Genomic DNA, 113,477 nt, shown 5'->3' with positions numbered 1-113,477 from the left:
GACCACTTTCCCCTTGGCTTTAGCCTCCAGGATGGTTCTCCCTGATATGCACCCTGCCTTTGCACCAAAGGCTTCAGGGCCACTGGGAGACCAGATGGGATCTTTTCCCTCAATGGAGTCTGGAACCTCCAGCCGCCCTGAGGAATCACCCTCACCTGGGGAATTGCTTCTTGAGTTGATCCAGAAAGCCTTGAGAGTTCAGAGCTGGAGGGCTGGCCCCATTGTGAGCCTGGAAAAGCCAAAGAGGGGAGGGAGGGAGATAACCCCCAAACTTGCCAACACCTCCCTTCTGAGAGCTCCGATGAGCCCCAAAGGGGTTGGGTTGGCTCTCCTAAAACCTGAAGGTTTGCTTGCTTTCTCATTACTTAAGCACCTAGAATATCCTCCATTTTGCATCTTAGACTAAAGTCTAAAATATTCACTCTGACCCTTTACAGAAAAACTGTGCACACACCTAACAAAAACTGTTAGAAACAGTCCCTTCTGAGAAGATCTGGGGGTGGGGTCGCTTGGAACATTAACTGAGTAGATGATGTAGTCATGTGTTTCATCACCTGGGTGATAAGACGTTTAATTAAAGAAAGTACCTTGGCACCTGTCAGGAGGCACGATGGGTTAAGTGGCCCAGCCAAAAGGCTTGGCCAACACACTCACCCTGTGTCCCTCCAGAAGGAGCAGGAGAGCTGGATTTGAGCCCAACCCCAGGCTCTCTCTCCACCTTTGCCCCAGGAATGAATGCCACACCATGCCCTCCTCACCAAAGCTCCTGGGGGCTTTGCCAACCCTTGAGGCTGCTCCTGGGGACTGAGACGGCCCCTGGAGGTCATCTTCAGGCAGTGGTCACAGGGTTTTAGCCAGACTCTAAAAGTAAGGAGGAGAGGGCAGGTCCTGAGGCAGAAGGCCAGGAGGCGGCAGGGACAGGACCCGCCTCCACCCACTCAACTTGGTCTCCCCTCCAGGACCCAGTCCTGGGCCCCCAGCCCCCTCTGAGCTCCGGCGTCCCACTGCACTTCGTGCATCCTTCATTCATTCATGAAACACGCTGGTGCCTCCAGCTGCATGAATGGCGGGGGCTCCAGGGACCTCAGCCTATGGGACAAGGTGCCAGACAGGTACCACTGCGGGTCAGGAGCAGCGAGGGCTGGACGGGGATGCCTGAGCTCAACCTGAGCTTTGAGACGGTTCCCTAAAACGCAGGAGAGCATGGCTGGAAAGGGTTTTGAAGGATAAGTAAGAGTTGGCCAGGTGAATCGGGAGGCATTTATCAGACAGGAAGAAAAAAAGAGTTCTCTTTCCACGCTCACCGCGGCTGCAGCTGCAAGCCCCTTCTCCAGCGCCTCTGCTCTCGCCGCCTCTCCAGCCGCGGCCCCAGCCCCGCGCCCCTGCAGCCCCCCGCCCCCCCACCCCACCCCGCTCCCACCCCGGGCAGCCCGCCGTGCGCCCACCCACCTCCCGAGGATGGCGGCCCCGAGGAGCGAGGGGAAGCGGCGCAGGGTCAGCCAAGTTCAGGTCAAGAGACACCACCCCTCACGCCCAGGCGGGGCGGGGGGACATTTGACCTCTCTGGCCCCGCCCCGCCCCGCCGCGGCCGGCACCGCGAAGCCGATCAATGAACAGGCGGCAGCTGCACGTGGGCTCGGGCTCAGCCGGCGGCCGTCGGGGGCGCTGTCCAATCGCGAGGCCGTCTGCCCACGTGGGCAGCGGATCTCGTCGCTGATTGGCTGTTTTTTCCAGGCCTGTGGCCCGGCTGTCAATCAGTGCGCGAGACACAACTGCTTAACCCCTGCGGTCCTGCTGCGGGGAAGGCGGGCTGCAGAGCAGCGGGCAGGCGAGGGGGCAAGGCGAGGATATTCAGAAGGGCTGGAGGCTGATATTCTGAGGGTGCAGCTTGGAAGAGGGGCTGGGCCGTGTGGTGGTGTTTTGTTTGGTGAGAAACTCCGGAATGCTTAGCCTTGCCTGCAGGGGCCAAGGGGTGCAGGTGGGGCTGTCAAGGGGAGGGAGGTCCTCAGCGGTCGCCCATCTTTAGAGCTGGGCCAGTAATTTTTCCTCAGTGCTAATGCAAAGGAAGCTTTGAGCCCCCTTTTTGGGGGAAAACCGAACTGCTCCCTTTTATCCGGCTCTTCTAAGAGTCAAGCCTCAGGCTACGCATTTTATCAATGAAATCCCCAACTGCCTCCTAGCCCAGCAACTGAGGATCTGAGCGTCCCAAGCGGGAACTGCGAAGCCCTTGAAGCTGGTAAAGTTTTTCCAGGTTCAAGGCCAGGGTGGGAAGGAGTGGTGGGTATTGCAGGTCTGGGCTGAAGTCAGGAGGATAAACGGTGGAGCGGTGGCAGCGGGTGTAGGGAATCGAGCTCTCTTTTTGAGCTTTGAAATATCTACTCAAGAAGTGAAGTGGTCAGCCTGGGGTTTTGAGAGGCAGAGTTTCTGCCTGCCCCAGGACCTTTGCACTGGCGATTCCTTCCTGGCATGGACAGCCAGCCTCCCCCCTGACAGTCACTAGCTGGTTCCTTCAACCTTCAGCTCTGTTCCCAACACCTCTCTTCCTCATCTCCCTTTCTTCGCTTACTTTTCTCCCAATGTGGTTTGAATTGGAGCTAATCTTGTAATCCCAGTGGCTCTAAGCCCTGCTGTGTTTGTAATTCATATAGGGGGAAATAAGGGTTTAGCTGTTGGTCTGCGTGGACCCCCAGAGGATCTGATGTAAACACATAACTTGGGTTTTGTGGTTGGTCTACAGAGGCGGATGTGAGGCTACTGGGTATGAGCCGCAGAAAAGGTTTCCGCCCATGATCCCTCACTGACCCTTAATTGAAGTGTATTTTATTTATGGGCCAGCCTGCTAATTGCCTCCCTCTGTGCACTTGGCTCTCCTCCCCTGTGTGGTTGTAAACTTTCAACTTGGCGCACCAGTTTCTCCAAGGCTGTCTTGTCTCCCATCTACCGGGTACCTGTGGCGAATCATATGAAAATGAATCAAAACTAAGGAATATGAAAAAGCCAGTTCCTCAGGAGCAACGGCCACACGTCAAGTGCTCAGTAGCCACACGTGGTTGGGGTCGGAATCCTCACTGGTCAACACAGATCTGAGTTTCTTCCAAAAGTAAAAGTCCTCAGTTCATGTAGAAATCAGAAACATTTAGAGCGGCGATTCCACTTCCAGTTGTTGGAACCCCCCACGTGTGGAGGTGGGGTACAAGTTGGCATGATGGCTGGGGTCCTGGTGTCCTGTCTGTAGATGGATGACCCCCTGGGCCTGGATCCTGGTGTCCTGTCTGTAGATGGATGACCAAGAGGCATTTATTGTCTCCTGCTGGCTCCAGCCTGGCCAGGAGGGACACCGCCTTCCTTACACCCCGAAGAGGTGGGTGGATGAGCTGCAGACAGGGAGGGAGGAAGCCACACTTCCTTCCTGGCTTCTGAGTGGGGTAGTTTACTGGGAAAGCCCAAAGTCTGGGTGCAAATTTGAAAGAAAAAGAGGTTTGCACTCCAAAGGCTTGGAAATTCCCTGGGCCTGTCTGGAAGACCTCAGCCCCATCTGCAGTCACAGATGCCAAGGTGACCTGGGTGGAGGGTGGACCCTGCAGAGGGCTCCTGAGAAAGCCCAGGTGCAAAGGGGGCTGGGGTGCAGGAGGTGACAGCAAGGAGGTAGTGACAGATTTCAGTCCCCCTCTCAGTTCTCTTCCCCCATCCCTAGGGCTGCCAAGCGGCCCACGTGGGCAAGAGACAATAGGACAGAAGTGACCAAGAAGCTGCAGAACACCTTGCACAGGAGTGCCCTGGTGCCCACCGCCAAGTGACAGAGAGGCAGGAAGGGACCTTCCACAGCTGCTGGCTGGAGGTGCTCAAGGGCAGATGCCCCCCAGCCACCCCCATGCTACAGAACCTCCATGCCACAGAACCTCCTTGAACTGAGGCCTATATCCAGGAAAAGTCAATTTATTGAATTACCCAGAATCAGAATCGACTGAGGTTTGCTTTCTGCCATCTGGTGGAGAAAGGCTGGTGCTTGGTTTCCCAGGACGGCTGGGATAAATGGCCACAAACCTGGAAGCTTCAAAGAACAGGAGGCTATTCTCGCCCAGCTCTGGAGGCCGAAGTCCAATGTCAAGGTGTTGACAGGGCCGTGCTCTCTCTGGAGGCCCACGGGAGAATTCCTGCTGCCTCTTCTGGCTTCTGGGCCCTCCAGCAATCCTGGGTGTCCTTTGGTTTGGGGACACAACACTGTGGTCTCTAACTTTGTCTTTGGGCGTCTGTCTCCTGTGTCTCCTCCTATAAGGACACCAGTCACTGGCTTCAGGGCCACCCTACTGCAGTATGAACTCCTCTTGTTATAGGACAACCCTGTTCTTAGGACATCCTTTTCCCCCTAACACTCTCACTTAGTTACCTCTGCAATGACCCTATTGCCAAGTAAGATCCCGTTCCCATGGACCAGGACTCGGACTTGAGTGTGTCTTTTTGAAGGACACAGTCCTGCCATGGGACTCAAAAGAGAAATTAACTACGCAACCCATTTAATCCTCTTGGCCTACTGATATCCCCATTTTACAGAGGAGAAAACTGAGGCCCAGACAGGTTAACTGTCCTTCCTGAGGGTCACACAGTTACTAAGCAGCTAACGTGGGGTTGGTTCATACCAGGCCGCCTTGCTCTGAGGTCAATGTTCATAATTTTTCTTTTTTAAGATTTATTTGTTTATTTATACAAGCACTGGGTATAGCCAGAAGCGCGGGAGGGTGAGAGAATTCACCAGAGCCAGAGTGGGAAACAGAACAGGCAGACCGACGAAGTACACTGCTGAGGGGAGCAGCGGGTGCTGCAGGAGAGGTCTGCACGCCATGTGGGACCCTCGCCAGTGGCCGGGGACTGAACTGGTGCTGCAGAGGCTGCGGGCAGCCTCGCAGCCCGGCACTCGCTCAACCGCTGCGCCACCAGGGAGGCCCAGTGTTCATAATTCTTACACCATAGTGGCCAGGTTTAAATTAGCTTCCTGCCGGGCCTCCCCGGTGGCGCAGAGGTTGAGCGCTGGGTTGGGCAGTTGCCCGCGGTCTCTGCGGTGCCGGTTTGATCCCCAGCTGCTCCCCAGCCACCGGAGGAGGGTCCCACATGGCGCGCAGACCTCTCCTGCCGCCCTCTGCTCCCCTCAGCAGTGTACTTCGGTCCTTCTGCCTGCTCTGCTCCCCGCTCTGGCTCTGGTGAATTCTCTCACCCTCCCGCGCTTCTGACTGTACCCAGTGCTTGTATAAACAAAACAAAACAAACAAACAAATAAATAAATAAAAAACATGCCTCTAAAAAATAAATAAATAAATTAGCTTCCTGCCATGGAACAGGGTGGCACATGGTTCGCCCACCCTGAGGGCCCAAGGACCCAAGTTTGGAGGAAGGTGCACCCATCCATAAGTGGGTCTCTTGGACCTGGCTTTCTCATTTTTTTTTTTTTTAAGATTTTATTTATTTTGTATAGAAGAACTGGGGTATAGGTCAGAGGTGGGGGGGCTAGAGGGACCCACCAGAGACAGAGCGGGGAGCAGAACAGGCAGACGGACCAAAGACACTGCTGAGGGGAGCAGCAGACGAGACAGGAGAAGTCTGCTGTGCCATGTGGGTCAGGTCCCTGGCTGGGGATCGAACTCAGGCCACAGCATGGATAGTGCTGAAACTTCACCCCTAGGCCACTAGGAGGCTCGGCGCTCTCACTTCTAAGGAAATCAGATGTATTTTATGGCTACTGCTTCATAACAAATTGCCCCCAAGCTTATGGCTGGAAACAACAAACACTGCTCATCTCACAGTGTCTGGAGGTCTGGGACTGGGTGGCTCCACCGAGTCTCTGATGAGCTTCAGCCTTTCATTTTCTCCTCTTTCCCAGCAAACACCTCTGCTATCCAGAGCTCAATTAAAAAAATCTCTTCTTAAATGTTGGATCAAGGCAGTAAAACAGTGGGAGGAAGTGATGGAAAAAAATTGGAGTTCTGGAACTGGCCCTTGCCATGACTTGCTGCGTGAATTTGGCTGATTGTCACGAGCCAATGCAGCCCCCAAGGCAGTGATGGGAGGAGAGTTCATAGATGAAGAAACTGAGAGAGGACACCTGTTCACACCTGGCCAGCGGTGGGACTGGAATTCAACTCCAGGTCTTTCTGATGCAAAAGATTACTATTAAATACAAATTATAATTAACCTTCAAAAAAACAGTCTCTTGGTGAGGCCTATCACTTCCTCTTACTCATTCCTAATTGTGCTCACCATCCTGCACTGCTGATTTTAATTTCTCCTTGTCTGTCTTATGTTCTGTGTTTATGCTGAAAGGATAACTGAATGGGTGACACTTGGTTTGTCCACATGCCCCCCCTTTTTGGGTATTTGTTTTTCCTTGGATGTCTCAGTTGGTGGTGGTGGGGGGGGCCCAAAGTGGCTTCACCTGCCCCCTCTTGCTCCCCAGAGGCTCTGCGAGCTTCTGGACACTCTTCCTCATTGGCACTGGGCAGTGTGCTGGTGGTTCTCACTTGATGATGCCATCGTCCCTGTCACATTCATCCCAAAGTATAAATTTGGGGCCCTCCCTGGTGGCCTAGGGGTTAGTCTCAGCACTATCACTGCTGAGGCCTGAGTTTGATTCCTGGCCAGGGAGCTACCCCCATGGCGCAGCAGACCTCTCCTGTCTCCCCGCTGGTCCCCTCAGCAGTGTATTTCAGTGGATCCCCCTGTTGGGCTCTCCACTCTGTCTCTGGTGAATCCTGTCCCCCTCCGCACCTCTGACCTGCACCCCAGCTTTTCTACATAGTAATAATTAAAAAAAACAACAACCAAAGTATAAACTCATGCCCATTTGTACTTCGTCCTCTAAGGGCCTGTAAGGACAGGACAGGACAGGACACAGTGCAGGTTTTCTGATCCCATGCAGACCGGGTAAAGGAGCAATCGGAGTCCTCAGTGGTTTTGTAGGTCTTTTATTGGGGTTACCAGGTACACAGCAGGCAGGGGTGCTGGGGGGCCGGGAGGCTAGCAGGCCTCCCAGCCCCCAGCAAGTCTTCACTCTATCTGGGCTCTCCTGCGTCCTCTGCTTCTCTCTCGGCTTCTGCTGCTTCTAGGCTTCTTGGCTTCTCTTGCTTCTCTTTGGCTTCTGCTGGCGTCCCCGTGAAAGCCCAGTCTTAGCCCGACCCTAAAAGCCCAGTCTTAGCCCAGGTGAATCCCATCTACCTCTGCCCACACCCTATTCCAGGTGCCTGCCATCAGGCATGCATTCAGGACCTCAAGGATCCATCCTCTATCCTGATGGCGGGAGGGCAGAAAAGCCTGACATTTTCTTTACCCCACAGCGCCCTTCCTCTGGGACCTGGGAAAGGAATTTAACCCAGTTGATGTCCCAACATTAATTCTCCTGTCAAATGGTTAAGAGACGCCCATTCAGCCACCTGGTGTAAATTCACAACTATGTGTGACCTTGGTTGGTTAAAGCAGGCATTTTCAGCTGCGGAGGGCAGCCTAGCAAATTTCCAGGTGGCTGATGGTTAACTCCAAGACGTCACCTAAACATAATCCCGGAGAGACCCCTAAGGCCTGGGGAGGCTGCGAGCCCCTTCCTTAGGCCAGTTCATCCCCTCTGTGGGGTGGGAGGAAGGGAAGGCAGACTGCGAATTTGACCTAGATCCCGAGCCTGGATGTGAACTGAATGTGTGGTCTCTTTCTCCCTCTACTGGTCAGACGTTTAATTACAACTTCACTGCAGTATAATTTACGTAATGTGAAGTCACCGGTGTTAAGCACACTGTTCCATGATTTGTCCAATTGTACAACAGTCATCACAATCCAATATTAGAAAATTTCCATTGCCTTAGAAATGTCCCTCTTGTCTGTTTCGAATTAAATCCTCCCTCCCAGCCCTAGTTTTGTGTCTCTTTATGTCTACCTTTTCTAGAAATGGTGAATAAATGGAATTATAAAATATAGGGCCCTTTGTGTCTGGCTTCTCTCACTGAGCATACTTTTTTTTTTTTTTTGAGATTCTATATTTTTATTTGTGTCAGACTTTGTTCTTTTTTCTTGCTGACTAGTATTCTCATGCAGGCATAGACTGCATTTTGTTTATCTCCTCACTCACTGGTGGGCACTTGGTTTTTCCCAGTTGGGGGTGATCTTGAATAAAATTGTAGCAAACATCCATGTATGCCTGTGTGTTGAAATTTGCCTTCATTTATCAGGGGTAGATTTCCATGAGTTGAATCAGTAGGAATGGTTTGCCAATGTGTCTGTTTAACTTTTCCAGCAGTTGCCAGGCTGATTTCTAAAGTGGCTGCACCGTCGTCCATTCCCACCAGCAGTGTATCGGGGCCGCAGCTGCCCGGTATTCTCACAATGGGAAAACTCTTAAATTAGGGAATTTATGGTGGCAGTTATTTCTTCCTTCCCTTTCTCTTTTTTTAATGACTTGATAGTTAATGAAAACTTACTGCATTTATTTATTTTAATAACGTTGATTTAAAGTATTTATGTTTCTTTACAAGTACTAACAAAGATGTTGGGGCAAAAATCGTTTTCTCTTTTTTGTTTTTTTTTCTCTTTTTTGTTTTAATTCATTGATTAATTAAATCAAATAAAATTGCCTGTATTATTTTTCCTTCTCCAGAGGGGTCTCCTGGCTGACCAGGGTCAGCTTGCCTTTGGCTGGTCCCAAACAGTTGAACTTTACACCTGATTTCGAGGTGCATTTCTTTTTTTAAAAAATTATTTATTTATGCATACAAGAACGGGGGTACAGGCCAGAGGTGTGGGGGTGTGAGGATTCACCAGAGACAGAGTGGGGAACAGAACAGGCAGACTGACTGAAATACACTGCTGAGGGGAGCAGTGGGCAAGACAGGAGAGGTCTGTTGTGCCATGTGGGTCAGCTCCCAGGCCAGGGATTGAAAAGGTCGAAAGGGTGATAGCCCTGAGATCTAACCCCTGTACCACCAGGGAGACCCCTGAGGATCATAAAGAAATGGTGGTCTCTATGCTAACACATGCGGTCTTATTTTTGGATTTGCAGTGGTGGACATGATGCATTCCATGTGACGATAGAGGATTGAGTTTCATCACACCAAACCTTGTCTCACCATCCCCTTTTAATCATTAAATTTAGTTAGATCAGTAATGGGCATTTCTGTTATTTCCATTCTGCAAATTCTGTTCTCTCTTGAGTTCTGCCATCCATGTGGCTATTCACATGTGGCTAACAGGGCTGAGGAAATAGATGTCTAATTTTATTTAAATTAAATTAATTAAAGTTTAAATTAAAAAAATGACTCTCTATTAGAGTGACTAACCTTCCCCGTTGGTCTGGTACGATGTGCAGGGCTAAGACCGACACCAGCTGGTCCTCATATATTTAAAGGAAAATGTTCCCATTTGGAACAGTTTGGGTATGCACAGCTAACTTTTTGATGGTAAATTTTATTTATAATGACAATTGGATATCTGAATTGAGTGCCTAATGTACATAGGATTTTGAAGGCTTTATATAAAAATTATAAACTGCTCATGGATGTATTTTTGTACTGATTATATGTTGAAAGGATAAAGTTTTAGATGAATTGAGTTAAATAAAATATACTACTAAAATTAATCATATCTGTTTTTTCTTCCTTTTAAAAATATGGCACTTGGGCCTCCCTAGTAGCCCAAGGGTCAAGTCTCAACGCTATCATCGCTGCACCCTGAGTTCAATCCCTGGCCAGGGAGTTAACTCACTTATGGCACAGCATAAGTGTGCTATGGAATCTGTCTCTGGGGAATCCCCCTCACCCTCCCTCTCTCCCACACCTCTGGTCTATACCCCAGTTCTACACACACACACACACACACACACACACACACACACACAGTTCAAATTAACTTAAACAAACAAACAAACTGGGGCCTCCCTGGTGGCACAAGGGGTTAAGCACCACACTATGAAGCAATCTGCAGCCTCTGCAGCACAAGTTCAATCCCTGGCCGCCAGGGAGCTACCCACATGGCGCGGCAAATCTCTCCTGACTTGTCTGCTGCTCCCCTCAGCAATATATTTCAGTCAGTCTGCCTGTCTTGTTCCCCTCCCCCCTGCATCTCTGGCCTGTACCCCAGCTCTTGTATGCATCATTAAATAAATCTTAAAAAAAAAAAAAAACTGGCCAGAGCTTGTTTTTTAAAAAAAGTGGTAATGACCAAAATGACCAATTCTTTGGGTGTATTGTACATTTTGTGACCTAAGAAACCTTTGCCTGAGGTCACAAAGATTTTTCTCCTGTATTCTTTAGGATGTTTTATAATTCTAGCCCTTACATTCAGTCTATCACTTGCTCTGAACTGATTTGTGTACATTATATTGTGAGGTTTTCTATTTTTCATAGACAGACACATCCTTAAAAGTCAGACCTGTAAGAATTTCTTGATTATTTCCTAAATTGAGCCTGTTAATTTAATGCACTTCCAACCAGCTGTTTCAGAACATCCCAGCTGCCATCCCTGCACACCTGAGCTCTCTGGGTGCCCCAGATGCCAGCTCTCAGCCAGGAATTGTTTCAGAGTCCCCAAGGCCTGTCCTAGGCTTAATCATTCTCATTTTCTGCAGTATCAGGGCACATCCTACCTAGAACTTACAGAAGGCTGAACCCGGGTTCCCAGAAGGGGAAGGAAGGCAGTTAGGGCAGGATAGAGGATATACTGTGTGTGAGGGAAATCAAACAGCTGTGCAGGGCCTAGGGGCGGCTGCATGGGGAGACGCAGTCACAGCTGCTCCCCTGCCCAGAGAGACATATATTGTTTTATTACATATGTCTTTTAGTAGTAGGGTTAATTCTTTTGTCCTTCCCCACTGGAATCTAAGAATAAGGGCAAAGATATGTGTGTTTTTGCTGCTGTCTTCCCCAAAGAAGAAAACAGTCAGGGGCATAGAAGACAGTACTTAAGGAAGGAATCCACATGCATTTCCCCGGGTCCACCCAAAGCAAAACCCGAAGCAGTCACTTCGTGAAAACGTGAGCTAGGTCGCCATCCAGTGGTCAAGACAGGATGCAATAACGGATTTATCTGCAAGAAAATCCACACGTAGAGAAATGTAGACACTGTGACCTCATTTCTAGAAGAAATAAGATGTTCAAAGAAGAAACATTCCAGCAACGGGAACACCCTTTACAGGAACGTGTTACACGCGGGAGATGTTGTGGTAAATAGGGATTACTGCTCCTGCGGGAGGGGATTGTTTATCAGGGAAAACTGGGCGATCAGGGTGTGCGGAAGGCCACGCCCCTAGCCCGCCCCGCCTCGTGCTGGCTTAGCCACGCCCCAGTGGGCGGAGCCTTCGGTGTCATTCCGCCTTCAAACACGCCCTAGAGGGGCGGACCCGGCCTGTCTGCTCAGCTATTGGAGAACGAACCTGTCCCCTTGAGGCTCCACCAATCCCAAACTTCGGACCCTCCCCCTCGCCTGTTCCCGCGGTCAGGAACCGGAAGCGGAAGCGGGGTCCCGAACCGGTGGCGGCTATAGTTCGTAGCTGCGGCCACCGGCCTTCCGCGACCGGTTTGTTCGCTGGGCCACGGCGGCGCCCTGCTCCTCATCGGCTTGGTGGCGCGGGCTGGGCGAGGAGTAATGGCTCCGGGAGTGGGTCAGACGGTGAGGCCGTGTTTCAAAAAGCAAGGCTCTCATTTAAAGGGCGGCATCCAGCCGGTGGTTGTGTGAAAGAGGGCTGAACCTCAGGGGTCTTGGTTGGGGACTTAGGGTCCCCTAGAATTAGAGTCCAGGACGGACCGACTCTAGGATTTGGGGGAAGGATGGGTGCAGGCTTTTTTTGAATGGCTTTTTTTTGGCTCAGAGCAAAGTAGGGTCGCGTGCAGAGGGGTTAGCGACCAGTCTGACCTGGGCCCAGAGGGCACGGGGCATTCGTGTATATAAATAGGGACACCTGTGCCTAGGGTTGAGGGGCTACATAAGGTACAACGACTACACAAGGAAGACACAGCCAGAGAAATACTGAGAGAGAAAGCCTGTCTATCCCTGTTTCAGCATTAAAGATCTATAAAAATCTAGTGCGCCAAAATTATCTTTTCATCTGTAAGAACTGAAGATGAACCTACCCGGCCTGGGATGGTTGCAAAACATCCTGTTAACAAAATAGGCTTGGGTTCTGCTGCCTGTTAGTACCAAAAAGCTAATAAACAGAGAGAGAAATGGCATCTATAAGCACTTCTTTTTCAGATCACTAGCCATTGATATGAGATAATGGGGGGGAGGCATAACACCCTTAAGAAAACGTTCCACCATCTCTTTATATTTTTCTTTTCTTTTTCCTTGTGTAGGAGAAAAAGAAAAAGTGTAGTTAGTCTACACTGGGGTGTAGACCAGAGGTGCGGGATGAGAGGATTCACCAGAGACAGAGTGGGGAGCAGAACAGGCAGATTGAAACACACTGCTAAGGGGAGCAGTGGCGAGACAGGAGAGATCTGCTCCATGTGGGTTGTTCCCTGGCCAGGAATCTAATTCAGGCAGCGTGATAGCACTAAGACTTAAACCCCCAGGACACCAGGGAGGCCCTATCTGGCCTTTTTTTTTTTTTTTAAGATTTATTTATGCATACAAGAGCTGGGGTGCAGGCCAGAGGTGTGGGGGGCTGAGAGGATTCACCAGAAACACAGTGGAGAACAGGCAGACTGACTGAAATCCACTGCTGAGAGGAGCAGTGGGGAGACAGGAGAGGTCTGCTGGGCCATGTGGGTAGATCCCTGGCCCAGGATCAAACTCATGATGCAGTGGCTGCAGAAAGCTTCATAGGTTGCATCTTAACCCCTTGCGCCACCAGGGAGGCCCTATCTGGCCTTCTAATGAGTTACACAAAGACAGCAATAATCAGCCCGGTCAGAACAGCCCATCAGTTGTTTCTGGTTATTTGTCACGTTCAGCCTCTAGGACCTGTTATCAGCCTCTCAGTTATCTTGACCCTGGTACATTCAATGGCATCAGTATCTGGCTCTCTTCCAGGCATCTTTGGGGCAGGAATCTCAGTTTAAAGCAAGAGTTTTAGTTTAAAGAAAACCCATCATTAGCCACATTAGCACAAGCGTGTACATGCAGCCTATGTATGCAGATTCCTGCCCCCTTTCAATCCCCCAGGAAGGTGACCTGGCATGAAACATTCCAGTCTTCATTAGTAACTTCCTTGTCCCCCCTGTGAAAATCTTTCATCTGTTTTCACATTCTGGGTTAGTGTTTGTCACCTCACGTGGAGGGAGTGTTGGGAGCTGTGTGGGACGGAGGAAAAACAATGTCCAATAGTGAGAGAGAGTGACCTGGAGGGGCTTGCACCTATGAGATGCAGCGCCAATTTCTGGGCAAGTCTCACATTTGGGGGTCAGATTCAGGGAAGGTGAATGTGCATGGTCAAGTACATGGAGGAATGTGCATGGTGGGCATGGGGATTGGGGATGCATAACATGGCACAAGCTAGAGGAGAGTGAATAGGGCCTGTTGCCTGGGGGGCTCCATTGTTGCTGCTGATCAAAACATCCTATTTTTAGTCCCTGTTTACAGGTGGTCTAGCTGGTTATGCCAGTCTGGCCATAATGTCTGCCTGCTGTTTTGAGCCAATATCCTTAAACCAAGACTTCCTGGTGAGGGGCTCCCTGCCTGACTACATTTTAGCTTGACCAGCAGAAACTGGGCACCAAGACTACATCCTGAGAACAAGGGATGCTGGGGGATCCACAAGTGTTGATTCAGCAATAAAACGGTTTCTCTTCTACCTTTGGGAGACAATTTCAGGATTGACAGAAGGTTCATTTCCTTATCACAGCAATAGTTGAATAGTGAAAGATTGTAAATAAGCCCAGCGTCTATAGAGAGAACCAGTTCATAAACTTATACCTATTACAAAACAAAATCCAGCTGAATACATTTTCACACCTTACTGCCTTTACCCAGTGATTGCTGAATTGGCAGCATCTCATCCAATGGAGAGAAAGCAGCTCCAAGGGGCTGTACCGATGACTTATGGACAGATGGGACAGGACCTGGAAGTTATACTAGTGACAGACAGATTGGTTGTGGCAAGGTCACCTTCCTTTAGAGGATGGCACGGGTCTCAGGCAGACGACCTCTCTAGTACTGACCAATTAACTCCTGATCAACTAGTTTCAATTCCATTACTGGGAGATGCTGAAATTGGAATTAAGTGCAAAGTCTGCGTTTGATGAACTAGATGTTAAAAAGGAGACATCAGGATCAAGATGGAGTCACTTGTGCTAAGCCTGTCAAACCAAGACTTTAATATCCAACTTCACTACAGTCTTGACCCCAGTTAGGAGTGGATTTTTTTTTAAATTTTTTATTTTTTTAATTATTATTGGTGCTCTATAACTTTATTTATTTATTTGTTTGTTTGTTTTGTTTATACATGCACTGGGTACAGTCCGAAGCGCAGGAGGGTGAGAGAATTCACCAGAGTCAGAGCGGGGAGCAGAGCAGGCAGAAGGACCGAAGTACACTGCTGAGGGGAGCAGCGGGCAGCAGGAGAGATCTGCGCGCCATGTGGGACCCTCCTCCAGTGGCCGGGGAGCAGCCGGGGATCGAACTGGTGCTGCAGAGGCTGCGGGCAGCTTCGCAACCCAGTGCTCAACCGCTGCGCCACCAGGGAGGCCCAGGAGTGGAATTTTAAACTGATCAATCTGGAATTACCTGCCAGCACCGCTAGTGAGGCAATCTGTCCAGTAAGACTTTCCTGCCTTCCCCCCAAGGGAAGGAAACTGCCCAAAATAATCTTCTGCTCATACCCTCCTGGCCCCAACTTCTTTCTGCCTATGAAAACCTTCTATTTTGTACAACTCCTCAAATCTCTCTACTTGCTAGGTGGGATACTTCTCTAATCAGAATAGTTGAATAAAGCCAATTAGATCTTCAAACTTACTCAGATGGATTTTGCTTTTTAACATGGAGCTCAGCAGAAGTTATTGCTCCTGGGCCCTGTGTCTTTTTTTTTTTGGTTTTTTTTTTTTTAATAGAGGCATGTTTTATTTATTTATTTGTTTGTTTGTTTTGTTTATACGTGCACTGGGTACAGTCAGAAGCGCGGGAGGGTGAGAGAATTCACCAGAGCCAGAGGGGAGAGCAGAGCAGGCAAAAGGACCGAAGTACACTGCTGAGGGGAGCAGCGGGCGGCAGGAGAGGTCTGCACGCCATGTGGGACCCTCCTCCGGTGGCCGGGGAGCAGCCGGGGATCGAACCAGCACCACAGAGGCCGCGGGCAGCTTCGCAACCCAGCGCTCAACCGCTGCACCACCGGGGAGGCCCGGCCCTGTGTCTTTAAAAAAAAAAAAAAAAAAACCCTTCCTAAAGATGAAGAAAGTCACCTGAGATTAAAGATCTATAGGATTTTTAAAATTGAACCCAAAAAGCAAATTGTATTGTAATGTGTACACCAAGTTACTTTTTATAAGAAGGGAAGGAAGCAAAACATGTAGGTGAAATTGCTACTTTTTTAAATGTATGCTGACCAGATAAATGATAAAATTGGTGACTAGGGGAGCCTGGGGTAAGGGGCATGAAGACTGTTTAAAAAAGACACAATTCCCCTAATGGAGTCACTTGTGCTAAGACTCAGGTCACCTAGTTGTAGTTTCAACCTCTCCCAAGAATGGTATCTAAAGCGGTTTGTCTGGAATTTTCCAATTAGGTAATCTGCTTAATACATGCTTTCTTCCCCCAAGGGAAGCCTTAGACAAAGCTACTCTTTCCTTATCTCCCCCACTGCTGTTTATGAAAACCTTCCATTTTGTTTGATGACTGTCCACAGTGGCCAATAGGGTACACGCTGGCAGGGCAGTAGCTCTTCTGAATGTCCACTTTACTATTCCATGAATGTAAGTTTCCACATTGTTGCTGTTTTTGTGTTCAAATGTAACTGGGCACAACTGACATTCTCTAGTAGCTGCCAGGGCCTTATACTAAACATGTCCACTTTTGTTCATGTACAGCTTTTTAAAGCAAGGGCAGTATTTAGCTTCCTTCATTAGAGAAGTATGTGTGTTAAATTCTTTATTAATGTGTAACCAGCTTACACTCTTTTGTGCAGTGAAAGTGTATTGTCAGTGCTACCTGCTAGCTAATTTGACCTTTAAGAATAAAATTAGATTTAAATGCTAAAGAAAACCAAGAAACACCTTCTATTCTGTCTTTGGAGCTGCTTTCTTTCTTTTCTTTTTAAAAAAGATTTATTTATACAAGAACTGGGGTACAGGCCAGATGTGAAGAGGGTGAGAGAATTCATCAGAGACAGAGTGGGGAGCAGAACAGCAGACGGACTGAAGTACACTGCTGAGGGGAGCAGTGGGCAAGACAGGAGAGTTCTGCCGCACCATGTGGGTTGCCCCCTGGCAGGATAGGAATTGAACTTGTGCTGCAGAGGCTGCAGATTGCTTCATAGTGTGGTGCTTAACCCCTTGCGCCACCAGGGAGGCCTGGAGCTGCTCTCTTCTAGGTGGCATGCTGTTTGATTCATATATCATTTAATTAAAGGCAATTAGATTTTTAAATGTACTCAGATGAATTCTAAAAGAATTATTGGATTTTTTTGAAAACAAATTTAATAGTGCTGAAGGACATGCTAATTCTCAAGCTGAATTTGTAATGGGGCATACATTATGAACACACAAAAGAAATTGAGTAAAATAAAAAGTAATTTATTTTTAATTGTAAGTTATTTTCTATATAGGAGACCATTCTAAAGTTTGTTCCCCTAAATACTAATCCTTATGAAAGTGAATTAAACCTTATTGCAAATCATAAAAAACAAATTTTCATAATTATGTTTGTAAGTAAAATAAGAGATATTGATGCTTATACACCTACTGTATGGAAAGCTGGAGGGTATTTTCTGAAATAAGTCATCCTGGTAATCATTAGTCTGCCTAATTGAATCATGCATTACGTGTTTTCAAGTCTAACCCAAATTTAATCGTTGTATTGTGCTTAAAAAAATCAGTTAAAATAGAAATTCATTGAAGGCAGCAGACCTCTCCTGTCTGGCGGCTGCTTTTCTTAGCAGTGTATTTTAATAAGTCTGCCTGTTCTGTTAAAAAAAAAAAAAAAAAAAAAAAAAGGGGGGCCTCCCCGGTGGCGCAGCGGTTGAGCTCTGGGTTGCGAGGCTGCTCGCAGCCACTACAGCGCCGGTTCGATCCCCGGCTGCTCCCCGGGTCCCGCATGGCGCGCAGACCCCTCCTGCCGCCCGCTGCTCCCCTCAGCAGCGTCTTCGGTCCTTCTGCCTGCTCTGCTCCCCGCTCTGGCTCTGGTGAATTCTCTCACCCTCCCGCGCTTCTGCCTGTACCCAGTGCTTGTATAAACAAATAAATAAATAAAACATGCCTCTATATAAAAAAAAAGTGAAGAATTTGAATTTAAAAAAAAAAAAGGAAAGAAATTCATTGACATGGGGGTTTCACAGCCTTTTTATATTCCAGAATTCTCTACAGATATTTTTTTTTTCTCTAGAGATATCTAAAGAGCATTTCCTTGTAGGAAAAAATGCACTCGTGGAATTCTAGCCTCTCACCTTAGTGGCTGTGTGGAGACGAGTCCTGGATGTAAGCTGGGGCGCGGGCGCCCGGTCCCCCGGATACCAGGGATTCCAGGCACCAGCGTTTGCTAAAGTTCAAGCCGCTTGAGTAGCGGCAGGGAGGAATGGGGGGGGGGGGAGGCTCCCGGGGTCAAAGGTCACACGTCAAAACCCTGCGCAGGGCCTCCGGGTGGCGCAGCACTATGATGTAATCTGCAGCCACTGCTGACCCACCCGGCGCAGCCGACCTCTCCTGTCTCCCCGCTGCGCCCCTCAGCAGTGTATTTCCGTGGATCCGCCTGTTCTGCTCCCCGCTCTGTCTCCGGTGACTCCTCTCACCCCCACCCCCACCCCCGCACCTCTGGCCCGTACCCCAGCTCTTGTATGCGGTGACGTCACCATTGGGCGTCTTTGTCTTAGCACAGACGCTGCAGGGCCCCCCCCTCCGACCCACCCCTGTCCCTGCTGAGGATACGGGGTGCTCCGTGAGGGAAACTGGACTTCCAGGTCCAGGGGGACGCGGGCTCCGCAGGCCGCAGCGTGATGCCGGCGCGCCGACCCCGGGCGGGCGGCCGCGCCATCCAGCCCTCTCCGGCTGGCCCGCAGGAAGCGGGGGCGGAGCCTGGGGGGACGGTCCAATAGGGGGCGGAGGGGGAGGGGCAGGGGAGGGGCGGGGGACTGGCCGGTCAGCGGCCGGAGCAAGGCGCTTCCGGCAACGCCGTCCAACGGGGGCCTCCGGGGGCAGGGCCCGGCGAGCAGCCAATCACCGCGCGGGACGCGGTATGGCCGGTCCAATCGGGGCCGGGCCCGGCGACGCGCTCGGCCCAAGTGGACTTTGCTTTCCGAGCCCCCGCCGCGCTGCTGCCTCCGGGGGACCCGGGGGTCTCGCGCCTCGCTCGCGCCTGTCCCGGGCGTGGCCGCGGGATGGACTCCCCGGAGTGCTCGGAGCGGGACGGAATGGTGAGTGCGCGGGGTCCTGGGACAGTCTGGGACCGGCTGGTTCCAACCGGTCGGAACCGGCTTGAAGCTATATATTTTACCCTCCCTCCCCCTCTTCCCCCCCCCCCCCGCCATGGACCTGAGTTGCAGCCTTTCCCCCTGGATGGGGCCCCTCGTCCTGTCCCCTCCCTTCCTGATGGTGCTTGGAGTCCCCGCCTGTGTCCTCACCCTGGCCCTAGAGGTGGGGCTTCCCGCCTCCTGGCCCTGCTCCCTGGGGTGGGCCTCCTGGAGGAGTTTCGTGGAGTAAGTGCCGGGCCTTGGGCTCACTCTGGGAAAGGTGTCCCCAGAGCTCCCGTTTCTGCGACACCCGGCGAGTGCCCCAGGCGGGTTTCTCCAGAAGACAGAGACATTAGTTATATTTAAATAGCAGGTTTACTAGGGAAAGGGACAGGTTCACTGAGAGAGACCTGCGTGGTTGCAGGCGGACGGCCTTGAGGAGAGCCGCCTCCACTGAGGGAGGTCAGTGAGGAGAAGCCCCGGCATAGTGCAGGTCACGGGCAGGCAGGGAGGCTGCTGCCCTGTAGAGAAGACAGTTGGTGAGAAGAGGCACCTGCATAGTCACAGGTGTGCAGAGACTGCACTGATACAGTTTTCTCTTTGGGAGGGGCGCACTTCTTGTGGGTGGATGGTTTGTGCCATTGACACTCCCTATAGCAGACTGATAGTTTCTGGGTGTTGCACCTCCTGATCTGGGCGTTGATGCCTGAGGGTCTTGTTTTCTATAAGTGGGTTAATAGATTATGCTAATCCCTTCTACCCCTACCTCCTCTTGTGAGTCAGATTCTTGACCTTGTATCTCTTCCAATTTTTCTATTCTTGTCCTTCATCACTCCGAGTTACAGGGCAGGGAGAGGGGCACGCCACACCTGGTAAACCTCTCTGCCCTAAATAGGTTCTGCCATCTACCACATCAACACAAAACATAAGACCTTAATGAAAAGGAGCTTTCATACAGTTAGTAAACAATACAGGAAAGGCAAAGAATACCGTTTCTAAATCAAGCACCCAAAGTTACCCATCCCCTTGTGGGTGAAAGTCCACCCAAGCAGGATTGGCCCAGAGCAAGGCCCTAAATCCCGCCACAAGTCTAAAGCATCTTCCAATGGGGACCCACAGAAAAGGATCAGAAACAACCAGACAAGTCTGGGAGGAAAAGAGCAAAATCAAGACAAAAACCGCCATTGTTACCTTCCCACGGGTCTCTCACCCACATCTGTGTCACCCAGTCTACAACCACAAGGCAAGCACACTTTCTTCACGTGCCTCTCTGCTCCATGTGCCTCCTCCAGGTCCCCTCCTGGCTCCATCCTGCTTCCTTCCCCAGGCTCCTCTGCTGCTGCTTCTCTTCTCCCTGCTCAGCTCCACCCTCCCATGGGTGGGGCAGGAAGCCTGGAACCTCTCCCTTTCCTGGGAACCACTTTGTTACACTCCAGGGCCCAGCCTGACTCCTGGGAAGCTGGGTGGGGTACCAGTGTTCATCCTCTGTTAAAAACAAAATTCAACTGAGTAAAATTAAAGTTTTTTTTCTTTATTCTCTGATTCACAAATTGGGGAACATCCCATGTAGCAGAGAGAAAAGAGCTCTCAGGAGCTGTGCAGATGAAAGACTTATAGACAGAAAGGAGGGAGCAGACAAGGAAGAGACACTAGTAAAAATCAGATTGGTTGTGGCAAGGTCACCTTCACTTACGGGATAGGAAAGGATCAGTCCCGCAGATGAGCTCAACAGTGCTGACCAAGTAACTCCAGATTTACTGGTTTTAGATTCCATTCCTGGGAGAGGCTGAAACTATAAGTTGAGTGTTGCCTCAGTTGGGTGACATGGGGCTTAGCACAAGTGACTCATTTTGGGACTGTTGTGTCTTTTAACAACCATTGCCTCTTGAGGGGTACCCTGTGGCTTGGGTGGAGGTGAGTTATCTGTACAGGTTTCTCCACTGGAGTCTGTTTCCTTCCCTGGGGTGAGGTCCCAGTAGGGTGGGGTCAGGGTGTCCTCGGTTTTATACGGTCCCTAAGGCTGAGTGGGGTGACTGAGGGAGAACAAACGACCACCCGTTCATGGGTGGTAGGCAGGGATGGTGGTGGTGATCAGGGGAGAGAATCACTCCAAAGACTGCAGTGGGACAAGATTGAGCTTCAGAGATGGATCAACATCTGGATCAAACCAAAGGGAGGGCCTCCCTGGTGGCGCAGTGGTTGAGCGCTGGGTTGTGAAGTTGCCCGCAGCCTCTGCAGTGCCCGTTCTATCCCCGGCTGCTCCCCAGCCACCAGAGGAGGGTCCCACATGGCGCGCAGACCTCTCCTGCCACCCGCTGCTCCCCTCAACAGTGTACTTCGGTCCCTCTGCCTGCTCTGCTCCCCACTCTGGCTCTGGTGAATTCTCTCACCCTTCCGCACTTCTGACTGTACCCAGTGCTTGTATCAATAAATAAATAAATCTTTAAAAAAAACAAAACAAAAAAAAAAGACGGGAACTTTCTCTTGCATAGGAGGGCAGGCAGGAGACTAGTTTGACAGGAAGAGGCCTGGTTATGGTCCCAGCATTTCTGCTCAGGTCAGCAGGGCCTTGTTTCCAGTGCTGGTAGGTGGGGTGGGGGACAAAGTCAGGAGCAGTAGGGAAGCAGCCTGAGTGAAACTTGGGTAAGAAATGGGCAGTTGTGAATAGCCGGTCAGGCCAGTGGCAAGCGAAAAATTCAAACTCAGTAAGGAGATAATTTTCTTCAAAGCCATTATTACAAGGGTGGGGCGTGGGGCTGTTGCACTGGAGGAGGGGCCTGCAGTAGTGGGACGCAGCTTGTACTGGGCCGAAGCCCTGACCATCAGGTCTGCGAGTCTCCCAAGAGCTGGGTAACAGTTTTTTATGGAGAGGAGGAAACCGGAGGACAGGCGTGCTGTGGGGTGCAGAGCCCTGAGCACCTGCCCTTAGGAAGGGCTGTGCTGGCTCAGGCCCAGGTGGCCAAGTGCGGGGACCTAGAGGGAGGAGAGAAGTCATCCAAATTAGGCATCTTGTTCTGAGTGGTCATGGGGACAGCTGATGTTCCTTTAATCATTGCTGAGAACAGAAAAGGAGGTGTCTGGCCTGGTCCTAGATAGACAAAGGGCGTCTGTGAGCCTCGTCTAAGTAGCATGGGGAGGGGATTCTTGCAGCCAGTCATATTTCACAACACAAAGCGATGGGGGTTCCTTCCACCTTTTTTTTTTAAGATTTATTTATGCATACAAGGGCTGGGGTACAGGCCAGAGGTGTGGGGGGTGAGAGGATTCACCAGAGACAGAGTGGGGAACAGAAAAGGGGGATCCACTGAAATGCACTGCTGAGGGGAGCAGCAAGCGAGACAGGAGAGGTCTGCTGCACCTTGTGGGTCAGCAGCCCCTGGTGGGGATCAAACTCAGTCTGTCAGTGATAGGGCTGAGACTGATAACCCCTCTGCCACCAGGGAGGCCCTAATCACTATTGTTTAAAAAGCTTTCATGGGGCCTCCCAGGTGGCTCAGCGGGTTGTGCCTCAGCGCGCAGCGCTGTGAAGCTGTCTGTCCGCAGCCTCTGCAGCGCGGGTTTGATTCCCAGTTGACAGGGAGATTACCACGTAATTGTATAAATAAAAGATTACCAGCTATTGTATAAATTAAAAAAAAAAGTCTTTAAAAAATAAAATAAAAGGCTTTCACGTCTATTAGGAAATCCCACCACCTTGTTCTGTAGAAAACCTGGCTGTTTACATGGTGCTGCCTTAATCCTCTGTCTTCCTCTCTTGTTATGTTTTTGGTAACATGCAGCTCTATTAAGTTATAAAAGCTTTTAACCCTCTCATTGTAGTATTCTTGGGATCATACCATTACCATTTTACTGTATATATTGACTCTCCCCCTGGTACCTAACCACAGTTGAAGTAACATTGCCGCCTTTGTAGCTAGTAGGAATTTTTTTCTTTAGATTTTGAGACCCTATTTTTAAACAATCTTTGATTTTTTATCATAATTTTTTTAATTTCATGGGTGTATTGTCATCTCATATTGCTCTGAAGATTTAATTAGCTGGTTTTTTGGCCATGTTAAAGCCACCTTTAAACAATGATCATTCGACCCTTCAGCGACTCTTCCTAGTGCTGCCATTTGCCTTGAAATCAGGCATTTGGTTATTTATTTGAAAGCCTTGACAGATTCTTCAGGAACCAGGTAAGCTTCTTACCCAACAGGTATACAAGACCCCCCAGCACTGCCTGCATCTATGCCCATGGTGTCCCCTTCATCCTGGGAGGGGTCAGTTCTCTATTGGACATGAGGGGACCAGACCAGGCTTCTCCATCTATTGCCTACCAAGGTGAAAGCTATTCAGGACAAGCAGTTCTGGAAATCTAAACGCTCACAGCATCTTGACTTTCTGTTAGCAGTTGTTACAGCTGACAGGGAAATAATAAGCTTTCATCAGGCCAAGTAACAGTTTCTGTTACCTGAATGCTTTCATTTTTCAGTGTTTTCTTTACCTCAGAATCTGTTCTATCTCAGAAAATAATTCATATGTGTGTAAGGCTGTATCTGTTGTTGTTCAATTTCCGTAGCACTTACTGTCGCTGAACACACTGTATTTGATTTGCTTGCTTGTTGTCATTTCCAACAAAAGTAGAGCCCTCGTGTCCTAGGATCTGAACCCAGTTTCCCACTGCTGCCTCCCCTTTCTTCCTACGCACACGGGGGAGATGGCGCCTGGCTAAAATAGAGTATGTGGGATGTTTCAGGACTTCGTGGTTTTTGAGGATGTGGCTGTGAACTTCACCTTGGAAGAGTGGGTTCTGCTGGACAGTGCTCAGAGGAAGCTGTACAGAGAGGTGATGCTGGAGACCTGCAGGAACCTGGCCTCCGTGGGTAAGATGGCTTCTCCCTCACTAAGTCCTTAACAAACAAATATTAGTAATGATAGTTCCTGCTACGGTCAAGGAATTGAATGTGTTGGAAAATAGGCAGATATGATAGCCCAAGTCTTCATGAAACCTGCCGAGAGCCAGATACCTCTGTATTAGAGCTGTTTGCTTTTGATCAAAAGTCTGAGGCGTCCTTATTTTATAAATCTGAGCATATCTTCCGGTGTCACTGGGGAAGTAAGAGCAGCTTTACGGTTCTTACCCCTGGAAAGCTGCACTGGTCAATGCTCATCTGACCTGGGAGTCCTGCTGCAGTTCAGCCCCCACTTTGACATCATCAGTGGTCTGGAAACCAAAGTACTGAGTTATCTTTTTTTTTTAAAGATGTATTTATTTATGCGTACAAGAACTGGGGTACAGGCCAGAGGTGTGGGGGTGGGTGAGAGGATCCACCAGAGACAGAGTGGGGAACAGAACAGGCAGATCTACTGAAATACACTGCTGAGGGGAGCAGCGGGCGAGACAGGAGGAGAGGTCTGCCGTGCCATGTGGTTAGCTCCCTGGCCGGGTATCGAACTAGTGCTGCAGTGGCTGCAGATTGCTTCATAGGTCATGTCTTAACCTGTTGCGCCACCAGGGAGGCCCCTGAGTTATCTTAAGGAATGATTGTTGTTCTTTGAGTCCCCCTTACGCTGAGCAGAGCGGCACTACACACGCATCCGCTCTCCTGAGGTAGCGGGGACGGGAGACAAAGGTTCCTCTGGGGTGTCTACTTGCCAATACCAGGAGAGGAACAACCATGAGAGGCACAGGTCCCGGGGCAGGGACTGGCACCCAGGTGTATTCATTACAAATGTGCCTTGGTGTTTGTGAGGAGGGCGCTGCCTTTCATTAACTGTCTTCCCTGTTGGATTTTTCATCCATGTGCTCCCCCTGGGGAGGATGTTCTCTATCCTCTTATAAAGGTAGCACTGGGCATGCACATTTTTCCCAGTTCCTTTCTACTTTGCTCTTCTGATAATAGTTCTGTCAACCTAGCACCACTTTTTCTAAGAATTTATTAGTGAACAGGCTTCCATTTTATTTCCCTGTGATTGCCAAAGCCCCAGATGACTGGGGTCCGCATAGTAGTTTTTTGTTCTTAAGTCCATTCTTCTCTATAACATTTGTTTACATTTTTGGATGTTTATAGGAAAAGAGATATATATATGATTTGTTTTCTTTCTTTTATCCTACTGTGCATTTCCCACGATATTAATTCCTGTTATTAGTTGTTACAGATTGTCACACTCAAGTAAAAACCAGTGGATCAAGCCCTCATGGTGATATTTTGGAAAAGGAAATATCCTGTGGAGAGAAAAAAGTAAAATTCACAAGAAATGATTCCTGGCCTTTTTTTCACAAAAAGTGGATGTTTCATAATTTTGAGGACCAGCACCAAAGCCAGGAGAGGTGAGTGGTGCTCCCATAGGGGGAGGGAGGGCCTTGGGGGTGTTAGACTAAATTGAAATGAATGAACAAGTAGAAACTTAGCTAAAAATGTATTCTGAGAATTTTTTTTTTTAAAGATTTATTTATTTATTTATACAAGCACTAGGTACAGTCAGAAGGGCGGGAAGGTGAGAGAATTCACCAGAGTGGGGAGCAGAGCAGGCAGAAGGACCAAAGTACACTGCTGAGGGGAGCAGTGGGCGGCAGGAGAGGTCTGCTTCGTAACCCAGCGCTCAACCACTACACCACCGGGGAGGCCCTATTCCGAGAATTTTTTGACAATAGTTTGATAAAGATGCTATAGATATGAGTACCTGAAACAATTCAGTTGGAAACGATGACAGGAACACTGGGCGTTTCGGCACACATGTGAGTCCTCAAACAGGTTGTTCAGCTTGTTTCACTTTTTTTTGGCTTGCGTCACCTTATAACAATGGAGACCGTGCAGAAAACATACCTATTTGGTGAAAATAAAAATACCCTGATAATTATCATGACAGTCATCTATAAATCATTAATAAAAAATCACTGATAATCAATAGTCACTAATCGTGTGCTTCCTGTCTTGTCTATGTGCCGCCAGCATAGCCAGTGTGCTTCCTCTGTTGATCAGAAGTCACCTGGTGGGGAGAGTCTGTGAAATTAATGAAAATAATGATAGTGGAGAATCCTTGCAACTGATTAAAAATCTTCTTGTGCATGAGAGAGAGCCTCGTGGAGTGAAACCCCAGGAGTGCACTCAGTGTGGAAAAGGATTATTATTCTTTCCTTATAAGGATTATTCTTTCCTTACAAATTGCCAAAGATGTCACACTGGACAGAAACCTTATTGTGACGAATGTGGGCAAGCCTGTGTCTCACGCCTAAGCACTCAGATGGCCACGGACATTGTGGGGAAACCCTGTGAATGTCAGGATGCCGGGAGAGCATCTGAGAGATCTGTGAAGAGCCTGAGAAGTCAAACATCTTTTAAGTGTAAGGAATGTGGAAAAACCTTCACGCGCCTTTCATACTTTCAGGGACATGTGAGACATCACTATGGACAGGACATCCATCCATGTGAAGTATGTGGGAAAACCTTTAAGTATTACTCTTTTCTCATGCGACATATGAGGATTCACTCTGGAGAGAGACCGTTTGAATGTAAGGAATGTGGGAAGTATTTCGGTTGCCCCTCATACTTCCGCGAGCACGTGAAGATGCACGGTGGACATAAACCTTATGAGTGCAAGGACTGTGGGAAAGCTTTCAGGTTTCACTGTCACCTTCGAGACCACGCAAGAATGCACAGCGGAGATAAACCCTATGAGTGTCAGCAGTGTGGCAAAACCTTCAAGTACGGCACATCTCTGCGCGGGCACACGAGATTGCACACTGGAGAGAAACCGTATGTGTGTAAGCAGTGTGGGAAAGCCTATAGTTTTTCCTCATCCCTTCGAAGACATGTGAGATCACACACCGGGGAGAGACCTTTTGAATGTCAGCACTGTGGGAAAGCCTTCTGCTCCATCTCCTCTCTTCAAGGACACGTGAGGACACACAGTGGGGAGAAACCTTTTGAATGTCAGCACTGTGGGAAAGCCTTCAGCTGGTCGTCATCCTTGCAAAAACACGTGAGAATGCACAGTGAGGAGAAGCCCTATGCATGTCAGCAGTGTGGCAAAGCCTTCAGGTACCCAGTATCCCTGCAGGTGCATGTTAGAACACACACCGGGGAGAGACCCTATGAATGTAAGCAGTGTGGGAAAACTTTCAACTGTGACTCTTCACTTCGAGTACATGCAAGAACACACACGGGGGTGAGACCCTACGAGTGTCAGGACTGTGGAAAAGCCTTCAGGTATCCAGCAAACCTGCGAAAACATAGGAGGACACACGGCTGGGAGAAACTCTGAGTACCAGGACTGTGGGAAAGTCCTCTGCTGCCCTTCAAATCTTATTGCACGTGGGAGCAAACATTGGGGAGAAATGTTATGAGCGGAAAGAATGTGGGGGAGCCTTCAAGAGTAGCATTTCACTATTTTCTACATGAAAACTCATAGGACCTAAATCTTTTGTTACATGATTTTTGTCTCTTGAGTGCCACATCTGTAATAGGAGTTCCTACTGTTTTCATTTTCAGTTCATGTTGCTAATATTAACCCTTAATAAATATCCCCCTATATCCCCTTCACCCATACTACCTATATTGTGTTATGTCAGACTTTCAATAATTGCACAGTTATATGAAACTTGTCTGATTTTCCATTACAGTATCTTTTGGACCTATGGGTGATAAGTGTTTTGTTTTTTTTTTCCATGTGCAATTAGATATAATTTAAATGCAAAGTTTGATGTGATCATGAAATAAGGTTTGAAATTTCAGATCCGATGTTGCATATACTATAATTTTCTGATTCATTATCTACCCATCCCTTTAGTTTTCTTTATTGAAGGGTGTGGCCTGAGTTCAATCCCTGGCCAGGGAGCTGACCCACATGGCGCAGCAGACCTCTCCTGTCTTGTCTGCTGCTCCCCTCAGCAGTGTATTTCAATCAGTCTGCTGTTCTGTTCCCCACTCTGTGTCTGGTGAGTCCTCTCACCCCCCGCATCTCTGGCCTGTACCTCAGCTCTTGTATGCATAAATAAATAAATCTTAAAAAAAAAAAAAGTGTCCAGCTAGTTCTACTGAAATGTGTTGTCATCATGGTTACTATATACAGGAACCTATATATCCCAGAGTCCTTGTGTTTATGGCTCAGCATTAAAGTTTATGAGAAGAGAAAGCTGCATCAAGTTTGGAAAGCAGAAATGAAGCCATGACTCAGTAATACACCATCAGGAGAGACATGGAGCCCCACATGACATGGAGCATGACATGACTAGTAGTCAAGAAGGGAAAGTGAGTGTATCCTTGGGTGACAATGTGAGAGTATAATGCTCCATTCATTAGTTGGGCTGAGGAGAGTAACTTAGCATCCTTCACATAAACCGCCACCTGTCCAACAGGACCATGACTGGCCCTGGTGACGCTGCCATTGAGTGTCCCGATACAAAGGACAGGACCGATGGTGACTGGCCCTTCAGCTGACCTTGGAGCCAGAGGTCTCCGGAGCCCTCAGTCCTGTCTTGTCCCAGCTTGGCACAGGGGTTGTTCCCGGGGAAACGACTCTGACCCCCGAGTGCCAGAGGAGGTCTCTGGCAGCGCGGCAGGCAGGCGCCGGGTCCCCGGCCCTGAAGCAGCTTCAGTCATCGGAGTCAAAATCCTGCTAACAGGGCCTCCCCTGGTGGCACAGTTGGTTGGGCGCTGGGCTGTGGGGTTGCCTGCAGCCTCTGCAGTGCTGGTTTGTTCCCTGGCCACTGGCGAGGGTCCCACAAAAAAAAAAAAAAGAACAAAAAACATAAAAGCAGAACATAGAAAAGTCAATCTGGGGCCTCCCCAGTGGCATAGCGGGTTGAGCACAGCACTGTGAAGCTATCCACAGCCTCTGCAGCGCGGGTTCAATTCCCAGCCAGCCAGGGAGATACCCACATGGCGTGGCAGACCTGTCCTGACTCGCCCTCTGCTCCCCTCAGCACTGTTCTTGGTCTGTCTGCCTGTTCTGCTTTCTGCTCTGTCTCTGGTGAATCCTTTCACCCTCCTGCGCCTCTGGCCTGTTCCCCAGCTATTGTATAAATAAAATAAATAAATAAATCTTTTAAAAAGTCAATCTGGAAAATCCAGGGTGGGTAAATGTTTCATCTATAATTCTGCTAGATTATTTATGCACACAAGAGCTGGGCTGCAGGTCAGAGATCCGGGGGAGCGTGAGAGGATTCATCAGAGACAGAGTGGGGAACAGAACAGGCAGACTAACGGAAGTACACTGCTGAGGGGAGCAGCAGGTGAGACAGGAGAGGTCTGCTGTGCCATGTGGGTTGCTCCCTGGCCGGCCGGGGATCGAACTCGTGCTGCAGAGGCTGTGGATTGCTTCATAGTGCAGTGCTTAATCCCTTGTGCCACCAGGGAGGCCCTGCAGGAATTCAATTGTAAAATTTCCCTTATTACATATGTAGTGCTTTTCTGTCATGTGTATTGTTGAAACTGGACAAAATTGAGGGGGCGGGTGGGAGGGTGAGGGACCAGGGATGACCTGGCTGGTTGAGACCTCATCTGTGGGATTAAGAATGCAGGACACACGGAGAGCAACGACTATTAAAGGATTTATTTAAACAGGAAGAAAGGGGAGAGAAGGGAGAGACACGGAGAGCAACGACTATTAAAGGATTTATTTAAACAGGAAGAAAGGGGAGAGAAGGGAGAGAAGACAACTTTTAGGCCAACACATGGCCAAATGCATTCTCTCCTACTTCACAGTGTCCACTAAGTAGGAGCTGCAGCTGGAGAAGAGGTCATCAGTCTGAAAAGCAGAGACCAGAGCCAAGCAGAAGCGGGAGCTGGGAGTTGCAGGTCAAAGCGTGTCCATGTGCTGAGCAGACACAGGAGTGGGAGCCAGACATGGAGAGAGGGATAAGTCCCTGTGGTGGCCCCACCCCTAGTTCCCAGGAAGTCAGGGGGTGGAGCAGAAAGCTCCACCTTGCCCACTGAGTTGATCATGAGCACTGGTGGGCACTTGGCAGCGAGGCTTGGCGCGGCTTGATCAGAGGGGGGCTCTGGATCCCTTAGCAGTGTTACCTTTGTGGCCCAGCTGGCCGGGGGCACAGTTATCAGTAAAAGCAGGAAGCCCTAGGCCAGGACGGCTGTGGCAAGTGGCAGAGGTCCCCCTGGACTTGCTCAGAGGATGTTCCTCTAACATCCTCATGTGTCTTCTTAAGGATGAGGAACAGCTGAAGGCTTTCCCGCACTGTATACATTCGTAAGGTTTCTCCCCAGTGTGAACTCTCATGTGTCTTGGTAAAGATGACGGCCATTTGAAGACTTTACCACATTCCTTACATTCATAGGGTTTCTCTTCAGTGTGTGTTCTCACATGCTGTTGCAAGAGTTCAGGCCAACTAAAAGCTTTTCTGCATTGCTTGCATTCATAGAGTTTCTCTGCAGTGTGCCTTCTCATATGTTTTTGTAAGGATATGTGGCAGTAGAAAGCTTTCCCACATAGTTTGCATTCATAGGCTTTGTCTCCAGGATGCATTCTCACATGTTCTTGAAAGCAAGCAGACAAACTGAAGGCTTTCCCACATTGTTTGCATTCATAGGGCTTCTCTCTAGAGTGTGTCCTCATATGTTTTCGTAAGGATATGGGCCAGTTGAAAGTTTTCCCACACTGACTGCATTCATAAGGTTTCTCTCCAGTGTGCACTCGTACATGTCCTTGAAAGGACGAGGGATGGTTGAATGTCTTCCCACACTGACTACACACATAGGGTTTCTCTCCACCATGAGTCCTTTCATGTCTTCAAAATGACTGGGGATAAATGAAGGTTTTCCCACACAGTTTACATTCGTGTGGTTTCTCCCCCGTGTGAATCCTTTCATGTCTTCGAAAGGACTGGAGATAAATGAAGGTTTTCCCACACTGTTTACACTGATGGGGATTCTCTCCAGTGTGTGTTATCATGTGCCTTCGAAAAGCTGAGAAATAACTGAAGGCTTCCCCACATTCTTTACATTTATGTGGTGTCTCCCCAGTGTGTGAGATCATGTGTCTTTGAAAAGTTGACGAGTAATTGAAAGCTTCCCCACATTCCTTACATTTGTAGGGCCTCTCTCCAGTATGTGTAATCATGTGTCTTCGGAAAGTTGAGGAATAACTGAAAGCTTTCCCACACACCTTACATTTATATGGCTTCTCTCCAGTGTGAGTTCTCACATGACTAATAAGACTTGACAGATCTATGAAGGCTTTCCTGCACTGCTGACATTCATAGGATTTCTCCTATGTGTGAATCCTTATATGGTGATTGAGGGAAGAAGTACAAGGAAAGGTTTTTCCACATAATTTACATGCATAGGGTCTTTCTCCCTTGTGGATTCTCAAGTGTGTTCTTAGGTATGAACGGCAGCTGTAGGCCTGCCCACAGTCCTGGCATTGATACGGTTTGTGTTTGTTGTGAATGGCAAGGTGACCCTGGAGGGATGGATGATGCTTGAAGACTTTTCCATATGCACTGCATTCACACTGCTCTTCTCCAGTAAGAGTCTTCTGGGATAGATTAAGATTTGCAATCTGGCTGAAGTCTTCCAAATTGAATTGATTGTTACTTTCACAGAATTTTTCCACCACATGATTTCTGTTAAAAAGAGGAACATGTTATTAATGGTTTGATTAATAATAATTTATTATAACATTTATTAATAAGTACTGGGTATTATTAGTAAATATTAGGATTACATGTTCACCAATTTCAGTGAATGTGTAGGTTGCTAAATCTGAAATGTTTTCAAGTGAAATGAACTAAATAGACATGGGGTGGGGGAGACTTGACCATAGTCATCTTGAAGATGGTGTTTCTTAAATGTAGGATTTCCTCTTGTTTTCAACTTAATTATATTTCTAACATTCAACATCTACATCACAGTTAAGGGAATATTATTTGTGAAAATCTGTGAATAAACAAATGTGATCTAGACTGTGTGGGTTTTTTCTAACTTACTCTGAGAAGACAGCTTTCTTTTGAGAGCAACTCACCTCATAAGACTCTCCTGGCTTGTATGCTGATCTTCAGTGTTAAGTTCTTCCCAAATTCTTCCTAAAACTGAGATCCAGGAATCATTTCTGATGAACTTTGATATTTTATTCCCATAAATATCCTGCTGAGAAACTGACTCACTGGCCTTAAATCTAGTCAAGTCATCTGAAATCAAAAAAGGTAACCAGTCTTATAAGAAAGAATCTGTTAGTCAAAATGATACTGAGGAGTCCAGTAATGTCAGAACTTTATCAGTAAGATGTACTAGTGGTCAAAAAACTAGTGGTAGATGGCATTTTAATAAACAGTAAAATTCTCACAAAGCTACAAAAATAAACTTCACTGGGTCCCCTAATGACTCATGATACCTATATCCACCAACTAAGGGAGATTTCTTTATGGAAATTAAAACTGATTTCAATACACAGATTCCTCATTCTCAAGCAGAAATGATTGGATTCTAGCTCTAAGAAGGTTGTAACCATGTCTGTCTTACTAATTAATGTATTCTCTTTCCAAATGCCAATATTGGAACAGATAGAGAAGAAGTGCTTGTCCTCTGCAAGGAAAGGAATGATGTCACGCTTACCCGCTGTGACCAGGTTTCTGAAGTTTTCCAGCATCACATCTCTGTAGAGCTCCTTCTGAGCAGAATCCAGGAGAGCCCACTCCTCCTGACTGAAGTCCACAGCCACATCCTCAAAGACCACAGAGTCCTGAAACACCCAACATATGTGCAGGAAGATGGGTGACACTCAGCATGGGGCAAGCAGCCTCCATGCATGGTCAGTCTAGGCAAGACTCCTCTGTGACTCGGCCTCAGGCCTCTTACTCTTTGTCCACTCTCATGCCCTCATAGACTTAATAGCACCACTGAGGTTCTCTCTCTTACGATGACCATTTCAAGTCTTATTCTCCTCTCATCAATGTGTTCAGACCACACTGGAGAAATTCATGTTATACAAATGGGCCTAACATTTGCCTTGTAAGATCCACCAAGCTCTTGTGACAAAAACTACTTCAACTTCTTCCCTATGGCACACCCCATCACTCAACTCTACACAAAGCATGAAGTCAAACCTAGATAAGGATTTAGGGATAAAAAAAGACACTGAAGGGCCAGAATCTTTTCCTTCCATTCCCCTCACCAAACATAAAAGGCTAATGAGTCTGTTGAAACACAATTTGCAGCAAAGGTCAACGAGCCATTTTGTCTTCAAGACCTGCAGGTGATAGGCCTTACCAGCTGAATTAAAAAATTTCAAAGTATTCATTTTAATTTGTCCATGTAATTATCAAAAGCTGTTTCTACTCTTTCTGCTTTCACAAGGATGGGAGCTATTGAGAAGTTTGAATTCAGGAAAGAGAGAAAGACCTGAGAACACAGGCCTCTGCACATTTCCCACACTGATTTTCACTATTGGAGGGTCAAAAAAGAGAAAGAAAATGAAGATGTTTTGAATAGACAGATTTTTGGAATTTTCAGTCATATTTAGTTTGCTAAAGAGCTCTAATTGAAAACCTATTTTTTTTAAAGATTTATTTATTTATGTATACAAGAATCAGGGTACAGGCCAGAGGTGTGGATGGTAAGAGGATTCGCCAAAGACAGAGTGGGGAACAGAACAGGCAGATCTACTGAAATACACTGCTGAGGGGATCAGTGGGAGAGTCAGGAGAGGTCTGCTGCGCCATGTGGGTTGCTCCCTGGCCGGGGCTCCAACTTGAGCTGCAGTGGCTGTGGAGAGCTTCATAGGTTGCGTTTTAACCCCTTGCTCCACCAGGGAAGCCCCTTGAAAACCTATTTCTAACGTCCTTTAGAAAATGATGACTGCCCAGCAGTGGGTCAATTTGAACTTAAGAAATTCTTACTTGCAACTTGCTAACATACAGCTTGTTGGTCTCACTCAACTGCATAGGGTTCCACTGGAAATAAAGGCATTTAAACATGCCTTGTGCAAGGGCCATGTGGAATAACTGTGCACTAAGGTATTAACTGGCAGGCCTGGGAGTCCTTATGCCTACAGAGCGCCACTTGCAAGGCTGGCCCTCGGGTGGTGCATGGGAACTTGGACTTGGAAGGTTCCCTCTATGTAGATATGGGTGTCTCCCTATGGCTGGCTACTTACACAAATAATATGACTTATGCCAAAGACTTGCTTTCCTTCTAGTCTGAAATCTTGCACTGTGCTAGGCAGAGGGTCTGCATGACCAGGCCCCAGTGGCCTGGTGACCAAGTCTTATTAGCTTCCCTAGTCGTCATTTCACATGTCATAACTTGCTGTTGAGGGAACTATGAACATCCTGTGTGATGTCATTGCGGGACCCTTGGCATTCCAGGCCCAGCTTCCTCAGGACTTCCTCCCATGTACCTTTCCTCTCTGCTGACCTTGAGAAATAAACCTGTGTTGTTTGTCAGTCCCAGTCTCTGGTATTTTTGTTACAACAGGCCGAACAAACTACAGCAGGGATTCCCAACAGACCTAGCTTGAAATCATCACATACTTTTTCTCTCTATCATATTTTCAAAATATATGACCGAGTGAGATCCCAAGAGCTGAGACTAGTCAAAGGGCTTTCTATACTTTAGCATACAATCTTGTAACTCTGTAAAGCAGACAATATTAAATCTAAGTCACAGCAGTACAGAAATGCAATCAACTGCTAACATTACCCTGCACTTCTTTGACACACACCTTATGATGAGACTGACTGGTATTTCCCAAAGTGTTAAGGAGATAAGCCAGATTTTTGCTGGCTGCAATGGCTCCATAGCATCCCATTCTATCCGCACATCTCTATGCTTCTGCTTCCATCAAAGCCCTGTGTCACATGCAAGACTGCTTTGCTTAGAGAGCTTTAGTAAAATTGTCTAAGGTACAACTTCCTAGTTACATAGTGCTAGCAGGCACGAAGGCTATAGTGAACCGAAAAATTCTGAACCATATGGACCATAAAATATTTTGGCGGAAAACAATAAATAAGCTAATCAAACACAGGTGCTATGGAAAATGTAGAACAGGGAGGTGAGGAAGGAGATGTTTATTCACATGTGTGTTACTGTGTACGTACACATGTATTTCTAAGTCTATCTATATAGATATGAATGGCTGGTTGCAGGGCAGGATGGAGAACAATGAAATAATCACTTGCGTCAACACTTCAAATTAATTCCTAAATTGCTTTCAAATATATACATATATTTGCATAATTATTTAACTACAAATGTATCAGTATGTTACATTTGAAGAATGTGAGGGGGTGTGGCATTAAGATTTGTTTCTGATGGGGCACCTGCTATGAAAGCTTATTCTACATTTAGGGCTAATTTCATTTCACAAAAGATTATTAATATTTCTGTAGATTGCACATTTTATGCATTTTTCTGCACTGATGTTACATTGCACAAGAAAAAAACCCTAAAGTCAATTCAAAGGATTTCCCTGTAATCATCTTAATACTTGCAAAAACCATCTTATAATATTTTTTAAAGATTTATTTATTTATGCATACAAAAGCTGGGGTACAGGCCAGAGGTGTAGTGGGTGAGAGGACTCACCAGAGACAGAGTGGGGAACAGAACAGGCAGACGAACTGAAATACACTACTGAGGGGAGCAGCAGGTGAGACAGGAGAGGTCTGCTGCGCCATGTGGGTTGCTCCCTGGCAGGATGGGAATCGAACTTGTGCCGCAGAGGCTGAAGATTGCTTTACAGTGCGGTGCTTAACCCCTTGCGCCACCAGGGAGGCCCCATCTTATAATATTTGACAGTTGTACATTAAAGAAAAAAACACTCATACATTGGGGTATAAAAGCTGGTAAGGTCTATTGGGGAGGAAGTTAATCTTCTTCTACCCTAATAGGCCTACATGTCTGGGAAATAACTAAACTGACACAAGAGAGATTAGTGAGAAAAAAAAACTTTAATTATGTGCACACAAGAGGCCTTTACATAAAATAAGGGAAGCTGTCATCCTGTCACCGCAGTCTCTGGAAAGGGGGCAAGAAAGTGAGACGAGAACAATCAGAGCGAAGAAATCTGTAATTTAAAGAGAAAGGAATTTTACAGGGTCTGTCTACATATGTATCAAAAACAGATGTTGAAGGTCCTGGGGTGGGATGACAAGGCTTTATGGCTGCCTCCCTCCTCACAGACTACCACAAAAAAAGATGTCCTTTTATGAAATAGACAGATAATTATACAAAAAAAATCATTCTTGGATCTTTTGTCTCAATTTCTTTCAGTTCAAAATAACCAGCATGTCACTGAGGCAATCCTGAGGCAGCCTGTCTTGGCCCTTCTGCATGGATAACCTGATAAAGGAAAACTGACTTTTAAAAAAAAATTTTTTTAAACAAAACCCATATACTTGAAATGAAATTCACTGTTTTCTCCAACACAATTAAATACAAACCAATTATCCACACACCCCACACTTAGTCAACATCATCTAAGGATCCAATATACACAGATCTAACAGCTATATGCACAGAACACCCACAGAACAAAAGACAATCATAGAACAGGACTTTAAGCAAGATTCCAGCATAAAAATTCAACACAGGGCCTCCCCTGGTGGCGCAGCGGTTAAGCGCTGGGCTGCGAAGCTGCCCACAGCCTCTGTAGTGCCCATTTGGTCCCCAGCCACTGGCAAGGGTCCCACACGGTGCGCAGACCTCTCCTGCCGTGCCCACTGCTCCCCTCAGCAGTGTATTTTGTCCATCTGCCAGTTCTGTTCCCCGCTCTGGCTGTGGTGAATTCTCTCACCCTCTTGTGCTTCTGACTATACCCAGTGCTTGTATAAATAAATAAATAAATCTTTTTAAAAAATTCAACACAAAAATTAATTTCATTATCTTTTAATTAATAAAAACAGCAAGGTAGAAATTAATTTTAAAAAGGCAACACATTCTATGATTAAAACCAAATTTAACTCATTCTAAATAATTCTATAGTGAAGGCTGTAAAAAATAACAAAATGGAAACATTTTGAACATGAAGGATAATAACAAAGCAAACTGTAATAAGCGGAGATGACACATGTTCTTAAGATAACCCAGAATTACCAAGATATCAACCTTCCCAAGAGACCTATGGTCTTTATAAAATTCCATTAAATCCCCCAAACAGATTTTTTTTAAGGACTTGGAAAATAATAACTTGACAAACCTAAAAGGAAAAAAAGTTGAAAAACAGGCAAATTTTTTGAAGAACAAGGTGGGGAGGGGGCCTGCCCATCATACAGCAAGGATTTTAAAGCAATAGTAATGTTGACCGGTTGGAGTTAGTAGGAAAACAGACAAGGAGATGGGCAGAAGCACCGTCCTGAGGCGGGTCCACGTCTGCGGGGGAGCTTGACTAATAAAAGACGGAACTGCAGAGTCGAGCAGAAAGGACAAGACAAGGCAGCACATTGGACAGCGACAACAGAATTGCATAGGAAAGATGCCTGTTCCCGCCAATTCCGTCGGCAATAATCAACTGCAGATTACAGCAAGTGCACTGAGGAAGCAGGAAACAGGACTGTCAACTGCCCTGCCAAGGCCACTCCTTGCAGGGAAAAATAACTGTTTTGGCGAATGTTGAAACTGCATCAATCTACCTACCACACTTCATGGAAATGTATTAATTTTTCTGCAGCCATACTGACTGGGAGAGTGCCTGTATTTCTTGGGTATCCTCAGCAGGACTTTCAAGGTTTAGCTCCGGAATTCCCCTGAAGTTCTCACTCACAGGAACACGCCTGAGACACTTCAACTACGTGGGGGGGGGGGGCGGGGGGGCGATTAACAAATGAAATGTGGGGTGTTTTATTTGACATTTGCTGAAGAACTGGAGCTCCAGTCGGTGACCACATCTTTTCCAGGCGACAAACCCCGGCGACCCAGGTTTGCTGAACTGGATCATAGACACTAGACTCCAGGTGCAGGCGCGGCCTCCCTGCCCCTTGGGGACCCCCCCCACCCCGCTCCCTGGGATGCTTCCTGAACAAAGGACACGGGCACCTGTCCCGCTCAGTCCCCAGTCTGCGCTGCATGTGGCCACACTACGTGCACTTAGTGGGCCTTCCTGTCCGCTGGGCTTCTTCTCTCTCTTCGGTTGTGACAACCTGGGGCCGGGAGTCACTTCTGTCTTTCCCCTCAGTGTCCATCACCTGACACGCCCCTCCAAGAAGGGAACGGGTCGGGGTCAGGCCGAGGCCCTATCAGCACGGCCCCCCAGCCGAGGGCCCCGTCAGGCCGTCGCGCCGCCCCCCAGCTGTCCTCCGGGAGCCCCCCGCGCCGACAGTGCGGCGCCCCCGGGCGGCCGGCCGCCGCGCGCGTCTGGGTTCCAGCTGGTTTGAAACAGCCCCTCCCGCCACGAGTCCCCGGACAGCGAACTCACCGTCTCTGGCCTTACTCCTGGCTCTCCTGGGCCGGCAGGTGCGAGCGCCGGGAGGGGCACCCCGGGCCGCGCAGCGCGGGGGCTAATGAGCGCCGAGCCCGGCCGGCGCGCCCTGCACGCGACTGCGAGCGACGCTCGTTCCCGGACCTGACTGGACGGAGCTCCCAGACCCACCCCCCAACGCTCTTGATTGGACAGTGCCCCGAGCCACTGATTGGAGAGTGCTGTAGAGTCCTGCGCCTCTGATTGGGCAGTTTTCCCAGCAACGCCTACGCGATGGTCACATGGCATATCCGGGCGGAAGTGCTGTTCTAGGTCTCAGTCCTTCTCTGCCAGGTTCTTTCCCCAGTCCCAGTCCAGCCTGAGACGCGGCTGGGAGCTGGCACCCCTCTCTCCAGGACAGGTGTTTGCGGAGAGCTGGGCCGCCCTACTGCATCCTGCTCCTAAGCAGGGAAGTCCAGAGTGTTTCTTCCCGGAGCTCTCCCAGTCGAGACCAGCTACTGGCAGCCAGAGGGGACAGCACAAGATTGGAGGGTCTGGTGACCTCCGGGAGCAGTGGTTGGCAAGTTGCTCAGGTTCAAATCCAGATTCCTTCTAACAAGTTTTGTTTCCCGTTCTGTAAAATGGGAATATGAAAAGCTACAATCTCATGGGGTTGTTGAGGTTAAATGAGGAAATATATACAAACGTTAGTGGTCCCATAAATATAGTGAGCATCCAACAAATAGGAGTGGTGATGATGTATAACAGTGCTCTTGGTCGCTACTCTGGCAAGTACATCTCACAGTTGTGACTTTTCCCAGACCACCCAAGGTCACGCCACTTTTCCGTGTCAATATACCATGCTGTGTGCCTCCCCATTGGCGCAGCGGGTTGAGCACAGCGCATGAAGCTGTCCACAGCGTCTGCAGTGTGGGTTCAATTCCCGGCCGGCCAGGGAGAAACCCAAATGGTGTGTCAGACCTCTCCTGCCTTGCCCGCTGCTCCCCTCAGCAGTGTCATCAGTCCGTCTGCCTGTTCTGCTCCCAACTCTGTCCTGGTGAATTGGCTCACCCTCCCGTGCCTCTGACTGTACCCCAGTTCTTGTATAAATAAATCAATCTTTAATAAATAAATAAATATTTAAATATCTATTTTATCTATTTAATATATATTTAATATATATTATATATATATATATACACCACGCTGTATCTTTGCCAGCTTGGTATCCACAGTTCTCCCTGACCAACCACAGAAACAAATCCCTTGGGGTTGATTTTCACTTATTGTCAAGATGATTATAGTAATGCCAACTGAAATGGTGAAAGGCAGAAAATCATACATAACCAGACAGCCATGATAAAGAAGCTGTTCATTATTCCACATCTCTGCCTGCCCTTGGTCCATTTATGTATATAATTGACTTCATCGGTTAGAATTACACAGACTGTTTTTTCAAAGATTTATTTATGCATACAAGAACTGGGGCATAGGCCAGAGATGTGGGGCGTGAGAGGATTCACCAGAGACAGAATGGGGAGCAGAACAGGCAGACTGACTGAAATACACTGCTGAGGGGAGCAGCGAGGAGACAGGGGAGGTCTGCTGCGCCATGTGGGTAGCTCCCTGGCTGGGGATCAAACTTGTGCTACAGAGGCTGCAGACAGCCTCGCAGGCTGTGTCTCTAACCCCTCCCACCACCAGGGAGGCCCCTACACAGACTATTTTGCACTTTGTTTTTTAGTTCACATCCAAAGCACTGTCTAGTAGCAAATGCTCTGCATTTCCATGGTAGTGTCATAGTTAGGAGCCAGCAAAGTAAAATATTAAAATGGGTGATTGAAAAAAATTAATAATTGAAAATAAGTTGAAATAGAAAACATTTGGTTTGAACAGCTAAATTAATGTGATAGTTCTTTTTTTAAAAAATATTTATTTATTTATTTATTTATTTATACAAGCACTGGGTACAGTCAGAAGCACGGGAAGGTGATTGAATTCACCAGAGCCAGAGCAGGGAACATAACAGGCAGAAGGACCGAAGTACACTGCTGAGGGGAGCAGCGGGCAGCAGAAGAGATCTGCGCGCCATGTGGGACCCTCCTCCGGTGGCCAGGGAGCAACCGGGGATTGAACTGGCGCCACAGAGGCTTTGGCAGCTTCGCAACCCCGCGCTCAACCGCTGTGCCACCGGGGAGGCCCATAATTCTTAATATGTTCACCTGGACCCATCATTCTTAAGAGGACAGAGCTCACTGGGCATAGCACTTTGGCAATTTTCCCTGTTAAAATGTTCCTTCTCAGATCCAGACCTCAGTGCTTTCCTTTAAGGCATAAACTTAGTATTTTTCAATTAGCACATCAGAAGGGCAAAGTCTAAACATGCTTTTATGGTAGAATGTTAAAAAGTACTTTACAGGGGCCCTCCACTTTACAGGTGGTGCAGGCAATTGAGCACCACACTGTGAGGCTGTCCGCAGCCTCTGCAGCATGGGATCGATCCTGGCCACTGGTGAGGATCCCACATGGCTAAGCAGACCTCTCCTGTCTTGCCCGTTGCTCCCCTCAGCAGTGTATTTCATCAGTCTGCCTGTTCTGTTCCCCGCTCTGTCTCCAGTGAATCCTCTCACCCTCCCACGCATCTGGCCTGTACCCCGGTTCTTGTATAAAAATAAATAAATCTTAAAAAAAAACAAACCATCACTTAAAAAAAAAAAAGTACTTTACAGGGTAGCAAGAAATCTCTAAAATCCAATAAGGCAGTGGTTTTGATAGAAAGACTTCTCACAATCAATTACTTTATAGGTTTTCTGACTAGCATGTTTTCTGATGAGTGATAAGAGAGGCGTTCTGGCTGAATGCTTTTCCACGTTCATTACAGCTGTAAGCTTTCTCACCAGTGTGAGTTCTCGCATGCTGAACAAGGAAAGACCTCTGGCTGCAGGTTCTCCCACATTGATTACATTAATAGGGGTTCTCACCAGTATGAGTTCGCTCGTGTAGGTTAAGAGATGAACAGGAATGATAGCTAAAGGCCTTCCACATTCATTACATTCGTAGGGCTTCTCACTAGTATGCGTTCTCTTGTGCAAAATCAGGTAGGAATTCTCCAGAAAGATTTTCCAAATCTTTGCATTTATAGGGCTTCTCTCCCTTGTGAATCCTCGGGTGTTGGGTAAGAGATGAAATCCTGTTGAAGGCCTTCCTACATTCATTGCACGTGTAGGGCTACTCTCCAGTATGAGTTCTCAAGTGTCCAGTGAGTATTGAGCTGTGTGTAAAGGCACTCCCACATTCCTGACACTCATATGGCTTCTCTCCTGTATGAATTCTCTGATGCTCACTCAGGGAATACCTCCGGTTAAAAGTTCTTCCACAGGGCCTCTCCTGGTGGTGCAGGCGGTTGAGCACAGTGCTGTGAAGCTGTCCTCAGCCACTGCAGCACCGGTTCCATGCCAGCCAGCAAGGGTCCCACATGGCGCAGCAGACCTCTCCTGTCTCACCCGCTGCTCCCCTCAGCAGTGTATTTCAGTCAGTCTGCCTGTTCTGCTCTCCACTCTGTCTCTGGCGAGTCCTCTCACCCTCCCGCAAATCTGGCCTGTATCCCGGTTCTTGTGTAAATAAATAAATAAAAATCTTTAAAATAAAATAAAAATAAATAAAAGTTCTTCCACAGCAGTTACAGTCATGTGATTTCTCTGTGGTATTGATTTTGTTATTTGTAGAAAGAGCCATAACATGATGAAATGATTTACTACCTTCTGGGTATGCAGATGTCTGAGTTCTTTCGTATTGAGTAAGGTGACTGCGTTGGCTGATGTCTTTTCCATATTTGTTCTTTCCACAGGGTCCCTGGTCTGCATAGCCCATCGCTTAAGAAAGAATCTGATACCAAACCCTCGCTATCCATGTCACAGTCATGGAAGTTTTTTCCTACAGAACCGCCCTGCGATCAAACATCTGAGCTCAGACTAAGCTTCCCCCAAATCATGCCATTCAGCAGCTTTCTCCTGAGCAAAAGCCTTTACCTGGATGTGAATGCTGTTCGCCTTAAGAGCTTCTGGGGGGCGTCGTGGTTCTTCTCCAGTTGCCCATGTCCCCGATCTTCCACAAGGAGCTTTGTGACATTCATACCACTGGGTGCTTCTTCCCCCAAACCGCCTTCTTGCAAACTGGCTCTTGGCGCTGGGAGCCAGGCTGGGCTCTGGCAGCGCGGGCCAGGCAGGACTCTCGGCCAAAGCGGGCACGTGCGCGTCCCGGCGGGTGTGGACCCGCGTGGCGGTCCGCGCGCTGCTCCGAGGACGAGCGAGCCCAGCTCAGCAGCTGCCACGGGGCGCTCGGCACTGGGGAGCGTCCTGTGGACTCCCCACTGTGCCCCTACGCCCCCCTGCAGCGCCCCCCCCCTGAAAACTCATGTTGCCTCCCGCCCGGGAGGGACATAAACCCAGGACCCCCGGGGCAGTGCCAGGGATCCCCAAGGCTGTGAGCTACAAGTCCCAAAAGGCTCTGGGAGGCGCCCCCCACAGGCCTGAAATTCCAAGCGCAGCCTCCCTCCAGTGACCGCTCTGGAGCATGTGCGACCCTTCTTAGCAGGACACCTGAGGCACATATTTGCCATTAAAACAATAACTGCTGATGAACAGATTGTATAAAATTTATTATATACTCAGTAAAATTATTGGTTTAATATTTATATTACAAGTGAAGAGTTGGCAGGTGTGGTTGACCGGCTGGCGTCAGCATGTCTTCACTCGCTGGGACTAGAACTTTGTCAGGAAACTGGCCAGAACAGTCCAACTGATTCCGTGGAGCACTTTCTAAAGCACTGATTTTGAGTATGGCCGCGTGGCTTCCCTTAGCCAATAAAAGTGATGGAAATTCTAACCCGGGATCTTAAGTGTATTACCTGTTTCCACTCCCTAATTGGGCTCCTGACATATTCCATGAAAACATGCCCTGGGCAGCCGTCAGTCAGAGAACACCTGGAGACATGTAGGTGGGATCTGAAACTAACCCTAAGCCTGATGCTAAAAGCTCAGCTGATTCCAGCCAAGCTCAATAAAGCGACGGCCTCCATATTCACAGAACTGAGAAAATCAGTGCTTGTTCTGCAGACCACAAAGACTGGGATTGTTTGTTACACAGTGCTGTTAAAGCACCTGTAGGGTAAGGAAAAAACGTCCGGCTTTTCTGCCCTCCCGCCATCAGGATAGAGGATGGATCCTTGCGGTCCTGAATGCATGCCTGATGGCGGGCACCTGGAGTAGGGTGTGGGCACAGGTAGATGGGATTCACCTGGGCTAAGACTGTGCTTTTAAGGGCGGCGTCATGGGGACACCAGTAGAAGCCGAAAGAGAAGCCGAGAGCAGAGAAGCAGAGAGAATGCCAGAGAGCCCAGATAGAGTGAGGACTTGATGGGGGCTGGGAGGACTGCCAGCCTCCTGGCCCCCCGGCACCCCTGCCTATTGTGTACCTGGAAAATCCCAATAAAAGCCTGAAAACCCGCCGAGGTGTCCAGGACTCTCTCCTCCTTTGCCCCGTCTGCATGGGATCATAGAAAACCTGCCCAGTGTCCATTCCTGCCACTACAACACCTGACTGCAGGGGCCTCCCAGGTGGCACAGGGGTTAAGCCTCAGCACTATGAAGCTGTCGGTAGCCACTGTGGCATGAGTTCAATCCCTGGCCAGGGAACTAACCCACATGGCACAGCAGACCTCTCTTGCCTCACCTGCTGCTCCCCTCAGCTGCTGCAGTGTATTTCTGCCAATCTGCCTGTTCTGCTCTCCACTCTGTCTCTGGTGAATCCTCTCACCACCCCTTCCCCTCTGGCCTAGCTCTTAGGGTGTAAGTAAATCTTTAAAAACAAACAAAACACCTGACTGACAAACTGAAAGTAATCACCCATCTGTCTCTAAATTGAATGTTCTCCCCTTTTCACAATATTACATCTCTTTTAGCTCAACTTTCTTCTAAGGAAAATCCATTTTATTATTTTTATTTATTTATTTATTTATATATAAGCACTGGGTACAGTCAGAAGTGCGGGAGGGTGAGAGAATTCACCAAAGACGGAGGGGAGAGCAGAGCAGGCAGACAGACAAAGTACACTGCTGAGGGGAGCAGCGGGCGGCAGGAGAGGTCTGCACGCCATGTGGGACCCTCATCTGGTGGCCGGGGATCGAACTGGCACTGCAGAGGCTGCGGGCAGCTTCGCAACCCAGCGCTCAACTGCTGCGCCACCGGAGAGGCCCGGAAAATCCATTTTAAAAAATTGAAAGTTGAAATTTGCCCTCCTGGTGCTACATGATTGATTTGACAACCCATGAAGTGATGGTACATTGGACTGTGAATTCAAAGAGGATGGACACAAATTCAGGGGTGGATTCTTAGTCTACTCAGGCTGCCGAACAAAAGACCAGACTGTGTGGTTTATAAACAACAGAAATTTCTCACAGTTCTGGAGGCTGAAAGTCTGTGCTCATGGTGCCACACTGTCAGGTGTCCACCACAGCAGAGGGGAGCCGTCTACCTAATCGCCTCTCAAAGAAACCTCCTATATCATCACATTGGGCACTAGAGTTACAATACACAAATGGGGGGCATGAATATTCAGATCACAGCAGATTCATACTACTTAGGAGAACAGAGCCTAGTTTTAACTCATAAGGGTCTAATGAATACACTACTCCTCAGACCACCCAGTGAAGGCCTGAAGCCACAGGGATAATCCTGGACCCTCTATGTGCTAAGTCTTCCCCTACATGTACACATCTATGAGAAAGTTGAGTTTATAAATTGGGCACAATACAAGATTAACAACAGAACAATTCTAAGAATTGGGGCCTCCCTGGTGGCGCAGGGGGTTAAGCACAGCATTGTGAAGCTGTCCGCAGCCTCTGCAGCGCTGGTTCGATTCCTGGCCAGCCAGGGAGAATTCCACATGGCGAGGCAGACTTCCCCCGCCTGGCCTGCTGCTCCCCTCAGCAGTGTATTTCAGTCAGTCTTCAGTCAGTCTGCCTGTCCTGCCCCCTGCTCTGTCTCTCACCCTCCCATGACTCTGGCCTGTACCCCAGCTCTTGTATAAACAAAAATAAATCTTTAAAAAATTCTGGGCCTCCCCTGCTGGCGCAGATGTTGAGTGCTGGGCTGCGAAGCTGCCTGCGACCTCTGCTGTGCCGGTTTGATCCCTGGCCACTGGCGAGGGTCCCACATAGCGCGCAGACCTCTCCTGCAGTGCCCTCTGCTCCCCTCAGCAGTGTACTTCGTCAGTCTGCCTGTTCTGTTCCCCACTCTGGCTCTGGTGATTTCTCTCACCCTCCCGCACTTCTGACTGTACCCAGTGCTTGTATAAATAAATAAATCTTAAAAAAAAAAAAAGAACAATTCTAAGACTATACTGTAATCAGGCCTCCCCTGGTGGCGCAGCGGTTGAGTGCTGGGCTGCGAGGCTGCAGGCAGTGCCAATTCGTTCCCCGGCCGCCAGCGAGGGTCCCACAAAAAAATATATATATATACTGTAGTAAGTTATGTAAGTGTGGTCTCACTATTTTTGGACCATATTATAAAATATTGTTAATTATTTGGGTTAAGGGCTAAGTAGATAACTGACTCCTTAGAGAACAAATCTTCAGACACTGGAGATTGCCATATAATGTCTCATCTTTCTACTTGTCTTACTCATTGTCTCCTGGATAAACAAACCCGTGGTTCCAAATTTGGGTAAATGTAAAAAATTAACTGGACACATTGAATTTTTTTTTTATAGAGGCATGTTTTATTTATTTATTTGTTTGTTTGTTTGTTTATACATGCACTGGGTACAGTCAGAAGCGCGGGAGGGTGAGAGAATTCACCAGAGCCAGAGCGGGGAGCAGAGCAGGCAGAAGGACCAAAGTACACTGCTGAGGGGAGCAGCAGGCGGCAGGAGAGGTCTGCGCGCCATGTGGGACCCTCCTCCAGTGGCCGGGGAGCAGCCGGGGATCGAACCGGCGCCGCAGAGGCCGCGGGCAGCTTCGCAACCCAGCGCTCAACCGCTGCGCCACCAGGGAGGCCCGACACATTGAATTTTAATCCATTTTGATGTGCTCAGATTCCTTAGGTTTAATGTTCCACACCTAGGAAACAAATACCAACTGTCTTTCATCACTTCCCTTTCATTGATCAGATAAATGGGATTCTGGGTAACTTTCATCAAACTGGGGAGCCTGCTTTCTTCTAACCCTCTGTGGATGCATTATTCTGGGGCACCTGCTTTAGGTGATCAATAAAATATTGTATGTAGCCTGACAGGACAAGAAAATGCCCAACTCAAACCATCCCTATGGAGGAGAAAGTTCACTAGCAAAACTTCATGAAGATGTGGTCCCAGGGAGGGCTGTGTCATGCATTCATCGACGTCACCGATGAGACAAGTTCATTTTGTCAATCTCCCTTCTTGGGGAGAGATTGTCAAGCATGGGGAGCTCACCAGATGCAAACTGTATTACAAAGCACCCCCTCAGCGCTTGGTTGGACATGGGTGTTACCAGATCCATATTAGAAGGCGGAACCAGGGCAGAGACATCAACACAAGCCATGGGGCAGTCCTGGGCCTGAGATGGCCCAGCTTCAGCAGAGATGGCCTTCAAGCCCTAGATTTCATTTGCTATCTTTTGGTCCAGTGCTGCACCTGCTGAGTCTTGAAATGTGTCATTTTAACTGAGCTATGTCATACCGTTAAACAGCTATCAGATTCCAAAGACTCTGTTAGAAAAAAAGATCATTAATAACTTTCTATATTGATTACACATTAAAATATTTCGGTTATGCTGGGTTAAATTTGACATATTATTTTTACTTAGTCACTAAATGATTTAAAATTACATGTGGGGCCTCCCTGGTGGCGTAGGTGGAGTGCAGCGCTGGGAAGCTGTCCGCAGCCTCTGCAGTGCCAGTTCGATCCCCGCTAGCCTCGGAGCAACCCATATGGAGAGCAAACCTCTCCTGTCTCACCCGCTGCTCCCCTCAGCTGCCTGTTCTGTTCCCTGCTGTCTCTGGTGAATCTTCTCACCCCCTTGTGCATCTGGCCTGTACCCTGGCTCTTGTATAAATAAAAAAATAAATCTTTGAAAAAAATAATAAAATTACATGTGGCCCATACTGTACTTCTTTGAACAGGAAGTCTAGGAGATCAAGACTGTCACACATCTGAGGATGGCCCCCTGGTTCTTAGAGAGGAGCCTTGAACATGTGGAGGTCCTGCCACCCACTGGCCATTTCCAGTACTGCAGTCTGCCTCCTTGGTTCAGTAATTTTGCAAATACTGACTCTGACAGACTAACTGGACTCAGCACCAGGAGATGCAACTCAGAACAGAGTAAGAACATATATGGGGTGTGGCAGAGTGTACATGGAAAACAGATAAGTATCCAAGTAAATAGGCCATAAGTTCAGTAGTGATATGTGCTGAAAAGACAGCCATGGGATATACAGAGAGAGTTGGAATTTAGCTAGGGATGTCCAAGAAGACATCTTAAAATAAGGGCATGAAGAAAGTGAGGGAGTGAATCGGGAATCTATATGCTAGGAAGGAAAAGCAAGTGGCTGGAGAAAGCTTCATGGTGTGTGAAGGGGGGCTCTCTTCAGGCTGCAGTGCCCCACCTCCTGGGGCTCAAATGATGGTCTCCATGTGGTAAGGGGCCCTCACAACCAGAATCTGTGCCCCCCCACCCCCACCAAGTCCTCTGGCAACTAGAAATGCAGGAGAGGGGGGCCACAGGGAGGAACAGACATGAGGGCAGGGACTCAGCAAGGGCAAGGAGCCACTGGGTCTCGCCTCAGGCCTGGGGCAAGGTCAGCGAGCGAGCCAGGCAGGTCCCTCAAGACAGTCCCACCTGCAGGCGGTGCCCATGCACAGCTGCTGCATGGGTGCTGGTGACACACCTGGGTTGGACTCAGGAGCCAAGAGAAGGCCAGGTAGGCACTACGTGCAGGGAGATAGCCCAAGACTTGCCAAGAGTCAGGTGTGACCTGTGTTGGGGGTGAGTGGGGGTGAGGGAAGGGCAATCTTTTCCTGCACTTGAGGCCCAGGCAGTTTAAGAACCTAGAGCTGCCTGAACCCCACATCCACCTCTGCCTTTTGGCACAGCCCTCTGGCCAGTGAGCACGCCCATTGGCTCTGCAGGGCAAGCTGTCACGAAAACTCCTCCCTTGCCCCAGAGCCTGAGAGAGGAGCCAAGGAAGCCCCAAGCCAGGTCTGCACCAGAATATACAGCCTAGTCCACGACCTCCCAGCCTGCAGGCAGCTGGGCACAGGGGGCAGCCTGGCCCCAGAAGTGAGAACTGAGATGGGCACGGCTGGCAGCCTGCAGGTGGGGCAGAGGGTGGAAGGGGTGGTTCGGGGGCAGGAAGCAGGGTTCATACAGGGAAAATATGAGGCCCCGGACAACCACCCATCCTGCCTAAGTGGTAAAGGACTTTTCCTAATTTTACTGCAACCAAAAGACATCACCATGCCCTTTGTGAAAAGCTGCCAGAGGACCTAGAAGGCTGCCTCCTGGCGGTCCAGGCTTCACCACACTGCTCACATCCAGGACTGAGTCACAGCTGGAGAATGGGCACCGGACCTGTCTCTGGGCGCATCTGCCTTAGGTCCTCAAGGTCAGGGAACAAGGAAGGCAATGGCAGGATACAGCAGCTGTGGCTGCTAATCGTAAACCAGCTCCCCTTTATCAAATTTCCAAACACTGGCCACAGGAGGAGTGAAGCCAGAGCTGGCAGCCGGCCCTGTGGGCGAGGGCTCCTGGCTGGGTGTGCTCAGGTAGTGGCCTTGGCTACTTCATTCCCCCAAGACGGTGGCTGGTTTCACAGCCGGTCAGGACTGCACAGGGATGGGGAGGGTTTTTCCAGACATGACAGTGTCAGGAAACAGATACCAATTAGTGACTGATCCCCGTTGGGGCCTGACACGGTCAGATGGAGCCCCCAACACCCTGGCCGCACTCACTCTGACAGCTCAACCATTTTCCAGTGACCCAACAAGTCATGATCTGGAACATTCCAGCACAGTGAGCACCATTCACCTGCCAGGTGTCCCCACGCCTGAGGACTGATCCCAATCAGGTAAGTCAAGGGTTCAGAGGAAACAGCAGGGCTCATTCCAAGCGTGACAACTCAAGTTCAACTAATTTGTGCAGAACGGTTAGGGAGCCAGGCCAGCAGTCTGTCTTTTTTGATTTTTAATGGCTGCATTTCAAAGAACTTTCTTTTAACTAGGAAAACTTTCCAGGAAGGGCTGTGTTAGTGCAACAAATACGAGGTCCTGAAGGGATAACAGAACTCTCCAGATACCTCAAATAAGACCATTTCCACCCAGGTTGGCCACCAAGCGGGGGGGTTCAGAGACTGGATGAGAAATGAAAAGGGAGAACAAACAGTCTCTCCCTTCCCTCCCCCCACCCATTCCTCACTGCTGGAGGCTGCCCAGTCCTGGCCGGGGGGTAAGGCACCAGGGCGGCAGGGCTGAGCCTGTTCCAACAAGGACACCTGGCCAAGTGCGGTCAACAGGCCTGGGGCTCGCTGCCCTCCACCTGCAGCCCTTTGCTGAGGAGAAAGGCATCCTGCTTGGGGTCTCGACCCAGGAAGAGCTTCAACATGACACTGGCATCCTCGGAACCACCAGGTCTCAGGATGCAGCTTCTGTAATCCATGCCAACCTGCCAGGGTAAAGGAACAGGGCTGGGTGAGGAACTGTGGCCTCCCAGATGGGTCCCCTCAGCCTGCTCCCAGAGGACTGTCCTGTCAGCATCATGAAGGAGCATGTGTGAGCATGTGTGTGCACATGCGCACAAGACCTGCCTCCTTCAGAAACTCCTGGGGGGGCCTTCACATACACACATGGTGGAAGCTGCAGCTGAGCCCTGAAACAGGGGTGGCTGAGGCCCTACTATGACTGAACAAAGAGCCAGGAAGCCAGCCAAGACCCTGCTGCACGAGGGTCTAGAGTGCAGTCCCCTCAGGGCTCTAGCACCCACAAAAGACACCAAAAGACACCACCAAGGGCTTTGGCTCCATAGACCACCTGGGCCAGCTATAGGGCATTTAGGTCCAAGGTCAAGGCCAGCCATTCCTGGTCCTGAGCGTAATTCCAAGTCAAACACTTGCCCCCAGGTAGGGCACCCCTCCCTTGCCCTCACCTTGCCGTTCAGGACACCCTCCTGCTTGAAGCGCGTATGGAACATGTCCATGGAGTATACCTCGCTCCACAGGTAGCCGTAGTACTGGGCATCATAGCCACCCGCCAGGTGGCCAAAGGTCGCGGGCATGTTGGTCCCTGTGACAGACATGGTTAGGCTCCTGCTGCAGCCCGGCCTGGCTGCTGCCCCGCTCAGTGCTCCTTCCCAGGAGTGGGGCTCTCAGAGCAGCACCATCTGACACCCCCCAACCTGGAAGAGGGGCAGCAGGCCCAAAACATCTAGAAGGCCACTCAGCCAAAGGGAATGCTGAGGGCAGGAGTACAGGTGCTGGGCTGGGCTGGAAGCTGCTTACACACAAGCAAGGCTTTGAGGTTTGCCGCAGGCAAGAAGCACGGAACCACCCTTACCCACTGACAAACTGTCCCTCCATTGCTGAGTGACAGGCCCAGGCATGCAGGGCAGAAATAAGACCAGAGGATGCCTGTTTCTCTGGGGCCTCAGGCCTGTAACTGGTCTGACTCCTTCATGACTCATTTGGTCTTTTTTGCCCCTGGGTTGGTCAAGACCCTGACTTCAAAGATGGGCCCAGCAAAAAGCAGGTACCTGGTGTGGCTGGGACCCCTAGGATCTCCTGGCAGAGGCTGGCATACTCCTCAGCCGGGTCTGCAGCTGTCTGTGTGTGCAGGGCCTGGTCCACCTTGGCCAGGACAATCTGGCGCAGGTTAAAGAGACCTGGAGGGAGGAGGGAAGCAGGAGATTGGCTCTGTTCTCACCTGAGCCCTCTCCAGCCTGTGGTGCAGGAACCACCCACCGCCAAGGGCACAAGGAAGCCTCTGCCTGGTATGACGTGGGCACCAGGGGCTGGGAGCAGCAGGAAGCCCCTCCTCCCCCGGTCTGAAGATGGGCAGGAGGTCGCCTGGCAGGCACCTGTGTTGGCCTGCCGGGATTTGATGAGCTTGTCCAGCAGCTCCTGGGGGATGGCACTGCCTGTCCTGTAGTGCTGGGACATGCGCAGCAGCGGCTCCTTCTCCCACACCCAGTTCTCCAGCATCTGCGATGGGGCCTCCACAAAATCCCGCTCCACATGCGTCCCACTGAACATGGCAAACTCTGCCTGCAGGGGAGGGCAGAGTGCCGCAGGGATGCTCAGACCCCGCTGGGCCAGCCCCGCCGGGCCTTACCTCGGCATACAGGTACAAGGTGCCCTCCTAGGCACACTGGGTGGGTGGACAACAATGTTGGTGTGGGTCTCCATTCCCCTAGACTATGAAGAGTAGCAACAGTGTATATTAAAGAAGGGATGAGAGAGCTTCAGGGCTGCTGGCAGAACAATGTTCCAGATACAAGAAATAATCTCGGTGGCCTGTGCAGAGAGGTGGTGAGTGGTGAGAAGTGATGTGATCAGGACACACCAAGTGCTCAGAGGCAGCGAGGGCCTGTGGGCCCAGGCACGGTGTAGACGCTGGCTTGGCCTGAGGAGCTACTGGAAGGGAGTGGCGATCCTTACTCACACTACAGACAACATTTAACTCACAATGGACAACAGACAAAGGATAAAATCTCAAGGAAAAAAAATAGGAGAAAATCTTAGTGCCTTGATCTGGTAAACGATTTCCTGGACAGGGCACAGAAAGTGCAAGTCATGAGGGAAAGAAGTTAGTAGACGAAACATCATCAGAATATATTTCTAAGTGGTTTACCCACACAGCAGTCATGAAAAGGGGGCATCTCTGACACTCGTGACCATGGGAGGGACCCTGGACACACGATGCTCAGGCAGAGAAGCAGACACACGAGGCCACGCAGTATGAGTCCACTGACGAGAAACGTCCAGGACTGGAAGTGGGTTCATGGTGCCTGGTGCTGAGGGATACGGGGCGCAGAACAGTGAATGCTAATGGGAATGAAGGATCTTTTTGGGTTGATGGAATGTTCTGGAATTAGTGATGGCTGCACACTTAGTGAACAGACTAACACCACTGAGCACCAGTCACCATGTTCATGTGTAGCCTCTGAGAACATTCTTGCTCTCAGGACAGCATGCCTGTGTGGGGAGCCAGAGCACGCACAGGGGCCTCATTGACTGCTGTGCACGCTGATCCAGGGCCCCGGCTCTGGCTACATCTCTGGCTCTCAATGGGTCACGGGAGCAGTGTTACTGTCCGTTAGCAGCCTGTACACACCAAGCTGTGCTGAGCAAGTTACATGTATTATTTTCATTTAATGCTCTCAACGGCTCTCTGAGAGGCTATTACGGGTTGAACTGGATTCCCTCAATTCCTGTGAGGACCTAGCCCCCCAGGAACTCAAGTGACTGTATTTGGAAATGGGGTATTTCAAGAGGCAATAAAATAAGGTCACTGGGGTGGTGCCAGGCCAGCCTAGCCAGTGTCTTCATAGAGATGGAGAGTAGGACACAGGCAGGCACAGGAGACCGTCGAGGACTCGGGGAGATGTCGGCATCTACAAGCCGAGAAGAGGCCTCAGGAGGAAGTGGCCCAGCCAACACCCGGATGGGGACCTCTGGCCCCCAGAACAAAGGTTTCTGTAGTTTAGGCCTGTCGTGGGATTTTGTGATGGGAACTGACAGAGGGCGTTACCGTGTTGGTGTAAGTTCTGATGAACAACCAAGCAGGGAGGAACTTCCTCCACACCCACCAGTACCCTCCCCTGCCCTGCCCCACCCTACCCCGCCCCACCTCCATGCCCACCTGAGAGCAGAGCTGGTGCATCACATGCCCAAACTCATGGAAATAGGTCTCCACCTCATCATGCTGCAGCAGGGAGGGGGCGTCCGGGGTGGGCTTGGTGAAGTTGGCCACCATGGCGGCGACAGCGATCTGGCGGCTCCCGTCCTGCCTTAGGCAGCCAGGCTGCAGGCCGAAGCAGGCAGCATGTCCATACTTCCCCTCCCTGGGGAGGCAGACAAGTCAGGCCAGGCTGGCCAGGGCTCGGGTCTGCTCTGCTCTGCTCACTGACTGGCCTGGAGGGCTGATGACCCAGGACAATCCCCAGTTCTGCCACCCCTGACTCTTTCAATCGGTCAGCTGGCTGCCATGAGGTGACTGGGTGCATGCACTCAAGAAGTACTTCCTTTCTTTTTTTTTTTGTGGGACCCTCGCCGGTGGCCAGGGAACGAATCGGCCCTGCAGAGGCTGCAGGCAGCCTAGCAGCCCAGCGCTCAACCACTGAGCCACCAGGGAGAGGCCCAAGAAGTACTTTCTTTCTGGGAGGGGAGCAGATTCGAGGTAGGGGCCCAGCAGGGTCTCAGCCCCCCAGGCACCATGCATACTCCGGACCCTCCCTGGTCCTGCACAGTGGCCGACATGCATACCATGCAGAGAGCAGCAGTTCTCACGCACCTCGGGTAGAGGTCTAGGTAGAACTTGCCAATGACCTTCCCTGAGGCTGCATCTCGCACCGAGTACAGCCGCACATCTTCATGCCACACAGTGGCGTCCTGCTCCAGGTCAAAGGTCAGCCCCAGCAGCTCCTGGTAGATGCCAAGCAGCCCGCGGGTGACCACCTCCATGGGGAAGTACTCCTTGAGCAGGTTCTGGTCCACGTTGTAGTGTGTCTCCTCCACTTGGTTCATGTAATAACGCATGTCCCAGGCGTTGATCTGCCCATCGAATGCCAGGCCCCGCTGCTCACACTCGGCCTTCTTCAGTTCCAGCATCACTGCCCGCTCCTGCTCCCCCAGGGGCTTCAGTTTCCTGGCCAGCTCATCTAGGGAGGGATGGGGACAGGTAAGGCTACCTCCCTATAGCAGCCTCCTCTGGGCCCCCATGGCCTCCCCACTCTGGCTAAGCCCCGATGAGCTGCCCTTGGCTTCCCTGGTCTGGTGCCTTGCTGGGGAAGGAAGGGAGAAGTTAACAGCATTGGGCAGGGCCACATGGCCTGGGACAGCCCCAGGTGTCACTTTTCCCAAGGAGAAAAGGATGACTGGATGAGGAGATGCTTCTCCAGAGTCACACACCAGGAGTGGGCAGAGCCAGGCCTCCTCCTGAGCCCAACACCGAATCATTCGATTAGGGACCTCAAGGCCGAATCAAGCAATAGGGGACGTCAACAGTGCACCTCAAGAGTGGACAGAGCAGGGCTCTCACAGGCAACATCCTGCCAAGATGAAAGGAGTCCCATGTCTGACACCCCTGGGGCCACCCCAAGACCCACTCCTGGACCCCGAGAGTGGGATGCTGCCAAAGGCAAGGGGTTACCTAGGAAAGTGGCCACCACCTGGCTGGTCTTAGCCATGTTCATCTCCAAGACGTAGTCGGCGTGCGTGTGGAATCCCAGCAGGCTAGACTTCTGGGCCCGCAGGGTCACAAGCTCCCTGAGGATCGCACAGTTCTCCTGGAAACACAAACAGCCATGTGCTGCTGCCCCTGCCCCGCCACCGCACCAGGCGGTTTCAGAGGCTGCTGGGCCTTCAGGTTGGCAACGTTCTCACCTCTGGCTTTCTTCCCTCCTCCTGGCTCCGATTTCTACATATTTTATCCTGTCATGACAGGTGCTTCTCTAGAAACTTGAGTTTCTTTTGGGGTCAAGAAACTATGAAGTTCCCAAGGCCACAAGCGGGAAGCAGTGTAGGCCAGGGCTCTCAGGAGGGCCCAGCCCAGGCTCCAGGGCACTGGCTCTTGGCACCTATGAGGGATCACCCCAGCCACCCACGCTCACAGGAGTGACATAATGAGACCATCCAACTCCTCGACAAGGAGAAACGGAAGCCCATTCAGAAGAGAACCCCACACTGTAGGACCAATCGTACAATCACAGGGCCTGCCGGGCCAGCCAACAACCACTAAGTGCTGGACAAGACGATTCCTGGGGACAGACCCCAGCGCCATCTCACCTCCTTGCAACGACAGTTGAAGGCCTCCTCCACCTTCCTTCTGGTCTCGGGCACGTGGCATTTCTTCAGGAGGGGAAAGTAATGAGGGTACTTGAGGGTGACCTTCAGCTTCTCATCCTCGGTCTTTTCTAGTGAGTTCAGAAAGTCCTCAGGGAGGCCCCCTGTGGGAATGAAATCAGACTTTAAAGGAACAGTAAGCCCCGGGGCCAGAGCGCAACTGAGATCGGTCAGGGGGACTGGGATGCAGCAGGCAGTGAGGAGCAATAGCACCAGCCCTGCCCCCACCTCGGTGTGACCTCTGCCCACTCCCTGCCTCTCAGCCCTAAGAAAGGAGACAGCAAGGACGGCCTCCCATACCCCCAGCAGACTCTCCATCTTGGAAATCTGCATCATTATCATCAGGACACCCTCAGGAAGGGAACGCTCAATTCTGCCTGGCCCTTCGCCAGCATGAGCTTCCAAGGAACGATAGTCTCCTCCTAAACCCTGCATCTTATTTCAGTCGATGGCACCAGCACTGGGCCCTACCTGCTCCCCTGTCAGGCAGTGTGCCCTGCCCTACCCTGGCAGCCCAACCCACTGTCTCCCTGCTCTTGAGCTGCCTACCTAAGGCTTCGCCCTTCCACAGAAAATCTCCAGAGGCTTCTGCCTCACAGCTCAGATGAGGCAAAGACCACTGTACCTCAAGTTCCCAGGTATACGGCTCCTGCAGAGGCCAATCGCCTGGGACACTCACCACTGCATGGAGGGAAGAGGGGAGCTAGACTAGGGTGAGGAGTGGCAGATGGGGCACAATTTGGGAGGTCCCAGCATTCGGGTTCAACTCTCAGATGTGGGAGATGAAGGGGGGGGGGTAGGATTTCTGCAAGGCTTGGGCCATGTAAGGAGCAAATTCTGTCCCTCAAGTCCATGTTCCAGCCCTGACAAGCGTGTGCTCCATGGTCAGTCAAGCAGAGCTCAGTCACTGCATCTGGGCTCGTGCCTGTGGGCCCAGGCAGCATCCAACAGTCCATGAAGAGACCCACCCTCGCCCTGGGCACGCAGGACACCCTCCCTCCTAAACGGCAGATGCCGAAACTAGCCCGAACGTGTTGTCAGACAGCAGGTTTCCCCTGGTCCAGAAGGCAGGAAGGCGAGGGGAGGCCGACACTGGCTGACTGGGGCAGGTGTGCACTCAGGGATGTGCACCCGAACACCTACTTTCTAATTCTGTTTGCTGAAAGGGCCCAGAAACAACAGCTCCCAATGCAATCAGCACAGCCAAAGCCCAGATCTTATTTCTAAATATCAAGCCAGAGCCGGGCAGGCAACACCAAGAGAAGCCGCAGCAGCATCCCGGGCAGAGAGACACCCAGGTCATGATAGGGACAGGTGGGCAGCGGGGCTCCTCATGGTCGGATGGGGACAACCTGCACTTCAAAGGAAACAACGAAATGGGCTAAAGCCACTGAATGAAAATGGCTTTTTCTTAAATAAATCAAGGGAAAAAAAAACAAAAAAACCAGGGAATGGGCCTCCCTGGTGGCGCAAGGGGTTAAGACGCAACCTGTGAAGCTGTCCGCAGCCTCTGCAGCACGAGTTCCATCCCCGGCCAGGGAGCTACCACATGGCACAGCAGACCTCTCCTGTCTCCCTGCTGCTCCCCTCAGCAGTGTATTTCAGTAGATCTGCCTGTTCTGCACCCCACTGTCTCTGGTGGGTCCTCTCACCCCCTCCCCGCATCTCCGGCCTGCACCCCAGTTCTTGTACGCATAAATAAATAAATAAATCTTTAAAAGAAAAAAAGAAAAAGAAAAAAAACTCAGGAAAAAGAGAAAATCCCTAGCCACAAGAGAAAACCAACTAAGAAATACATCGCATTTGACAGCATTGCCAAGACATCCTCGGAGGCAGCAAGTCAGATGTGATAAACCTCGGTCTCAGGACTTCTCTCAAGAAATCCTCACTCACAGAGGGGATATGGCCAGGCCACAGGAGCAGCCCGACAAGGCGTCCCCGTAACCAAGTCTTGAGATTCAGGAAAGCAAATGGAGGTATCAGGGCTTCCCTGGTGGCCTAAGGGTTAAGTCTCAGTGCTATCACCACTGAGGCCTGGGTTCGATCCCCGGTCAGGGAGCTGACCCAGATGGCGCAGCAGACCTCTCCTGTCTCCCCTCTGCTCCCCTCAGTGGTGTATTTCAGTGGATCCACCTGTTCTGCTCCCCACTCTGTCTCTGGTGAGTGCTCTCACACCCCACACCTCTGGGCTACACCCCAGTTCTTCTATACAAAAATAAAATTATACTGAAAAAAACACAAGGAGACACACAAACACACACACATACACACACAGAGCAAGACAGAGACCACGCATGTGCACAAGCACACTAAGGCACAAGACAGAAATAAAATAGGGCAAAATGCAAACTACCTGGTGAAAGGTAAAGGCATATTAGTTCTCTGTGCTACTCTTGCCATCTTTCCTTAAGTTTATGTTAAAATAAAAAACTTAAATATATCATCTGTCTTGGTGGATGGAAGCCCCTCTCCATCACATTCAGGGTAATCCTGAAACAAGAATTTGGTCAATATAAGACTTTTTAAAATTAAGTTGGACAAAAGGAAACAGTTGAAAAATTGGGACAATTTATCCTTAATTATGATGTTTTGTTCACTGAAGTTACTTTTGAAAGTTAAAACCCTGAAAACCACCCAAACGGCCTATAACAGAAGACGAGGTCAAGCCCTGGTGTGCGTGTTGCTAACTAAGATGTTCCCCAACCCAGAAGACCATCTAGGAAGAGCTTCGCTAAGAGTAGTGGTTACTCAATAATACCAAAGGAGAAATGGGCCCCCGATCACAGGTGTGGGATGCTTCAAACATGAAAATACACTGTCAGAAAGTGTGCTCAAACTTTAACGAGGTGGCCTCCGAGATGGAGGGTGCGAGTCATACCCCTGCTTATCCACACTTCCTGACACTCTCCACATTGTTGCAGAAGGACCCCAAGCATCCCCCTCACAAGCAGGAGGAAATAACCAAACCTCATCTGGCACCACACGACCTGCCTCTGCCCCTGTGCCCACTGCAGATGCAGGCCCCGCGGGCTCACCCCCGTCAGTTCCATGCTGGCGATCCACCTGCCCACCTGGAGGCCAGGCTGAGCAGCGAGGCCCCTTGGCTGGGCAAATAGGCAGGGAAGGTCATTTCAGGGGGCAGCATGGGTGGGCATGCATGTCTGGGAAACACAGCCTCTGCCTTCACTGTCAAGAACCATGCAGTGGAACTCGATGCCCATGCCAGGAAGGAACTGAGCAGGAGGTCAGGAAAGGGGGATTGGTGAGAAAGGACACCTAGGCCCAGCCCTTCGAAATTCCCAGGGCAGCCAGGCTTGGGTAAAGCTGATTCAGTCTATCTCCTCGTTTTTAAGATCATGTTAATAAATATAATAAAGAGGCCTTGGAGGGAAAATCTGGGCCGAGAGCGTTGCCCATGATGCCCACACCCGAGCCCAGTGCTGTATTCCTGTCAGGGGCAGACTCCTGGGCAGAAAGTCACTCCCCAGAAGGCTGCAGGGTCTCAGGCTGGAGATGGCTGAGCGCTCCCAGTGAGGTTCTCTCTTGCCCTGGGAGGATGCGTAAAAGTGCGCCTGCCCACGCCAGGAAGGGGTGCCCACCCGCCCGTACCCAGCTCCTCCCGAGTGAAGGGCAGGAAAGTAGTGTCCTCGTTCAGGTTCTTGTTGAAGTCGATGCACAGGAGACTCAGCTTCTTCTTGATGCTCTTGATTTTCTAAGGAAAAAGACATAACGGATGGAGGGGAAGGAGGGTCACGGAAGAGGGGAGCACCATGAAAATAAGAGTGTTCCCCCCCAGTCGGCAGGAGAGGCAGATGTGGCTGAAGAGCAGAGGGAGTTGAAAGACAAGGAAGCGGACACGAGACTGGACAGGAGTCCCAGACAGGCCGCTCAGCGCGAATGCAATGCCGGCACCACCTCCCAGTCAGCCTCAGTGCGGCCAGGGGTCTGGCTAGGTGTCCCCAGCATGGAACTCCCCACCCCTCCTCTTCAAGAATTACCTTCAGTCTATAGGCTAAGCTTTTAGACATGTTAATGGCTAAATTTTCATCCTTTCAAGGTGAATATGGTTTTTAGAAACAGTTAAAAATGCACCCCTGTCACGGTGAGGGGGTGGTGTGGGGGCTGAGCAGAAGGAACAGCTCCCGGCCCTGCCCCAGTCCCGAGCCGGCTGGCCCTGTGCGAAGGGGCCATGAGCACTGTGGGCACGAGGCCGGCCAGCAGCAGGCCTGGGCTTCCACCCTGCTGGCGTGGCAGAGCTGCTGGAAACCCCGCATCTGGTGTCTGAGTGCCAAGGCTCAGAGGTGGGACGGGACAGAACATGGGAGGAACCAACATCCCTGTGCTCTCAGGAGCCCACAAGAGTCATGCTCACGATTCTGAAGAATCAAGGACAGAAAAGGTGCAGAGAGAGCCACTTGGACAGAACTCACTTCTGGAGTCCAGATGTCAGAGATGGAATCAGGCAGAGGTGGGGGCCCTCAGACAGGGCACAAGAAATTGGGGGGTCCCTCCTTGGTGGCGCAGGGGTTAAGTCTCAGTGCTATCAAGCTATTAGCAGCCACTGCAGCACAAGTTCCATCCCCGGCCAGGGAGCTGCCCACATGGTGCAGCAGACCACTCCTGTCTCCCCGCTGCTCCCCTCAGTAGTGTATTTCAGTAGATCTGCCTGTTCTGCTCCCCACTCTGTCTCTGGTGAATCCTCTCACCTCACACCTCTGGCCTACACCCCAGCTCATGTATACATAAGTAAATGAAATAAATCTTTATAACAAAATAGTTGAGGGCTCTCCTACTCCCACCCCCAAAAGCTGGGCACTCACCTCTTGGGTTTCCTCAGGCAGGTGGAGTCCATTCCGCCGGCCAAGCTTGATCAGTCGCTCCAAGTACCGCGTCGCCTCTGGCCTCAGGGAATCCTTTGGAACTTTTTCCTAGAACGTGAAAAACCCAAGTTCTGTTTACATGAAAAGCTGTGACTATAACAGATGCTGGAAGAGCATAAGAACTAGGCCTCGCAGACGTCGCTTTAGGGAGCCAGAAAGGGTACAGAGCTCCCAGAAGCGGCTGGGCAGTTCCCTATAAGGCAAAACCAACAACGACCACGAGTCAGCAGCGACACTCCTGGGACTTATCCCAGAGAAATGAAGATACGACCCCCCCTCCAAACCTGTACCCCAATGCCACTTCATAGGGGAGAGCCCCAAACCAAAACCAGCCCACAGGCCTTCAGCAGGTGAGCGCTGGGCAGGGCCCTCCCAGCACCGGAGGAGACATGGCCACAGGTTCTCGACCCCGGCTGAGAGAGCGAACTAACAGCATGGGAAGCATCTGCACCCTGGATGGACAGGCCGCGGTGGTCTCGCATGACCTCGGCCGCTCGCACGAGGACAGGGCTCACCTATAAGGTGAGGAGGATGAGGCGAGGCCGGGAGTGAAATGGCATGGCGCACATGGGCAGCCTAACAAGTCCTGGGCACTTTATGCTTTTGTTGTTGTTCTTTGTCACTGTCATTTTAAATTGTGATGAAACAGGCACAACATGAAATCAGCCACTTTAATCTTTTGGAAGTGCACGGCTCGGCGGTGCATGCCCGTCCCTCTGAGAGGCGGTCTCCCACCACCTGCCTCAGAACTCTGCACCTTCTTCCCTCCCAAGTCCAGCAGCAGGATGACTATGTGGAGAGGCGCCACCCACTGGTGCCACACAGGCTGTTGTGCCCCCAGATCTATTCCAGGGTGCCCAGTACCATGCCCAGAGGAGCCCTCAGGCCGGGCACTCACGCCGCTCCTTACCTGCAGCCAGACGATCCTCTGATACACGTCCTGGCGCATGCTCATCTCCACGTCAAACTCAGACAGCTTCTTGTCTGCCTCTGTGCTGGCCGTCCGGATGTCCTTGGATGGAGAAATGTGCTGGGGGAAGTCAAGGATGTTCCTCTGGACTGAAACCGGAGACAACGGGTCAGGTGTGAAAATGGGCAACAGGTGGAAACTGGCCACACCACAGGCCATGACTCACCCAGAGAACACTGTCCGTGCCAGGCCATGCCCTGGGCACAGGGGCGCAGAAATGAGGCCATCAGGACCTTGGGGATCTCACAGACCAAAAGGGAACAGATCTAACTCACAATCCGCCAGGTCAAGAAGGACAGAGAAGCACAACAAAACCAAGGGAGGTAAAAGGGACTCAATTCTAGAAAGAGAGTCACTGCTGCTCTATTTTAAATTCCCAAATGACCTCATAATCTACAAAGCATATTCACTTTGCTAAACAGAGGGTGTGTGAGAGACTGTGAGACTGGAAGAGTGCAAGTTTAACTGTCACCACATGACCTGGCAATTCCTGAGTGCACACCCAGAAGACATGAAAACACACAGCCACACAGAACCCTGTACACACACGTACACAGCAGCACAAACTGTAACAGCCATATTGTGGGAACCTGGCACATCCATCAACTGATAAACAGACACACACAGTCTCCATCCACACACAGGAACATCACTGGGCCACGAAATGGGGGGCAGCTCTGACACTAACACCCACAGGGAGGGACCTTGAACACCACACTCAGGGAGAGAAGCCAGATACACAAGGCCGCACAGGGTGTGAGTCCCCTGATAAGAAACGTCCAAACAGACAAAGCCACAGAGGTTGTGGTGCCAGAGGGTGGAGGAGGGACTGGGGGTGACTGCTAATGGGGACAGGGTCTCTTTTTGAGGTGATGGAAATGTTCTAAAGTTAGATTGTGATGATAGTTGGGACAATACTGCGAATTTATGAAAAAAAGCACTGAAATATTATATCTTTTAAATGGGTGGATTACATGGTATGCAGTTGTTAAAAAACAAGCACATACTTTGCATCAGGGAGACCTGAATTCAAATTGCAGTTGGAACCCCAGGTCTGGGTCGTTTATTGACAGCTGCACGAGAGCTCTCTGTGAGGAAGGTGACAAGGAGTGGCCCAATGGGCTGACTTGTATCAAACACAGCAGGGATCTGGGCCAGTGTAGTGCTGGCTGAAGGCAGAACACAGGACAACAGCCTGGGGAGGATCCTGGCCTTCTGCCTGAAGGGGCTGAATAGGGAGGGCCAGAATTCGATTTCAGTTTCCTTTGAAATGACTCAGGAGACTTAATGGAGAAGGAAATCTGAAGTCGTGGGAGTGGAAGTGAGGATGGGGACCAAATAACGTCTGGCTGATTATACCCAGTGAGCAGGAAGTAGAATTATTCCACCCTTGAGCCTCCTGAGACAAGAGACTGGGAACTGGGCCCATACTCTGAAGCAAGATAGGTGGGAGGCAGAGACGGGGTGCAAAGCTTCTTCCCAAGTGACAGTCCTCACTGTGCATCCACCCCTCAACAACGACTCCATGATTCCCAGAAAAATGACTCTTCCAGAGATTTGGGGGCAGGGGGCATCCTCATTTAAGTCTCCTTGGCTCAGAGTCATCATGGGCAAGACCTCTCAGTTGCTCATCCCCACTCTCTATAAAAGGGGCTCCAGGAGGCCTTTAAAGACTCCACCAGCATCTCACTCCTCTCAAAGGAGCAGTCAAACCCCAAGGAGAGGACCCAGCTTGGGGAGGAGGCCCTGAGGGTATGAGGTTACCCAAGTATGGGGGAGGGAGCTGAGAAGGCAAAGGGGCCAAGATAAGAAAATATCCCTGGGGCAGGGCAGAGCTGAGAAGGTCTGCAGTTTCCAGGCCAGCACCACAGCCAGCTCTCCAAGCTGTGCTACTGACACACTGGCCCATCTGGGTTCCCAGGTGCCGTAACCTGCCAGGTGAGATGTGGAGCAGAGCACACGGGCAATCTGGGGCTCCTGGGATGCATCCTGCTGACTGCAACCTGCCTGATGCCTTTGGCTCCTTCAGAGCCATCTGGAGGGTAGGTGGCATCACCTACCCATGGTCACTGTCCAGGACCTCTCTGCCAGGGGCCTGACCCGGATTTACCTGTGTAGGACACCTCCACATCAGCCAGCGCCTTCAGTGTACTCTCATAGGACACGTCCTCAAACTTCTGGGCGCCCACCTGGTCGTACACACGCTTGGTTTGCTCGATGAGCTGAGTGGTAAGCTCCCCTATCTGCTGCGCGTTCAGGTCCCATCTCAGGTGGTTCACCACAGAGCATGGGGTCGCCACATCAGGGTTGTCTCCTGCACACACTGGACAAAGACAAAACCCCACGGTGTCTACCTCAAGTCCGGAACTGGGGTCCATGCACATAAGCAAGGCCAAGGGCTTTGTGAGGACACACGGATTAGCTCTCCAGAGCAGAAGGTAATCCTGCCCCAAGTTCGGACCTTGGGGACCCCAGATAATGTCCGACAACATCAATGATTATCAGGAGAGGTGGTCCTGGCGTTGAGTGTGAGGGGGTCAGTGTACCTGGCACCCCCACAGTACGCAGGACAGCCCCCCCAAAAAATGTTGATAATACTGTAAAAACAAACAAACCAAAACCCCCTGCCCTACAGAGGAATGGACACTTCTTGAAAGAAAACACATGGATGGCCAAAGGCACTTGAAAAAATGCTCATTATCACTAATCAGGGAAATGCAAAACAAAGCCATGAAAAAATACCTCACCTCACCCCTGGGAGGATGGCCCAAATGAAAAAGATCAGAAGCAACAAATGTTGGGGAGGTGTAGAGTAAAAGGAATTCCCATTCCCAATGGGGGGGGACAGAGACGAGTCTTGCCTCTCTGGAAAACATTAAAAATAGATCTACCATATGATCCAGTAATCCCTCTCCTAGGTTATCAACCAGAATACAAAGACACTAACTCAAAGGGATATATGCAAATCATTGCAACGTGATTTACAACAGGCAAAGTTATGGAAACAACCTAAGTGGCCAACAACGGGTCGTGGATAAGGAAGATGTGGTGTATATATTATTCAGCGATTAAAAAAAAAAGATGACTCTTGCCATTTGGAAAAGGACTATTGGAAGGGGAGGGTGGGAGCATCAGAAGGGGAGGAGGTTCATCAATCCTCTACCAGGTTATGGTAGAGGGTTGCTGGTGCTCAGATGGTGGGCGCTGGCGTGACAGCATACATTTGTAGAGTTGTGAACCTAAAATATGATCAATGTTGCAAATCAATGTCACCTCAATAAACAATTAAAAAAAAAACCTTCCCTAAAGGTACCAAACACAAGTCTGAGCCAGCAGCACCCTCAAAGCCTCCAGGTGTCCACGAAGAGGGACGTCCAGGCCAACTGTGACTATCCAACCCCAGCCATGTCAGGGTGAAAACGAGGCACAGGTGATTGCTGGAGCAGACTCTTCTACTTGTTCACATCCCTCCTGCCCCCCCCACACCCCACACCCCCCCCCCCCCGCCGGGGAAGAGCCTCTGTTCCTAACACAGATGATTTCCACTGTTCAAGATGGACAAGTACAAGTGCCCTGGGGACCGCACTGGAGCCTCAGCTCCCCTACCCAGGGCTCTGAGAAAGGGCTGTGTAAAGGACAAGGATGCATGGTGGGGGAAGCCAGAAGGGAGATTTCTTGAAGAAAGCTGGTGTGTTTGGACACAGAAGTCAGCAAAACCAAGCTGTATAGCCCCAGCACAGACCCAGCAGTCTGAATATGGAACAGGGGTCAGCAAACTTGTTTGTATAGGGCAAGTTTGGCGGGCCACACACTGTCCAGCCCCATGAGCAAATCTTGTGGTTTGTGGGATGTAAAAAACAAGGTCAAGTTTTACAATCCCTGATGCACACACTGATTAATTCTGAGTGCAGAGTGGAGGCCTGCAGAGGGGACAGGTAGGCCTGACAAGCAGATGTGTACTTTACAAAGGTAGGGTGATCACAACCACCAGCCCAAGGCGTATGCAGGTGCTGAAGTCAGATTCTTGGACGTCTGAAGGCCCATCTCTGGCAGCTGCTGGCTGTGGGATCAGCAGCAAGACTAATGCTCCAAGTCTCAGGATTCCCATGTGGAAAATGGTGACTACAGAATGCAGAGTACACACTGGCCAAGAATTCAATGAGGGAATGAGAGCTAAACACTGGGCACCCTGAACACCACATGAGGTTTTCAAGTGACAACTGGTTTTTGCAGTCCACAACCTCTTATCAAAACCTTGCTCATCAGGTTTCACAAAACAGGCTACAGGTTTTGATGACTATAGGGTTTCGATGATTATAAGTCTTTAAGTCTCATGAATCCCGGTTTTAAGACAATAAAGAACAAATGTTACATATTACATAACATACAAGGAGGCCAAGGGGAGCACCCTATAGTCAAACAACCCTCAGTGAAATGCAAATATAGACCAAATGTCACTGGACAAGAGGGTGAGATCATCCCCCATGGGAAATCAACCTGGGCACTGAGGGGTGTTGAGCAGCATTCCTGACCCCCACCCACTTGATACCAAGGAGTATTTCCAGTTTTGACAACCACAAATGTCCCTTCCTCCATATCACCCACAGTCCCACAGCATGAGAACCCCACTGAGGCCCACCGACAGAAACAGAATGAGGAAAAGAAAGGCTCTTAAGTAAGATGTCAGATTTTCTAGCAGAAAGACTTCACTTTGAACTAAAGGAAAAATCTACTTGCAGGGAATTTGGTTTTCAGGCCTCTAGAAAAAGGGGCTGTGGGTCTGATTTAAGCCTTGGGGAAAAGAAGGGCTTCAGAAGCTCAGGAAAGATAAATCAGTGTGAGCTGGAATTCTCACAATAACCTCCTGCTGAGCTGGAATTGGGGGGGGGGGGGTCTGAGCAGACACATTCATTATGTAATTCTTTATTGATTCCACAGGAGAGTCCTGGAGCTAAGGACCCCACAGCAAACAAAGTAGACAACATTCCTTCCTACCTGAGGCCTAAATCACCTCAACTATGCCTATTATAACTAACACAATTATCATTATCATTACAGCAATGAGCTGAAGAAAGAACTGGAGGAGGCTGGGAGAGCAAGAAAAAATTCCAGGACCCAACCACCTGTTTTACTTTCTAAAACACAGTGAACAGGTGATAATGGCTCCCCTTAAAAATAAGCAAACAAACAAAAAAAGTCCAAGGGACTCCCAGTTGTGTTCTGGCCAAAAGGACTTGTTACTCTCCAAACCTACTACAGAGGACCTGTCTCCCTGCCTTGCCGCGCGGCTCCTGCCACCTGGGACGCTCCTTTCCCAGGTTGTGACAGGACAGTGACTTCTCTCCATCCTGGTGCAAATGCCAGCTCCACAGAGCAGCCCTCAGGACAGCCCTTTCCAAAGAGGCACTATCAGCCCTGATGCCGCCCCCTCTTAAAACCCTGGGTTACTTCTCTGCCGAGTGTCCGACTCTTGAAGTTCATCTAGTCCTCTCGGGGTCCCCCAAAGTCCACTCTAGGGCCCAACCCATCTTTAGCAGAAGCGACTTGGAGTTTGCTGAATGAGTGAAGCGCTGGGAGAGCTGGTTCATTCATTCGGCTACAGAGGGAGCAGGTCCCGGGCTCGCCCGAGCAGCCCCGCCCCCAACCCGGGTCCAGGGACTCGAGTGTCCACTCTTAGGCCCAAGTGGCGACCCTGGGAGGCACGAAGGAGCAAAAGGCGCCCGGGTTCGCGAATGCGACCGCAACAGGGGCGGCCGGTACCTGCGGGGGGCTTCATGGCGAGCGCGGTGCACTGGCGGGCCCTCTCTCCACCTGGTCCTCTTCGCGCTGCCCGACTCGCCGCAGGCTGCAGCTCTGTCCACTCGCTGGCCTCGGCTTGAGCGACTGAGGAACCCGCCCGCGAGCGCGCATAAAGCATGCTGGGAGGCGCGTGTGCCGGGGAGCAGAACGCATGCGCGTCCGCGCCCCGCCCACACCCCCAGCCGCGGGCCGGCAAGCACACGCACTCTGCGCACGCGCCGCAACCCTCCCTGCTCTTCATTGGCTTTCAGGGGAGAGGGGGCGGAGCCTTGGGGATGTTTCCATGGAAACTCACACGCACAGCTGGCGCCCGCGAGCCTCTGCACTCGCGACTCACCTCCAGTCTCTCTGCCAGAGTTCGGGTCCCCATATTAGTTGCCTCTTTTCTACCTATTGTGTATTTGCCTAGTTTTGTAAGTTTTCTTCTTCTTAAAGGCTTCATGTTAGTGGTCGCTTTGTTGATTATCCCATTCCCAAGGTCCTGTCCCAACTTCCAGCGTCTAATGATGCTCCACAGTGAGCTGAATCCTATTAGTCAATTCAATTAAACACACTTTGAAAAAAAAAAAAAGGTATTTTTTTTTTGAGAGGGTTAACACTGCTTGCAAAGGTACTCTTTTATAATGTGATGAATGAAAGGTTGAATAATACACCATTCCCAAGTGTCATTTTTTTTTTTAAAAAGTAAGCAATTAGGGCCTCCCCGGTGGCGCAGCGGTTGAGCGCTGGGTTGCGAAGCTCCCCGCGGCCTCTGCGGCGCCGGTTCGATCCCCGGCTGCTCCCCGGCCACCAGCGGAGGGTCCCGCATGGCGCGCAGACCTCTCCTGCCGCCCGCTGCTCCCCTCAGCAGTGTACTTCGGTCCTTCTGCCTGCTCTGCTCCCCGCTCTGGCTCTGGTGAATTCTCTCACCCTTCTGACTGTACCCAGTGCATGTATAAACAAAACAAACAAACAAACAAACAAATAAATAAATAAATAAAAATACGTGCCTCTTAAAAAAAAAAGTAAGCAATTAAGTGTAATCCAAAAAGTTTCAGTAAATGAGTGACAAACTTAAACCAATGTGTTTTTGGAACACTACCTGACCTATATCCAATGATGTAGGTTAAAACACTCACATCTCCAACCATCTAAGGCACACAGAAAATTTTACTAGAATTGAACGGGCAAAAGACTCCGTCTTCTTTATTTTTTTTTTAAGATTTTTAAAAAAATTTATTTATTTATTTATATAAGCACTGGGTACAGTCAGAAGCACGGGAGGGTGAGAGAATTCACCAGAGCCAGAGCGGGGAACAGAACAGGCAGACCGACGAAATACACTGCTGAGGGGAGCAGCGGGCGGCGGGAGAGGTCTGTGCGCCATGTGGGACCCTCACCAGGGGCCAGGGATCTAACCGGCCGCGGGCAGCTATGCAGCCCAGAGCTCAACAGCTGCGCCACCAGGGGAGCCCCTATTTTTTTTTATACAAGAACTGGGGTACAGGCCAGAGGCGCAGGAGGGTGAGAGGATTCACCAAAGACAGAGCGAGGAACAGAACAGGCAGATTGAGTGAAATACACTGCTGAGGGAAGCAGCGGGGGGGGGGGTGAAACAGGAGAGGTCTGCCGCACCGTGTGGGTATCTCCCTGGCCGGCTAGGAATTGAACAGGCACTGCAGAGGCTGCGAACAGCTGCACTGCGCTGCACTCAACCAGCTGCGCCTCTGGGGAGGCCCTCCACCTTCTTTATTTCTGCAAAAGATTAAAATAATGCAGCGCGTTAAGCGTGCATGCAGTTTAAATATAAGATAAAATTTACCTGGGAGAACACATGACAAATTTAACACAAATGATGATCAGTTCTGAGTCATCCTAGGGAACTTCTCATCACGCGACCCTCTTTTAAGCACACTTAGCTTAAATGTCACGTTAGTCTTCGTTTTCAGTGTTACCTGTTCCCGGAGCGCTTTCTTCCCAGCTTCCAAATCCATTGATAAAAGTGGGGCTTTCCCTATCTGGCCCAGGCACTTTACCTAGCCAATCACAATACACCACTTTCCTTCATAGCACTAAATGAAATTTGTTAACTTATGTACTAATTTACTAGTTTATAATCCGTGCGCCCCAAAACAAGATTATGAGAGCGAATAATTTGCTGGTCTTTATAGCTGGTTTGCAATAGTTGTTACAAGAACATTAGGTATCTGCTGTAAGCAATTATCCCTATATTCCTTCACACCTTGTGGGCTGAATGCATTAGTGGGTGAGTAAATGAATAAAAATGGAGCGTGGGTAACAATCACTTCTAGTCACAAGAGCGCCAGGGACGTTCTGGGAGCCAGAGACCCAAATGCCGCTTAACCACGTGGCCGGCAGCCCGGATCAGCAGGAGTCCTCCACTGTCCCACTATGCACCGCTCCATTCCCGCTCTAGAGGTCGCGTAAGTCCTGATTTCCGGCCCCTATTCGGTCGCAGAGGTCAGTTGCCCTAACGACCAGGTCGTCCCGGCCTCTAAATTGCATCACTTCCCCCTACGCCCCCCTCGGTGATTGACGCGCCTGCGCAGAAGGAAAGTAAACGGGCACCGGCTCCCTCCGCGCAGGCGCCGCGGCCGGGGGGCGGGGCCGTGCGGCGCCGCCGTGCGCAGGCGCAGCCGTCGGTGGGTCGGGGTTCGGTCGCCTGAGAGGTGAGTGGTGGGCTTGGCGCTGAGCGGGGCGGGCAGGGAGTCCCCGCGCAGAGCTCCCGGGGCTCCCGGGCACGTAAGAGAAAATCGGTCCAGGCCGGGGTCACGACGACCCGCAGGGTCCGGCGAGTGGGCGGCGCGGAGGGGAAATTGAGGCAAGTGGCGTCGGACACATCCTCCGGGGCCCCGGGCCTCTCCCGGCCCCCAGGCTCGGGGAACTGCGGATTCGCAGGCCCTCGGAAGGGAAGAGGGAGGTTCAAGAGCCCGGTGTGGAGTGAGTGCTCGTTGGGGGACCGCGATGCCCCGAAACACTGTCTCTTTAACGGAGAACCCCGTTAGCGGGGCTCGGGTCCTCGGGGCTGCCGGCCCTGCGCCGCCGGTGTCCACCTGGGTGACCTCGGTCGCCTTTGGCTTCACGGACCTTCAGTTTCCCCGTCTACAAAACAGGCATCGTTATGTCCCTGTCTCGGGGGGAAGGGGTTCCTTCGGTGGATTAAAGCCGCAGACGTCCACACCTGAAAGTGATTACTCACGGAGATGAGCAGTCGTTATCCTTATTTCTCACTTGGGGTCTTCTGCATGTTGTGCTGGGGGTGGAGAAATTCGGGGTCGGACTAGCGCCACTACCTCTCCTGTGTGAGCTTGGGAAAGTCGCTTCTCCTCTCTGAGCATCCTTTTCCTTCTAAAACAAGGAGGGGCGAAGTGAATGTCTGTTAGGTCATTGTGAAGTTCATTTTACATAGAACGTTCTTTAATCTGGCTCTTCTGCTTACTAACTTACTTAAGAAGTAAGTTTACTAATCGCTGGCTTTGTTATTAGGTGCCAGAAAGTATGCAAGCACTCTGTATCCCTTCGGCTGGACATTTCACTCTTTTTTTTTTTTTCTGTTTGAATATTCTGTTTTTTTTCTGTTTGAATATTCTGTTTTTGCTTTCCCTTGAGAGTGCTCTTGGTATCAAGTGGGCAGGGCCTGGGATGCTCTTTAGCACCCCACAGGCTTCAGGAAACCCCCACATCTCCCAGAAAACCTTCCAGCCCTAGATGTCCACACAGCTTTAAACTCTACTATAGAGCAATGATTCTTCACCTGCACAAGGTCAGCAGGCGGAGGTATGTGAACATGAGGAATCATGTGTGAAGTTTTGTGTGGAGAGGGAAGGGTACTTTATTGTTTAGACTATAGAGTCAGGCTGCCTGGTTCAGAATGGTTGATATGCTTGTTCTTAATCTGGTGACCCACTCTCTTTCTAAACCTCAGTTTTTTCTTCTGTTGAAAGGGGATTAGGTGAGACTGCTCAAGGTCTTAGGAGACTGGGGGGCCAAGTCGAGCCATAGCTTGTTTTGTGGGAACTCTGCTACTATACCTGAGCGCAGACTCATAACTATGGCTGTTTTTGCCCTACGGCAGCAGTTGAGTGGTTGTGCAGAGACCCATGGTCTCAAAGCGGAAGGTACCTATTCTATCCCATTTCAGAAAATATTTGCTAACCCCTGAAATAAGCCACTGCACATATAGCACTTAACTTGTGGTCTGAAACACCCCCCCTCCCCCCCGCCAAAGCATCCAGTCTTCTTGGAAGGGCCTCCATATGAGGTTCAGCTCTGCCCCAGATTGGGGGAGCCTTGAGTGCTGTAGTCTGATGCAGTCCTACATATTTTTTATTTGCCAAGACCCAACTCATGGGTCCCCTGTGTCATGGTCCGCGGGTCATGGGGAAATCATAGGGGCTGGAAATCACCTTCCCCAGGACGTGGTCACATGGCTTTCAACTTGTCAAGGCTGTAAGGTTTCCTGAGTCTGTACAGATCAAGTGCTGCTGGGCGTGCACTGCCGAGGGTGGCTGATCTATCCTGCAGGTCACAGCCCCGTGCGGGAGACAGGCCAGGAAAAAGTTGAAAATTGTTAAGCCTGTAGGAGATGCTGGGCCAGAGGTTCAGTTGGAACACAAGGTGTCCTGCTATCTGAATAATTAACCTTGCCACTTGGTGTTGAAGGGAGAACAACAGTGCCCCTGACAGGGTCAGGGTGGAGGCAGGCAGTTGGTTGGAGTGTACACTGTGTGTGATTGGGTCTGGTCTGGGGCACACTCCTGACCACGTTTAGAAGAAAACAGGGCTGCTGTGTGGGTTATGTGCTGGGGACCCAGCTGTAACTTGATGATTTGTAGCTCAGGGGACAGTCCTTTCTTGGGTACCTGAGCTGTCCTGGCTTTGGGGAGGCAGAGCAGAGCACCAGCTGGCACACTGGTATTAGAGAAGACTGTGGGTTCAGGAGGGAGGCAGGCAGAGCAATCCAGGAGGGCTGGGCAAAATGGGGTGCTTACCTCTCCTGAGACATGGGGACCAGGTCCCGCATTCTAGCCATTTCTTCCCTTTGAGTAATCCTCAGTGGGAAAATAAAGGGAATAGTTTTTCCTTTTAATGATAAAATGCAAAGGTGACAGAGCTGGAAGCGATTCTGAAGACCATCAAAGAGGAACTGGCAGGGGATTCTGCCACCCTTGGGGCTGGCATTTATGCACGCTTGGTAGCTCATGTCTGCACCCAGTGCAGTTAGAGCAGTGCCTCGGGTGCTTCCCCGGCGCGCATAAAGCCCTCTCTGTTTAGGGAGGGTGGGCCTTCTTTGAGAATTTTGTCTAGCAGCCAAAGCCCAACAAGTTGTGATTGTTCCGAAGACACCAGTGCCTAGCAGTGACCTGGGAGAAGCTCTGTCCCCGGGTTAACTGGGCCTAGCTTTCTGGAGAGCAGAAAGTTGGTTCATCTCAAAAGCCATGTGTTGAAGTGAGAGTCACAAAACTGCTTCTCAAAGCCCTGGTTTTCACAGACCACCTGTGTCCCATCATGCACAGGTTCTCCACTTAGAAGTGGACCTCAGCCCAGACCCACAGTCCTCTTTCCTCAGATCTGAAATCAAAATTGTCTGCAAATAGAAGATTTTCAGAAAATTTGCAGCAAGGTCATTGAGCCAGAAAAATCAGACTTGTACCTAAACACTTTATCCCTGCTCCCTCCCCCAATGTCTATCCGTGATTTTCAACTGGGGGTAGTTTGGTGATATCTAGGGACATTTTGACTGTCACACAATGGGGTACTTATGGTATCCAGTGGGTGGGGCTGGGGAATACTAACTCAATCCCCTGCAGTACCCAGGACAGCTCCCCACAGAGAATGACCTGGCCTAATGTCAGCAGGACCAAGGGGGATGATTAATTATTTAGAAAGAATATGAGTTGATCCCTGCTTACACTAGACAGCAAAATAGAATGCCAGTGGGTCAGATAATATAAACCAGGGTAACCCCGCAATGTCTTTGAGTCACCTCCTTTTCTCCCCCCTCCCCAATGTATGTATTTAAATTGCGCATCCCAGGAGGTTAGATGATGCTGGAACACCCCGTAATCTAGGGGGTCACACCTCCAAGAGACATTGGACAGAGACCGGGAATGCTGCTGAACACCCTACAATGCACCAGACAGGACCCCCCACACAAATGACCCAGCCCTGAATGTCCATAGTGCCAAGGTGGAGAAATGCTCCATAGGTCACGAATTATAACTGCAGCCTGCTAGGATGCACCTGCCACCCCAGTTTACAGAAAAGGAAAAGAGAGGGCTCCAGCTGGGATTGTCAGGTATGACACAAAACATTCCCTAGCTCAGGGCTGGGAAGAAAACATGGAGCTGGCCTTTGGCAGAACAGCCAGACCTAAGGTTTTAGACCTCTGGACACTTGTCCTGCCCAGAGAAGTTGGATCTCCCTGGCCTGCCATCCATATGCCAGGCTCCAGATAGCTTTGCTTGGATCATGGGCCCATTTGTTGAACTAACTGCACCAGGGCACAAGGTCCTCCAGTCAACCATGGTGACTGGCCACCATGTTGGGAGTGAGCGCTGTACCAACTGGGCAGTCTGGACTTGGGAAAGCATTTTTCTAGAATTGGGTCAGCAAACATTGTCTGTAAAGGGCCAAGTAGTAAATATGGCAGACTGTCAGATAACGTTTGTTCTGTTGTTGATGAGTGCCCAGGGCACTAACTATGTGGCGTTTGCACAGTCTCCCCAGAGGACATGGGTCTTCTCCAGGGACTCGTTTGGTTGCAAATCCCAAAGATGTGCACTTTAAGTTCACTGGTGTGTGTCCACTGTCCCCTTGAGTTATTGTGGGGTTGTGGAGCTTGTGCCCTGTGGTGGACGAGTGTTCCGTCCCGGGTGAGGACCTTGACCCTGAGCTGCTGGGACAGGCTCCACCTCCCACAGCCCCTGATTTTGAACTGGAGCCAGCCAATTGGAAAATGAATGAATGATCCAAATGATTGTTGAATATTAGAAGTGTTTTAGATTTTTACTTAAAACTTTGATGATGCTTTTGTGACCAGAAATCTCTAGTGGGAACTCAACTCTTCTTTATATCAATGAACCTATGGATGGGTTGGTTTTGTTAAATGTTCCACTTAAAGTTGTGGGAACCTAGGCAGGAACCTAGCCACGATATTAAGTGAGGACTGTGTATCTCAGACTTAACAATCTTGGTCTCTGTCCTCACAGCTCACCTCTGCTCTTGCAGCAGGGAAGCAGCCAGAGATGCGGTGTGTGTGCCGATAAAACTGGTTGCAAAGCCAGGCTGCAGGGAGTAATTTGTCCCCTCCGCCAGGGGAAAAGGTGGAGTGGGGGTAGGGGTCCCCCAGTCCTTTTGTTCTTCCTCTGGAATTTGAGGTTTCAGGTCTGTTACTCTAGAGCAGAATCTTTTGTTGTCACGGAGTGTCCTGTGTGCATTGCGTGATGCCATTCTCAGTGAGGACGTGATATGTGCCAGGCGGTAGTGTAGGTGTTAGCCAGACAGGAAGGACCCTCATCTCTTACACTCACTGTGCCCCTGGGGGTGACGCATTGGAAGAAGACGACATCCGGCAGTCGGGACACGCCCAGGAAGCAGGCAGTGAGAGTTTATGCCAGAAGAGACAGGTGGGATTCCTGCAAAATAAGTTCATTGGGAGTCGGGATTTCAATAGCTGGAGCAGCATGTGCAAAGGACCTTGGGTTTGAAGGGCATGAGATGTTGGAAGAACTGAAAAACTTGCCCAAAAATGAGTGTGACTTCATCTTTTGATCTTAAACCTTCTGTGACCCTTTGGTAGCCATTCTCTCTAGCCCTGCAGGTCACCCAGCAGGGAAGGAAGCAGTAAAGGTCAGATTGCCCAGTTTACCCCTAGACAAACACCTGTCACTACCAGGACCTGTGTGCCCTGGGAGGGAAAGCATATACCACCCCCCCTACACACACACACACACACACTTATGTCACCTGACTCCCATGAATCCCACAAAGGACTCTGGCCTAGAAATGGTGCCCGGACACTCAAGTGGCGTCCCAAGTGCTCACAGGTAACCTTGCTGCCTCTGACCCTGTGGCCCCAGTTCATATCACAGTGATTTAGAAGGTCGGGGAGAGGGGGCACTTGCAAAGGCCTAGGTGGTCAATGCTGTGGGCTCTGGGGGCCCACGGCCAAATCAGGGGTGTTATGCAATCACTTAGTTAAGAAGGCAAAGCCATTCTCAGAGAAACAGGTGGCAGACCAAATGTGCCCCTTGACCTGGTTTGAACAGAAGAGGCCTGCATTCCCAAAGGTCGCTTCCTAATGATAGGACCGTAGAGGTTGAAGACAAAAAAACAAAAAAAAAATTTTTAAATTACAGTAAGACATACATAAATGTTGCCATGTTAACCACTTTTTAAATGCATGGCTCAGTGGCTATGCCTTTTAAATCACATGGTGCAGCCATCCTCACCCTCCCTCTCCAGAACTTTCTCATCTTCCCAAACTGGAACTCTGTCCCCATTAAACACTAGCTCTCCATCCCCTTCCCAGCTCCGTGCCGCCCACCTTCTGCTTTCTCTCTCTAAATCTGGCTCCTTTAGGGAGCCGATGAGTGAAATTACATAGTATGTGTCTTTCTGTCTCTGGCTTATTTCACTGAGTACCATATTCTCAAGGTCCATCTACATTGTGGGGTGCGCGGAATGTCCTTTTTTTTTTTTTTTTAAAGATCTATTTATTTATGCATACAAGAGCTGAGGTACAGGCCAGAGGTGTGGGGTGGGCGGGGGGTGGGGGCGCTTGAAAGGATTCACCAGAGACAGAGCGGGGAACAGAACAGGCGGATCGACTGAAATACACTGCTGAGGTGGAGCAGCGGGCGAGATAGGAGAGGTCTGCTGTGCTTGTGGGTCAGCTCCCTGGCCAGGGACCAAACTCATGCTGCAGTGGCTGTGGACAGCTTCCTAGTGCTGAGACTTAACCCCTTGCACCACCAGGGAGGCCCCCGTCCTTCTTTTTAAGGCTGATTACTCCTCCAGAGCGTGGATGACACCTGGGTTACTTTCACTTCTGGCTGCTGTCTGTCAGAACAAATACCTGTAAAACAAAAACATTTTGACATTTTGGCCACTGTGTTCCTTGGGTTTGGAGCAGCAGACTGACTGGTTTTCTCTCTGAACCACTTATTGGGGAGTATGCTTTACCTTTTGGGGTTTCATTTTCCCCAAAATAAACCGGTCATGGTAGCTGATCTCCCTGGGCCCTTCTGTGTCACCCCAAAGACCTTTGGTTCTGGTGCTTGTCTGCCGGCCTCAACCTGTCCTGATCCCAGACTGCCCATTCCAGGGAGACGCTCAGGCCAAAGGCACTTGCATGTTAAGTGTCCAGCAATGCTTCATGTTCCACCACCCTCAAAGAGCTCTTAACTCCCTGCCCAGCTATGCAGACATCTCTTTTAAGGTATTCTCTGTTTTTTGTTAATTCATTTTTTACACCCTCAGCTAAGGTGGAGCACACCGGCTGGTCACCCCACTTGAGGAGTTTTATGGGCACACAGACACTTCACAGGCAGATGCCAGGCCTTGGGCAAGCTGGTCAAGCCCCTATCCCAAACCTGTTCCTTCTCAATGGGACGACATCCTACCGAGGAATGGGAATGGGATTGTGTGAAGCGCCCAGCGTGTCAGAGGCCCTTGGCGCACTGGTTACTTTACTCCAGGGCTCTGCCCCCTCAGTTCCGCTGAGTTCAAGGCTGGATCTTGGGGCTGGGAAGGGGGTCCTGGACAGCATCCCTCACCTTACCCCAATCGTGATAACCATAGATGTCCCTTAACATTGTGTAATGTCCCCTGGGGGCAGGATAACCCCTGCCTTAGGAGTTCAGCTCACTGTAGAGTAACCAGGGAAGACCCTGGCCATCCTGTAGGAATTGGTGCCCTTGGGCTTCCAGACAACTCAGCTGCTCAGTGTCACTCACCTGATCCCCTGTGTTGTTCAGACTCGGAGCCATGGAGCTACTGGATCATTTCCTCATCCTGAGCAAAAAAGCAGCGGGCAGGCTGTGATTGGCCTCACGCTTTGCTAAAAGCAGGATCCCTAGAAAGGCAGGGCCCCAGCCATGCAGGGCAGCTCTCCAAGTCCTCAGGGGTCCCTGGTGCCAGCCCTGCTCTTGCCTTGATGAGCTCCAGCCCCCAGGGGTCTCTGCTTGCTGGCAAGCAGGGCTTCTGGACCAACAGCCCCATGTCTTATTTGTGAAGTGGGGGTGATTAGCATTTCTGCCTCACTGCAGACAATTGACAGCTTAAGGCGACTTCACCAGCGCTGGCGGCAGGGCCTGGGTCTGGCATGCAGGACTGGCTTGGGGCTGGGGCATGTGCAGGGAAGGTGCCTGTCTTGCTCACACTGTGACTCTGCTTTCCAGATCTGGAAAACCCCCGGGGCGAGGTGTCTTCCCTTCTCAACATGGATAATAAAAAACGCCTGGCGTATGCCATTATCCGCTTCCTGCACGACCAGCTGCGGCATGGGGGGCTCTCCTCCGACGCCCAGGAGAGTCTGGAAGGTACCCGTGGACTCTCCCAGTAGCACAAGTCCCCGGCTCAAGGCAGCTGGTCATGCCTTTCCAAGGGGCAGCCCTGTGGTTGGGGGCTGCTTAGTGCTAGGAGGTGGGAGCTTGGAGCCTGCACCTGCATGGAGCTCCACTTCCTTACCTGTCAGACAAGGATCAGGACCAGGGTCTTGGGCTGGTCTATGCTCCATGCCAATGGAGATGGATGGAAAGGCTCTCATCAGTGAGGAGGGGGTGGCTGTGCGCCCAGCAGCCTTCTGAGGCCGGGGGTTGTGAACCAGGGGCAGACCCAGCACTTGATTGGTAGCTACCCCACTAGACCCTGCTCCCAGCTCATGGCCCACAGCTCCGCAGCGGAAGGTCGAGATTCAGTACTTACCATGCATCAGACCTGGACTTGGGTTTATCTAGGGAGGGACAGGAAGGCCCTGGGAGCCCAGGTCCTCCACGCCCTCATCCTGGGACTCTATAAGCTGTCCCTGCTCACCTACATGTCCTCGGCGTGGACAATCTGTGGACAAGAACACAGATACAGGTTGGGGCTTGGCTTAAAGTTGGGTAGCAATTGTTTCTGACCTTGGGGTCAGAAACCACGTCGGAGACAGGCACTGTGCCCTGGCAGGGCAGCCTCTGCACAGGGAGCCCCCCCCCCCCCATGGTGTCTGTGGGCTACAGAGTCAGCTGGTAATCCAGTCAGGTGGCCTCAAAGCTCTGGACTGTTTCTGCACCCCTGAAATGAACCCATTCATATAAACTTAGGGCAGAGTCTGACCCCAGGCTCCAGGCTCTGGCTGTCTTCTCACAGTGGCCTGACAGAATAGCGCTGGGTACCTAACCCCTAGCACTGCCCCCCTACACAACTCCAGACCAGACTAAACTCAGCCAGGGGCCCCAGCCCTGGCAGAGAGCCCTGACTTTACATCTCAACCCCACCAGTGGGCCAGGGGGCGGTCATAGGGTGCTCATTCTTCCATCCCTGCTCCTGGGGTTTGGGGAGCATTGTCCATGTGGGCATCCTGAGCTTTCTGAGACTTAGCTGACAGGACAGGAGGCCTCAAAGGCAGGGGTCTGTGGCGCATAAGAGGCATGTCATGCTTTCTAGAGTCTTTGCCGCCACACCCAAAGAGAAATAAACCTAAACTCTGCCCCCGGATCCCCAAACTGTGAACTTGGGGTTGTGTTCAGAAGGAAACACCCTTTGTTCTGCTTTGCAGTTGCCATCCAGTGCCTGGAGACTGCTTTTGGGGTGACAGTGGAAGACCGTGACCTTGCGCTTCCCCAGACTCTTCCAGAAATATTTGAAGCAGCCGCCACGGGCAAGGTGAGCCTCTGGATTTCCCCCAGCCGCCAGTTGGTATAACAGGAGCAGCGGGACAGCCGGCACTCCAGAGCCCTTATACGCGCCTCTTCCACTCCTAGGTGCGGGGCTCACCAGACTCTGGTCTCATCTCCAGGCCATGTCACCTTCCCTCAGAGCTTAACTGCCCTCGCTTAGCCGTCCCCGAGGGAGAGGGAGGCTAAAGGTGACAGGATTGGAAGAGGGGGACGGCGGGGCTGCTCCTTGAAGTGCTCATGTCTGCTTTGGGGTCAGGAGATGCCACAGGACCTGAGGAGCCCCGAGCAAACCCCGCCTTCAGAGGAGGACTCCGCCGAGGCAGAACGCCTCAAGACCGAAGGTAGGAGAAGACTTTCGTGGTCACTGCTGGGCCCATGGCCCCCTGGCCCCTGGTGGCTTCAGGGAGCGTGGGTTCTGGGGCCCAGGGAAAGGGTACCCCTGAGTAGCAGACAGCAGATGTGCTTTGGAGATGGGACTGGGGGCTTTTAAGACCCCAGATGTAGGGTTGTGGAGAATTTGCACCCTTGCTCGAGCGGGTGGGAATGTTAAGGGTGCAGCCGCCGTGTGTGAGTCTTCCTAGATGGCTAAATGCAGAGTAACCACACACTGTGAGTGCCAAGAACTAAAGGTCCACGCCCTCAGATCCTTGTCTGTACATGCTCATGGTGCCCAGCCTACACGCCACAGTGGATACAACCCAAGTGTCTGTCAGTGGGTGGACCGATACACGCACATCTTGTCCCCCCGTGCACAGAACGGGGGCCATGAGACGGAGGGAAATTCTGACATGCTTTACCATGTTGGTAGATCTTGAACACATGAAGTCCAGTAAGCACTGATGTGACATACCTGGATAGGCAATTCTCAGAAAGAAAGTGGGTTCGTGGTACCAGGGGCTGGGGTACCCTGGTGGCAGTAATGGAAATGGGACTTCTTTTGGGCACATAGGGGATGTTCTGGAATTAGGTTGTGGTGAATCAACTTTGAATACACTAAAAACCACTGAATTATGTACACTTTGAAAGGGTGCATTTTAATAGTATGTGAATTATAATTCTTTCATATTATTTGAAACACACACACAGGTACCTAACCACCACCACCACCACCCACTGAATAAATCTTGGGTGGAGGTGGTAAGCCCCAGGTCTTGATCTCAAAACCCTTATTCGATCCTGAGACTGTAGCCAGTCCGCACCCTCCTGCCAGTTGTGAGCCCTTGCCTTGGAGAAAAACCACATTGCCTACAAAATTAGAAGATATGTCACAAGTGTTCTTAGACTCTTGTGAGGAGGCACAAGTGACAGCATTTGAGACTTCTGTCCCCATGCAGCACAGCCAGAGCAGCAGTGGCTGCCCCCCAGGTGCTGGCTCAGGCCGGGCCTGAGAGGCACTGCACACAGACCGCCCCCTGCTCACACTCCTGTCCCCCCTGCAGCTGCCTGTCGTGACCCCTGGAAGCTGCTTTCCCTTCCGAGAAGCCCGGGAGAGCTGAACGTGACATCTCAGGCCCTCGGGTCCCCTGTGAAGAGCCATGAACTCCTTTTCCTTTCTCTGCAGGAAACGAGCAGATGAAAGTAGAGAACTTTGAAGCCGCCGTCCACTTCTACGGGAAAGCCATTGAGCTGAACCCAGCCAACGCCGTCTACTTCTGCAACAGGTACCAGGTGGGCGCTGGGCAGCAGGCTGGGCTGGCGGCACACGCCCTGCAGGGTGGGGGCCTCCGTGCTGTAGGTCTGCAGCTGCTCCCCAGCCGGGGTTCCGCTGCCTGCACGGTGTCACAGCACGTGGCTTTGGGCACATCCAGATCGGCATGGCGAGAAAGCTGCTACATCTGGGTAACGCGTCCTGCGTGTGCTCACGCAACGTTGTCACGGTGGTGAGGAGCCGTGTCTGCCTGTAGTCCCGCGTCACCGCATGGGCACGTTCCCAGAATGTAAAGTTGGGTGATCTTGTCTTTGTGCAGACACCGAGAGCAGATGGCCACCAAGCTAGAGCGCGCCGGGGCCCTGTTGGCTGTGCAGCCCTCGTTGGCTGCAACCTTGTTACGTGGCTGCGTTTAGAGGAAAAGCTAATAGTTTCGTGTGGCCTCGCGGGAGGATGGCTCTGCTTCCAGGGAGCTCTGAGAGGAGGAGCTGAGTGGGGAGTGGTGCAGGGTCCTGTGCTCACCGGGGGAGGACTCCAGACATGTCACCTCCAGGGTAGACTTGCTTTTTCACCTTTATTGTGTATCTTTCCTTGTAGAATGGAAGATTTACGGGTAAGTTGCACAGGTAGTACAGGTATTTCCCATCTGCTCTTCGCCAAGTACAGTGTTCTCTACTTAACACCTTCCTGTGCTGTGCAAACTAGAAGCAGCAAAGTGGAAACCCTAAAATCTAAATCAGTGAAACAGGCGGTGATGCAGTACAGACTGCCAGCGGCCTCTGCGGGACCAGGCCTGTTTTCTAATAACACTTAAGACATTTGGCACCACAAATGGGCACGAGCACCCCGGGAGGAAGATCCTGGATGGCAGAGGCTTCACCCCAAGATGGGAGCTTCGTTCAGGTCCCATCTGCTGTGGGGTGCTGGACCTTCCTCTGACCTCAGTTTCCTGTGGTAAACAGGGTTGGCACCCTGGCCTAGGTGCTCAGCAGATGGAAGCCCGTGGCTGAGACCGCATTCACCTGTGTCTCACACCCCTTGGCGACCCCATTTCTGCCTCACAGTACACATGGGGAAACTCTCCTCAGTGGCTGCCCCTCTGTAGCTAGTGAGTCACCACCCCCTGACCCCCTGCTTTTTCCCCAGAGCCGCTGCCTACAGCAAGCTGGGGAACTACGCCGGGGCTGTGCAGGACTGTGAACGAGCCATCTGCATAGACCCGACCTACAGCAAGGCTTACGGCAGGATGGGGTGAGTGTCAGAGGACGCGTCCTCTCCATTTCCTGCCAGGCGGAGTTTTCTTCCCACCAACAGCCAACTCCAGCACCATCTGGGTGCAATGCTGACACCATCGCCAGGAGTGAGTGCAGACCCCACAGGTTCAAGACTCAACCCTGTAGGGCTGCCCCAGTTTAGACACAGGTCACAAGAGGAGGATGCTTCTGATCCACGACTGTAATGTGCAGGTTCCCATGACCCCTCCTCAGGGTTGATACTTCACAAGAACAGCTCACCGAACTCTGGAAAGCACTTCATTTACATCCGCGGGTTAATTATAAAGGAACCAGATGAATGGCCAGATGAATAGGGCACAGGGCAAGGCCCCAAACAGTCCAGAGGGCAGTGGCCTCTGTCTCTGTGAAGTTCAGGGTGTGCTGCCCTCCGGGCGTGTGGATGCGATATTGCCCCTGGCTGGGAGTGCGCAGAGTTCCCACCCTCTAGTAGCTTGGTCTTCCTGGTGACCACCCTGCATTCTGGTTGTCAGAGGTCCCCCCCAAGGCCTCTCTCAGTCACCTCATTGGCATAAACTCTGGTGTGAGCTAAAAGCCATGCCTGTGACTCAGGAAACAACATGGGTTTAGGAGCTCCGTGCTGGGAAAAGGGACAAGGACTAGTGTGTCTCATCAGACCTGCCCTCTGCTGCCTCTGTCCCCTCTCAGCCTTCAGAGTCCTTCCTGTCAGCCCCCAGGGTACCAGTTCCTGTGTCCTTGAGTTCCATATGTCTCCCTCCCGACACGGCCCCCCCGGCCCTCTTCATGCAGTCTCGCTGGGCCCATTTGCCCGACATGGAATGAGGACGTCCAGAGCAGTTGGGGTGAAGGGGCCAAGGGAAGGGGGACAGCTCTCTGGTTCTGGCACTTCACCCACCAAGCCCTACCATCTCCCTCAGATTGGCGCTCTCCAGTCTGAACAAGCACACAGAGGCTGTGGCCTACTACAAGAAGGCTTTGGAGCTGGATCCCGACAACGAGACATACAAGTCCAATCTCAAGATAGCAGAACTGAAGCTGAGAGAGGCGCCCAGTCCAGTGAGTGAGTGGGCAGCAGTGCCCTGGGGGTGAGGGCTGCTTCTGGCAGGAGCACAGGCCAGCCCGGTACCAGCTGTCACAGCTTGAAGGAGAAGGGCATTAAAGAGTGCGTTGGGACCTGCATTTGTTGCACCTGGGTGTGATGGGATGCGTGATGCAAAAGTGCCTCTCTGAAAGAAACAGGCCTGTCCTCACAGATGCCTGCAGAGGCCACAGGGCTGCTCAGGGAATCAGGGGTGAGTCAGGAGGCAGGGAAGGGGATCATGGGCCGGAGCCTTTCTTGTGGCAAGCTTAGGATTGGCTAGTCGAATGATTCCAGGGCTCTGAGGTATAGGGGCTGCCTCAGGTTGTCTGGTACCTGCTATGGGGTGATTGAAATGGGGTGGTGTCCCAGGTGTAAGGGCCCCATAGAGGAGGGCTGAAGGGTGGACTCTGGATTGGCTGGTTTGCATATGCAAGGCATGATTGCTGTGAATTATTCACTGTGGGAATTAGCTGCCCCGGGAGAGGCCATCCCTCTAGGGTCCGCAAGTCCCGCTTGTCGAAGCAGCATAAAATGAAAGATGTGAGGGCCTCCCCTGGTGGCACAGGCAGTTGAGCGCTGCACTGTGAAGCTGTCTGCAGCCTCTGCAGCGCCAGTTCAATCCCAGCCAGCCAGCGAGGGTCCCACATGGCGCGGCAGACCTCTCCTGTCTCGCCCGCTGCTTCCCTAGCAGTGTATTTCATCAGTCTTCCTGTTCTGTTCCCCGCTCTGTCTCCGGTGAATCCTCTCACCCTCCCGCGAATCTGGCCTGTACCCTGGTTCTTGTATAAATAAATAAATAAATCTTTCGGAAAAAATGACTCTTGTTAGAATAAATAATTAAAAAAAAGAAAGAAAATTAAAGATGTGGATGGCATCTCCCTAAGTGATAGACATTGTGGGGTGGCCACTTTCAAGGCGCTCTCTGACCATTGAGCCTGTTTGCTCTCATTGGGGGAACTTCTGAGGGGATCACTTCTTAGAATTTGAAACAGGATCCAAGAAAGGCTGTTCTCTCACTTGCTGGGGCCAAGCCATCAGATCCCTGACCAGAGGTCACTAACTCTCTTGTCACCCCACAGACAGGAGGTGTTGGCAGCTTTGACATCGCCGGCCTGCTGAACAACCCAGGCTTCATGAGCATGGTAAGGGTTCCCTTCCATTCCCCCAACCTGCAGCGCCCACACCTCCCACCTGCCTCTCCTGTGTTGCTGCTACTCTAGGCCAGGGCTGCCCAGCTGTGACACTGCTGGCATCAGGGCACTCTGGGCACTGGGGTGTTAAAGGCGTCCCTGGCCTCTTCCGTTCTGTGCCAGGTGCATGCCACTGTGACAGCTGCCAGTTCCCCAGCCATCACCAGAGTCCCATGGCAGCAGGATCGCCCAGAAAGTGACATAGCACTCCCATGTTTGGGTTCCCCCCAGAAGCATGGGAACAGTGGTAACCCCACCAGGCTTGCTTTCTGGGGTTCAGACAGGATGATACAGAGCACTGAATGCTCTGTGTGGACATCTCCACTCTTGGCTGTGCCACCTCAGGGAGGCTTGAGCTATTAGAAGGAAAGAAGGCGGGGGCCTTCCCTGGTGGTGCAGGGCTTGAGCGCTGGGTTGCGAGGCTGCCCGCAGCCTCTGCAGCGCCATTTCGATCCCCGGCCACTGACGAGGGTCCCATCAAAAAAAAAAAAGAAGGAAAGAAGGCGGCCCCGAGCCCACCAGCAGGCAGACAAACGTTCTCTGTGCTATGGACATCGCACCTTCTAAATTGGGGGCCTGGGCTCCTGCAGAGGTACCTCTCGCCTAAAGGGGCCTGGGCGAGGTGCACAAGCCCTTCAGAGGGCTCATGGTGGGAGGACTCAGCCTCGAGATGGCCTCTGTTTTCAGCCTCACACATTCGGTTGACAGGTGACAGCTGCTGCGGTTTTTATGACACGGGACCACGCCCATGTCCACATGGAGCGCCTTTCACTGTAGTTGGGGCAAAGCTGACTGGCCGAAATATTTTCTCTCTGACCCTTTCCAGAAAGAGTCAGCCTATCCTTGTCAGCCATGACTGGGAAAACTCCACTCATTTCCTGTTCATCCACCTCTTGAAATAGGTCCTAAGGAAATAGTCATGGGGCCTTAGCGACAGGGATAAGATCTTAGAAATGAGTCACTGGGCAGTTATCATCACAGGGCGGTCACATAGACCTAGACAGTGCAGCTTCCTGGGGCCTTCCTGGTGCGTCTGTCTCTGGCCAGCCGTCACCCAGCAACTTGTGTCTGGAGTCCTAATCGGGGACGTGTCCAGCGTGTTACTCACTAAAAGAACCAAAACATGTCCATGTAGCGGGAGCTAAGCACCTGGTGGAAAAGATGATGAGGTGCCATGGGATCTTTCTAAAAATACAAGTCCAAAAGAGGATTAAAATGGTAAGATGTATGCATGGAAAGGGAGGGCCAGGAAGGGGAAGGGCCAGGAAGAGCAAATGCCAGTGCTGGCCACACATAGGCTCGGGTGGGAGAAGCACAAGTGATCACAACACAATAATTTCCATTAAAGATCATGTTTGGAGGCTTCCTTTCTCTGACCAGTCTGTTCCCTTTCCTCAGGCATCAAACCTTATGAACAATCCTCAAGTTCAACAGCTGTAAGTGAAAATCCATTCTCTTCTAGGTCATGTGCTTGAATTTTTAATTGTGGTAAAAACATACATAAAACTTAATTGTAGCCATTTCAGAGTTTACAAGTCGGTAGCATTAGGTATATCCACAGTTGTACAACCATCACCACTGTTTAGTTCCAGAACATTCTAGCCCAGAAGGAAAGCCTGTCCCTGTTAGCAGTCGCCCAGACCCTGGCACCATGACCGCTCTGTCTCTGGATGTGCCTTTCTGGACATTTCACATCCATGGAGTCACAGTCTGACTTTTCGGGTCATAAGATACCCCTGGGGGGAACAACCGCCCAGTTGAGAATCACTGTCCTTAAACCAAAAAAGAATGACTCTGGGAAAGCTGATGAAATCAATAGGGCTGCAGACAGAGAGGAGAAGGGGGGCTGCCTGGCAGCAACAGAGAGCTGCTTGCTGGCAGAGGGCCACCGTGGGGTCTGAGTCACGCTCTCTCATTGCAGCATGTCCGGGATGATCTCAGGTGGCCACAACCCCCTGGGGACCCCTGGTACCAGCCCCTCGCAGAATGACCTGGCTAGTCTCATCCAGGCGTAAGTAGGCCTGCTTGGTGGGGCCCGCGGGCAGGGACACACCCACAGCAGGGGAAAACGGGAATGGAGGCACCGGGTCTCCCAGGGAATGGCCACACGGCCCTGAGGGGTGCGCTTGGGGGCTTAGAAGCACCTAGGAGGCAGGGCCAGAGGAAGCCCCCCACTGAGTCCGGGTTCCGCTCTCCCTGTAGGGGCCAGCAGTTTGCCCAGCAGATGCAGCAGCAGAACCCAGAATTGATAGAACAGCTCCGGAGTCAGATGCGGAGTCGGACCCCCAGTGCCAGCAATGAGGACCAGCAGGAATGACTGCCCATGTGAGTTGCCCCTGTAGCCCAGGGGGCTGGGAATCCTCAGGGTTGGGAGGGTCTCCCTGAATTGCCTGGACCAGTTGGGGACTATTTAGGGCCATTGGGACCCAGCTGTCCTATCTGTACCTGAACCCAGATTCCTGTCCACGGGCTCATGGCTCAGGTCAAGGCCTCAAACCCCACAAAGCTCCCTGGAATGGCTGGTTCCCAAGCACCTACAGGTGATGTGTGGGCAGAAGGAGCGCTGGCACAGTGCTGTCTGCATGAGCGGGAAGGCTGTGTGGCCTCAGCAGATGTGTGGGTGAGGTTGCCACACTTGGAGGTTCAGGCCAGGCCCCACATCCTCGTGCATCTGAGAAATGTGCCCTTGGGCCTTTTCGTCATTGTGTGAAAGTCAGAGTGTCATAACACAAACCTCGATTATCCAGCCACTGCCCGCCTCAGCCCAGTGGTGCAGCCTCTTGGCCCCCTCCATGCCTCCTATCACTGACCAGAATGCTGTTAAGAGTGACGTAAGACTCTTGATAACGTGGTGTCCACCTCACTGGGCACACGGGGGCTGCCAGCCGCGGAAATGCGGTTATCACGATCCTAAGAGTTAATGAGGTTTAGTGTTGTCCAAGTCTGGGTGCCCTGTGGGGACCTGATGTCCGGCCAGGGCCACTGACCCTCGTGTCTTCCCTGCAGCTGTTCTTGCGCCATCGGGTCTTCCCCGGCCAACTGGAAGCCTCACGATTTGCTGTTCTCTCCCATTGGACTGCCCAAGAGAAAAAAAGAAATTGGACCTGCATGTTAAGCCAGATTTTTATTATTTTTATGTTTTCCTTTTACCACTCCTTACCTTTTTGTACTCCCAGGGCCCCCAGACCCTTCTCAAAACAGAGCCAGCAGTGTGCGTGTAGACCAGCACCCCTTCGCCCCCCAAGACCCTCTCACTAAAGTCTTTTCTAGAATCCTGGGATGGAGACAGCCCCTGGGCCACTCTGAGAACAGGGTTTGTGCCCACCGCCCCCACGCCCACCCTGGTTTGTCTTCAGGGGCCTCCAGGGCCGGTGAAAGTGGCTTTCTGCATCGACCTCTCACTTTCCCACTCGGACAAGCTCACTGCCAGCCACAGTCGGGGGGCCGTATCTGCCCAGACCCTTGGATCTCGGGTTTTTGCATGAGGAGCTCTTAGTTGCAGATTCCTTCCAGATAGTTCTGTTCCCTGTGCTCTGGTGGGGGTAGGGCATCCTGGGAACACAGGACCAGCCTCTGTGACTTTCCTTTCGTCGATCTGATCGCCAACCCTCTTTTCCCTGTATTCACAACAAACCTCAGGGGCTTGATGGTGACCTGGCCTGGCCCCTGAGTCCATCCTAGCCTGTCTGTCCTGCCAGCCTGGCATGTCCAGGCTCCTGGAGGGCTCTCCCCTCCTGTTCAGGTGCCACTTGCCTCAGCCTGAGTTGCCATGCAGCCACCAGCGCTGCCTCTGGGGAGGGCAGTTGCACCAGCTGGTGGCTGAGCTGCCTGCCTGGAACATCCCCTCAACTCCTGCCCACGCGGGGTGGGGAGGACGGAGTGCTGCTGGCCCCCGTCACCTACCATGGTATCAGCATCTGGGGCATTGGAGGCTCCCTGGTGGTCTTCGCCCATCTTTGAGGTAGATCAGATTCATGTGTGTTGTAAGTGACCTGTAGGAAGAAGGGCCACCACCAGCCACCCACCGTCCCTCATGCATCCGGGAAGGTGTGTCCTGACTCTTGAGTGGTAGTCGTGGCAATGAGTGTAATGTGTGGGTAATAAAAAGCGTGACCTCTGCTCATCTCTGCATGGACCTCAGTGCTGCCCACGCTCCCTGCTGCAGGTGCCCAGAACCCTCCAGCCTGAACTTCACAGACAGGCCAGGCTCCACTGCTGTGGGACACGTCAACGTGTGCGACAATGCAGCTGTAAGCACTTCCTGTGCCAGGGGTCTCAGGTGGTTCTAGAAACAGCAAATCTGGGCTTCTGTGTCCCAATCTCCCCAAGTTGAAAGGATGACTGGCAGACAGGACAGACATAAATTTCCAGAGACAAGGCAGTAGGGTTATTGTGCTACTTTTCTAGTATGTTCTCAGCACGTGGTCTCTCCATTCTGGAACCCTAAGAGCCTCCCTCCCATAACGCTCTAGGTGAGAGAAGTGGTCCTGGGTTTGCCTCTGGCCCTAACCCGAGGGTTCTGTGCAGCGCTTGCCATGGCATAGGAAGCCCTCCATCAAAATTAATCTCGCGTGGGCTCTCACATGAGAGCACCATCATGCACATTTCACAGTTCCACTGAGTTTTATCACCCAGGGGGCCCCTCACCCTGGTAGAGCCCACCCCCAGCTGCAGAACCTGCACCTGGAGGGCCTGGCTGAGGACCTGCTTCTGTGAAGGTAGCCTGTGCCATCCACAGGTCACCAAAGAACTCTCAGACCTAGAGACAGGGCGCTCCCCACGGTGCTCCGCCCAGTCGGAGGTGGGATCTCAGCAGGGCTCAGCTGCAGCTCTGCCCTGGTGGTGTGAGCCCTGTCCGGGGCATTTGTGGTTGTCAAAACTACCATTGCTCTAGGCATTAAGTGAGTTAGGTCAGGAGTGCCACTCTATACCTCAGTACCCAGGACAGCTGCCCCCAGAAAGTGGCCTAGCCCGGGCCCCGTCCTAAGGTATCCCAAGCAGGAGAGAGTGAGTGAAGTTGAGAGACCATGGAGAAGAGAATCAGGAGTGCTGCATGCCCCATTATCCCATCTTAAGTGCGAGTTGAGAGTGGCCAGCTGGTGAACAGGTAGATGAGGCGGCCCACAGCCAGGCTGCCCGAGTGGGTGATACAGCAGTGCAGAAACAGTGGCAACGCTGGCTTCTAAGGGCTCCCCCAGGGCCCTAGGAACTCCCGGACGGATCAGTGCTGGGCCAGAGGGTGGGGATCAAACAGCCATGGAGGGGGCCTCGGAAGGAATTTTCCCCACACAGTTTATTCACCTACCAAGACAGGCATGGATGTGGTGTGTGGGCATTCTGCAGAGAAGCACAACCAACGGGATGTATGTAGAGATTCGTTGTGAGGAATTGGCTCACATGCTAATGGGCACTGAAGTTCCAAGATCTGTGGCCTGGAAGCTGGAGGGTGCATGTGCAGTCCCAGCCTAAGTCCAAAGGCCCAGGAATCAAGAGAACCAACTGCACAGCTGCCGTCTCATTTCCAGAGGGCCACAGAGTTCAAAGACAGGAAGAACACCACAGTGTCACAGCCAAGCCAGGGAGGAGGAGTTAGGTCCCTTGTTCAAAGCCCTTTGGTTCTGTCTGGGCCTTTGGCTAATGGGACAAAGCCTACCACATCTGGAAGAACAGCCTGCTTTATTTAGTCTGCCAACCTAAACACCAGCCTCATCCAGAAGTACTCTCAGGCACACCCAGGATGTTTGACCAAGTGTCTCGCCACCCGGTATCCCAGTCGAGGTGACACAAAATGTACCATCAGAGGTGGTAAGAGTAATCTCATGACTTCTGGGAAGCTGTTCTGTTGGGTGGGGGTGGGGGGAGAGGGGGGCAGGGGTAGGTCTCCATCCCAACTGGTCATCCTACCCCAAGTCTCATGTTATTTTTAGTTGAAGACATGCAAAGGATTAAAAAAAATTATAAAAATAAATACGAGACATAAAATGCACTCTTCAGAGACAGATACTGCTAAATTTTCTATCCTAAAAGTTTTCTGTGCACATGGTTAATATTTTGAACAAAAATAGAAACCTAGTGCAAGCCCAGTTGTGTGTGTGACTTTTTTTTATGCCTTCAGCACACCCAGTAGGAGGGATTGTGCAGGGCATTACCACCAGGAGGTGGGGGTTATTGGAGTGCCTTAGAGTGGCTCACAGGTTTAAGCTTAGACGATGTTCCAACTGTCTTAACTGCTGCCGACCAGAAGGGACCTGATTGTTCACCTGCTCCATCAAGGGAGCTGTGCTATCTGGAGTTCCAAGATGGAGGAGCGGTTGTGAATCACTGGTGCCCAAGTCTTTGGTCTCAAGTAAACCCCCACCCCAAGTCTCCATGTGGCCCCAATGTCTGTGGAGTCATGGGAACTCTTCCGGAAAAATATCCCTGCATCATTCTAAGGTTTGGCAAACCTAAATATTGCTTTGGGCAAAGTCCAAATGTTCCCTGGTGCCAGCAAAGCCTGTGTCCTTCATGTCTTCAATTAAACTGGACTGGTGGCCCCCAGGTCAGTAGGGAGGGTTAGGAGGCCCCACCTGGGCTGCACACTGAAATCACCCAAGGACACCTGCTTCCTGCTGACTAGGCTCTGCCTCATGGATGTAGGGTGGTGATTGTCAACAGGAAACACTGGGCCACGTCAGCCTATTGCAGCTGGGGGTCCTTGGTGCATGCTGCTGGCCTGCTTAAGCAGCCCAGGTGATCCTGGTGCACCTGTTGGGAGAACCCCACTTTGAGAAGCACTGACCATGAGCGACATATTCCGGCAGCTGCTTGCATGTGTTGCTTAGGTCTTCTTGGGTAACCTTTGTTCCTTCCCTCCTGTCCTGTTTGTCCATCAGCAGTAGGACCCAAAGAACCTCTCCCAAAGTATCCCCAACCCAGCACGAGTGTTCAGGAAAGGTCCAGAGACTCTTGGGAGTGGGGAAAAAAGAAAAAAGAAGAACCACTGTCAACATCTCATCCCCAAAGCCCAAGGCTGCTCTAAATACCTTGATGAGAAGTGTGTAATGGATAATTGCCACTTGATCCCACACAAATTAGAAATAGGATATTTCTTAATATACCTGTCAGGTGCACTGAGCCAAAAAAATATTAAAAATTAAATACGGAATTAGGGTAAGTCATGACTGGGAAATAGCTTCCAGGAGTGGGTTGAGGCTTAAAATTTAAGGCAGTTACTGCCGCCATAGATGGGGCGAAGGTTTGTTTTTTTTGTTTTGTTTTGTTTTTTGTTTTGTTTTTTTAATTTTCTAGAGGCATGTCTTATTTATTTATTATTTGTTTGTTTGGTTTATACATGCACTGGGTACAGTCAGAAGCGCGGGAGGGTGAGAGAATTCACCAGAGCCAGAGCGGGGAGCAGAGCAGGCAGAAGGACCGAAGTACACTGCTGAGGGGAGCAGCGGGCGGCAGGAGAGTTCTGCTCACCATATGGGACCCTCCTCCGGTGGCCGGGGAGCAGCCGGGGATCGAACCGGCTGCAGAGGCTGCAGGCAGCTTCGCAACCCAGCGCTCAACTGCTGCGCCACCGGGGAGGCCCATGAAGGTTTGTTTTCTCTGTCTCCACAACCTTGGCACATACTTCCTGGGTGCTAGACTGCAAATCCACCCATATCTAGTCTCAGGAAGCATCAAGAAAGAAACTGTCTTTTTCCCAGAAGCAACCTGCTCAATCAGTGGTTCTGCTCCCCAGGTGACACTAGGTGATATCTGGGAACATCAACGGTTATCACGTTGGGGGTGCTTCTGGCATCAAGTGGGTGGGGCCAGGGATGTCACTGGACACCCTACAGTACCCAGGATGGGCCCCCACAGAGAATGATCCAGGCAGATGTCAGTATTCCCACCACCCAGTAGGCCCTGGATCAATGTGTCAAACGTGAACTTCCCAAACCATATTGCCACCAGAAAAAATAATTTGTTCATGTGCTATACACAGCAAGGATTTTATTTTTTTTAAGTATTTATGCATACAAGAACTGGGGTACAGACCAGAGGTGTGGGGAGTGAGAGGATTCACCAGAGACAGTGGGAACAGAAGAGGCAGATTGACTGAAATCCACTGCGGAGGGGAGCAGCAAGCGAGTCAGGAGAGGTCTGCTGCGCCATGTGGGTAGCTCCCTGGCGGGGAATCAAACTCATGCTGTGGTGTCTGTGGATAGCTTCATAGGTTGCCTCTTAACCCCTTGCGCCTCCACAGAGGCCCAGCAAAGATTTTACACCATCCTGGGTAACTTGAATACCCAAAACAAATGTGGCTTTCCCATCCATCCCACCTTACAGAAAAAGATTATTTGCGAAGAGTTGCAGCAAAGCTCCTTCCACACCCCGCCCCGTCCCCTGCCCCCCACTCCCCACTTCCTGGCCCTGGAGAGAAGTTGAGGTGATTGATTGCCCGCTCAGCCACCAGGTGGCGCACTGGTACCTCCTCCATCCTCGTAGCCGGAAAGGCACTCAGAAGGAATAAGGTTGCATGTAATCCTGAAAGTTCTCGGGGTGAGCTCAGAAAGGGTCCCAGTCCTCGAGTTCAGCATTATGCTTCTCCTTTTGAAATTATAGGCCCTCCCAACCAGGGGCGTTCTGGTGGTCACTTGTGTTATGATGGGGCTGCCACCCCAAGTTGCCTAGTGCGTGGTAGGGCCAGAGAGTATGAATCCATTCAATGTGAATGTGAAGGGTGCAGACCACAAATTCCGCCCAGCTCGAGCTGTTCTTCGTTCTTTTGTAAGCTCATGTAGGCCTCTCTCTCTCATTGCTGTACTTAAAATGTTTATCAAAGTATAAGGTACAAACACCAAAGTCCATAAATAAAAATTATAATCTGTCTAGAAAGCTAGGTGCCCATGCTTTGCAAGTCTGTGGGGTGCTTCTTGGCTGTGGGAACCAGCCTGTTTGCTGGCCAGCAGGGGCTAGGCCTGCTTGTCCCTGGGTGTGGGAGGGACCCTCTTGACTGTTATCTCTCAACTACCAAGTAGTTAGGCTAATTCCTGTGGGTGGTGGATTGCCTAATCAGGGATTCGCTCTGGGATTTAGGAGTGTGGAGGGTGGCTTCCAAGATGGTGCCCACCCACTTTGTTGAGGGTGACAATGACCTGGGGTTATTCATTAGTGTTCTTTGCCTCCCAGGCCTCCACTATAAGGCTGGTGTCTGGGATTCCTTTTCCAGAGCACAAGCATTGCTCAGACTGGTGTTATTGCTTTAGGTCCCAGGGCAAATGAGTCTGTTCAAGGGCCTATTGAGGGCTGGATCTTAGTCTCTACCTTTTCTTCCAATTCCCTGCTCTCACTTCCCTCTGGTCCTCAGTGCATGGATTCCAAGGGCTCCTCTCCACTGTTCTGGATCATAGGGTTGGGGTGTGGGGTGTTAAACACAGTCCTCTCCTCACTCCTCAGGGAAAAGTCCCGCACATTACAAATGTCCCAACTGTACTTCGATGTCCCTGCAAATGCAGTTTCTTCATTGGCAAGAGCATCTCTGTCTCACCCATTCCTCTGGGTGCTACCTTTTTATCCTTTGTTGTGGAAGCTCTAGTCATTGAGTTTCAGGTCTGCTTCTGTGAGGTTTAGTGTCTATTTAAGTGTAGATTTGTTGTGTTCTGGTGAGGCGATAAGCACAAGTTCCTCCTAATCCACCGTCTTGGTCCTACTTCTTCTACCTTAATACACAATGGAAAGTCACATCTTACTCCCTCATCCCAATCGCACTGTAAATAAATAGTTTGTTTATAAACTTTTAGATCTTTCTCTGTGTGATTAATAACCCTATGATGTGTATTTTGTCATTGTTTACAAATGGGGATTATATAGTCCACAATTCCTTGAAATAGCTTTTCCGCAGTTATTTAGTGCACATTCAATTTTGTTCCTTGTTCCAGTGATGTCCTCTACAGCATATTCTTTAAAATACAGAATTTAATCCAAAACCACCTATTGCACTTGGTTGTCGTGTCCATTTTTTTTTAGCCTCCTTTGATCTGGAAGCGTTTCTCTGCCTTTCATGACTTGACATCTTGGGCCACAAACTGATGGAATTCAGATGTTGGTGTTCAGTGAGTGAGTGGGATCCGTGGGTTCCCTCTAAGAAAGGTTTTGGCAGATTTTTCCATTCAGCAGCACATGGTGAATTCCCTTACTTATTATGTTATCAGTTTTCTGTGTCTTCTTCTAGAATATAAGATCCAAACAGGGAGAGATCTTTGCTTTGTTGATGAATGTTCTTCTAGAAAAGGTCCTGGCACAAAGTATGGGAAATACTGAATCTATATATCTGCTTCTTAAGCTGATGGGAAGCGCACTAGCATCTAGGACGCTCAGAAAGGGACAGTCTCCTCTAGGAAATTGTTTCCCTTCAATGGCTCAGCTTCGATTGGAGAGGGATTCAGCACCAAGTGCCCCTGGACAGCTCTGCAAGCCAAACCTCACGGAACCTTTCCTCTAAGTTCAGAGTTTCTCTCCGGAACCACCTGGTGGCTGTACCGCGCAGCGGGAGGAACTATTTTCCCCTGCAGAACGGAGAGGTGGGGTCGCAGCATTAGTGGCAGCCACGGCGTCCAATGGTGTGGCGCGTTAGGCCCGTGGCTCTCTCGGAGGCCAATGGTCACGGGCGTGGGCGGGGCGTCAGCAGCAGCGCGCCGAGCTGGGGCCTCGGCCGGGACGGTGGCTGTGGGTCTAGACCGCGCGGCGGTTGAGCGGCGGCGGGCGGAGGCCCAGGGGAGGTACGTGCGGGCAGGGCCCGGGGCGGAGCGGGCGGCGGCCGATGGCCTGGCGGACGGGGGCGCCGGTTAGCCGGACCCTCGCCGTCGAATTCACCTTCATGGGCGAGACGTGTGGGTTTGCGTCCGGCTTCCCCAGCAGAGCGTGGCCGTCCCCTCCCGGCCGGGACCAGGCTGGCCTCGCTCTCCGCATCAGGCGCCCGTGTCGCGCGGGGCACACAGACGACGCCCAGTAAGTGCTGAACGAACGAATGAATGAATGAGCCAACTACCCCATCCTTCCTCGGCCCCAGCCAGTCAGCCCCTGGGTTGAGAGTCCAGGCCACCCTCGCCCCACTCCGCAGACTGAAGGAGGCATCTAGAGACCTGCCAGGGATTTGACTGAGCGCCTGTTGTGTGCTTGGCTCGGCGCTGGGTGTTGCTGGGTGGTCCAACTTGAGCACGACAGACTGCCTGCCCCCGCGGAGCTGGCAGTTGCCAGCAAGATAACATTCAAAGACTTTAAGTTATGTCGTTCCCATAGCGCAAATAGTGCTTAAAAATAGTAGCAGAGAAGGGGTTGGGGAGGGTTCTCTGACCGGTGAGATCTGAGCTGAGACTTGAAGAGCTCAAAGAAATGGGGGCAAGAGCTGTAAAATGAGGATGGGGGAACCTAGGACCTGGGAGCAACCAAGGTCCCTCTACTGACTGGCATTTTGGGCCCCAGAGTGTTCTATGTTGGCTCATTGGGCCATGGAAAGAGACCCACATACTTCTGCTCATCCATTCGTTAAGCCAGCAATTGGAGCACCTGTTCTACTCCAGGCCTCTTAGTGGGTAGAGGGGATACAGTTTAAGGCACGGGTCAGCCAGGAGGTCCTTCTGAGGGGTATTCGAAGAAGGGAATTGAAAATGAGACATTGGAAGGTGGGAAGAGAAGTGTCCCGGGCAGAGAGAACTGAGGCAAATACCCTGAGGCAGGAGTGGGCTTGGCACATTCAAGGACCACAAAGGCCAGTATGGAGTGGGTGAAGCAGGAGCTGATGGTACAGCACCTTAGGCAGTGGGGAGCGGTTGAAGCAGCACTACTCAATAATACATTCTGCAAGGGTGGAAATGTTCTTTGTGTATACAGGGGCTGCTAGTCTCCTATGGCTTCTGAGCATTTGAAATATGGCATAATGGTAAAGAGCTGAATTTAACATTTTATCTAATTTTAATTAGTTTGAACAGGTATTTGTGACTTGTAGCTGTCATATTGGATAGTGTCACAGTGGAGAATTTTCTGCAAGAGGCAATGTTATGTACAAAACGAAAAAAAAAAAAAAGGCAATGTTGTGTGCCAAGCTCAGAATTGAGTAAAGAAAAGGGGTGATGGGCTTGGCTGCTTGAGCTGCTCAGTTAATCTCACGACTAACTTGGTTGTCCCTGGCATTCACAGTGGCTGGTCTGAGGCATGAGCACCCGGCTGCGTAGTTGCGTCCGGTAGCACAGCGTGGACTGGGAGTGTGCATCCACACATGGTTTGGCCCTGCAGTGACTGGAGCAGCCTGGGCTGCCACCATGATGAAGCTGTTGGTGGCCAAAATCCTGTGCATGGTGGGGGTATTCTTCTTCATGCTGCTTGGCTCCCTGCTGCCTGTGAAGATCATTGAGACTGATTTTGAGAAGGCCCACCGCTCGAAGAAGATTCTCTCACTCTGCAACACCTTTGGAGGCGGAGTCTTTCTGGCCACGTGCTTCAATGCTTTACTGCCAGCTGTGAGGGAAAAGGTAAGTGCTGGTGGCAGCAGCCATGGCACCTATAGCCAAGGCTCTCTGATAGTCTTTTAAGGCTAACACCGAGCTTAGGGGGGGTCTTTGACTCTATGAGGACAATGAAAATAGGAAAGGAATTTGCTGTTCTTGTGGGTGGTTTGATTCTTGACTTGGGCTTCCCAGCTGGTGGGCTCATTAGTCTTGCTGGGGGGCCAGCAAGATCACCCCCCCAGGTAGCTTATACTTTCCAGGGGCTGGTGGTCCTGCCCCTTCAGAGGTCCTTTATCATAACATAGCACACATTTATTGTCTCACAGTTTCTATGGTAAACACTCCCTGCTGGTGGTTAGGAGACCGGGCATGGCTTACTTAGCAGCTGTGTCCAGGCTCTCATGAGGCAGCAAAGTGTCCCCTGGGCTGTGGTCTCATCTCAAGGTTTGGTTGGAGATAGATAGGCTTCCAAGCTCACATGATTATGGTAAGGTTCATTTCCTTTCCAGTGGCCAGACTCAGGGCCTAGTTTCTCCCTGGTTATTGGCTGGGACTGCTTTCTGGCCCTTGCCTCCCGGGCCTCCCCATCATGACCTTTTGCTTTATCGCCAAGCTGAGACCACAGTGGAATCTGCCTGTAGGACAAAAATTACAGACTTGTGTGACTCAGTGATAGCAGTCCCTCTGCTGTAGTATTTTCTTTGCTGTAATGTGTCCCCACCCGTGCTCAAGAGGAGAGGCCACGTGCGGCATGGATAGCGGGAGGCAGGGACCATTGGAGGCCATCCTAATGTAGTCCTCCAGTGACCTGTACTGAGCGCCCCCAGGTTGGCACCCAACATGACTCCCTTGAAGGGCATAGCTGGAAGGCCTTTGTACACTTCTCTCTCTTGGCCAGTTCTGATATGGAGATGGATTTGTGTCAGGTCATGTGCTCGGCGGACAGTCAGGATTTGCTGCTCTGCTCCCCATGGAAACAAGGAGATCCTAGATTTACCGCCGCATCCTTTCTCCATGTGCTGGGTATAAAGGAAGGAAGGTGTCATCTGGGATTTATTCCTTGGAAGTTATTAGTGTGGTGGGTGGAATTCAAATGTAACCCAAGATTCCTGGCTCCTGGTGGGCATGCCCTATACCCTACCATCCCCATGAGCATGGTGGCGGGGGGGGGGGTGGGCTGTAGCTATGAGATGTCACTGTTAGGGCAAGTTATCCTGCAGAAGGGATCTTGCTGATGTGATTGTGGTCCCTCGTCAGTTGACACTGAGTTCATCAAAGGGAGAGTGATTGGGTGGGTCTGGCCTAATCAGGTGAGCCTATAAGAGAGACCAGAAACAGCAGCAGGCCTGCACCTACTGGCCTCACGAGAGCAAGAGGCCATACTGCAAGGAGCAGAATGCCAGGGGAGGAACTGAGGGGGCCTCTGGCAGCCAAGAGCAATCCCCTGCCAGTGTCTTGCCAGGAAATAGGGTCCTCAGCCCTACAGTTATAGGAAATCAGATCCTACCACCCCAGGGATCCTGTAAGTGGACCTGGGGTCTGGGTGAGGTCCCCACCCCAGACCACACCTGCATTTAAGATGGACGTGGCCCTGAGCAGGCAGCCCTCGGCTGTGACCAGATTGCTCGTGTTCAGAGCCCTGAGGATGCATCTGTGTTGTTTGCTGCTGCTGAGCTGGTTGCTTCATTACATAGCACGGAAAACCCATACAGTGGCACTGACCATGGTTCAGAGTCCTCTGATGCCTTCCTCATGCCAAGCACCTCTTTAGGTCCCCACCCCCCGCTTTTTTCCCTGCATTCCCACAGTATCACCCCTCGTCATCCTCCTGCCTTAGGTCTGGACAGCAGGCCCCTTCTTCACACATGGCCCTCTCACGATCCCCCCAAAGCACTTCCATGCCATGCCCCTGCTCGCAGCCTTCCCATGCCCTCCCTCATCCCCAGCTGACAGTGCATGCCTTGCACTCCAGAGTACAGGACACAATCTGTGACTCTTCTGTGTCAGCCTCATCTTTCCTGACCATGTTCATCCCCTTAGGGGTAGCTAGTGTTTTTTTCTGAGTTGGTATCTTCCCGAGAGGCACACGCGGGACTCCACGTGGGGGTTAGTAAATAGCGCAATTATTTCTCCACGGAAACACGCCTGTTGCTGTACAGGGCTCTCAACCCGGGTTGACTCTGCCCCCAGGGGACACTGGGCAGTGTCTGGGGACATCTGTGTTATCATGACTGGGGATGTCCTGGCACTGAGTGGGTGGGGACCAGGGATACTAGTCAACCTCATGATTACCTTTCCCAAGCATCAGCACCCCATGATGCCAAGGTGGCCAGACCTCGTGGCTGTCCTCTGGATGGGCCAGACTGGCCTGGTGGAGAGCCTTGTGTGAGTGTGTAGTGAAGGCCGTGCTGGGAGAGAAGTGGGTGCGGTCAGTTGGAGGGAGGGGCCAGGGCATCTGTTTAAATAGCGTACTTGGAAATTAACATAAGCCAAGACCTGAAGCATGAGATCAGCCAGCTGGTTGTACACTGGGGAGGAAGAACATTCTAACAGAGCCACCAGCAAGTTCTGAGTTCCAAAAGCTAGAAAGAGCTCAATGTATGCAGCGCGCTAGGAGTCCAGGTAAACTGACCTACCCCTCACCTCTCTGGACAGCACCTACCGTTACTCTCCGACGTGGCAGCCTCTCGCTGAATATGGCTTGTCAGCGTTCAGTGAATCACAGTGAAATACAGCGCAGCATTCTAGTGCTCAGCCACATCAGGCACATTTCACGTCCTCAGCGGACATGGGTGGTGTGCCTTTTGTAACACAGAGCTCAGGTAAAGAATGCTTTCCTTGTCCAGAAGCTTCTAGTGGACAGCCCTGACTTGGAGGATTCCCTTGGAGTATAGCCAAATATGGTGGTTCTCAGCGTGTTCACCCAGGAGCTTGATGTGATGGGAACTGATGGGAAGCAGAGCTCACACCACTGAGTTATATGGAAGCAAATGCCAGATAGGCATCCGGGCGAGAAAGGATAGCTGAAGTCATAATAGTCCAAGGTCAGTGTGTCGGCCAGGCCGGTCGCTCCCAGTCGCTGCCCAGTCTATGACACCTTAATTACAGCTAACATGGCCCTGCCTCCAAATAAGGGCGTGTTCTGAGGTTGCAGGCGGCCATCTCTTTTGGGGACCACAGTTCAGCCCACTATTCATTTTTATATTATTTGGTTGATGTAGAAGATGTAATGGGAAGCCCCGTGATTCCCTGTCCCAGTCATCAGGGAGGAGCTGCCTTCCCCCCTTTTTATTTTTTTATTATTATTTTTTAGTTATATATTTTTAAAGATTTATTTATACAAGAGCTGGGGTACAGGCCAGAGGCGCAGGAGGGTGAGAGGATTCACCAGAGACAGAGTGGGGAGCAGAACAGGCAGAAGGACCAAAGACACTGCTGGGGGGAGCAGCGGGCGAGACAGGAGAGGTCTGCCGCACCATGTGGGAATCTCCCTGGCCAGCCGGGAATCGAACCCATGCTGCAGAGGCTGCGGACAGCTTCACAGCGCGGCGCTCAACCCGCTGCGCCACTGGGGAGGCCCACTCCCCCCTTTTAAAATCTGCCTCATGTGAAGTGAGTATTTCTGGTGACATCTGCTGAGTGGTGGTGAGGGGTCCCAGCCGCCTGCCTCTGAGCGCCCCTCCTTCCCTCTCCCCTCCCTCTGTCCCTGTGCCCCGCTCCAGCTGCAGAAAGTCCTGAGCCTCGGACACATCAGCACGGACTACCCGCTGGCGGAGACCATTATGATGCTGGGCTTCTTCATGACCGTCTTCCTGGAGCAGCTTGTCCTGACCTTCCGCAAGGAGAAGCCGTCCTTCATCGACCTAGAGACCTTCAACGCTGGCTCAGACGCTGGCAGCGACTCAGAGTACGAGAGCCCCTTCATGGGGGGCAGCCGGGGCCACGGGCTCTACGTGGAGCCCCACACCCACAGCCACCACGGGCTGAGCGTCCAGGAGCTGTCTCGCTCCAGTCCCTTGCGGCTGCTCAGCCTGGTCTTTGCCCTGTCTGCCCACTCCATTTTTGAGGGCCTGGCCCTGGGCCTGCAGGAGGAGGGGGAGAAGGTGGTGAGTTTGTTCGTGGGGGTAGCCATCCACGAGACACTGGTGGCTGTGGCCCTGGGCATCAGCATGGCCAGGAGTGCGATGCCCCTGAGGGACGCAGCCAAGCTGGCCATCACCGTGAGTGCCATGATCCCCCTGGGCATCAGCATCGGTCTGGGCATCGAGAGTGCGCAGGGTGTGCCCAGCAGCGTGGCTTCGGTGCTGCTGCAGGGCCTGGCAGGTGGCACCTTCCTTTTCGTCACCTTCTTTGAGATCCTGGCCAAGGAGCTGGAGGAGAAGAGCGACCGGCTGCTCAAAGTCCTCTTCCTGGTGCTGGGCTACGCCATCCTGGCCGCCATGGTTTTCCTCAAGTGGTGACCAGCCTGTCGCCGGTGTGGCTACCCCAGCCCACCTGCCGGACCCCGCCGGGAACCCAGGCCAGATCCAGGCCACATCCCCACCTCTGTCTCCTTCCAGGGAGAGAGCTCAGGCCCCTGGTGCTGCCAGCACACAGAGAGCCGCCTCGGGACCAGGTTGCCCCCAGAACCTACACCCCAGCTTTGGAGCACCGCTACTACTTTTAAAAATACTTCTCTTAAAAGTATTCACCAAAGCTGTGTGGCCATGTCAACCTTGGGCAGTGGGGGCTGGCATCTCCCTCGAGGTAGAACTGGACATCTAGCTGGGGCTGGGGGTCGGAGACCCTCCCCTCACACCTCACCCACGGACAAGGACAAGGACAGGAGTGAGCCCAGCTCCGCCTGGCCACTGAACCTGCTCGGATCCAGGTCTCTGGCCTCTGCCCCTGACTGACCGCTCACAGGTGCCGCCAGCACTGAGCTGCTTCTGTTCCCCACAGAACTGCTCTGAACCCTGCCCCTGAGTCCGTGCCTCCTGGATACCACAGGATCCCCCTCTTTGTCCCCTACCATCTGTTGTGGCCCCCTGGGAGTGTGGAGGCTTCTCTCCAGGGTCTGGGTCTTCTGGGCCAGAGTGACTGTCTTGGTTCCCAAAGGAAACAGACACATGGGTAGGGGAGACTCTCACGGACAGGGTCTGGATGTGGGGAGGTTCCCTACCCTGTGTGCACCCGCAGTCTCCAGAGGAAAATGGACTCCTGCAGGCAGTGGAGCTGGGACAGTGCAGTTCTCACCAGCAGACACATGCATGTGAAGCCAGCCCCACTGGATGGTGCAGGGAGTGGGGACTAACAGCCCAGTTGGGCTGGTATAGCTCTTGGTGCCAGTATGGAAACCACCTCTCCAGGGCTTCAGCTGTTGTCCTAGCAACCCAGCCACATGCCTGGGGAATGAGACCATGAAATCATTCCTGGGGATTTGCTCAGCCTTGCTGGGAGCCTTGCTGCCAGCAGAGGCGTGGTGGGGAGCAGCGTTGGCCGCACTGGACTGGGTCCCTTGCCTGCTTTGCCGCGCCTCACGCTGGCCTCAAGCCCAGCATCCTGCCTCTGGGCCTGAGCGTCTCCCCACTTTGTCACTGGCTGCTTGGGCCTGCTTGTTACTGATCCCCTTGCTACTTCCTCTCTCATCCACTTGGCTTGCGCACAAGATCCCTGGTGTGTGCCTTCTAGACTCCCAGATTCCTCCCTGTGCCTCCCACTGCCCCCACCGACACTGGCAACACTAGGAAGAGCAACTGCAAAGGGTCCATTTGTGCTCCCCACAAAGATGGGCCCCTCTGGCCTGTGGCCCTGGGCTCAGTGGGACCTCCGGTTCACCACTCTGGCCACCTTGGGCATCCCAGGACCAGCTAATTGCGTGTCTCAGGTGGGTGCCCTGGGGACTGGCCTGCTGCCACCCGCTGGTCTCCACCAGCCCAAGATTCTCGAAGACAACCTTTTCCACAGCTTTGGCCTCTTTCAATGTTGAAAGTTATGGGGAGCAGGGATGATGGGGAAGGCTGCTTTTCCTTCTGTGTCACTTCATGCAACTCCTGGGTCCCTGGGATGTATGTCTGAGATGTCCCCACTTCCTCTCCTTTGGGAGATGTCCCCACTTCCTTCCTCCATCCTGTTGCTGTTGGAAGTACTTGACTATTGAACTTCTGACTTCTACCAGGGACAGACCTCTGAACCTGGCACGGCCTGAACCTCCCCTGTACTGGGAAAGTGCCCTGTGTGTAGGAGCACCCTGACCCAGTGTTTCCAACCTCCACCTGCCCCCTTCACTCCCCTGGCTAAGTGGAAAGTTTCACTAGTTTGGGTTCTACGTGGAGCAAGTGTGTGGGTCTTTGTAGAGCCCCAGATTCCTGCTGGGGTGGGAAGGTGGAGTCAGGGCCTCCCTTCACAGGGGATGTATCCTGTGGAGTGGGCTGGCTGGGGAGAGGGTGGAGGCATCTGGGCCTCCCACACAGGAAGACAGACCCTGTGCCCTGAATTTAGCAGAGGGGCAGAATTGTGTGCTCCAGGGGTACCCAGCTCTGGATCCTCATCACTGTAAGAGGCACACACATTGGGGTCCCACCCTCCCATCAGCCATCAACTCCCTAAGGTAGCCCTGGGGTTAGTACAAACCTGCCTGCCACTCCCTGGATATGTGGCGGGGGAGGACCCGCACCCCTATTGGAACCTCCACAGCCACATCACTCCCTTACTCTGAGCTGACTTCCCAGGCGGAGCAGAGCCTCAGGATGTGGAGACCTTGAGTGCCCTTCTCTGCCCTCAGATGTGGCTTTCTCCTGGGCATGGCCGTGCTTGGCTGCCCAGCAAGCTGCTTCCGGACCCCCCCTTCCCCCCGCAACCCTGAGAAGTTGGAGGGACTGGTCACGCCCCAGCCGCTCCTGGTCACGCCCTCGTCTGCTCTGGGATCTGCTTCGGTGTCTCTTGGCCAGTTTAGTCAGCTTTCCCCACTTGGGGCAAGGGTCAGCGTGTGTCCCTATCAGGGTAAGAGCATCTTGCCCTCTGAGATCTGGGGGAGCTCAGGTCCCTCCTAGGGTGGAGCGTGATCTAGACCAGGGTCTTCAAAGGCCAGCACAAAGATTTCATCCCCACCTGTTCTGCCAGTCCTCTTGGAAAAGACTGAAGATCAGTCACTGCCTGGGGCCCTGGACCAACCCCCGCCAGCAGCCAGATGACACAAAGCCTCCATCCAGCTCTGCAGCTTGGCAGCATCAAGGACAGTTGCCTGCGGAAGCACAGTCCTGTTTCTGAGGGGTCTTGTTAACACAGGTTCTTAGTTCGGGTAATTCTGCCCCTCCACTCCTGAACACAGCAATGCCTGGGGACATCTGACTGTCATGACTGGGGTGTTCTGCCCGCAAGTGGGTGGGGGCTGGGGATGCTGCACAATTCCCAGGACAGCCCCTCAGAGAGTGACCTGGCCAATGTCGGCGGGGTGGGGGGAGGGGAGGAAGCCCACCCGAATTCATAGGAAGACCTGGGACAAATGATGGTTTGCAACCACGCCGGGTGCCTTTGAGATCTCACGTGTGACTGTGACGGAGGAGCAGGACACAGATGCCTGCTGGTGGGTTGTTAAACACACCTGGCAATGACGAGGCACAGCTCCTGTTTGCTCGGACACGAGCGCTCCCAAATATCACAAAGTTTTCAGTTTAAAAACCAAAACCCGGAGCTCAAAGTACAAGCACCGCCTTTGTTGGATGCACGGACTGAGTCAAGCCACGCGCGGCTGCGGGTCCCTCCTGGGCGGCTCCACTGGGACCAGGCGCCCTCCAGGTGGGTGTCACTGGGGGATGGGGGCACCATTCGGAGCTCTGCAGGGGAGACCTCACTCAGGACTGGCCCCAGCCGGCCCGAGCCCATCGGTACCCCTGGCTGGGCCGCCACCCTCCAGCAGCTGCTGGTAGTCGGGGTTCAGGGCGCTGATGACAGCCGCGTGGAGCCCGCTGGGTTCCCCTCCTAGCTCTGGAGACAAAAGGGGGGGAAGTTACGAGGCGGCACCGAGGCTTCATGGATTGAATCAACTGTAATAATAGTGTGCTGGGGCTTCTGTTGTCTGCTGTTTGTGTTTCTGGCGAGAAGTTATTAGTGTGGGGCGGGGAGCCGGAGCTCTAGCTCCCAGCTCATCTGCGCCTTCTGGGGCCCTAGGAAGCAGATGATGGGATGGTGGCCCTCGGCCTGCAGCGGCTCAGACTTGCCCTGGCCCCCACCTCTCGACCCTCAGCCTTGCCAGGTAGAGGGACACCCGTCCCTCCTGTCTCAGCTGCACCAATGCCTCCCTGAGCTGTCTGAGCTTTGGAGCCGAGCCAGTGACCCCCCATCTGACCTTCCCAGAGCCAGCCTGGGGACTGCTGCAGGGCTGGGTGTCTGGGAAGACTCGGGAGGTCTCCACTAGTCTCCTGGCGCTGAGGCCGGGTTGGACTGGCGCAGGAAGACCACCCCCACCCCTCCCCATTCCCCACCTCTAGACGTCTGCCGCTCCTGGGCGGGACCAGCTGAGCGAGCTTCTGGCCAAGGGCCAACGTGATGGCTAGCTGCCCAGCCTGGGGAGAAAGAACAGTGGTGCGTAAGTGGGTCCTTCAGAGCTCCCAGTCCCCTGGAGCATGGTAGAGGGACTGGCTGGAGTAGTTCGGATTTCATCACATAGGCCTAGTAAAAGGCCCCTGGGATGGACTCCCCCGCCCCCCCTTCTCCTGGCTCTGGACATTTGAGGCTGTCATACATTGTAGCGGGTGAGGAATGTTCCTGGCTTTGAGGTGGGGTTGGAGAAGCTGCTGCTGCTTTGGGGATCTCGTTTGACATCTGTTGTCCTAGTTCAGGGGCTGCCCCTTCTGCACTGCCAGGTCATTCTGGTGCAGCCTGGGAGCTGGATGGTATTGACCGGCATCCCTGGCCCCTACCATCTTAATGCCAGGAACACCCTTAGTTGTGATCACAGATGTCCCTGGACATGGTCCAGCACCTCTGGGCGGGCAGAATCACTCCCTGGTGAGAGGGGTGAGGCAACTCACATTCTAGGGAGGGAGGAATGTTACATCTACATGTCATGCAATGTTGGTAGCACTAAGTGGCCCGAAGACAACAAGGCAAGGTGAAAATAGAGACCATTTCAGTCGTGTGGCCTGGGAGGAGCCCTCTGAGGGCTACATTTGAGCCCCAAGAAGATGAAGAAGAGCTTTTTTGGAAGAGGGAGCAGCCTATGCAAAGACCCTGGGGTCTTTATTATAATCCTTTTATCTCATTGACCGAGCAGCGCTAGTTGCTGGTGTCACAGGGGCTTATCCTGTCTGCTGCTGCAAAGGGTTCTGTGACCCCGATCCTCAAAGTGGTGATAACACATCCCCTCATTTCAGCAGCAACCCCGGGCTGCCTCCAGGGCAGACACGTGCCTCCAGTCAGCCCGCAGAAGCCAGGCCTGGTGTCGCCAGCCAGTTTGTTTCTGAAAACTGGTTTGTAACAAATGATCTCATAAAGTGTTGACACCAAACTTGAAAACCAACCAATAAAAAACATTTGTGGGTCAAACTGAATCTGTGAGAGGCGTTGCTCTCAGCTCTGCTTCATCTGCATAATTTCACCAATCCTGGGAACAAGATTGCTGCCTTCCTCCCTGCACAGCTGCTGCTCTGGGCCCGAGCATTGGGGCAGGAAGACGCATCTCAGGGTGCAAGGTCAGGCAGGAGCTGGAACTTTGCAGGTGGACAGCTACACCTGGCAGGAAGAGGATCTCTGCAAGATGGGGGGCGGGGGGGAGCAACTGAAAGCTAGGTGTGTCCCTGGGCTAATGGCCAGGGCCAGCAAAAAGCCAACAGGCCCTAGTTTCAGCTCCGATCTGGCCTCTTCCCTGCTGGGCCACCCCGGGCACCCATCGCCTTCTCTGAGCCTCTGAAGTGAGCAGAGCTGGTGGTTCCCAGCACATACCTGACCCCTCTCACAGAGGCCAGGGCTCGCTCTTGACACCATGGGGAAGGAGGTACTGTTGTCTTAGTTTGGGGTGCTCCAGGTGGGGGGGCTGGGAAGAGAGGAGGGGACTCTGGGGCCTGCCCTCCTCTGGCTCAGGAGGCCAAAAGCCTGGCCTGAGATCTATAAATAGCAGCCGCAGAGTGGAACCATTGTGCCCACGCTGCTACGCATGAGTCAGCCTGCCCGGCCTGGGCTGGTGCCCGGAGAGCCAGCCAGAGAGCCAGCCCAGTGCCGGCTGGTCACTCTGGAGACGGAGGCAGGCAGAGTCGGAGCCTGGGGATCAGGCTGCTGTCTCTGAGCGCCTGTGTGTAGGTAGCTGCCCTGCCTGGTTGCTTCCAGCAGCCCCGAGGCAACAGAACACCAGTCCTCATTCATATGTGGGAAACTGAGGCTCAGAGGAGTGCTTGCCTGGGATCGCCTGCACGATGGCCCAGGGCCCTCTCCATCTCTGGCCCTGCGATGAGGGATAGGAATCGGGCTGCTCCCTGAGGTGCCCTGCACCCCTCAGGCCAAGGATTGGCTGGAGGGAGATGTGCCCAGGAAAGACATAGGAGGGGGCTTGGGTGGGGTCTCAGGGGGACTTGGGCACCAGGCTGAGGAGCTAGACCTTTACCCAGAGAAGGGCGCCGTGGGTGGTGGTAGAGCAGGGGAGGCCCCTGTTGGAGGTGGAACAGTGAATGCCAGAGTTGGAGGGGGGTTTGGAGGGACAATCCTGGGAGGCCAGAAGGAGGCAGGTGGGGTGGTCCAGGCAGGAGACGCCTGGGAGGCAGGGAGGGCATGAAGCAGGGAGAAGTCAAACCCTCCAAGCCACAAAGCAGGGTAAATATTGGCCATCTAGCCTCGGGGAGAGCCAGGTGGTCTTTGGGGGCCAGTGGCTACGTCTCCAGGGGGCCGGGAAGGAAAGTCAGGGTGGTGACCCTGAAAGTCACCAGGTGAGCCTGGACTGTCTCATGCCCACCGCTGGTCTGGCTGCTGCACCCCAGAGCTCACACACGGCGAACACGCACATGCCCGCCAAAGGCAGACTTTGATGCTCATTTGGGGAAGAGAAACACTTTCCAAGCAGAAGCCAGAAACCTTTCCCCCCTGAGCTGCCTTTGTTCTGCTTCCTTCACCTCCCGCCTTCAACTCCACACCCCCACCCCACCCCACGCCCACCCCCTCCCCGGGGGCCAGTCACCCTCCCCGGGGGCGCCCTGAGGCAGCGTCTTCACTGCTTTCCCCTCCCTCCATGGGCAGCGAGGGGCCCCAGACGCGCTCTCCTTGTCCTGAAACCCCAAGGGCCACCGCCGCCTGCCCAGTGTCCCTTTAGGGGCTGGTCATTCTCCCCGCTCTCCTGCGCGGGCCACCTGCCCCAGGGGGCCCCCTCTGCTCCCCCAGTCCCTAAGGCTCAGCCGGCTTCCCCTCCCTCTGCTCCCCCCACCCACCTCGGCCCTCCCCGATTCTTGCTCAATCCCGGTGACCCCAGCATGTCCCCGCTCGCCTCGCCGGGGACCCTGGGGGGGCCGCCCCCAGCCCCACCGCGCGGGGTCCTGGAGGCGTCCGCGGCGCGGGCGGGCATGGGGGGCGGGCGCGCGGGTCCGGGCGGCAGTGACCTTGGCGGTGGGCGCGGGTCCCCCGGGAGGGGCGGAGCGCGGCGCCCGGCGGGCGGGGACGGGCGGGGACGGGCGGGGACGGGCGCGGGCGCGGCGGCTCGGGCGGCGGGCGGCGGGCGGCGGGGGGCGGCGGCGCCCGAGCGGACACGGAGCCGGCCAGCAGCAGCCGCGGCGGCGCCGCAGGACGAGCGCCCAGGTAGGCGGCCGGGCGGGGGGCGGCGGCGGCGGGGACCGGGCCCCGCAGCGTCGCCCGCGCGAGCCCCGCAGGGAGGGCCCTGGTCCCGCGCCCCTCCTTTGTCCGAGCCCCACCCTCCCGGCCCGCCGGACGCGCCCTCCTCCGGGGCCAGCGCCTCCGCCCGAGCCCCTCCTCGGGCCCGCCGCGCGCCCACCTTGGACAGCTCCATCTTGGCATTCCCGCTGGGGGAGGCTCCGCGGTGTTTACGGGGCGCCCGCGCTGCCTCCCCCAGCCCAGCTCAGCGCCTCCCTCGGGGTCGGTCGCTGCCCCTCAAGCGGAGCCCCCGCCATGAAGACTCAATTAGGCCCCGAACTTATCTCCTCGCCCCCCCCACACCCCCATCGCGCACCCGCCTGCGGGTCTGTCCCCTGGGCCAAGCCAAACCCCTTACTCAGAGGCCCCTCCCCCACCATTTAGAGCCTCCTTTGGCCACGGGGGGAACCGAGGCTGGCCTCCCTGAGAATGCCCTCCCTCCCTCGCCCCCCTAGAGCAGACCCTCTCGCCCCAAACCCCACATAATCAGGTGGTCCTGAGCTCAGATCTACCCACCCCCTCCTTTGGTTAAGCATCTAACACCCCAGGCCCTCCCCTGGGTGGGGGCTGTTTTCCCCAGATCACTGCGGCCTCTCTGCACTGAGCCCCTCTGGACCAGACTGAGCAGGTCTGCAGAGCCCCGGAGGCTGAGGGTGGGCTGCCTTGCACAGGGGGACCAACCCCAGCTGGGCAGCCAATCAAAGTCAAGTTCAAATCCTGCTCTGCTCTGCCACTTCCAAGCTCTGTGACCTTGAGCCACTGCCTCCCCCTCTCATAGCTTCGGCTCTGAGTTGTGACCCCCTCTTCCACCACAGGCAGTAGGTGAAGGTGGAATTCAAAGGGCGCCAGGTGGGTGCTTGTTGTGGACTTGGGGATTATTGAACAAGGGCTCCTAGTCAGGGGTTCCGGGTCCCAGACCCTAGTGAGGCCCCTCCTGGAGATTACCCCTATTGCTTAGGGCATCTTAACCCAGGGTATGTCCAGGGCTGAGCTGGGGTGACAGAATCTCCAGCACCTCAAGTCCCCAGGCCCATCATGGTGGTGTCTGGTTGCACACCAGCACGCCAGCTCCTGGGGTGCCCACCGAGGAAAGAACGGGTGACTATTGAGTTGGCCAGCACCCCCACCAGCTCCCCTCACCCAGCCTCCTCTCTATGCTGAGAATTGCTATGCATATCACCCACCAGCGTGAGAGTCAGCTATCAGTCAGTACTGCTAAAGCTCCCAGAAGTTTGCCTGGCACATAATTTGTGGGGAATGTGTCAGCTGCTACTTTTACGGTCTTTTTCTGGCAACCTGGTACCTTTGATTCTTCAGAACATGCCTTCACAGCACACTAGCTGCTGATGCTTCACACCCGGGGTCCTTGAAGTTCTTAGTCACGGTTGCCCATCTTGACCGAGGGCTCCCCTGTGCCAGGCACGTGGCTGAGGGCTCTGTCTGGCCACAGTAGTGGGCTCTGTTTACATTTCACAGATAAGAAAATGAAGAGTTGGGGGCACCAATCTACTTGTCCAGGCTCTCACCATCAGGTGTTGCACACATACCCACATGCACGCCCGAGGGATGAGCAACTTTCCTCTGTCTCCTTTTTCCCATCGTAGATACCTCTCATCCTGGGGGCACCCTTAGAGATGACTTTGAAGCAGGAAGGAAAGAGGTCTCTCCTGTTTTCTTTAAATAAGAATGCTTGTCCCTAGCCACTGGACGTCTCTGAGCACAGAGGAGGGAGATAGATAGATAGATAGATAGATAGATAGATAGATATAAATATAGAGGGGGGGCAGTGGGTAGGGGGACAGCAAAGTCCAGAATATGGTCTGGATTGGGTGCAGAATTTAGGGAGTGAGGATTTTCTTCTTTAAGATCAGTTTTCATTTCCTCCAGCTGAGATGCCACTTGAAAGCAGCATCATGATTGGCCAACTGTGGTTCTTGGACCTCCAGTATCAAGGTCATGAATATGGGGTTTGGGGAAGAGAAGGGTTTGAAAATGCAAGCTTCCAGGCCAAGATCCTGCCTTCCACCTCCCCCCCGCAATCTTCATTTTGAAGGCCCTTCAGCACCTAGCTTCCACGAGGTTTAGGGGCCTCTGGGCTGGAGGAAGATCAGGGAGACTGGGAGTGGTGGAGCAGGACCCTTTAACTCATTTTGCAGAGAAGACTGAGGCTCCATGTGGCAAAGCAGCTCTGAGCCAGGGTTGGTGGCTCCCAGGGCTCATGGCCGTGCTGGGAAGAGAGGCAGACAGCTAGGGGGCAGGCATGCAGGTGGGGGAAGGACCTGGCATCTCCCCTAGGAAGGATCCAGATTTTTTGGGGGGAGGGAGGAAGCAAATAAAGGTGCTAGCTTTGAGCCTGCACGCAGGGCAAACTGCAAAGTCAGCCAAATCAACCGGAAGACGCGTCCCAGGCCTTCTCCTCCAAGAAGCCACCCCTCCTGACCCCCAGCCAGCAGCTGTCCCCTCCCCGTTCAGTGGCCTTCCGCATCTGACAGTCCTCTCTGCACAGGGTCAGTCTGGAGTGGTAGCAGCTGGCACGAGCCATCCCAGCCCCAGTCCTCACCCCCCGCCTGGAAGATGCCTGAGCAGAGCAATGACTACCGAGTGGTGGTGTTCGGAGCAGGTGGTGTGGGCAAGAGCTCGCTGGTGCTGCGCTTCGTGAAGGGCACCTTCCGGGACACCTACATCCCCACCATTGAGGACACCTACCGGCAGGTGATCAGTTGCGACAAGAGCGTGTGCACACTGCAGATCACCGACACCACGGGCAGCCACCAGTTCCCAGCCATGCAGCGGCTGTCCATCTCCAAGGGCCACGCCTTCATCCTGGTCTTCTCTGTCACCAGCAAGCAGTCCCTGGAGGAGCTGGGGCCCATCTACAAGCTCATCGTGCAGATCAAGGGCAGCGTGGAGGACATCCCGGTCATGCTGGTGGGCAACAAGTGTGACGAAACCCAGCGGGAAGTGGACACCCGCGAGGCCCAGGCCGTGGCGCAGGAGTGGAAGTGTGCCTTCATGGAGACGTCGGCCAAGATGAACTACAACGTCAAGGAGCTCTTCCAGGAGCTGCTCACGTTGGAGACGCGCCGGAACATGAGCCTCAACATCGACGGCAAGCGCTCCAGCAAGCAGAAGAGGACAGACCGCATCAAGGGCAAATGCACCCTCATGTGAGCCCCAGACACCACCCGACGGGCCGCTGTCCCGCCCCACGCTGCGCCCAGATGCCCTGCCCTGTCCTCCCCCCTCCTCCCCTCCCCCTCTTCTTCCTCCCTCCCCCCTCCTCCCCCTCCTCTCTCTCCCCTCCCGCCTCTTCCCCCTCTTCCCTCTCCCCTCCTCCCCCTCCTCCCTCTCTTCTTCCTCCCCTCCTCCCCCTGCCCTCCTCCCCTCCTCTCCTCCTCCCCCCCTTCCTCTCCTCTTCCCCCTCCTCCACCCCTTCCCTCTCCCCTCCTCCCCCTCCTCCCCTTCTCCTTCCCCTCCTCCCTCCCTCCCCCTCTTCCTCCTGCCAGCCCTCCCCCTCTTCCTCCTGCTCCCCTTCCCTCCTCATCTCCCCACCTCTCTTCTCTTATCCAACCTCTCTGCTGGGGGAACGGGTCCCCAGCAAGCCCGAAGAAGGTCTGGCCCCGCCACATCACTCTGCCTCTCCCTTCCTCCCCCCTTCCTCTCCCCCCGCCCCCCTCTTGTCCATGACCCGCGAAGCCGAGTGCTGGAAGTGGCCCCTCGTTCTGCACATGGGAACACGAGGAGCCAGCGAGAGAAGCAGCTGCTGCCCCGGGCTGGCCGGAGGATGCTGTGTCCCCTGGGCTTTGCCCATCCTGTGTCCCTGAGGACCCCCATCTGTGTCCCTGTTCCCTGGATGTCCTCAGCCAGACCTGCGCACCCCCTCATTGGATCACTGTGACCTTGCCAGGGAGGGAGGGTGAAATGCACATGGACCTCAGCTTTTCTCTTCTCCTGCGTGATGTTGAACGTACACGCCTCCCTCTCCTCTATTCCTCATGACCTCTGGCCTGTGCCCCCAACCCTGGGTCCCAGACCACCCCCATTGCCCTGTCCCCACAGCTTGGGGGGGGGTCCTTGCGGGATGGGCCTCAGGCCACCAGGCAATAACCACAGGGTCTGCAGCAGTGCCCCGCCAGCCTGGAATCCCACTCCTTGCCCGGGACTGGCCAATGGCCACAGCACAACCTGGGGGACTGTCCAGCATAAAGATGGGGGGACTTCTGAAACACAGCCAGCCTAGAGGTCTGCCCCTTCCATTGAGACAGAGATCGGCATGGGCCTTTGACACCGACCCCTGGGCTGGAGAATCTGGGGTGCTGGGGCAGGGGTTCACTGGGCCCCATCTCGGGGCAGGCAGCTGAGCCAATCACCAGCTGGATCTGCGAGAGCGTGTGTCCTGGAGTCGGAGTGTATTGGCCACTGGGAGGTTCCAAGTGCTTCTGTGAGGGTGTGCAGATAACTGCACTCATGGGACCCCCGGAGCTCTGTTGGACAGTATAAAGATGATGTTAGGCAAGGGATGGGGGTGACCACAGTAAGGTGCATTTGTGCAACGTGGTATGCAAGAGCAAATAGCTTGTGTCTAAGTGTGTGTCTGTATGTGATTGTCATTGGCAGGCATCCTCGTCAATGTGTTATAATGGCATGGGGTCGTGTGTAGTGGGGCTGCCAACAGGATCAGATATGGTCATGTGGACATAATAAGTTTTGGGCCAAGGACAGACAGCATCTGCCATGATCCTAATAGGCTGTACCATGTACTGGGTGTGCAGTCGGCTGTGCCATCTCCGTTTGTGTCATTACACTCAGTGCGGTTTGCACAATGACAGAACCACCCAGTGTCACAATTCTTAGGACACACACAAATGCAAGGGACTGTATTTGTGATGTGTGATGTAAACCTTTGCACCTGCATGTATGTGTCTAGAGGGGCCTGTGTTTTGGGGAGTGAGTGAAGTGATTTATGGGAGAGCATATGTAAGCCACTTGTTCTGACTGAGGACACAAAGCTGCTTTGATTCTGTAGCAAGGCGACTCTCAGCTTAATCACTATCATTTGGCCATTGCTGCCCAGCAACTTGAAACAACACACAGTTCTGAGTGTTGGGGTCAGGCAACTGGAGGTGGTTGAGCTGAGTCTGGTACTCAGGGTCTCACAAGGCAGCATCTGTGAGTGCTGGTTGGGCTGAGGTTTCATCTGAAGGCCCAATCAGGGAAGGAGCCACTTCCAAGAGCACCTTGTCGTTGGCAATAGTTGGTTCCCTGTAATAGCAAGACTAAGGTCTTTGCTGCACACTTACCTCCTTGCCATGTGGGCCTCTCCCTGGTGACAACCAGCGTCACATGTGAAGAAGCTGTGTGTGTGCGCATGTGTGCACCTGCACACTGGGACTAAACTCTGGGTGTGTGTGCTTGAGAGAAAGATGCTGTGTGAGTCTTGTCATTTGCAGGTAGGAGGGACTGTTTATGTCCATCTTGTTGGCAATGTGTTTGTTTT

The 113,477-nt window shown here is 52.1% G+C and overlaps 4 protein-coding genes across 4 annotated transcripts; 3 read left to right on the top strand and 1 right to left on the bottom strand.

Moving 5' to 3' along the window:
* Positions 1 to 49,424: 49,424 nt before the first annotated feature.
* On the bottom strand, positions 49,425 to 66,598 carry THOP1 (thimet oligopeptidase 1; the record flags this gene model as incomplete). Its single annotated transcript, XM_084250947.1, has 13 exons — positions 49,425 to 49,580; positions 50,061 to 50,197; positions 50,664 to 50,792; positions 50,988 to 51,174; positions 52,772 to 52,973; positions 53,423 to 53,789; positions 54,281 to 54,416; positions 54,916 to 55,076; positions 58,582 to 58,684; positions 59,793 to 59,900; positions 60,763 to 60,911; positions 62,933 to 63,145; positions 66,583 to 66,598. The coding sequence occupies 13 exons, from the start codon at positions 66,596 to 66,598 to the stop codon at positions 49,425 to 49,427; spliced, it is 2,064 nt and encodes a 687-aa protein (XP_084107073.1).
* Positions 66,599 to 77,065: 10,467 nt separating this feature from the next.
* On the top strand, positions 77,066 to 86,786 carry SGTA (small glutamine rich tetratricopeptide repeat co-chaperone alpha; the record flags this gene model as incomplete). The annotated part of the gene is made up of 11 exons (XM_084248813.1): positions 77,066 to 77,165; positions 78,386 to 78,492; positions 78,763 to 78,847; positions 80,068 to 80,167; positions 81,301 to 81,405; positions 82,325 to 82,463; positions 83,568 to 83,630; positions 85,077 to 85,114; positions 85,600 to 85,689; positions 85,881 to 86,003; positions 86,685 to 86,786. 10 exons carry the CDS (start codon positions 77,066 to 77,068, stop codon positions 85,993 to 85,995), a joined length of 942 nt encoding a protein of 313 aa, XP_084104939.1. The 3' UTR covers positions 85,996 to 86,003; positions 86,685 to 86,786.
* Positions 86,787 to 95,805: 9,019 nt separating this feature from the next.
* Positions 95,806 to 100,614, top strand: SLC39A3 (solute carrier family 39 member 3; the record flags this gene model as incomplete). Its single annotated transcript, XM_084250539.1, has 2 exons — positions 95,806 to 96,178; positions 99,877 to 100,614. The coding sequence occupies exons 1-2, from the start codon at positions 95,969 to 95,971 to the stop codon at positions 100,612 to 100,614; spliced, it is 948 nt and encodes a 315-aa protein (XP_084106665.1). The 5' UTR covers positions 95,806 to 95,968.
* Positions 100,615 to 110,490: 9,876 nt separating this feature from the next.
* Positions 110,491 to 111,151, top strand: DIRAS1 (DIRAS family GTPase 1; the record flags this gene model as incomplete). Its single annotated transcript, XM_084251462.1, has 1 exon — positions 110,491 to 111,151. Exon 1 carries the CDS (start codon positions 110,555 to 110,557, stop codon positions 111,149 to 111,151), a length of 597 nt encoding a protein of 198 aa, XP_084107588.1. The 5' UTR covers positions 110,491 to 110,554.
* Between the last annotated feature and the right edge of the window lie 2,326 nt (positions 111,152 to 113,477).

The sequence above is a fragment of the Talpa europaea genome, assembly GCF_964194135.1.
Source record: "Talpa europaea genome assembly, chromosome: 12".
NCBI classification, from domain to species: Eukaryota; Metazoa; Chordata; class Mammalia; order Eulipotyphla; family Talpidae; genus Talpa; species Talpa europaea.
The sequence above is the reverse complement of the archived record's forward strand: the minus strand, read 5'-3'. Positions and strand labels throughout refer to the sequence as shown.